General features: G+C 45.1%; 2 protein-coding genes across 11 annotated transcripts; both read right to left on the bottom strand.

Moving 5' to 3' along the window:
• Positions 1–26,577: 26,577 nt before the first annotated feature.
• Positions 26,578–37,447, bottom strand: GP5 (glycoprotein V platelet). Its single transcript, XM_089330829.1, has one exon. The coding sequence runs from the start codon at positions 33,638–33,640 to the stop codon at positions 32,198–32,200; it is 1,443 nt and encodes a 480-aa protein (XP_089186955.1). The 5' UTR covers positions 33,641–37,447; the 3' UTR covers positions 26,578–32,197.
• Positions 37,448–38,275: 828 nt separating this feature from the next.
• Positions 38,276–141,790, bottom strand: ATP13A3 (ATPase 13A3). 10 transcript variants are annotated; one of them, XM_089330825.1, is made up of 34 exons: positions 141,689–141,790; positions 139,153–139,196; positions 108,317–108,412; positions 105,906–106,079; positions 105,106–105,288; positions 104,833–104,903; positions 102,941–103,021; positions 101,718–101,787; positions 99,122–99,256; positions 98,651–98,723; positions 95,957–96,088; positions 93,714–93,893; positions 93,417–93,574; positions 91,520–91,708; positions 89,274–89,335; positions 81,685–81,835; positions 77,282–77,401; positions 76,326–76,343; positions 76,087–76,240; positions 75,870–75,990; positions 72,783–72,907; positions 70,372–70,547; positions 69,100–69,222; positions 68,941–69,020; positions 67,956–67,998; positions 67,752–67,861; positions 67,350–67,446; positions 66,425–66,497; positions 64,741–64,918; positions 63,170–63,357; positions 56,432–56,520; positions 50,761–50,841; positions 49,280–49,369; positions 38,276–41,660 (listed from the first exon to the last, which is right to left on the bottom strand). In XM_089330825.1, the coding sequence occupies exons 3-34, from the start codon at positions 108,365–108,367 to the stop codon at positions 41,463–41,465; spliced, it is 3,774 nt and encodes a 1,257-aa protein (XP_089186951.1). In that variant the 5' UTR covers positions 108,368–108,412; positions 139,153–139,196; positions 141,689–141,790; the 3' UTR covers positions 38,276–41,462. The 10 variants fall into 10 exon arrangements, with proteins under 10 accessions (XP_089186951.1, XP_089186952.1, XP_008264905.1 ...); XM_089330826.1 differs by lacking the exon at positions 141,689–141,790 and adding an exon at positions 141,046–141,063; XM_008266683.4 differs by lacking the exon at positions 141,689–141,790 and adding an exon at positions 139,861–140,340.
• Positions 141,791–144,179: the final 2,389 nt, after the last annotated feature.

Raw genomic sequence — 144,179 nt, 5'->3', positions numbered from 1 at the left:
CACAGCTGTGCACCAGGCTCCAAGCTAGACGTTGTGCACACACAGGGATGAAGCAGCCACATTGGTGCTGTGGTGTACTAGGTTAAGCCTCCGCCTGTGGCACCAGCATCCTTTATGGGTGCCGGTTCGAGTCCTGGCGGCTCCACTTCTGATCCAGCTCCCTGCCGATGGCCTGGGAAGGCAGCAGAAGATGGCCCAAGTGCTTGGGACCCTGCATCTGTATGGGAGACCCAGAAGAAGCTCCTGGCTCCTGGCTTCGGATGGGCGCAGCTCCATCATTGTAGCCATTTAGGGCGTGAACCACCGGATGTGGTTCTCTCTGTCTTTCCCTCTCTTTGTAACTCTGCCTCTCAAATATATAAATAAACAAATCTTTATAAGAAAGAGAATCAGGTACATTGACAGATGGCATCCAGGAGACACCTGCTGGGCAGCAGGGCCCCTGCAACTGCCCTGCAGCATGCATGCCTTCTTTCATCTATACCCGCTCTCTCGGCCTCACCAGTCTCTGCGGGATGTCCCATGCATGGTAGGACACTGAGCAGCATCCCTGGCCTCCACCGCTAGGTCCAAGAGCAGCGCCCGCCCCAAGTTGCATTGCCCAGTGTCCCTTGAAGGAGGGAGGAGGTCAATGCACACTCACACACGCACATGCACACACGCACACACAAGCACACACACATGCGCACGTGCGTGCACACAGTGGAAGACTACTGAGCCCCTACATAATACAGCGAGCGGGAGCAATCACCCCATTTGACAGATAAGGGAGAGGAAGCTGGGACCAGCTACCACATCACAGCTGAGTGGCAGGGGCAGGATTCAAACCCTGTCCAGGGGTTGTTTCTGTTGTGTGCATGGACGTACATCACTATTCCAGATGACAGTGTGGCCGTGTGCCGGGGCTTGAGCAGGGTGGGGACTGAGAGAGACTGGGTCACTGGCAGAGCCTTCTTCAGGGTAAGGGTAAAATGTGGCTGCATTTGAAGGGTGGAGCTTGTGTCCTGGTTCACAGATGGCCTTATAAGATGAGCAGGGTCTGGACACAGGGGAGGGGAACTGAGCAAGACCTCAAGTCAGAGCAAGGAGAGAGGGGAGGCCACCCAGAGTTGCCCGGGCCCAGGTGTGCAGGAGGATGGATGCCTCCCTGTCCCTCTGCAGGCAGTAGGGAGCCACCGGAGGTGTTGGAGGAGGGGCGGGCACAGTGAGAGCCACGCTCACTGGGAGAACTGCAGAGAGCAGGGTTCCCAGGTGCCTGGGGGACTCTCGAAGCGCTCGGGTCGTCCTCTGTGGGCTTATGACAGGAGATGGAGTCAGGGCAGTAACCAGGCCAGGCAGGAGGGACCAGATTCCCTACAGGGATGCCATAGATCCCAGCCAGGACCTCTGAAGGCTTCCACGGAGACCCCTCACCAACATACGCTCCGCACTACTGAGAAAGCGAAAGGGCCCCCAGGTTGCCCCCGGAACTGAGACGTTACAGGTGAAAGTGGAAGCCAGATTCCCCTCCTGCAAGCCCCCTGGGAGAACCAGAAGAGCCAGGGCTGCCCCAGGACTCCCGGGAACTCTGATGCCTCCCATCCAGGCAAGTGCCTCTTTCCTGGAACCCAGGGCACTGGCAGTCACGGGATCCAGCTCCCCCTTGTGGAGGAAATCTCTCTACAGCACAACAGAGGGAGTTAGAGCCCACGCTTGGTCCACTGATGGGTGGGGATGCTACGACCTCACCACAAAGGCCCCTGGAGAGCGGCAAAGCAGAAAGATGTGGTGGGGGGTGTTTGCGTAGCAAGTAAGCTGAAGCTTGAGATGCCCATATGTCGTATTGGACTACCTAGGTCCAAGTCCTGGCTCAGCTTCTGATTCAGCTTCTTGCTAATGTGCGCCCTGGGAGGCAGCAGGTGATGGCCCAAGTACTTGAGTCCCTGCCAGCAGCACGGAAGAACCAGACTGAGTGCCAGGTCCCTGAGCATCCGGTGAGTGAACTAGCAGCTGGCACATCCCTTTGTGCCTCTCTGTCCCTCTCTCGCTTTCAAATAAATAAAAACAAATTATTTTTAAAAGAAAAAAAATGACCGGGAACCCAAAGGGCAGGCCAGGAGGCAGTTGCTCCCCCACCCTGCTGGAGGGGATGTTCTTGGTAAAGCCGTAGCTATCCAGATCCCAGTTGTGCGAATCCATTCCTTGCGGTCAGCTCTCTAGACAGACAAGAGCCATACGCTGAAGAATGCTCAGTGCAGCACTGTGGCAGGTCACTGGGACAGTGGCGATGTCCCCTCATTAGACAGTGATTCCGTACACTGTGAAATTCTACTTCAAGGGGAAGGCATTTGGTGCAGTGGGAAAGATGTGCTTGGGATGTCCACAGGCCCCTCAGAGTGCCTGGGTTCAAGTCCCGGCTCTGCTTCCAGTGCCGGTTTCCTGCCAATGTGCACCCTGGGCGGCAGTGGTGTCGGCTCAAATACTTGGTCCCTTCAACCCACAAGGGAGACTTGGATTGCATTTCTGGCTGCTGGCTTCAATCTGACCCAATCATGGCTATTTCAGGCATTTGAGGAGTAAAACAGCAGATGGGAGAATGCTCTCTCTCTCGCTGTCTCCTCTCTCTGACTTTCAAATAAATAATCTAAATTAAAAAAAACTTCAATGGTCACAGAAAAATGGAATTAAAAGCTACATTTATTTTGGTGCAAAAAGTTGAAATCTATGTGTCATTATTTCATAATAAGCATTTTTTATTTTTATTTATTTATTTTTTTTTTGACAGGCAGAGTGGACAGTGAGAGAGAGAGACAGAGAGAAAGGTCTTCCTTTGCCGTTGGTTCACCCTCCAATGGCAGCCGCGGCCGGCGCGCTGCGGCCGGCGCACCGTGCTGATCCGATGGCAGGAGCCTGGTACTTCTCCTGGTCTCCCATGGGGTGCAGGGCCCAAGCACTTGGGCCATCCTCCACTGCACTACCTGGCCACAGCAGAGAGCTGGCCTGGAAGAGGGGCAACCGGGACAGAATCCGGCGCCCCGACCGGGACTAGAACCCGGTGTGCCGGTGCCGCAAGGCGGAGGATTACCCTAGTGAGCCGCGGTGCCGGCCATAATAAGCATTTTACATGAACTCTTTGCAGACTCCTCATGTACAAGTCTGATCACTTCTCTCTCTCTCCTCTCTCTCTCTCTCTCTCAAAGCCTAGAAGAACTTCCAGGAGCGCACACACAAAATTGCTGCAGCAGCACAGTCGGGGGAAGAACCAGTGAAGAACAAGAAGTTTTGATGACTAAGCATTGTTTTACGTTTCCCGCAAATACACATGCATTTCTGAATTGCATCTAATAGGTAATTAGAATTCCTAGTTACAAGTATAAAAGTAAAGTTCTATTTTTTTTTTCAAATTTATTTATTCATTTGAAAGTCAGAGTTACACAGAGAGAGGAGAGACAGAGAGAAAGAGTCTTCCATCTGCTGGTTCACTCCCCAGCTGGCCGCAATGGCTGGAGCTGCGCAGATCCGAAGCCAGGACCAGGAGCTTCTTCCAGGTCTCCCACGCGGGTGCAGGAGCCCAAGGACTTGGGCCATCTTCTACTGCTTTCCCAGGCCATAGCAGAGAGCTGGATTGGAAGTGGAGCAGCCGGATCTCGAACGGGCACCCATATGGGATGCCAGTGCCGCAGGCAGAAGCTTAGCCTACCACACCAGCCCCTAAAGTTCTGTTTCTTAAAAAAATCTTTCTTTTTGACGCACTGAAGCCCGCCTCCCTGGAGCCCCCACTGCTGGGCTCTCTTCCACGCTTTGGGCCCCCATAGCACCTGCTCTCAGCAAGAGCCAAGACCAGGCTCTGCCTCCCCACAGCCTCTCCTCTCCTGCACCTGTGCAAATGGCACATGCGGGCCTTCCCCTGATTGGTCACCATGGGGCCCCAGCATGCACTGAACACACTGGACATTCAGAAACCGGTGGGAGCTGGCCGAGGGGCCTGTACAGGGGACAGGGACAGGTAAACAGCCATGTTCAAGTGTAAGGACATCTGAGAGGGCGCCACGGCAGGGAGCCATGGAGTCTGCCTGGGCTGTGGAAGAGACTTCCCCGAGGAGGAGAGCCCTGGGCTGTGGCTGCGGAGGCACGTGGGCACTCCGGGAAGAACAAGTAACCTCTGCAGAAGCACTCGGGCCTGGAGAAGCGTGGCGCGGTCGGCATGTGAGAAGCTGTACCAGATACACCGAGCAGGCTGCGTGTGCAGAGGAAGCAGAAACGCCATCGGTGGGGGAAGAGCCAGCGTGCACAGGTCTCCATGGCTGGGCCCCACTCGGAAGGCCTGGCAGGGTCGCAGAGAGCCACAGAAGGCTAACACAGGGGAGGGATGCCGTGCAGAGTTGGGTGGGTGATGCTGTCCCCACCCCAGGGGACATTTGGCAATGTTTGGTTGTGACAGCTTGGAGGATACCACTGGCACTGACCAGCTGGAGGAGGTGGCCAGCAGCCTACCGTGCACAGGACAGCTACCTGCGGGAACAACAACCTGGCCCGAGGTGTTGGTGACGCCATCGTTGAGAATGGCCCGTGAAGGGGGTGCAGGGCTTTGGTCACAGGACAGAGGATGGACGGCTGGGGAGAGAGGTACAGCGAGACACGACTACAGTCACAGCAATAGCTCCAGGGGAGGCTATGCAGGCCTGAGCTGGGCAGGACGGTGAGAACGGACAGAGGAGCCAGCATCGGCAGGTAATCCAGGGAGTAGACTGTAACACTGGGTGCTGGACTGGTTATTGTGGTTAGGTGGAGCCTTGCCGTGGGGCTGTTGGGACGTGGGTTAGCCCACCGGGATCAAATGTGCAGAGATGGCAAGAGGCTCAACAAGGTAGATGTTTATTTCCTGTCTGCAGCTGGAATGGTGCTTGACTGTGCTGGGGACCAAGACCCTTCTGTCCAGTTGCTCTGTCGTCCTTAACCCATGGTTGGCATCTCAGAGTCCAAAGGGGCTGCCCCAGATCCTGACTTCACATTCATATCCCAGCCAAAGGAAAGGCAAGAAAGAGGGGAGCAAAGGATTTAGTCTTTCCCTCAAAGGGAAGGTATAGAAGCTCCATGAACATTCTGCTCATATTCCATTGGCCAGAATTAGTCATGTGGTTTCCCCTACCTGCAAGAAAAGTGTAGGCTTGAGTGAACAACATGTAGAAAATTAACACTTTTTATTAAAAATATTTATTTATTTGAAAGTCAGGGTTACAGAGAGAGGGGGAGACAGAGACAGAAAGAGAGAGAGAGAGAGAGAGAATCTTCCATCCACTGATTCATCCCCCAGATGGCCACACAGCCAGAGCTGGGTCAGACCAAAGCCAGGAGCCAGGAGCTTCTTCCAGGTCTCTCATGTGGGTGGCAGGAGCCCAAGAACCTGGGCCATCTTCCTGTGCTTTTCCCAGACCATTAGCAGGAAGCTGAGTCGGAAGTGGAGCAACTGGGACACAAACTGTTGTCTATATGGGATGCTGGCATTGCAGGCGGTGGCTTTACCCGCTACACCACATGCTGGCCCCTAAAATGAACACTCAACTGCAGAAGTAGGAGTGAGCCTTCGAGGAGGATCAGCCATGCCACAGGCCGTGAAAGAAAATCCTGCAGGTCAAGAGCCAGGTTTCCCCACAGGTGACCAAGTGGCTGGTGGGTGGCATTAAGTGGGATAGAGGATGGGGGAGGGGCAGGTGTGGGGCAGGAGGGCAGGCTCATGGGGGACGGGCCAGCTCCGTGTGAAACCCAGGTCTCAGCTCAGGCGAAGGGTCTGGGCTGGAGACCGAGACTAGGTAAGAGGGAGACTGCTCAGCAATGGCGCTACCCCAGGGGCCCGCCAACATCACAACACACAGAGCAGCCTCCACACCAGATGGTCCAGGGCAGGCCAGCCCTGGCATCCCCCAGCCAGGCTCGGCCAGGCTCATGAGAGGGTGCTACAGTGCCCCCTTCTGGGGAGGCAGCCCTCTGCGCGGGCTAGCAGGCTCTCAAGGGACCTGGGTGCAGAGTAAGAAACAGGAAGAGGCCGCCTTGGGGCCAGGGGTGCGTTAGGCAGACAGAGGAAGAGGAGCCCACTGAAGAAGCCGGCAGCAGTGAGGGGGGCCGCCCAAGCACCGGGCTCAGTGTTCTGGGGTGGGGGCGGGGGGCAGGGCTGAAGCCGAATGTGGTGCTCCACTGGGCAAGCAATTCCGAGCTCCCGGAGCCCCCTGGAGGGGCCGTAGGGTGTCAGCGCACCCTTGGAAGGGCAGTAGGGACATGTCTCTTCTGGAATAGACTTGATTTCTTGGAGCAGTTTTGGGTTCACAGCAAATTGAGTGGAAGGTGCTGGGATTCCCCATCTGCCCCCCATCGACCACGATTCCCTGCCCCCACAGCCCCACCCTCACACACCCTGCATACCCGGCGTCCCCAGGGCTGGACATCGTGTATGACATGTGTCTGCCTTGCTAGTCTCCCTGGAGAGTTCTCACAGCACATGGGTTTTTAAACCATCTGCATATCTTTATTATTTTTGTTTATTTAAAAGGCAGAGAGACTGAGAGAGAAGCATGAAGAGAGATTTTCCATCTGCTGGGTCACTCCCCAGAGGCCCGCAAGAGCCAGGCCTGGGCCAGGAGCCAGGAACTCAATCCAGTTCTCCTAGGTAAGTGGCAGGGACCCAGTACTTGCTTGAGCCATCACCTGCTGCCTCCCAGAATGCACATTAGCAGGAAGCTGGATTTGGAAGCAGATCCAGGACTCGAACCCAGGCCCTCCAGGATGAGAGGTGGGTGTCCCAAGCTACGTATTAACCGCTGCACCAGATACAGGCACTTGGGTGCTTTGTTTAATTGCAGAGAATTAAACGTGTCTGCAGATTGGCAGAAGAAGGGATTGGGAAGAGGCAGAGTGAGCGGCATCTCCTTCCTGAAGCAGCTCCCAGATCAGCGGGGTGCGCTCCCCGCAGCCCAGAGCAGGGGTGCTCTCTCTCTGTCACGGCAGGATCCCCGGCTGCCCGGTGTTTCCAGATCACAGCCCTGCCAGGCCCTGAGCAGCCATGCTCAGCCTTCCTGTCCTCCCCAGGGAACCTGCCCCAGCCCACAGCAGGTGCGCCCTAAGAGGGGGCCTCCCACCTCCTCACCCTGCCTTTCCAGGGATTGAAGCTCATTAGCAAGCAGGGGAAAGCTAGTGTTTGAGAAGATGGCTTTATCCTCCCACTTGTCCCCAAGGGGCAGAGTCTGGTGACCATTAAGTACAGTCCTGCGTGCTCCACCTTGTGAGCAAAGCGTCGTGCGGCCACAGAGGCCACTGACACAGCCCAGGATGGCGAAGCTGTCCCTGGCGATGAGTCCTACGGGACCGCCATCGTGTACACTGTCCCTCGGTGACCAAGATGTTGTTCTGCAGCACGTGCCTGGACAAGGCAGCGCCGTCATGCAGGAAGAATGAAGCCAGAAGCACTGAGAATATATAGAATCATAACAATGGGACACACACAGAGATAGTCACCTTCCTAACTCCCCAGCGACAACTCCCAGACTCATCTCCGTTCACACCTGCTCATTAGGGCTGCTTCTCCAGAGGCGATTTCATGAGCATGCCCTTGGCCCCTGGCTTCCGTCCTGCTCCTCGCGTACCGTCATGAGCTTTCCAGCGAGTTCTCTGCTTGGTCAGAGTGTGTCAGGTCTGCAAGCAGTAGGCGGGGCGGTGGGGGGGATGTTCCCAGGTGAGAAAACAATCCTCAAACAACTCACTTAAAACACGGGCAAAGGACCTGAATAGGCATTGCTCCTTAGAAATTGTATAAATCAGGCCGGCGTCGTGGCTCACTAGGCTAATCCTCCGCCTTGCAGCGCTGGCACACCGGGTTCTAGTCCTAGTCAGGGCGCCGGATTCTGTCCCGGTTGTCCCTCTTCCAGGCCAGCTCTCTGCTATGGCCCGAGATTGCAGTGGAGGATGGCCCAAGTGCTTGGGCCCTGCACCCCATGGGAGACCAGGAGAAGCACCTGGCTCCTGGCTTCGGATCAGCGCAGTGCGCCAGCTGCAGCGCGCCGGCCGCGGTGGCCATTGGAGGGTGAACCAACAGCAAAGGAAGACCTTTCTCTCTGTCTCTCTCTCTCTCTCACTGTCCACTCTGCCTGTCAAAAATAAAAAATAAAATAAAATAAAATAAAATAAAGAAATTGTACAAATCGTCAATGAGCACGTGAAAACATGCTCAACATCACTGTCGTTAGGGAAATGCAAACCCAAATCGCAATGAAATACTACCTCGTATCCACCAGGGTGGCTGCTATAGAAAAAAAGAAAAAACGCCACCACCAAAAAATACCACATGCAACCAAGGAAGTGGAAGATGGGGACCCTAGTGTCACATGGTACAGCCCCCTGGGAGGCAGATGGTTCATTGCAAAATGCAACAGAGTTCCAACACGGTGCAGCAATCCCACGTCTTAGTACGGGCTCAAAAGGGCTGAAAGCAGGAGTGCGAATGGACATCCATCCCCTCCTGTCCTCAGCAGGAGCCCCAAAGTCCACTGAGCAGGCCCAGTCCACTGAGGATTAATGGATCAAGTCAGTGTGGTGGGAACATGGAATGGGATACCACTCGGCCTTGAAAAGAGGAGATTCTGGAAGTCCTCCTATAAATGCAATAAGCCGGTGCCCAAAGGAAAATCACCCATGCTTTCACTCACACGAAGGGCACGGAGCATTCAAATTCGTAGAGACCGAGAGTAGCGTGGTGGCTGCTGGGGGCAGGGGAAGGGCACGTGGGAGCTTAATGTTTAATGGGCACAGAGTTTGTGCTCTGCAAAACGAAAAGTGTGGGGACAGCATGGAGGCACGGTGGGTGAAGCTGACGTGTGTGACGCCATCATCCCATATAGAAGCTCTGGTTGAGTCCTGGCTGCTCTGCTTCCGGTCAGTCCCCTGCTAATGCCCCTGAGGAAGCAGAGGAAGATGGCCCAAGTTGTTGGGCCACTTCACTCGTGTGGGAGATCCTGATGGAGTTCCTCGCTGGGGAGTGAGCCAGAGGATGGAAGATCTCTCTCTTTCTCTGTTTCTCTTTCTCACACACTGCCTTTCAAATACATAAATTTTATGTTAAGTATATTCTACACACACACACACACAAAGCAATCCTAATGAAATTCTGCTGCAGAGGGACCGGCACTGTGGCATAGCAGGTAAAGTCATCACCTGCAGTGCCAGCGTCCCGATAGGTGCCAGTTGGAGTCCACTGCTGCTCCACTTCCGATCCAGCTCTCTGCTATGGCCTGGGAAAGCAGTAGAAGATGGCCCAAGTCCTTGGGCCCCTGTACCTCCATGGAAGACCTGGAAGAAGCTCCTGGCTCCTGGCTTCGGATCAGCTCAGCTCCAGCTGTTGCAGCCATCTGGGGAGTGAACCAGCGGATGGAAGTCCTCTCTCTCTCTCTCTCTCTGCCTCTCCTCTCTCTGTGTAACTCTGACTTTCAAATAAATGAATAAATCTTTAAAAAAAATTCTGCTGGAGAAATTTGAAGTGAGATGTTAACCCATAAAATTAAAAGCTAACCTTTAGAAAACATTAAAGAAGCAAAGACCACAGAATCCCAGTCTAAGTGAGCTGTTGCCTGGCCTGGGGTGGGCATGGGCAGCCGTAGCCCCCAGTCCATCTGCGGTGAACTGGCTGGGCTCCGAGTCTCTGAGGGGCTGGCCTGGTCCAAGGGGACAGGAGCGGGAGCTGTCTGTACCGCCCCTTTCGTCTTCCCCTAGGTGAGTTGATGGCGCTCTCATTCATAAGGGACAGCACAGCCCTTAAGTTCTGCCCCAACACCCCCTCCTCCACCGACCCCGGCATGCAGTGTTGCTCAAGACAGGCGTCCACCGCCTGGAGCCGGCCCGGGCTGCGTGCTGGCCGCCCAGCTGAGTCACGCTGGAGTCTTCTCAGGGATGGGCCAGCCTCGCGGGCTTCGAGAACAAGAGGCCCGGCAAAGCTGGAGGGCTCTGCAGGGCTTCGGGCACCGGGCAGGGACCAGGCAGAAGGAGCATCAGCCCCCAGCCCGGAAAGGATGGACAGAAAGAGCTCTGCTCAGACACCAGGGCTGGCCTCAGGGTGCTTGAGATGGGGGCTGAGCGCACAGAGAAGGGAGAGGCTCGTCCAGCCCAGGGAGGCCCAGGGAGGTCCAGGGAGGCCTGCGGGGCGGGGAATCCGGGAGGGTTGGGGGAGGGGTACAGGAGAGCAGGGCCGGGGCAGAAGCGGTGTTGAGCCGGTGCACCTGCGCAGGCAGCTCCCCACCGTGAGGCCTTGTGTGCTGGGCGGGGCAACTGCAACTTTGATCACAGGTGACCAGAATCAGCCAAAGTGGAGGTAGGGGGTTGGGGGTGGGGAGAGAGACCAGGTCCCCTGCAGCCCCAGACCTGGGAGGCTGGCTTGTGACCCAGCTGCCCCCTGGTTAAGCTTTCCCAGAGGAAAAAACTCCCCTTGAAGGAGTTGGGAGAGTTTGAAACAGTTACCAGAAAGGGTGGGAAGGGACCGGGCTGGTTTCCGGGAGAGGAGAAAGGTTCTCTCGCCTTAAGCAATTTATTCAAGTAACACTTCTTCACACATTTTAATAGGAGGCCTCCACTTTTATGCCCCCATAAAACAGCGCAGCCTTTGAAATGACTGAACCGGGGCGGTCATGGTCCCCCCCCCAGCCCCGCCCCCCTCAGGGGAGCGCCTCACAGCGCGTCCCTGCACCTAATTACAGGTGAGAAGGCAGCTGTGAGGCTGCGGGCCTCGGCAATTAGCACATGAATGGACAGGTCTGTTTGGAATGCCCTGCATGGGAGGTGGCGCAGACACCAGGGCACGTGGGCTCCGCAGGGATCCCCACTCCTCCCGGTTCCCCGGGAGAGAAACGGGCCTCCCACCCACCCCACATTCCTCTGTGAGCAACCCAGAGGGACCAAGAAAAGGCTATGAGCCAGGCAAACAGGTCCACGAAAGCCACGGCAGGCCATGCCCAAAACATGGGCCTCGGCCCTATTTGGGCATCTCTCTATAGAGTGGAGAATCACACAGCCCAGCCGCTTATGGCCTTTTTCCCATAGTTTATGAAAATTCAAACCTTTGGACCCCACTCTCCTAGTCCACCGTCTGCTGCTGTAACAGAACACCTGAGACAGGAGCACTGATGAAGACGCAGGTTTGCGTCAGCTCGCAGTTCTGGAGAACATGATGCCGGCATCTGCTTCGCTTCCTTTTGGTTGTTTGTTTTCTTTAAGATGTATTTATTTATTTGAAAGGTGGAGTACCAGAGAGAGAGAGAGAGAGGCCACCACAGCCAGGGCTGGGCCAGGCAGAAGCCAGGAACTTCATCTGGGTCTCCCACGTGGGTGCAGGGGCCCGAGCACTTGGGCCATCCTCTGCTACTTTCCCAGGCACATTAGCAGGGAGCTGGATGGGAAGTGGAGCAGCCAGGACTGGAACCAAGACTCATATGGGACGCCGGCGTCAGTGTGGCAAGCTGCAGGTTGCCACTGAGCCACGACGCCGGCCACTCTGCTGGGCTTTTTGTGAGGGCCTCGTGCTGCTGCAACTCACGGCAGAAAGCAGAGGGTCCAGGGAGTGCAGGCAAAAGGGTGGGCTCGCTTTATTCCAACCTGCTCTCCCGGTACCTGGAGCAGGAGGACTTCTAGAGCTAATTTGCCCCGCTGGAGCAAATTAACCCAGGCCCTTCAGAGCGGCGTCAGTGACCCAAATGCCCCGGAAAGGCCCTGCTCCTCTCAACACGGCTCCATTGGGAATGCAGCTTCATCCTGGGTTTTGGGGGCACAGCCATAGTCCGTCCACGACACACATCTTCAGCAGGGAGGAGAAAAGAGGCGGGGGCAGAGGGAGAGGGAGTTAGGGAGGAGCAGGCAAAAGTCCTCCCAGCTCATATTTGCATCCCCTTGCCCGAATTCTGCCCCTCTTGACTCTGCACTGTTACCACACGTGTGTCAGTACAGCCCCGGGTTTTTCCAGCCCAGCTCGCTGTTTGACAAATGCTAAGTGACAGTGATGAACTTGTCCATGGTCAGAGCCAACACCGGGATCCTAGGAGTCCCAGCCATGAGGGGTGCCTTCTCGCAGACTGAGGGAAAGGCCTGGCCCTGCTCCACACAGCAGAGGGCTCTGGGACATCACCGCTGTGCTCATGACAGCTGGCAAGGTCTCGTGGCTAGCAGGCGGGATGGAAGCCAGATGGCGCGGATGCAGGAGGGGAGAGCTGGCGACGGGACCAGCCGAGGGTGACACCTGGGCTCTGCCCTGCTCCGCAACCCCACCTCCCTCACCTGGAGGCATTTGCTCTCTTCTGGGACAGAGCTGTGGGTCCCCAGGACGGGTGGCTCAGCTGGTCATCTCAGAGAACTGTGGTCTCCCTTATCCACCCTTCCATCTGTCTGAGTATTTTCTTTTGATAATTTTTATTTATTTGACACACACACACACAGATCCTATCTACTGGTTCATTCCCTAAATGCTTGCAATAGCCCACAGCTGGGGCGGAAACCAGGAACCAGGAACTCAACCCAGGTCTCTCCTGGATGACAAGGCCCCAATTACTCGGGCCATCATGCTGCCTCCAGGGTCTGCCTTAGCAGGAAGCTGGAGCCGGGCGTGGAACCCAGGTCGTCCAACGTGGGATGCACTGTGCCAGACACTTGTCTTCTTCTTTTTTTTTTTAAAGGCAGAGTGGACAGTGAGAGAGAGAGACAAAGAGAAAGGTCTTCCTTTGCCATTGGTTCACCCTCCAATGGCCGCCGCGGCCGGCGCGCTACGGCCAGTGCACCGCGCTGATCCGAAGCCAGGAGCCAGGTGCTTCTCCTGGTCTCCCATGGGGTGCAGGGCCCGAGCACCTCGGCCATCCTCCACTGCACTCCCTGGCCACAGCAGAGAGCTGGCCTGGAAGAGGGGCAACCGGGACAGAATCCGGCGCCCCGACCAGGACTAGAACCCGGTGTACCGGTGCCGCTAGGAGGAGGATTAGCCTAGGGAGCCGCGGCGCCGGCCTAGACACCTGTCTTCTGTGTCTATTCTCATCCATCCTGGCTCCAGAAAGGACTCTAGGTAGCTCAGATACAATGTGACAAGGACCTTTCCAACAGGAAAGCACATGGGAACGTGCTTCCCACAAGGACCTCCTCCATGCCTCTCCAGGAGGGGAGAAGAAACGCCTGGGGATGAAGTGCCCAGGATGCTGTAAGCCTTGTGTGCTGGCCGCTCCGTTGTCCCCTGCCAGCCAATGGCAGGAGGAGCAAGGCTTCAGAGAAGGCTCTTCCTCCAGAGGGAAGCAGCTGCAAAGCCCCCGCGTCAAGGTGATGAGGCAGCAGAAGTTCAACATGGGAAGAAAAGAAGACGAAGCAAAGGGCGGGGCGGGGCTGGGAGTGAGGCTCAAAGCGAGCACCTGCAGGTGCGTCCCGTGCTCGGTCAGCCGGCAGCGCACGCACTGTTGCACTTTTCTGTGTGGATGTTAGGCAATAAAAAATGTCCACGTGCTTTTAAGCAAGGGGCAGACCTGGCTGGCACATGGCTTTGCCCTCCTCGTCCCTCTTCTCCGCCCCTGGAACGCAGACTTGAGACTGGAAGGGCCGTGGCCATGGGGACAAATGTCACAGGCCACAGATGGTGGGGGGCAACAACACCCTAGATGCCGCTCTCTGTCACTGGCAGGTGCAGGAGCAGAGCCGCCCCTGGGGATGGCGAGGCACCACTGACACAGAGGCAACCGAAACCCAGGACTTTGTGAAAGTTACTCGGAGGAAACAGGCTGAGAAGAGCGGGGTCAGCAGCAGATGCTGGGGGGCTTGGGAGAGGAGGCGGAGCCTGCAGGGGCAGCCGCAGAGACAGGCAGGCTTCTGGTCTGGCCATACGTTTACCTCCAAGCTTTCCAGCAGGCTACAAGGGACAGAAAATCAAGGCTGTTTATCCAGCCAGCTGTGACGGTGAGTGGCTGAGGAAGCGGCCATGGCTCCTGAGGGGCTTCACCCCGTGGACGCTTTGTCCCTTAGTCCCTTATCCCCACCAACAAGCCCCTGGGCCGCAGACAGAGCCCTGAGTGCCACCTGAGCCGAGGGACGGCACATGTGGCCTACATTTGGCTCTCTGTACCCCTGCTTGTTCAAGCACTCCTTGTTGAGCACATGGAGGAGTAGACGAAGCACAGGCCTCTTTCCAGCAACTCTCCGTCAGGGTTAATCCTCGCCTCTGAGCTTCGGGACAGCAGCGCGTGGCCAGGTGCTGACGCGCAGGGCTCCCCCCTCCAGGAAACGCAGACCCACAGCCTGCACGTGACCGCCGAGGAAGTCCAGTTACCCAGAAAGAGAGGGTCATGAATGCCCCACAAAGGACCATGTGACTAATCTGAGCAAGGCAGGAATTCTTCTGTTAGAAATAAAGATACAAGAACTCTGGGGCCGGCTCTGTGGCGTAGTAGGTAAAGCCACCGCCTACAGTGCCTGTATCCCATATGGGAGCTGGTTCAAGTCCCAGCTGCTCTACTTCCAGCCTAGCTCCCTGCTAATGTGCCTGGGAAAGCAGCAGAAGGTGGCCCAAGTGCTTGGACCCCTGAGCCTGCATGGGAGACTCGGAAGAAGCTCCTGGCTCCTGGCTTCCCATCAGCCCAGCTCTAGCCGTTGTGGCCATCTGGGGAGTGAACCAGTGGATGGAAGATTCTCTCTCTCTCTCTCTCTCTCTCTCTCTCTCTCTCTCTGTAGCTTTGCCTTTCAAATAAGTACATCTTAAAAAAAAAAAAAAGGGTACAGGAACTGATCTGAAGGTGGGCATTTGGGTGTCATCCCGTAACTGAGTCTGTAACCAAGGCCATGGGGCTGGGCTCTGTGTAAGAGATGGCCCTGCAGACTGTCGGGAGCAGGCTGTGCTTGGGAAGGGTCCCTGTGAATCTGCCCGGGCCCCTCCTCTGCAAGGGAGGTCAGAGAAGCAGCCTGGTCCCCTCTCCAATCACTGACCTTCTACTCCTCTCCAGGTATCCAGCTGCTTCGGCCCCAGGGGCAACCCAAGGGCTGAGTAGCCCAGGGGTCCTGGGCGCTGAGTCCAGACAGACAGAAAAGCAGCCCAGGGTCAGGCGGCCAGGCATGGCCGGTGTCCACCAACAATTGCTCCAACCCCTCCCTCTGGGAAGCACCTGCTCCCAGGTACAGCAGCACTTGCTGACCTGATGTGCCACCCCCAAATGCTCCCAGCAAGAGCCTGCCTCACTCTCCCAGGGATGTTCAGTGGGCCTTCTGAACGTGGCCATTCCTCCCAGGAGCGGTGCCAGCCACAGCCCTGTCTCACCGTGACTGTTCAGGAATACCTATTCCCAGCCATCGGCAGTGTAGCAGGAGAGCCCCAGGAACCCAGGGGACCTCCTGCTGATGTGCCGGGGAGAGTGAGGTTCCGTGCAAGGGGCCAATGCTTGTGGGCAGGCACAGAGCACGAGGGAGGATCCCGGCCACAGCACACACTGAAGCAGGGACTCCCGCAGGACCTCACCAGGCCGCCTCCACCCAGGAGCCACAGGGACACCCAGCCCAGATGCGTTCCTGCCAAGTGTGATGAGGGTTGCAGGGCTGTCCGTGGGGACAGGGACAACAGGGCAGGCACTTGTAGCTTGAGTGTAGGGAAGGGTGTGAGCAGGGCAAGCCATCTGGGTCCAGCCCAGAGGTGGGGGAGGGACAGGGGACTGGCATGTGTGTTTGAAAGGACAGGAGTTGGGAGTGGTGTTGTGGCATAGTGTGTAAAACTGCTGCCTGCGACACCAGCATTTAGGCACCAGTTCTTGTCCCAGCTGCTCCACATCTGATCTGGCTCCCTGCTAATGACCTGAGAGAGCAGCAGAAAATTGTCCAAGTGCTTGGGCCCCTGCACCCACATGGGAGACCTGGAAGAAGCTCCTGGCTCCTGGCTTCAGCCTGGCCCAGCCCTGGCCACTGTGGCCATTTGGGGAATGAAACAGCAGATGGAAGATTTCTCTCTTTCTCTCCCTTTCTGCAATTCTGACTTTCAGAATAAAATAAATAAATCTAAAAAAGGAAGGGATGAACTAAGGGAAGAAGGGATGGAGGGAGAGGGGGAGGAGAGAGACAGAGTGGGTGAGCAAGAACAGCACAGAGAGGGTGAGAAAGAGCGTCTGGATTCAGAGCCAGACTCCGGTTTCTGGAGCATCGGGGTTGGAAGGCTCCTCTGCTCCCGACCCCCCATTTTACAGATGGGGACACTGAGGCCCAGAGAAGGGGAAGGTTTCAAATTCACGCAGAGCAGTGTTTTGAACTCTGCCTGCAAATGCAACAGGACTTGCATAGAGAGACGCTGCCTACATTTGCGACCCACCCCATCCCATAAGAGAAGTCTGACCATGGCTGTGAGATCTGGGGGTCTCCATTTTCCACACTGAGGGAGGACCAGCAGCGCTGTCACGGCCTTGGGAGGGTGTCCACCGTCACCTCTTGGGAGGGTCTCCCTGCGGACTTGCAGCGGGCCACCCGAAGGGAAAGGATTGGGACCGGCAGAGCTGAGCTGGGCTGATGGAGGCAAGGCGGAAGCGTGAGGCCTGGCCAGACGCCCTGGGAGGGCTCTGGGCGCCTAGAGGAAGCCATGCGGGGGAGCAGGGAGCAGGCCAGGCCCCGCAGTGACTGTGTATGAAGCTGAAGTTGAGCTTCTCCAAACCCGAGCCCACGTCTGCAGCCCCCGCAAACAGCAGGGTGCCGACGGCCTGTTCCTGGGCTGGCTGGTTTTACATGTTTGTCTGAGGATGTGGACAGGCCCCAGGGCAGGCAGCGCCCGAGCCAACAACGCAATGCCAGCAAATCGTCCTTCCACTCAGCACAGGTCAGTTCCAAAAGGCCTGGCCAGTGCGTGTAGTAACCAGGCCCAGGCGCAGGTTACACCCATTCCCACCCAGTTCGGCCAGGGCCGGTGGTTACTCATGGGCTTCGAGAGGTGGAAGGGCTGTGAAAGAGCAGTTCCCCACCCCCTGCCCCACACCCCCTCCCCGACACCGGGATTCCACCTGCCCTGTGGGTGCCTGGTCTTACACTGCATACCTGGACGGCTTGGACCGAGCTCCTCCTCGGTCTCAGCCCGAACCTCCCCTCCGTCCTGGTTCAGCCCCTTAAAGCCACGTGGAGCCAGTCCCCACCTCTCCCTCCTGTCAGCCCCGTAACTGCTTCCTGAGCCCTCTCGCAGCTGGGCACCTTGGCTCTTTCCACCAGAGTCCGTCCGTCCGTATGTTGGGGACCAGTCTCACTCCAGTTCCTCCTCCCCACCCTCCATCCTGGCCATTGTTCCATTTATTTATTTATTTATTTATTTATTTATTTATTTATTTATTTAAAGAGGGAGCCTGGGAGCTGCTTGTGTTCCAGCATACCCTGCTCATTTTTTTTTTTAAGATTTATTTATTTATTTATTTGAGAGACAGAGTTATAGACAGAGGAAGATACAGAGAGAAAGGTCTTCCGTCTACTGGTTCACTCCCCAAATAGCCACAGCAGCTGGTGCTGGGCTGATCCAAAGCCAGGAGCCAGGAGCTTCTTCTGGGTCTCTCATGTGGTGTGCAGGCACCCAAGGACTTGGGCCATCCTCTGCTGCTTTCCCAGGTGCATTAGCAGAGAGCTGGATCGGAAGAGGAGCAGCTGGGACATGAACAGGCACCCATATAGATGCCGGTGCTGCAGGTGGAGGCTTAGCCTACTACACCATAGCACCGGCCCCTCATTGTTTCTTTTTAATTGAAAGACTTTTAACAGACATTAAAAAATTGAGCATATTTGTGGGGTACAATATGACATTTCAATCCATGTGTGCAGCCCAGCCATTCCCTACTAAACTCTCCACTTGAGTATAGCTATCAGGATCGAACAGAACATTCAAGGTGAAAGCCAATATTTCTTTTTTTTTTAAATAAAATTTATTTATTTCTTTGAAAGGCAGAGTTACAGAGAAACAGAGGCAGAGAGAGAGAGAATCTTTCATCCACTGATTCACTCCCCATATTCGTCACCCATATGGAATACTGGTGTTACAGGCGGCAGCTTTACCCACAACACTAGCCCCTATTTATTTATTTATTTATTTAAAAGGTAGTTACAGAGAGAGGGAGAAACAGAGAGAAAGAAAGATCAAAAGATCTTCTATCTGCCAGTTCACTCCCCACAGGGCTGCAACGGCTGGGACTGGGCCAGACAGAAGCCAGGAGCCTGGAACTGCGTCTGGGTGGGTGCAAGGGCCCAAGCACTTGAGCCATCCTCTGCTGCTTTCCTAGGCACATTAGCAGGGAATGGAACCAGAAGTGGAGCAGCCGGGACTTGAACAGGCACTTGAACAGGATGCTGATGCCACAGGTGTTAGCTTAACCTGCTGTGCCACAGTGCCAGCTCCAGGACTAGCTACCTCTCTTAAGGACAATGGGGTCAAAGGGTAAATCCCCCAACAGCACAGCACATGTAGAGGCTGGCCTCTGTCAGCTCTGATCCCAGAAGCGACTCACGTGGGACCTACGCTCCCATTCAGCACTTACTACCAAGCCCTGCGCTAGCCCCGTGGGAGAAAAGCTAACAGAGCGTTTTCCCAGAGGAGCTCAGTTACGGGAAGCCCATACCGGCTTTGCTAAAATGCGCAGGCTGTTGCAGCTGACTGAGTGGAAAACTCTGCCTGCCATCGCCGCTGGAACAAATCACCCGGATGACGGATGACGGATGATGGATGACGCGAAGCAGGTCCCGCGGGGCTCAGAGCCAGGCGGCGGGCGGGGCTCAGAGCCAGGCGGCGGGCTGCGCTCCTCCCTCCCGGGGGCTGGGGGCCTCTCCCAGCCTCCAGGGGCCGTCTGCCTTCCTTGGCTCCCTCTCTCCAGTTCCAAAGCCAGCAGCATCCCATCTTCGAATCTCTCAGTTGGGGGCCCCTGGCGATGGCACTGGGCTCGGCTGGAGGCCCCCGAAAGACCTCCCATCTCAAGGCCCCTGCACGCGAAGCGCTTCGGGAGGTCTCTCTTCCCCTCCACAGTGACAGGACCCTCCAGCCGCTGCAGGCTCTGGGGTCATCCCCGTGGGAAAGGGTGCACTTGAAAGAATCCTTTGTGGTTTTGCAGTTCTGTGCAGAAGCCCCCAGGCACAAATGGGAAAAGAGACCTACGGAGAAGAATGCAGTGACAAAGCCTGGAGACAGGAACGTGAGGCCTCCTATGGAGACCTCTCTTCTCTCTCTCTCTCTCTCTCTCTCCCTCCTTGCAGTGCCTCTGTCTTCACTGTGGTGATCACAAGTCAACTCCTTACTACATGAAGGGAGAGGAACGAGGGTGAGGCTGACCCCGGAGGCTTCGCACTGCAAGGTCCAGAACTGGGCCGGTCTGGGCTGTCACCTCCATGCCTGGTGTCCTGCCCCTAGGCTCTATGCTGAGCTGTTCTGCAGGAACTCAAACCCTGTCCAGACAACATGACAATGTGACACCTGCCCACCTGCAGCCCAGACCTGCAGGAGCCCACTTTGCCATCAGAGCAACTTCGAAAGAACACGTGGCCTTCTGTCGCCGTCGGGTCCAGGGACGGCCACGCGCTGCTCATCTGCCCCTTGATAAGAGTCACTGCCCTTCCCCCATCCTGGACCCACCCCTCGATCTGCCAAACTCTTCTCTTCCTCCACCTAGTGCCAGTCACCGCTGAGCAGACCCTGCTTTGGGGTTCTTCACTTCCTCCAATCAGTTTTGGGGAGCTCTAGAACAAAAGCATGACTCCTTTTTTAATTCCCCTGATCACTTGTTTTTCCTTATTTTCTTTGACCAAAAAAAAGCCAGCCTCCTCCTGACAGCCTTTAGTGGTTGGCGGCTCTGTGTCTGGAAGCCAGCGTCTGTCCCAGTCTCCCACACGGGTGCAGGGGCCGAAGCACTTGGGCCATCCTCTACTGCTTTCCCAGGCCACAGCAGAGAGCGGGATCAGAAGTGAAGCAGCCAGGACTCGAACCAGCGCCCATATGCCTGTGTCACAGGCAGCAGCTTTCCCCATTACGCCACAACACCGCTCCCAACCTCTGTCCTTTCAAAGACACATGCCGGTCACCTGTCCCCCCAACACCTCTGGGCTGCACCCGCATGGCTTGCCCTGCGCATGTCCCTCCCTACACTCACGTAGCTGCAGAAAGGTGGAAAATTGCTACAAGTGCCCGCCCTGCTGTCCCTGTCCCCACGACAGCGCCGGGCAGAGAAGCATCAGCCTTAAATTGCGCTCTGATGCTTTTATCATCTCATAGGGGTCAGGGCTTCCTTCCACTGGGCCACACAGGGGAGCTGAGCAAAGGGTGCTGTGCACACAGGAGGTCTGGGGCATCGAGGGCGTCCTCCGAGGCTCACTCTCACTCAGACAGCTTTCGAGGCTGGAAACTCAGCAGAGCGACGCCATTCCCAAAGCTGGGCAGCCTGCAGGATTCCAGGGGCCCCAGCACCGCCACGCCCAACCTTCGATCCCGCTGATGAGAACTGGAGCCGAGGATGAATTTGAACTTGAGATCCCAGACAAAAACCCGGAAATACTGATGTTCTCCACTTCTTTTTTGGCATCACTGGGAATAAACTTCCAGGGGTTTGGAGCCAAGGAGGGGCCCCTGCCCTAAGGTTGGGAAGCTGGGTCAGGTGGGCCCCATAGGGCAGGGCAGAAGGGAAGGGCACAAGCTCTGGGCTGGGGGCCCGAGGAGGGGGCGGGGCGTGGGGCAGGCTGGCCCCAGCACCCGCTGCGGGTTTCCTCTCTGCCTCTCTGAGCACGCCCTTGTTGCTGGCTGTCCTCTGTGCCGGCGGCAGTGGAGCAGACACCTGCCTGCCCTCCTGAGTGCCAGGGGCAAGCAGTCCCTCTCCACTGAACAGAGGTTCCGTTCACGATGCACTGTCACACCCAGCGCCTCCTTGGGCTCTCCTAACAAACACTTGGCTTTAGATGGGAGACTGAGTGAGCAGCAGAGTGAGGCTGACCCCTGCCACTGCCACCACACGAGAATGCCTCCCGTGGGCCCTGGATGGCTTCTGCTGGGGCAGTGGCGGGGCTGATGGCAGGCGGCAGCCACAGCCTGTACCGGGACTCCTGCCTCCTCGCTCTCACTCCCCGGCCTCCCCCACCCGCTCTTCCTCTGTAGTCCCGGCTCCTGACACCAGCGTCTTTGCTCCTTCTCGGACCAGCCGTCGGCTCAGCCCAGCTCTCAGGAGCCACCACTGAGCTTGGAGGACTGCAAGTCCCGGATCCGGATGTCCACCACCACAAAGTGGCATTGTCCTGCTGACACTGGCGTCCCCCGATCAGCAGGCCCAGGGCCAGGCAGCTGACCCAGATCCCAGCAGGAAAAGCTTGGGGGTGGGGTGGGCGTGCTGAGAATAGCTTTAGGCCAGAAGCCAAGACACTCAAGCTCATGTGACAGCTCCCTCAGTCACAACTCGAGGTACGTTACTACCCCACTCGGCACCTCACGCTGTCATCTGCAAAGCGGGATCGTAATAGCTACCTCCCAGGGTGGCTGCGAGGGCTCGGAAAATTGGCCTCATGGTGCCAGGTATATATTAGGTGTTTAATAAAGGCTCACTGATGTGACAGCAGTGAAACACAGGACCCTCCCAAGGGTTGGATTTGGCAACATCTGAGTCTGTGGGGGGATCGTAAAAGCCAGGCTGCACCTGGAAGCTATGACGGGGGGGTGGGGGTGGGGGGAAGAGGGGGTGGGATGGGGGCGGTGCTGGGCAAAGGCTGGTGGCTGGTTTTAGGACCTGGGCAGCTCGGCCTCCGGTATCCTGGACCAGACACTGACCAATTAATGTTTGTCTCTTTACGATGTTGATGGAATCATCTTGTAACATTGCAGGTGCCTAATGAGGGTGTGGGCAGCTACGGGGCAGTGAGTCCTGGAACTTCCCTGCCTTGCACACGCCCTCACGCTCATGGCTTTGCAGAGCTGACTTCTCCCGAAACAGACCAGGCCAGTTCCACTGTCAGCAGGGGGTCAGAGCCCCATGTGCAGTGGCTGCAGAGAGAGATGCTGGTTACAGCACACAGGGCTAGAAGGTGGGTGTGGGGAGGGGCCAGAGTGCAGGAGACCCAGGCCAAGGAAGATCCAGTTCTGCCCAACACGAGTCAAAGAAACTTGCAGAGCTGGAACCGTGGAGAACAGACACTGGTGGACTTTGAGTGAAACAAGCAAACAGATCAAAGCCAGTCATCTGCTCCCCCCTCCAAAGACCCCGCCTCGATGTCGGGAAGGAGTTGCAATGGCACAAAGCCACGATGTGCCAGGGAACCGGAGATGGACGGTGGGAGGCCTCTGCAGCCTGTGGAAAGGAACCGTTGGAGGAGAGGGAGGCGAGGAGGAAGCCACCTCCAGTCGGAGCACAGACACCCAGGCTTCTGCTAAGAACCCCAGGGAGGCGTGAAGAGAGGTGCCGCGGGCGTGATGCCGGGCAGCTGTGAGATGAGGAACAGAAGCCAGCGAGTCATTCGAAAGCTCGTATAAGGCGGTTGCCTCTGCTTCCACCCCTAGTAAAACAAACAGATCATTTAATAAGATTATAAGGTCCTGGAGAAACCACCCTCCACAAACACGCTGGCTTGTGGGGGTTCCCAGAACAGCACCTGGCTTGCCAGCCCAGGAGCCTAGACGGAGCTCCTGAGCAATGGCTCTTGCCTATGTGCACAAAGTTCCCAGAGTTGATTCTTAAATTGCCTCACTTTAAAAAAAAAAGTTTATTTATTTATTTTAAAGGAAGAGAAAGAGAGAGAGAATCTTCCATCCACTGGTTCAGTTCCCATATGCCTGGGGCTTGGCTAGGCTGAAGCCAGGAGCCTGGAACTCTATCTGGGTCTCCCACATGGGTGGCAGCGATCCGGGTATTTGAGCCCTCACTGCCACCCCCCAAGGTGCACATCAGCAGAAAGCTGGATCTGAAGTAGAGGCAGAACTGAATCCCAGGCACTCCACTATGGAATGTCAGTGTCAGGGTCAACACAGACTTCAAAATTCTACCAGAGGGCAGGCAAGGAGGGGGTGGGCAGCAAAGAAAGAAAATGGGAAACAGAGAGGCGGCGCCGTGGCTCAATGGGCTAATCCTCCGCCTTGCGGCGCCGGCACACCGGGTTCTAGTCCCAGTCGGGGCGCCGGATTCTGTCCCAGTTGCCCCTCTTCCAGGCCAGCTCTCTGCTGTGGCCCAGGAGTGCAGTGGAGGATGGCCCAAGTGCTTGGGCCCTGCACCCCATGGGAGACCAGGAGAAGCACCTGGCTCCTGGCTTCAGATCAGCGCGGTGCGCCAGCCGCAGCGCACTGGCCGTGGCAGCCATTGGAGGGTAAACCAATGGCGAAAGGAAGACCTTTCTCTCTGTCTCTCTCTCTCTCTCACTGTCCACTCTGCCTGTCAAAAAACAAAACAACAACAACAAAAAACAAAAAAACAAACAAAAAAAAAAAACAAGAAAATGGGAAACAGAAAACACAAAATAGCTTTATGGTAAGGACCAGTCAGTAACCACCTAAAATAAACCCGAATAGATCAATTTCATCTCCTAATAGAAACACGTTATCTGAGAAGCCAGAATTGTGGCACTGTGGGTTAAGCCAGCACCTGCAACTCAGGGATCCCATACCCGAGTGCCAGTTGTGTTCCAGCTGCTTCGCTTCCAGTCCAGCTCCCTGCTTCTGTTCCTGAGAAGGCAGTGGAAGACAGCCAAGTACTTGGGCCCTTGCCAACCACATAGGAGATCCCGATGGAGTTCCTGGCTCCTGGCTTCAGTTCGGCCCAGCCCTGGCTATTTGCAGCCACTGGGGGAGTGAACCAGAGGATGGAAGATCTCTTTCTATCTCTCCATGTCCCTAGATCCTCTGACTTTCAAATAAATAAAACAAATGCTTTTTAAAAATACCTTATCTGAATTGAAAATTAATTCTGATGTGAAGGGGAAGGGGAGAGGGAGTGGGAGAGGGGAGCGTTGTGGATGGGAGGGAAGACACGGTGGGGGGGGGGAGGAGGCTATTGTGGTCCAGAAGCTGTACTTTGGAAATTTATGCTCATTAAATAAATTAAAAATAAATAAATAAATAAATACCTTATCTGAACAAAATTTAGAAAAATCCAGGTGCATGCTGGTTACAAAAGATACACCTAAAGTAAAACTAAAGATAAAAGGTAAAAATAAAGAATTGGAAAATAAATCCTACAGAGATATTAACCAGAAGAAAACGAATACAGTTACAAAAAAATAAATTGCATAAAGCAGATTTTAAGAAAAGCATAAAAGCTGATACAATTGTAAAAGGTAAAAAAAAAATCACCTGGAAAATATAATGATTTAAACTTCTCAGGAGCTGGTGCCATGGCTCACTTGGTTAATCCTCCGCCTGCTGCTCCGGCATCCCATATGGGCTCCGGGTTCTAGTCCTGGCTGCTCCTCTTCCAGTCCGGCTCTCTGCTGTGGCCTGGGAAAGCAGCAGAAGAGGGCCCAAGTGCTTGGGCCCCTGCACCCACATGGGAGACTTGGAGGAAGTTCCTGGCTCCTGGCTTAGGATTGGTGCAGCTCCAACCTTTGCGGCCATCTGGGGAGTGAACCAGTGGTTGGAAGACCTTTCTCTCTGTCTCTGTCTCTCTCTCTCTCTGCCTCTGCCGCTCTGTGACTCTGCCTTTCAAATAAATAAATAAACCTTTAAAAAAAAGTCAATGAAACATATGTATTATGAAAAACTATGTGTGGATTTGAAAATATTTCTGCACCCAAACACATTTATCTTTTGTTTTCTTTATTTTTAAAAACTTGAATTTTTGGCCGGCACCGCGGCTCACTAGGCTAATCCTCTGCCTTGCGGCGCCGGCACACCGGGTTCTAGTCCCGGTCGGGGCACCAGATTCTGTCCCGGTTGCCCCTCTTCCAGGCCAGCTCTCTGCTGTGGCCCGGGAGTGCAGTGGAGGATGGCCCAAGTCCTTGGGCCCTGCACCCCATGGGAGACCAGGATAAGCACCTGGCTCCTGCCATCGGATCAGCGCGGTACGCCGGCCGCAGCGCGCTGGCCGCGGCGGCCATTGGAGGGTGAACCAACAGCAAAGGAAGACCTTTCTCTCTGTCTCTCTCTCTCTCACTGTCCACTCTGCCTGTCAAAAAAAAAATTAAAAAAAACTTGAATTTTTTAAAAAAGATTCATCTATTTATTTGAAAGGGACAATTACAGAGAAAGGGAGAGACAGAGAGAGCAATATCTTCCATCTGCAGGTTCACCCTCCAAATGGATGCAAAGGCCAGGGCTGGGCCAGGTCAGAGCCAGGAGCCTGGAACTCCACCCAGGTCTCCCATGTGGGTGGTCTGGGCCCAAGTACTTGGGCCCTCCTCTGTTGCTGGATCAGAGAGGGAGCGGGACTCAAACTGGAGCTCATATGAGATGCCAGTGTTGCAAGTGGTAGTTTAATCTGCTGTGCCAGAACACTAGCCCCTGGGCCATCTTCTACTGCTTTCCCAGGATACAGCAGGGAGCTGGATTGGAAGCGGAGCAGCCGGGACTCGAACCGGTGTCCATATGGGATGCCAGCCCCAAAACTTGCTTTTAAATTTCATTTCCCATGAACTTTGGGAAGTACCTTCTTATATTATTTTATGTTTGTGCATATATGTATATATGTATTTATGCTACATAAATATACAATTATAATGGGAAATTGACAAATTCACAATTTTTTTTCTCAGTAATTAACTGAAAAACAGACCAAAAATTAAAATTTACAGAAGACTTAGCAGCTTCAGGATTTACCCAAAGGACAGATAATATCCTGAGTGCAATTAGGAAGAGCATAAACACACACACACACACACACACACACACACTGTTTTCTCAAGAGGATATTTACAAAAATTGACCATGTACTAGGCTATAAAACAAGTCTTAAAAATGTTCAAAGAACTGGGATCAGATATCACAACTGATTTGGAAATCAGTGACAGAAAGGTAAAACAGATGAACACAGCTGGAATAAAAAACACACTCCATAACTTGTATTTCAAATGCAGACCAGCTCCTGCCTGGGGGGCCAGCGGCTGAGGGGTGAGGAGGGGGCTGGGCTGGATGGGCTCCTCCTAGAGGTGCAGGCGCTGGGACCCCGGGGTGGGAGGGGCAGGTGCCCAGGATTAGACCTGGGCCCCACCCCTATAGGGGACTGACGCATCCACCGGCCACCACTCACTCTTGATCTTTTCTGCAGGAGGTTGTTTCCTTTCCCGCTTCTCCTGCAGCCGGGGTCCCTGGCCAGGATGCCAGCACCATGCTCTGCCCTCCAGCACTGTGAGCTAAATAACCTCTCTTCTTTACCAAGTTCCCAGCCTTGGGGATCTCGTTACTGCCACAGCAAGTGGACGAAGGGGCGCAGCCAGCAGGGGTCTGCGTTCTTGGTCCGGCCAGTGCCAGGAGCGGGGTGTTTGGGAGCAGATCCTCCAACCTCAGCCAACAGTCTCATGAAACCTCCTGGGAGGCCTGGGCAGACCCCCCAGCTGAGCTCCCAGACCACTGACTCGGAAACTCTGATTCAGGGCAACTGCTAGGCACCGATGGAGCCTAATACACCAAGACTCGCACATAGGCAATCCAACAGGCCACGATGGGTTTTCTGAGTTCTACAACACAGTCGAGGGAAGATCATCTTAACTTTAATAAACCACTCCAGAGAGCACATCCCCACCCACACAGTGAAGCTGTATAATTTGGATAACAAAACCAGTTGAGGATAGTAATTTTTAAAAATTTACAAACACATCTCACTAGTGGACAGATGTTAAATGTCATAAATAAGATATTAGCAAATTAAATCAGCAATATACGTTTTAAATGCATGGCTAGACTTGTTTACTGAAAGAAGACAAAAATAAACTTAACTTCTCAAAATCTGTGTATGTATTCATCATTTTAACATATTGAAGGAAAAAACATGTAAACATCTCAATAAGTAAGATACAAGTTGATAAAATTTAACATCTACTCATGATTTGAAGACATACTTTAAAAATTAGGACTAGAAAAGTCACATTTGTTGACAAAACGTTAGAGGGATTCCATTTGCAATCAGATGGATCATTTCATTTATTTTCATTTTCTTAAGTTGAAATGCAGACACAGAAAGAGAGAAAGACAGAGATCGGCCATCCGCTGATTCACTCCCCGATGGCTGCAACAGCTGGAGCTGGGCCAGGCTGAAGTTCCTGGCTCCACCTGCTGCCATGCAGGATGTGTATTGCCAGGAAGCTGGCTCAGAAACGGGGCATCTGGGATCCGGGTATCCCAGGTTGCGATTCAAGCTGTCCCACCAAAAGCTGCCCCTTTTCTTTTTTATTTATTGATTTTCAAATTTTAATTTATTTATTTATTTATTTTGACAGGCAGAGTGGACAGTGAGAGAGACAGAGAGAAAGGTCTTCCTTTGCCGTTGGTTCACCCTCCAATGGCCGCTGCGGCCGGCACGCTGCGGCCGGCACACCACGCTGATCCAATGGCAGGAGCCAGGTGCTTCTCCTGGTCTCCCATGGGGTGCAGGGCCCAAGCACTTGGGCCATCCTCCACTGCACTCCCTGGCCACAGCAGAGAGCCGGCCTGGAAGAGGGGCAACCGGGACAGAATCCGGCACCCTGACCGGGACTAGAACCCGGTGTTCTGGTGCCCCAGCACCGGCTCAAATTTTATTTGAAAGGCAGAGACCAAGAGACAGGGTGGTTTTAAGCTTGCTTACCATCACCCTTTCTATTCAATGTCATATTGGAGGCTTTAACATAGTAAGAAAATAAAAATAATGCTTATAAGATTTTAATAGGAAAAAGTAAACTATTACAAATATTGCCAAATATATTTATAAAAAGCAAATCATATTCCTATATATGGGTAATAATAATTAGAAATTGTGATTCTTCAAATAAATATCATCTATCATAGCAACAAATAAGGGTGAAGACACCCAGGAACCAATCTAGCAAACCCTGTGCAAGATTTATATGACAACAATTCTGCAACATGAAGAGATTTGAAAAGACCTAAATAACAGTAAAGGTGGATCATGTTCAATGGCAAGAACATTAAATATCATAAAAAATGCAAATTCTTCCCCAAATCAGCTAATAAACTCATGGCAAATCCTGTCAAAATCCCAGCAGGGTTTCCCAGTGGAGTTTGTCCTGCTGACCATAAAATGTGAATAGAATTGCAAAGGCTAAAAATAGAAAAAAGAACAAGCTGGTCCTACACCAAAAATTCTAAAAGCTGCAGCAAGGAAGATTATGAGTGTAGAGACCAGTGGTTAGGCCAAGAGACTAGTGATCTAGGCTGCAGCACTCAGAGACCAAACCGCACACATACAGGAACTTGATAAATGACAGCAGGGAAAGACAATGTCTGATCCAGGATCTGGGACAACAGGATACACAGCTGGAAAAAAATACAGCTGGCTCTCTACCTTACACAAAAACACGGTCCATGCAGGTTTTCATTTTTACTTTTTATTTGAAAGTCAGAGTTACACAGAGAGAGGAGAGACAGAGAGAGAGAGGTCTTCCATCCACTGGTTCACTGCAGATGGCTGCAACCATTGGAGCTGCCCTGATCTGAAGCCAGGAGCCAGGAGCTCCCTCCAGATCTCCCACACGGGTGCAGGGGCCCAAGGACTCAGGCCATCTTCTATTGCTTTCCCAGGCCATAGCAGAGAGCTGGATCGGAAGTGGAGCAGCTGGGACTAAAACCCACGCGGGCACTGCAGGCAGTGGCTTTACCCACTAGGCCACAGTGCTGGGCCCCCATGCAGTTTTAGACCTAACTGTGAAAAGCAAAACTTACAGAAGAAAACACAAAAGTCTACAGTACAAACTGTAAAGTTATGTTGCTGAACTTGACTAGATTAAAAAGAAAACTCCTGTTTTCAACAAAAGGCTGCATAGACCGAGTAAAATCAGACTGGACAGGATAGTTGCCAGCTGTATCGCTCGCTTACAGAAGATCAGTGTCCAGAATGTGCAAAGAATACCTCAAATATGTAAACACTTTCTCAAAGCCAACAAGAAGACAAAATTGTTCCCTTATAAATTGGTCAATGTATACACATAATTTTCAAGAAAAAAAGCCTAAATTTCATTAAACATTTAAAAACAGGATCGACTTCAACACTTACCAAGGACATATAAAGCAGCAATGAGGTACCATGGCATCCCTAACAGATTGACATTATCAAGAGTTAAGGGGTGGGGGTTGGTGCAGCAGTCCCACTGCTTAGGACACCTGTATTTGGTGTTAGTGTACCTGGGTTCAAGTCCTGGCTCCACTTCCAGTCTGGCTTCCTGTTAATGCACCCTGGGAGACAGCAGACAATGGCTCAAGTGCTTGAGCCCCTGCCACTAATATGGGAGACCCAGATGGAGTTCCAGACTCCTGGCTCTGGCTGCAGCTTGCATTTGGGGCATGAATGGAAGATCTTTCTATCTCTCTGCCTTTCAAACAAAATGAGAGTCAAGTTTAAAAAAAGATTTAAAAGGTAGGGAGGATGCAGAAAATGGGGACTAAAAAGAAAAAAATTACTGGGGATAAGTGTCCATAAACAAAAGAACAAATAAATGATGGCATAGGCAGTCAATAGAATATTATACAGAATATTCTGTCTAGAATATTGTATATAAAATAAGTGAACTAGAGCCAAATGCATCAGGTGGATAAATCTCAAAAGGTTCTTAGCTCAGAAAAACAGAGAAGGCCATGTGCAGAACAGTACGGCTTATATCAAATCTGGAAGCCTGCAAAGCACTACTTGAGCTTGTTCGGGGCTGTGGACACATGCAGTAGGGGTATAAAATCGTGCATAGGGATGCAAAACACCAAATCGATCGTCATTAACCTCTAAGGAGAGGAGGGGCATAGACTCAGGGAAAAGCTATTCAAGCTTAAAGCCTTCAACTTTATCCGCTGTATATTATACTGTTAAAACAAAAAACCTGACGCACACCAGCAGAGGAGGAGTTTATAAAGCTGGCTGAGGCGTATGGATTTGTCCTCCACAAGGTTCTGAAAGTTTGAAGAGGGCCCGAGCTCGGCAGAGATGTCACCGTTGGAAGGGACGCGGAAAGGCGGGTGCCACAGGAGTGTGTATGTCGTAGTCACTGCTTGTCGGGCTGCTGACCACTTGGTCGCTGCAGGAGGCCCACGTGCACAGGCGCCCAGCAATGTGCCAGCACAGTGTGTCCCGGAAGATCTGTCCCAATAGCTCTGGAGCCCCACGGGGGCCAGCCACTACCTAACTACTTGACATGGATTATCTAATTCCATCCTGGCGACCAGGGTAAGAACCACTGTCACCCCCACTCTACAGGTGAGGGGGCAGGTGGCTGGCCTGAGAGCGCTGGTTACAGCTGGAGTCTGCAGCCCATCCAAAGAGCCTGGATTTTCGACTGGGTGTTTAGGCTATCAGTGAAGATGGCCAATTAGGATGCCCGGGTTCTGGGGCCGAGTGTCTGGCTGCAAGTCTTGGTTCTGGCTCCAATTCTAACTTCCTGCTAGTGCAGACCCCTGGGAGCAGTCATGCTGGCTCAAGTAACTGGTTTCCCAGATCCCAATTTCAGATCTGCCCAGTCCCAGCCATGCCGGGCATTTGAGGGTGAACCAGCAGATGGAGAACTCTGGTTCTCTGCCTCTTTCAAAAAAGAGAAAAAAGCCAGATTTGTGCTATAGGAAGTTTGAAAACTGGGAGCATTGGGAATAAAGACAAGAGCGGACAGTGGAGGCAGCACATACACAGACACCTTAAAGTAACACTCCAGAACGGAGGGTGACCAGGACCAAATGGAGGCGCTCATGGCAGGGAAAGCTTTAGTCTGCTGGGCAATCAGGGAGGGCTTCCCCAGGAGGCAACGTTCGAACCTGGCTGTGAAGGGGAAGTGCAGCCACAAATGCCAGGCTCCGGCTCTCTCTGCTCCACATGCAGGTGGTGTTGCTGGGAGGGTCTACTGTGCTGGCCAGCGAGGACAGAGCCTGCCCACACAGAGCTAGGACCGCCCACAGGTGAAGACAGACTGATGGGGCTGCCATCTCAACGTTGAGTTTGCTCTGACCTTTATACGCTGAGAAGAAAAATCAACTCTAAGCTCTTTTTAGTAAACAAGATGCCAGTAACAATTGCTCACCCTGTAGTAATAGGAGCTAACATTTATTGAGCATTTACTGTATGCAGGTCACCAGGCTAAGACATTATTGGCTGTACTGCCTTGACTTCTTACAACCACTCTGTGAGGCTTACTGCTTCTCAGGGGTGAGGAAGCCAAGGCTTAGAGAGCGAGAGAACGGGTGACAGGGTCTCGCCCAAAGTCCTATGCGATCACTTAGGTGCTGGGGCTGGCACCCGTGGTTGCCATTGCCCTGCGCTCACCAGCACACACACCCAACTGAAGCGACAAGGTTTACTGCTCTCAATGGCAAGAGTAAATGAGAACGGGCTACGAGCCTAATCAACCAGAGACCAGGCTTCCCGCCACATCCAGGAGCACCTGCCACACGTCAGGTGCTTCATACGTGCGTGTGAATGAGGTGCACGGAACTCCAGGCAACCAGAACCAGGGTCCAAGTGGGGTCTCGGGGGGGTGGGGGGGCACACTGCGCAGCTGCAGGGGCCGGCCAGCCCCACCCTGCCTGTCCTCTCCTCCCTCCACCCCTCTCCTCACCCTCACCCTGGGCTGGCAGGGCCTCCCCGCTGGGGCTGAGCTCAGGGGGGCGCTCTCCTCACCTGCCCCCTCCTCACCCCCAGGCCTGTGACAGAGGAAGTCTCTGGTGGAAATACTCCCTAAAAAGATGGAGCCCCTAGCAAAGACAGCCGCCATGTGAGGAAGCTGTGGCAAGGGCAAGAGCTGGAAGAGTTCTCCTCCCACACAGGCAGGTAAGGAGCCCCAAGCATGCCCCTCCCCCCAGGAACAGCCACAGCAGTAGGATCCCAGGGATTCCTTGTATCCGGTCCCCGCTGACACAGGGGTTTCCCGGACACCTGCTGTGGCCGTGTCCACAAACGGGAGAGGCCCCTCTCCCACAGACATCAGACCCGACACGCAACACGCAATCCACGCCCAGGAGTGTGCAGGACAGGGGAGGCAGGTGAATATGAGCGATCGAGGAGGAAGAAGAGGAGGAGGAGATGGAAAAAAAAAGGAGGGGAAGGGGGAAGGGAGAAGAAGAAACGCAGGGGAGGAGGAAGGCGAGGAGGAGAGCAGTGTCTCACTAAGGTGCGCCCACGGACTCAAGCGCGCTCTCTCTGATTAACTTTCGAAAGAGCCTGCCGATTTTAATCATAGCAAACACAATGATGCCGGTTATTACTGCCTGAGTGGTCAGAAGCAGAACATAAAGACCCCAGAACAGCTTGTGGTCTGGACGTCCGTCGACGACTACCGGCTGGGCCCACGGCCCGGCCTCCGAGCTGTTGGGCTGCAGAGCAGGGGTCGCGGGGGCTTCGGAGAAGTTGTCAGTGAGAGCCAGCTCGCCGGTGCACGGCGGGTCGCCCTCAGGCAGTTCCCAGAGCACCAGGTCCGCGTACTGCCCGGAGCCGTGGCACCGCGGCGGCTCGGCCTGGCCCGCCAGGTCCGCCAGGCCCCGGTGCTGCCGCAGCCACCGCAGGAAGGGTCGCAGGCCGCAGTCGCAGCGCCAGGGGTTGCGCCCTAGTAGGACCTCCGTCAGCCGCGGCAGGCCCTCAAACACGTCGCCAGGCAGGGTCTGCAGCTCGTTGTGGTGGAGCTGCACCTCCTGCAGGCTGCTGAGGTTGCGGAAGAGCGCGCGCGGCAGGGCCCGCAGCCGGTTGCGGCGGAGCGACAGGTGGCGCAGGTGGCCGAGGCCGCGCAGCAAGCCGTCGGGCAGCGAGCTCAGCAGCTGGCTGTGCGTCACGCCCAGCACCTGCAGGCCGCTCAGGTTGCGGAAGGCGGCTTGCGGCAGGGTGCGCAGCCGCGTGCGGTTCAGCCAGAGCTCCCGCAGGCCAGCCATCTCTCCGAAGAGCGTCCCGGGCAGCTCGGCCAGCGGGTTCTCGAAGAGGGTGAGCAGCGTCAAGCGGTGCACGCGGAGAAACAGCGAGGAGGGCAGAAACTCCAGGCGGTTTCTCGCCAGCGTGAGGGAGCTCAGGTTCTGCAGGCTGTCGAAGGCCCCGGGGGGGACGGAGAGGATGCGGTTGTTGTGGAGGTGCAGCTCCCGCAGGGCGCCCAGGCCGTCCAGGAGCCCCGGGTCCAGACACACGAGCCGGTTCGAGTGCAGCATGAGTTTCTGGAGCTTCGCCTGCGCCACGAGCAGGCCGGCGGGCACCTGGGTCAAGTTGTTGGCCGACAGGTCCAACACCTCCAGGTTGCTCAGGTTTCTGAAGAGGCCCTCGGGGAGGGAGGCGAGCTGGTTGTGGTTCAGGAAGAGCTCCTGCAGGCTGCCCAGGGTCCGGAACGTGTTCTGGTCAATGCTCTGCAGCTCGTTGTGGTCCAGGAACAGCTGTTCCAGGAGCAGCAGTGAGTCCAGGAGCGCGGCGGGCAGCTGAGGGATCGCGTTGCTCGACAGCCGCAGGGTTTTCAGTCGGCCCAGGTCGCTGAAGGTGCCGGGGGCCACGGCGGAAATGTGGCTGTCGGAGAGCATCAGGCGCTGCAGGACCGTCATGCCTCGGAAGCTGTCGTTCTGCAAGGCGCCGGCGCCCATGTGGTAGAACAGGAGGTGCGTGAGGTTGGAGGGCAGTCCCAAGGCGGCGATGCGTGACACCTCGCCCCCGACGCAGCGCGCCGCGTCGCGGAAGTAGCACTGGCAGGTCCGGGGGCAGGGCAGGGACTGCGCGTGCAGGAGCCCCAGCGCTGCCCACAGCAGCGTGGGCCGGAGCAGCACTGGAAAGGCAACAGTGGGGGCTGCGGTCAGCACGCGAGGGCACTGGTGCTCTCCGCTCACACCCTACCACTCGGCAGCCTCCAGGCGGGACTCCCGACCTGGGCGCCCACCCCCTGCTCCTCCGCGGTGCACCTCTCCCTGCCTGGTGCCAGGACAGCCATTCTACACGCCGCTCCCACTCTTTCCTTTTCCTAATGGGCTAACTCCCTCTGTAAAGCAGCCACAAAAACTCGTGTGCAAGCCACAGACAGCCAGTCCTGGGAAACCTCTCCGGCGACAGCGTCGTCCTCGGAGCTGGGCCTCCTGTGGAAGCTTTCTAACTCGCCAGGGCTGGCCGCAGCCAGCAGCACGAAGGGACCGGCCGTCTGCAGCCCGGTTCTCACAGCCTCGCCATTCTGCAGGGTCGAGTTACCCTACTGACATAATGTACACCTCCGAGCGAGGAAAAGCCGCCAAGCCGATGCTCTCTGCCCTGCGTGGTCTCATTGCTTTATGTGTGCATCATTTAGCGCTGACAGCAACCTCGGCAGGCATTGCCACCATCCTCCTCAGCCCTGGGATGAAGACGCTCAGGCCCAGAACGTCCTTTAATTAGGGTCCTGTGGTTAGGATTTGAGGGTGGTCATTCTGCCTTCGCCATAAATAAGGAGCTGCCATTTCCAAAATGTGTAAGAAACATCAACACACGAGGCATCGAATTGTCTATGAAATACGCACAATAAAACTTATCTGCCGAAGCACTGTTTCCCAAGTGAAGTCTGACACTTGTTTCTAGTACCCAATGTTCCTTCTTAGGCACACAGACGCAGCCTTCTCATTTCCCATACCAATTAAAAAAAATATTTGACGGGGCCAGCGCTGTGCATTGTAGGCTAAGCCTCCTCCGGTGGCGCCAGCATCCCATATAGGCGCTGGTTCGTGTCCAGGCTGCCCCTTTTCCGACCCAGCATCTCTGCTACAGCCTGGGAAAGCAGCAGAGGATGGCCCCAGCGCTTGGGCTGCTGCACCGGCTAGGGAGACCTAAAAGCTCCTGGCTTCGGATGCACCCAGCTCCGGCCGTTGGGACCATTTGGGGAGTGAACCAGTGGACAGAAGACCTCTCCGTCTCTCCCTCTCAAATAAATAAATAAAATCTTTAAAAAATATTTGGCCTTACCTGACATGGTTCTGCACCCCAATGCAACTGAGAAGCTGTAAGGCTTCCCTGTGACCCAGCGCTTCCCACAGGAAGAGGGAGGCACCCCTGCATCCTGAAGATAGAGCCGCGACCAGGACGCATGCCAGGGGCGGCCCCTATCTCGAAAGGCATAGTCGGGGTTTTGATGACAGTTATCTCCAAACTGAAAGACAGGCTGTATTTACCCTGCATCGTGCTGTGGAAGCTGACAGGCAGAGGGGGAGTTGTCCAGAAACCGCACAACCTGACCACCCCCGCCATGCTGGAAAAGTCGAGCGACACCATTGCTGCAGCCCCCTCGGCCACTTCTCATGACACACTGCACCCAAATGTCCACTCCATCCCCACCACCGTCTCCTTTCTCCTTCTAGGAACAAGGCCCAGGAGAGTGAGTTGCTCCACTGATTTTTCTTTTTCGGAATAAGGCCAGGACGCTCTCAAACATGTTGACACTGCCGAGTTGAAGGGGTTTCTATGCGTGTTCTCATCTGGCTGTCACACTGTTTTCCAACACGGCTGTGCCCACCCACAATGCCACCTGCCCTGCCCACACTTGGACCGACTGAGCACTTTAGTCATTCACACAAAACAACTACCCGAGCCTGGTTTTAGTCTTTCATTCCCGTGTTTAAGGACTACTCCATCTTTTCACAGCACTGAAGACCACCTGTGCATCATCTGAGAAACCTGGGTTTCCTTTTGCCATTTTCCATATGCAAAACACGCACAAGCTTTCCAAAGGTTTGTCGGAAATGGGATGAAGAGATCTATTTTGGTGCAAAAAAACTGAAATCCATTTTTTTTTACAATTTTTATGATTTATTTATCTGAAAGGTAGACAGAGGGCTGCCATCCACTGGTTCACTGCTGGCAATGGCCAGGGCTGGGCTGGGGGCAAAGCTAGGGGGTGGGAACTTGAGCCAGGTCTCTGGTGTGGGTGGCAGCAACCAACTATGTGGACCTAGGGTCTCCTAGGGTCTGCATTAGTGGGAAGCCAGAACTGCTAGGCTAAATGCCTACTCCTAATAAACATTTTCAATGAACTTTTTGAAGAGCCCACATACGCAGATTACATTTTCTGTACCAAAATAAGCATGTTTCACTTCATTTTCTACAATCGTTGTAAAATGTCCATGTACACCTTTAAAACAAACTACTAAAGACATTATACATTCTGGATACTGACTCCTTGGTAATAGAGGGGTTATGAATACATCTGTTGGCCGGTGCCGCGGCTCACTAGGCTAATCCTCCACCTAGCAGCGCTGGCACACCGGGTTCTAGTCCCGGTCAGGGCACCAGATTCTGTCCCGGTTGCACCTCTTCCAGGCCAGCTCTCTGCTGTGGCCAGGGAAGGCAGTGGAGGATGGCCCAAGTGCTTGGGCCCTGCACCCCATGGGAGACCAGAAGCACCTGGCTCCTGGCTTCGGATCAGCGCGGTGCGCCAGCCGCAGCGCGCCAGCCGTGGTGGCCACTGGAGGGTGAACCAACGGCAAAGGAAGACCTTTCTCTCTGTCTCTCTCTCACTGTCCACTCTGTAAAAAAGAAAAAAAAAAATCTGTTGTTTGTCTTCACTTTTTTGGGTGTCTTTTGGTCAAGAAGTCTTAATACAGGCAATGTTACCCATCTGTCTTTCATGAATTGCACTTTTTGCCTGTTAGAATAGATCTTCCTCTTCTCCCCAGAAGAATATTCCCAAGGCTCATGCTGCGGCAGAGTGGGTTAAACATGGCCTATAGAGTCAGCATGCCACGTGGGGGCCAGTTCGAGTCCCAGCTGCTCCACTTCTGATTCAGCTCCCTGCTAATGGCCTGGGAAAAGCAAGAAGATGGCTCAAGTGCTTGGGCCCCTGTACCATGGGAGACCTAGAAACAGCTCCAGGCATCAGCCTGGCCCAGTGCCGGCAGATGCGACCATTCGGGGAGTGAACCAAGGGATGGAAGCTCTCTCTCTCAGGGCTAGTGCTGTGGCACGGCGAGTTAAGGGTCAAAATGTTAGTAAATTATATATATTGGGTGCAGGGGCCAGTTGGTAAAGCTACTGCCTGCAGTGCCGGCATCCCATATGGGTGCCAGTTCAAGTCCTGGATGCTCCATTTCCAATCCAGCTCTCTGCTATGGCCTGGGAAAGCAGAAGATGGCCCAAGTCTTTGGGCCCCTGCTCCCGCATGGGAGACCCGGAAGAAGCTCCTGGCTTCAGATCGGTGCAACTCCAGCTGTTGCGGACAGTTGGGGAGTGAACCAGCAGATGAAAACCACTGTCTCTCTCTGCCTCTCCTCTCTCTGTGTAACTCTTTCAAATAAATAAAATAAATCTTTACATAGGGTGCCAGTGTTGTGGCACAGCAGGTAAAGCTGCCTTCTGCAATACTGGCATCCTGTATAAGCACCATTTTGAGTCCCAGCTGCTCCATTTTTTAAAAGATTTATTTATTTGAAAGGCAGAGTTACAGAAAGGCAGAGGCTGCAACAGCCAGAGCTGTGCCAATCAGAAGCCAGGAACTTCTTCCGAGTCTCCCATGTGGGTGCAGCGGCCCAAGCACTTGGGCCATCTTCTACTGCTTTCCCAGGTCATAGCAGAGAGCTGGATCAGAAGTGGAGCAGCTGGGACTCGAACTGGAGCCCGTATGGGATGCCGGCTCTGCACGGGGTGGCCTTACTCACTACGCCACAGTGCCAGGCCCTGCTCCACTTTCGATTTACCTCCCTGCTAACGCACTTGAGAAAGAAGCGGAGGATACTGCAAGTGCTTGGGTCCCTGCACCCACAAGGGAGACCTAGAATAAATTTCTGGCTTCTGGCTTCGGCCAGGCACAGTGCTGGTTGTTGTGGCCCTTTGGGGAGTGAACCAGTGGATGGAAGACTGCTCTTTACTCTGTCTCTCCCTGTGTGTAACGCTGCCTTTCAAATCAATGAATCTGCCTCGCTCAGCAAAAGCCCTGCCTTCTCCAGGATTTCTGCAATGATCAGCTCACTCCAGTTTTCCTCCCTCCAGAGTGCTCTGCGGCACGGATGCTATTCAAACCTTCCCTGTCTGTTGTGTGTGCCAATAGCTCTGGTCTGATCCTCTCGACTACTCTTCCATTCCACCATTTAGACTTCCCGACACTTAACATGTGGCTCTACAGTCAAAGATATGATGTGATACATGAAATGTTGTCCCTGCTTCCTTCAAACATCTAGTTAAATGAGGAAGTATTAGGCAGGAAAGTAAATTTAGAGAAGGCAGTGTTCATGCAACCAAAAGCAAATAAACATATAGACAGCAGACAGGCATGCTACTTCATTCATTTAAATTTTTATTTTGAATAGCTTCAATCAAAAAAGATTTCATAAGGATATTTACAATGCTAAATGTACAATTATGAATGTATGCCTTTTGGACAATAGGGTACCATTCTTGAGCAGCAATACAATTTAAAAAATATAAAGATGCAGTATCATTTCTAATATAAATTTACTTAAAAATCCAAGGTTTTAAGGGAATTCACAAATCATAACAGGAAGTAATGATTTTATTAATTTCATGTGCACATAATTACCAAATTTTAATACATTAAAAATATGTGTAAATGCCCACACACTGTACAAAAATCAACACCCCACTTTTGTTAAAAGTTCCCAACCACTTCCCATCATAAATATACAAAAAACTATTTTCACCTATGTCAAAGCTGCATGCATGAAGTATTAGCATGTTGCCTAAAGTTTGGGTCTGCTCTTCCTTAGATATTGTTCTGGAACAAACTACAGACACTAAACATTATTTATTTACCGTGCATTTGAAACTGCGCAGCACTTTCACAAACACGGGACACAACATAAATAGAGTAAAAGCTGCAACAGTTTTGTTTAAATGCAAGTGCAATTTGGGAAGCTTTTCAAATTGAAAGATTATAAAACTACTACAAAAAGTACTTTGTTGTTGGCTTAGCCACTTTTATTCAAGCATTATTTGCAGCATTGCTGTACAGCAGTTGGTGCTAGAAGATAAAAAACATATTTTTCCCACGATCTGTATTTCAGGGAGGAAAAAAAAAAACTTTCAACAACCCTGAGGGAGACACACATTAAAAATCTTGTTATTTATTTAAAAAGTTAAAAAGTTACATATCATTATTTAACAATTACTTTCCCAGACATTTCTGTCCTTTAAGTATGTGCATAAATAAAATTTAAATCAGCAATATTAATTAATCTTAATACATCAAAATAATATATGTACAGATTTAAAAATTTAGGTCTGTATACACTCAAATAATTTAACATAAAATTCAGAATCAAAATTACTATGTACTGGTGACCTACAGAGAGAAGACTCAGTCTAACTATGGCACTGAGTAGGGCCCACATCCGGAGTCACAGATACCCTTCAAATAACATTGGCAACTTCAACAATCCACCCTATCTACAGTCAAATCTAACTTCTTACGAATGCTCTCCCACCTACCTAAAAGCCTCATTCCCTTGAACATAATATGGACAGATGAGACACAAAACCTTTAGTAGCTCTAAATATTAAAAGGGGATGGGGAGATTTGTCAAAAATAGCTCTTTATGATCATGCTCTTAAAGATGTCAGATGCAATCTGATAATTAGATTTTAAGCTGGTACTTAGCAATTACTTTAGTTGTATGATTCAGTATTTAAACCAAAGAATAAAATTTACAGTTCTGGAAATCACTAAAGGCTTAACACTTGAGCATACTGAAAATGAACATGGAAATTATAAAACAATCAAGAGAATAAGTAACTAGAGAAAGAAGTGCTAATTCACAGCCCAAGAGGTCTAAGATGCATAGCTTCATAGAATCATTCATGGAATTGTTATCATCTGGCATGTATTAATATCATAGACATTTTAATGGAAAACTGCGATTATCTTTTTTGTAAGAAATCATCAGTGGCAACAGCAGTGATCCTGAGTGTAACTGACACTTTTGTATAGTTACCAAATATCATTCAGGTCTTTGCAGCATAAAAAGGGAGAACCTTCTGGTTCTGCAGTTCTGGGTAACATATGATAAACTTCTAAATATTATCAGGAAAATAATGATGAGTTAGACAAGCAAGAACAGAGGATAATGCCGCCCTGTTTTAAGAGTGTAGGGTCCATTACAGCAATTCATTTCCTGTGTGTACTTTAACTGTGGGCACTGGCAAGCTGCTGAATTCTACCTAGAAAGGCATTTTCTTTAAGTTACTTTTAAGATTTTTATAACTGAAACATTACTCAGGCAAAACAGAAAGTTAAAAAACATTTTCCACAATTCTTTTGGCTAAGTGAATATATCTTCTTAATTTCCTCTATCTTCTTCCTTCCAGAACCGTCTACATCAAATAGGCTCCTAGTTTTAACTACTCCAATCCAAAGTAAGTATGCGCTGACCTCTGGCGCCATCTCATGGTCTAAATCAAACTCTCAGCAAGTTTCTGTGGCTTTGAATGAAAACACAGTATCAAATCTGATACTCATTATTTGTTATGCCTCATTACTGATAGGAGACCTACACAGAACTTTAGCCAATCTTTTTCTGATTCAAAAAACAAAACTATTAGCCTATCCTTTAGGTAATTAAAAGCTGACAAGAAAATTGTAAAATATTTAAAATAATACAAAGCCTGAGGGGGGAATACAGGTATGAAGAAGTATCAGATCTACAATGCTGCCCTGAAAGAAACATTCTTTTCTCCTAGTGAAAAGAGCTCTACACTTAACTGAAGCAGATTAGACCACTGACAACAGACACAGCACAAGACCCATCTGATAGCTTTGAGGGACGTTTCAAGAAGGCAGTGAAGCACCTTGCCGATTAGAAAAATAAAACCCAGGCAGTTTGTACAGAAAATATAAAACCAGAAATGGAAATTACCTGAGTTGTTCAATAAGCAAGACCATGCAAACTCACTCCTAACTGCAGGTGACCCAAGGGAACTGGGGTAATGCTTACCCAGAGTGCTTTGAAAGAAACAGTGAAACCAAATGAAAGAGGCCTTTAACTCATTTTCCCTGGAAACTACTTAACACCCATTTCATTTTATTTTCATCAATCATAAAATTAGGGCCCATAGGAAACTGTCTAATAAGAGGGTGTGAAAGTAAATTTAAAGGGATAAACTGGTCTCAAATGCTAATGTCTAGAAACCTACTAAACATCAACTTTCTCCTGTACCCGATATAAGGACTATCATTGAGGGTAACAATCAAAAATCTGAAAATGTATATTGTATTTAGATTACTGAAAATTCACACAGAACTTTACAGGCTGTTAATGTCAACTGTCAGGCCAATACCTTCTTTCTGCTATTTATTTATTTATTTTTTAAGCAAAGCTCTCAAATCAGCCACTGTATCAGAAGGGACATAAATTTCAATAGTGCCATCCTGGCTCACAGAATCAGAAAATCCCAACATCACATTCTCCTGAATACTGCTATTAACACACCAAGGAGACCGACTCACTGCTAAGCTATAGTGATGATCTGACACGATCCATTCTCTTTAACCAGAGCTTTAGCCTCAGTTGTCGTCTGGGGTTTTGGTGGCCACTCGGGATCAACCAAGAGCTCCTGCGCCAGACACATGTACTTGGCCTTGGGCATCTTCTTCCTACAGCCCATGGCCCAGGACAAGCAGCACTTTCCCCATCGATCCACTGACTCCTAAGAAAAGGGAGAAAAGACTATGTGATTGAGGGCTTGCTGTTCTTACCAGGCCTGATGATCACATATTGGCAAAGAGATTGGAGATGACTTTTAAGCACAACAAACGAATGAACAAATTTCATGTGGGGGGGAAAAAAGGGTCATCTTTCAATTATTTGGGAACAAAATTTTAGACCAGATATTTGGATAGCAATGTAATCTTCACTCATATTTAAGTTTCATGTACCTATCTTCTTCCTACTGTTACGTTTCTAAAATAACTTGGTTTGAGTTCCATAACAGAAAATATCCAATCTATTAAGAATAACTTTTAAGGAAGAGAAAACCTTTTTTATGTTTAATCTGGAAATTCTCATATTTTAACCCAAAGTATCTTTTGGTACTACTGTTCCTAACAACTCAGCCACTTGATCATTTCTAGAAGAAAACAGTGAAAAATATCACTGTTATAGTTAATATAACCTTTCAAAACAGGAAGCATGAAGTATCATGAAGCATGAAGTAAATACGTGTAGTTCCAGGGACTCAGGTCATGGTTAATACCACAACCACATCTTTCAAATCACACCTGCAAATATTAAAAATCCTTTCACTTGATAATGAGGGCTTGCTGGGGAGCTCCACAATGAAACGGGCACACACAGGAACGCACAACGCAAGCTCAGCAGTAGTGTTATTCATTATAAAAAGCCCTGCTGACACTCAAATCCTTCTGATCAATCATGTTATTTTTAATGAACTGGACCTCACACAGATGATCCTTGGAGAAGCAAGCAGAATCTGATTAATGTACAGAAGAGTAAATTCAACAGACAGCCTAAATGTACCCTCAGAATTTATCTCAAGTGAAATTTGAAATTAATGAAATAAAACTAAGTTACTACACTGAGGCCTGTAGTACTTATATTCACTTCTCAAGAAAAGTCAATTCTTGATTATTTTGGCTGTTGCTTTTCAAAAGTAAAATTTAAATCCAAGGTTACTTTGTTTTGGCAATCAACATATAACCCAGCCTACAACGAGCTCTACTCCCAACCTCAATGATTCCACAGAACAGAATATACACAATACAACTGAGACATGTTCTCTAATGTTAACACTCAAAATACCCTACAATCAAGAAAGGCAAGGGGCTGGTGGGGTGGCATAGCAGGTAAAACTGCTGCTTGCAGTGCCGGCATCCCATGTGGACGCTGGTTTGATTCCCAGCTGCTCCACTTCTGATCCAGCTCTCTGCTATGGCCTGGGAAAGCCGTGGAAGTTGGCCCAAATCCTTGGGCCCCTGTATCCGCATGGGAGACCCATTAGACACTCCTGGCTCCTTGTTCAGATCAGCCCAGTTCTGGCCACTAAGCCCATCTGGGGAGTGAACCAGTGGATGGAAGATCTCTCTCTGCCTCTTCCTCTCTGTAACTTTGCCTTTCAAATAAATAAATGAATCTTTAGAAGAAAAAAGAAAGGCAAGTTTACTATAACATATTTTGAATGTGTTTCTGAACTGGCTAATGGAGAACAGAGAAATACTTTAAAATACTTTTTCATACATTCACTTTCTAGGTCTCCCTCCTATGAAATCATCAGCAGGAACCTATTTCTCTTGCCCTCTGCTCAGTGGCACCACTGAGACCAGTATAAATCCAGCCCAGTGCTTTCAAGCTGAAAGTTATTCTAGTTCAGATTCTCAACACACACAGTAAGCTACACAGCTACCAAGGGCTTAAAAAGGTAAAAACTGTGGTCACAAGTAAGCTATTTGACAATCCAGAAGGCAAAAAGATCTGAAGACCTCTATATTGTAACTAAAGAGAGAGCTACTCCATGACCATCACCTGAAAAGAAGTCTACAGAGAATATGCAGCACTCGGATACAGAGGTCAGTACGTACAGGATTCTTCAAGTGATCCAAGTAATTTCTTTCCAATACAGGCACAGACACAAAAAACTTAACAGTCAGTATGAAATAATCTGGTATTTCACTAGTTGGATCTTACTTTTTCCCCATGATGTTTAAATTTGTCAGTCTATTGTGGAACAGATCATTGTTCGTAAATCAATCTGAAAGTTGGTCACTTTTTATTTTAGGGCAAGGGCAAGTAGCACTGAGAAAGGCTAATGTTGATTGCCAATTTTAAGAAACAGCAGAAACATGGGGCTGGTGTTGTGGCACAGGGAGGGTTAAACTGCCACCTACAACGCTAGCATCCCTATGAACACCAGTTCAAGTCCTAGTTGCTCCACTTCTGATCCAGCTCTCTGCTAATGCACCTGGGAAGGCAGCACAGATGGCCCAGATGCTTGGGTCCCTGGGATCCACACAGGAAAGCCGATGGAATTCCAGGCTCCTGTCTTTGGCTTTGCCCAGCCTTGGCCATCACAGCCATTTGGAGAGTGAATCAATGGATGGGAGATCTTTCTCTGTGTTTGTCTCTCGCTGTTTCTAACTCTGGCCTTCAAATAATAAATAAATCTTTAAAAAAAAAAAAAAACCCACAACCAGTAGAAACATAATAGGCCTTGTCTGTCCACATAAGTCAGTTGGGTTGAGGGGAAACACACAGCAGGCAGAGTTACCGAAAGTCAAGGCCAAGTGTATTCAAATTTAAGACACATAAATGAGCATATGTAACTAAGTCCACTGTGTCCTACCTGTAGAAAGTGAGGCAAACAATGAAATTGAAACTTAATTTATCTGCAAACAGAATCACAATGAAGAATACTCTTCTTATAGGATGCACTTAAAAAAAAAAAAAAAAACACCCACACCCTGAATTACACACAACATATGTTTGCTGTGGCTTTGATAATCTTAGGTCAGAAGAAGCGCGAGAGCCCTTCCCCTATGGTAATTAGGGACCATCTGTTCCTGTACCCTCAAACACAAACACAAACACACCACACCCGGCCCCATACATGGTGTAATTCACTGGAAGGGAAAGAAAAAGGCGCTGCAGGCATGCACGGAGCACTGAGGGTGCGGAGGGTGCCGAGCAGACAAAGGCAAGCGGCAGGCAACACGAAGGCACAGGGGCTTAGAATGAGCACTCGGGGCCCCCAGAAACAAGGAGGGCCTAAGTCCTTGAAGCAGGAGAACACGTGAGCTACAGGAGCTGGGTTTGTGGCTTGCTTCTGAAAGGAATGATTAAGTCCTGACATCTGTTCGAAGAATGAGAGGGTGCCACCCTCGGGCAAGCGGCCATAAAGAACTTCCACAGAGGTGTACAGTTGAGATTCTCCTGCTTCTCAGACCACTCCAAGTTGTTCATTCTAGAACCCAAATGCCATATGACTCTTATGGTGCCTTTCAGGAAATGGGGTAGAGCATGTAAAATGCAGAGCCATGCTTGAAGAAAACATGTTATAATGGTACTGTGGTTCTCATAACTGTCTTCTTCCATACCAATCCTGAACAGAAACCAAATATAATCAGAATTACTATTCTATCTAAACAAACTCAAATAATAATAATATCTTAGGTGGTATAAAGACTACTAACCCTTGGCTTTTTCACCAAAAGACAGCAGAATCTAGCAACATGACAGTGATAGTAGCCTTGTCTATCAGACTCAGGGAAGGAACAAACGCTTGCCACACAGCATGCGGCACACCTCCTGAGACAGGAGACAGCTTCACAGAAAGCCACAGTGGGTGGCAGCCGCCACTAGACACAGCCCTCAGCAGGTCGAGTTCACAGCATTTTTCATGAATACTCACACTTGAAAATCACTGATACCAAAAGAATCTTGTGTTTTAACACCTGGGGCTGCTAAAGAACATGACAGGAAAAACTATGCAGCTATGCAGGAGTTTCAGCTTTGATTATTGACGAATGGTTTCCTTTACCTGCTTTTCAATTTTATTCAACAGACATTTACTGGAGCAACTGGGCATCAGTAAGAACCACTAAGGAAATAAATACTACTCTGTAAAAATCCCACTTCCTGTAATTAAATAGGTTAGTTGAATAAATGTTCAGAGAACATAAGATCTGAAGTCCTTAATAAAACATTATCTTTAAATTTCTTTGGTCTTAAATGAATAGCAAAAGCCTGTATTACAGAAATACTGTGGCCCTGGGTCCAGATCAACCTGAACTCAGCTTCTAATTCTATACTGTTCCTCATCTGTGAAAGAGGAGGTAGAGAGCCTCAAGATATTCCTATCTGTTAAGGTTGTGGTGACAAGAGAGAAGGCATACAAATGCCTCCACAGCATTCATCCTAAAGCAGGCGCCACGACCAGTAGCTCGTTTGCCTTCATTTTGTCATTTGATCTTTACCCTCGTGGGAGATCAGGAGGAAGCTCCAGCCATTGCGGCCATCTGGGGAGTGAACCATCGGATGGAAGACCTCTCTCTTGTGTAACTCTGACTTTCAAATAAATAAATAAATCTTTAAAAAAAAAATCAGAAACCTTGGTTCCTTAGATAAGCATTGGCACTTACCATTGGCAAGTTGACTGAATGCCTTTTTAGAAAAAATTATTTGACAGGCAGGCAAAGAGAGCACTCCCATATGCTAGTTCACTCTATGAATGTCTCAAGAACTGGGGCTGCACCAGGACTGGGAGAAAGTCAGGAGCTGAGACTTCAATCCAGGTCTCCCAAGTTGGTAGCAGGGACCCAGCACTTGGGCCATCACACCACCTCCCAGGATCTCATGAGGAGGATGCTGGAGTCTGGCATTTAAATTAGTATTCTTAAATGGGCCGTGGAGGAGGCAGTATAGGGAAACAGGACCGAGGTCTTCCATCCACCGGTTTACTCCCCAAATGGCCATAACAGCTGGGGCTGGGCTGGTCAGAGCCAGGAGCTTCTTCTGGGTCTCCCACATGGGTGACAGGGGCCCAAGCACTTGGGCCATCTTCTGCTGCTCTCCCAGGCACATTAGCAGGGAGCTAGATTGGAAGCAGAGCAGCTGGGACTCAAACCAGCACCCACATGGAATGCCAGTATTGCAGGCGAGTGGCTTTACCCACCATGCCACAGGAACAGCCCCAAATGCCCACTCTTCAGTGTTGTTTCCTCGTGTATAAAATGGAGTTAATTAGCAGGATATCAGAAGTGTTATGTAGTACCTTGTAAGTCAAAGATTTGGGCCATGATTACTAAAGATTTCCAGGTGAGGTTGCTGACTTCCCAATTCAACTGTTGAAAGCCCAGAGCCTAATTCCAGGTTTTTAGCTTTCAAACTTTCAACCCAACTCACTGGTCCCTACCTACAGGAAAGGAAAGGGGTGAAGTTCCTCGACATTAATATGGCTGGTTGAAAGCTGCAATCTGAGGAGACCTCGAAGGCTTCCTGGAAGAAAAGAAGAGCATAGGACAGGCAGGTATGGAACACGGGTGCAGGGTAGGCGGAAGTGCAGCAGCCAGCCAGGGAAGCCCTAAGAGCACAAATCCCTCTCCACCTTCACCAGTGCCACTGCCGAGGGCCTGGGAGAGACTACCCTTTGTTGTGAGGGACTGGCTGTGGACTAAAGGGTACTTACTTAGCAGCATCCCTGGCCTCCATGTCCTAGAATAGCCAACAGCAACCTGTTCTCTTAACCAACCCTGTGTCTAGACAACGCCAAACATCTCTAGGGGGATGAGACTGCCCTGCCTAGGCAACACAGCCTTATGCTAATGATTGGCTCTGGATGGGTCACAAACATCAAACAGTGAAACCACACTGCACACAGAAGTGTCAGAAGAATGGGGGTGGTGTTGTGGCACAGTGGGTTAAGCTGCTACTTGCAACGTCAGCATCCCACATTGGCGTGCCAGCTGCTCTACTTCAGAGCCAGCTCCTTGCTAATGATTGAAGTACTCAGGCCCCTGCTACCACAAAGGAGACCCAGATGGAGTTCCAGGCTTCTGGCTTTGGCCTTGTCTAGCCCTGGCTGCTACGGCCATTTGGGAAGTGAACCAGCAGATAGAAGATCTCTGTCTCTTTGTTTCTCTCCCTCTCTCTGCCACTCTGCCCTTCAAATAATTTGTTTAAAAAGTATCATAAGATGAAAGTATACTGTTCTGTGCTAACACGTTCTAATTAGGATCTCTCTTTTCTAAAGCCTACTTACTCTGGATCACTCTACTCTTGCTTTCTTTCCTGCACACTTTAGACCATGGACTGCACATGAGAGACACGTGCTCTTAAAAATAAGGAGGGCAAATACTTAAACTTTCAGAAAACAAAGAACTAGCAAAATGACAGGATTTTCTATTTATTTTTGGTTGAAAAGTGAGGAGGGATTTCCAATTCAAATATTTTAGAAAACCTTTTAATACTCATTTTTGACTGAATCTGAATATAGTTCCTTTCCAGAACATGTTATTTTCTTTTTTGGATTAACAGAGATCTTGCTTGAGAGCCTAAAAACTCAGCTTAAATGTTTTCCTAGGTCTGGGCCTTGCCAACACAAACATTTCACACAGGCCTGATGATATGAGCTAAAGTTAACTGTTTTAGGTAACAGAGTGAGATAACCCAAAGGGGAAAAACACAGACTCGGGGGATTTAGCTAAGGGATTTGAGCCCCCAGTACAGTTTTGGTCATACTCAATAAGAAGGCCAACTGGGTATTACATGGCCTTGTGAGTAAGCAACTGAAGTTGATTCCAGACTCATCCCATCATTATACAATCACTGCATCACACAGCATCAGAAAGAACAGCCTCCTGCAGGCCTCTTATCAAGCAACCCTGTGGTACTACATCCAACTTGCTGAGTTACCAAAATGAAGCTCAGGAAGTTGCCACGGAGGTAAAAGGAGGCTAACAATAAGAGAGTGACCCAACTCAGAGATGCCAGGTGCCATCCTGACCACTGTCAGCTTCTCTGGGGCTCCAGCCTGAGTAGAAGGTTTTGAACCCACACTGTGAAGCACACTACCACCGCAAGCACCAATGGGGAAGACAGTGAGGGGCAAGATCTTACACACATTCTCTAGACTCCCAGAGCTCTGACTCAATGGTACCAGTTTCAAAATTAAGTCAAATCTGCGTTTCCTATCAAGAGCCACATGTTAACATCTTAACACTAAGAAATATGGTTACTTGTCTGTTTTTCTTCTTTTTGTTACCACAAAGCTGGCCATACCTTTCAAACAGACTATTTAAAAGTCTTAATGTGGCACATACCAATTTCTGAATGACAGACCTACTGTGGAAAAAGCCAAAAAGCCACTCAGAATTAAAGCACAGTAACTGACAACAAATCAGAAATAATTCCTCATAATTTTGGCCTTTAGACTATGATCCAAGAAGAACAATTTCCATTTAAACTTTTACATGAATCTCATTTAGCTTCTAATGGGGCTCAGGGAAATCAAAAAACAAAAAACTTAAAAGCAGACAGAAGTGGAAGGGTTAACACTCATCTTTGAGAATAAGTTCTTGACACAACACACAGATCAGGATTGGAATGGAAAAGAAAATTATGAAATTTCTGGAGCCCCGAAAAGCCTGTAACAAATGCTTGCCATGAGTTTTCTAGGGCTCCTCACAGGAAACAAAATGCCAGGCGTTAAGGAAAGAGGTTGAAGCAACACACAACAGAAGACTCTGGAGAAAGCAGAGCACACAACTCAAAGAGCCACAACACGTGAAGAATTGGCAGCGAGCGCAGATTTCCGACCTGTGGAGGCTGTGTGGTGGTGAGGCGGGGTTCTCCTTGTCTGTCTCGACTGAACACAACTTTCCAAAGGACCATGTCAAGGAAGAAGCTCTGAGAGACATTCCAGTGAGTTAAGAATTAAAAATGACTAAGCCATCCTTTATTAATCTGCACATTTCAAAACACTCACACATGTTGTATCATTAGTGAAAAACACGATTTGGTTTTCATACAGAGAATTTCAGTTAACACTACAAAAGGATAAAGAGTAAAGGATTTTTGTAACAAATATAAGTCATCATAAAATTTTTGATAAAATGGGATTCCTAAATTTTCCAAAAAATATGACTTTTAGATGAATTTGCAGGACTTTCCCTTAATAAGCAATCCTTATCATCTGAAGCCTTTTTCTTAACAATGAGTTATTTTTACTCAGTATCTATTAATTATATAGCTATATAATTATGTATAAATATGTATGATTTCCCCAGCATCTAATACAAATAATTCCTTAGACAGTAAAACCAGATTATATTTGAGTGAAAAGATGAACTTACACTTTAGAGACAGAAGATTTTTATAATACCTTAGATGATTTTCTAGCATTAATACAGAAAAAACAAAAAGATTGCACTGGGCAACTTAAAAAGTTCAATTCCACAACACCCATGTTGTCTACCACATCTCAAATTTAAATACCAAATCATTTTTTATGGGGACAAATGAAATTAAGTATCATTTCTCACTCTAGAGTGATTACAAATGACTCAATCTTAACTCAAAAGCCTACATTATGAAACTGTTAATTTAAAAATTCCAACGGTTATCTCCCTCTTCCATTTCTTACATTGTTACAGCGGGAGTGAACTGTAACAGTACTTCTAAGAGCAGACAAAAAGTTGATTAATACGCAGCTAGTGAGAACTGCTAGCTCCGTTTACAGATGCTGACCTAAAGGCAATCCTAACAGGAGGGTAACTGCACGATATACAATGAAACACAGCATATGGAAGACCTCTAGAGGTCACCCAAAAGTAAATACCAAAGAGAAAGACCCAGTAGTCAGTAGCGAAATTAGGTAAGTCCATCATGGTTATAACTTCATATTTTCAGTAAGCTCACTATTAATATTTACTTTAGTTCCTGAAGAAAGCCCCGTCCAATGCAGATGGGACATGCCTACTCTGATTTCCCAGCCACTGGTAATCAGTTCCTGCATAGGCTACCTGGGCAGCAAACTTCTCCCCATCTACTCATCACTAATCTTTGCAGTCCTACCTATTCACTTTCTCCTACCAGCATGCATGCAGCTAAGTCACATCCCTTAATATGACTACTGTCCGTTCATGAAAAAGGTCATAAGAGCAGGCTAAATGAACTTGCCTAGAATGAAATCTAACTCTGTAGGCATCCATAATGTTATCTGTCCTCTCCCTCATCTACCATGAAATCAAGAATCCCCCAAACAATGAGGTAGCCAGGAACCTATCTGAAGCGCTTACCTCCACCATGATAGAGACGAGGGCATTGACAACAACAATGATGAGCATGGTTATACGCCACTGATATGGGACACACACTATCTGCAAGATAAGCAATTCCAAAGTTAAAATTGTTGTACTTAAAGACACCACAGCATTATAATTTCCAAATTTACTGGATTCCTATTATGTACCACATACCTTCACACATTATCCACTTAACCCTCACAGTGCTATAGGATACACACCTTCTCTAAAAGACAAACGCAAAGTTTAAGTAACCCAAGCTTTAAGGGTGACTCAAGTTAGGGTCAAATTCTATTCACTCATACCCAAAAGTCCATGCTCTCTACCAGATCATAAACTTCCAATCGGCCCCCATTTTTAAAATAAAAACTACTTGTTTTTAAACAATGAAGCAGACATCAATCTAATAATGAAGTACTGGTTAAACTCACATAATTATAAACACAAATTCATAAAAGAACTATACAGATGGGGCAGGAGTTTAGCCTATAGCTTCATATATGCTAAGATACACATGTCCCATATGGGAGCACCTGAGTTTAATAGTTGGTTCTGGTTCCTTAATCCAGCTTCCTGCTAATGCAGACCCTGGGCAGCAGTGCTGATGGAATAAGTGACTAGATTCCTGTCACCCACAGGGGACACCTGGATTGAACTTCTCTCCCTCAGCTTCAGCCTGGCCCAGTCCCAGCCACTGTTAGCATTTGGGGAGTAAACAGCAGATAAGGATTCACCCCTCTCCCCATCTTCAAAAGTTTTTTTACTTATACAGATCAATTCAATAAATTCACTTTAAAATCTGATTAATTTCTAAAATCTAAAAAATAAAATAGGCTTTCAGCAAAGACAGAGTTTCAGAAAACAGAATCCAACAATTGACTGGCTGTGGAGAGAAGGAAAAAAGGACAAACAGACCACACAAAACTCTCTCAGATAAACTGTGGAACCAAGAAAAGGGTGGAGGAGTACATGGTGAGCTTAGTTCTTAAAATGTTAAACTAGAGGGAAGTGCCAGATATAATATGCAGTATGTTGGAGGACATGCAGGGCTAAGGCTCATGAAAGAAGGCTGAGCCAAGGGTACAAAGGTAGGGTGACTTTAATATACTGTTGGCAGCTGTGGGTAAATCCATGCTAGGTGAGATCACCTGAAAGCATGCAGTGAAAAGGAACAACAGAGACACAAGGGACACCAACATCTAAAGAACCAGCAGAGCAGGTGAGACCCACAATGGAGAATGAGGCTGATACAGCACAAAGCCAGAAGGCAGCATCAAAAAATGTCAGAGTGGGGTTAGGCATGTCCCAGAAATGACAACATGGCTACTAGTTGTATACTGCTAGAGACCACAAGGTCCAGAAGGCTGTCAGTGCCAGGGATAAGGGCACTTTCAGGAGATTGGCAGGGGTAAAAACCAGAGTAGGTGATGAGTGTGTGGGAGGTGAGTTGATGTAACACTATTTTAAGATAAAATGTTGGCTGTGAGAAGTAGTGGGCAGGTGAGAAATACAAATGGGTTTTTTTCTTCCTTTGCTTAAACTGTTTAGGCATGTGCATTTTGGTTAAGAATTCAGTTAAGACATTCACATCCTATATCAGAGAACCACAGTTCAACACTCAGTTCCAGTCTCCAGCTTCCTGCTAATACAGATGCTGGAAGGCAGCAGTGACGGCTCAAGTGACTGGACTCTTGTCACTCAAGTGGGAGACCCGGGTTGAGTTCTCACTCCCAGTCCCACTCCAACTGCGCGGCTGTTTTAGTCATTTATGGAGTTAACTAGTAGATGGAAGCGCAAACTTCCAAGCATGTGTGTGCTCTCTCTCCCCATTATGCCTCTCAAATTAAGCAGAAAAAGAAAAGAAAAGAAACCCACTGAACTAAATAAACATGTTAGAGCCCTCTTCCTAAAAAAATCAAGGGCTTCTCTAAATACATCAATGATGCACATGAGAAAACAGATATACATCACTAGTGAGATGATGGCCACCCCTTCAAAGTTCAATAATGCAGTATTTATAAAAATGACTCTGCCACGGTTTCGAAATGATCTGTCCACACCAAAACTCACGCTGAAATCTGCGGGACATTTAGGAAGTAATTAAGTTCCGGGAGCTCCACTCTCATGCAGGGATTAACATAGTCACTGGAGAGTGGTCAGTTATTCTGACATCAGGTTATCACAGGTTTCTGGGCTGCCTTGCTTCCTCGCTCACCATGTGATTTCTTTGGCACATGGCTGTTTGCCCTTCCACTTTCCTGTCATAGCACAAGAAACCCAGCAAATGCCAGCAGCATGCTCTGGGGTCTTCAGAGCTATGAGCCAAAATAATCCTCCTTATGAAGTACCCAGCTTCAGGGATTTTGTTACAGCAACAGAAAATGGACTAGGACCATCTCTGACCAAACAATTCCACTTCTACATACTCAGCCTATAAAAATACATTGTCTGTGATAAAGTGCAAGCACTTATAATACAACATTGTTTATAACAGCAAAACACTAGAAACAACCTAAATATTCATCAAAATAGGACTAAATTATAGAAAAAAAGTCTACGCAATGGAATACTCATTCCATAAAATGCATTTAACACCCAACTCAATAGCATACAAGAAAAATTGTCTGACCATTTATGTGAAAACCCAAATGAAATAAAGTCTGCTCAATCCAACAGGTTTTGAAAAGTGTGCAGCATGATCAAATTAGATTTATGTTAAGAATGCAGCTAATTCAACATCTAAATATTCACGATAATTCCCCATATTCTTGGGGGGGGGGGGTTTTGTGATCATTTCAGTAACCATAGAAAAAGTAAGATAAACTTAATAGTGAGATGTTAGTAGCACTCCCTGGAGTCAGGAACAAGGTAAAATTATTATCATCACTACAACCAATACAGACATGGAAAATACTGAAAGTATAAGCACCATGAAATGTCAGAAACAGTTTGAAGTTATTTATATACGGTGACTGTCTAAACAGAAAATCCTAGATAACCTAAAAAAATGGCAGAATAAAGTGACAAAACTTCTGGATACAAGATGAATATCCAAGACAACTGTGTTGATTACACCAGCATGAAAAGAATTAGAACAGCAGTTACCAGAGAGAACAAAAACTTTGTCTAGGAGTAAGTACAACAAAAAATGTGCAAAAATCTTTAAGGAAAAAATTATCAGACTTATTTAAAGGTATTCAAGAAGATCCAAGCAAATAGAGTTACTTTTCATGGAAAGGGACTTTAATCGATTGTTCATCCAAATTTATCGATAAATGGTATAACTCTGAATTCAAGAGGGTTTTTTCTGTTATCTGACAAGGTAGGCTCGAAGCTGAAGTGGAAAAGCTTAAGAACAGCTAAGAAGACGGGGATGAGCAACAGTGTGAGGTGGGGCAGGGGCCTGCCCAATTACACATCAAAAGCTCACAGCAAGTCAAAGTAACTGGACAATGAAGTACTAGCACAGAGAAAGATGAAGAGTGCTACAGGACAAAATATGGAGCCCTGCAGGCTGACCGCCATATACAGTGTATGGAAAAGTAATACAAGAAAGAGGTATGCTGTATAAAGAAAAAGATGGACTACTGAACAAATAATGCTGAAGCAAACAGGTATTCACAAGTGGGGGAAGAAGGGGAAAAATTACTTATTATCTCAAATGTTTTATCTAAAATCAGTTCTACTAAACATGAAGCCTGGAAACAGACAGATCTGCTGAACCAATATACAAGGAAAACTGACATAAGGAAAAAAATTATTAAATTTGACTACTGAAAAATTATCAATTTGCTTCTTAAATGATTATTATAAAACAAAGTAGAAAGCCACAAACCAGGAGAACATCTCAAATATATATATAGCCAAATACATTACACTCCCCAAAATAAGGAAAAGCCAACACCCTAGTACAAAAAACAATGGGCAAAAGGCATGAACAGATGGTTCACAGAGGCAAAGAAATGGCCAATGAACAGGAAAAACTGCAGAACCCTGTAGCAGTTTAAAATTTACATAAGTAGCAAATTAAAAATCATGATAGCATTTTACATCTAGCAGATGAGTCCAGGTATTGCAAAAACATGGAATCCAATAGGATCCCACATACCAATACAAGTATAAATCAATACAATCACTTTGGAAAACCACCTATCACATTTAAGAAAGCTGAAGAACAAATGCTCACAATCATAATAAAGGGACGAGCATTTGGCACAGTTAATACACCTTTGAGGCACCCACATCAGAGCACCTGGGTTCAAGTAATGACTCTGCTCTGGATTCCAGCTTTCTGCAGATGCACCCCCGGGAGGCAGCAGGTACAATGGCTCAAGTATTTGGGTTGCTGCTTTAGCTCAGTCCAGCCCCAGCTGTGCAGGGCACTGGGAATGAACCTGCAAATGGGACATCCATCCATCCATTCACCTCCCTACCTCCATCTCTCTGTGCCTACCTTTCAAATAAAATAAAAATTATACTACAGAAAATCAGAGGAGCCCTTTCTCCTAATGGATAGAGTTGGTCACAATGAAAAGTTTATTATCACTAACATGCCTTACAATTTGCTAGCACATGGCATTATCTAAAAGCTGATAGACTCTGCTGGTTTTATCACTGCTTTTAAATTCTCTACAGCACAGTTCACCTACAGTGAACTGCCTCTACCCCAGCTCCATGGTACCTCATTATCTTGACAAACTAAGTGACATGTAAAAGAATGTTCATAGCAGCATGGTTAATCATGGGAAGATACAATGACAGTTATTTACCAACACAGAATAATTAAAAAAAATTATAGTGGGGTGGTGTGTGTATCCTATAAGAGAATACTTTCAGCAGTGAACATTAAATACAAGCAAGTCACAGAAACATACAGAACAAGGTACCGTTTTCATAAACTTCAAAAGCAAAACAGTCTTTATGACTTCAAACATACACGGTACCCATGGAGGGGGTCTTCAAAACAGTACATGGAAAATGTATATTATCTACTAATTTTATTTTCCATAAACGTTTTGAAGTACCTCGTATGGGGAAAAAAAATTCAGACAGGGGATCTTCAGAGTGTTTGGAGAAAGAGTCATCACAAGGCCCGATTGGTGATGTTACTTTCTAGGGGCTTCAGGATCCAAGAAGTTATTACTATTTTTTGATTACTATCCTTAACAACATATTTGTGTGGATGTCCTTTTGTATAAAAACCAAGTATTGCAGCATTCATAAAATTTTTCATGAGGAGAATGCAGAACTCACAGCCAGCGAGTGTGACCCATTCAGGAAGTATGCTAGTAGAAGAGTAGGCAGATACCAGGATCAAAGCTTTTTATGTTTCCCAAAGACCCAGGGACATTTCTTTGTAGACAAAGGCAAATGGAACCAGAAGGAGAAAAACAGGGATACCAATAAAAGAGGCTATTTTAATTACATTCTTTATTCTTCTTATTAGAGTGCCTGAATTTTAGAAAACTGGAAAGAAGGGATGCTGGAAGAAAGAAATCTAGTTTGGTCTCTTTCTCCAGTAACACAGCAGCACAAGAAGGGGATAGATCTTTAGCACTTGCATCAAACAGTCAGGATTCTCATTTGGCTGCTGTTTAAACCTCATGTAACACTAAAATTACTGTCAGCCACCAGACAATTGGTAACGAGCAACGTGAGACCTTACCTGAAGAACCTGGTCAATAGAGGCCACGGGGTGCAACATGATGAATAATATGAAAACATACAACATGATCACAGATACAACAAAAAAATCTGGAAAAGAAAATAAAAATTAAATTAGGAAGTTCCTTTAAATAAGCAAGTATCCAATTACAACTGAAATAGAAAGCATGTGCTATTATTTTCTGGAATAAAAGCATAGTTCAGGACTCTCAAAAGATTCATGTATACATGTTATGTGATTAAATATTTAAAGCCCACTAAGCTTTGTGTATTAGAAAACAAACACTTTAAAAAGGAGATACAGACTTTTACTGACACTGATGTGCTTGCTGTCCAGATAACTACTTTATAATCAAGCCAATATATAATTTACAGGTAAGATTAAACTTTATATGGCAAAATCAGATTATAATCCAAAGCATGTGTTAATGAAGATTACCGTTGGATTGTAAAGATATTGAATGACATTTGTTTTCTGTATTAGGTATGTCACAATTCTAAATAAAGGCATTCAAAGTTGATTTTAAAAGTGTACTCTGGTTGGGCCAGTGCCGTGGCTCAATAAGCTAATCCTCCGCCTTGCAGCGCCGGCACACCGGGTTCTAGTCACGGTCGGGGCGCCGGATTTTGTCCCGGTTGCTCCTCTTCCAGTCCAGCTCTCTGCTGTGGCCCAGGAGTGCAGTGGAGGATGGCCCAAGTCCTTGGGCCCTGCACCTGCATGGGAGACCAGGAAAAAGCACCTGGCTCCTGGCTTCGGATCAGTGCAATGCGCCAGCCGCGGCGGCCACTGGAGGGTGAACCAACGGCAAAAGGAAGACCTTTCTTTCTGTCTCTCTCTCTCACTGTCCACTCTGCCTGTCAAAAAAAAAAAGTGTACTCTGGCAGGGGCCGGAGCTGTGGCATACCAGGTAAAGCCGCCGCCTGCAGCACCGGCATCCCATGTGTGTGCCAGTTCAAGTCCTGGAACTCTATTTCAAATCCAGCTCTCTGCTACAGTCAGGAAAGCAGTAGAAGATGGCCCAAGTCCTTGGGCCCCTGCACCTGCGTGGGAAGACCTGGAGGAAGCTCCTGGCTTCTGGCTTTGGATTGGTGCAGCTCTAGCCATTGCGGCCAACTGGGGAGTGAATCAGCGGATGGAAGACACACACTCCCCCCCACCCCCGCCTCTCCTCTCTCTAACGCTTTCAAATAAATAAATCCCATTTTTTCAGCAATTTTACTCTGAGAATCTTCCATAGAAAATGTTAACCAAAAGGCAAGAGACTGAGTGGATTGACCATGTTAAATGTTAGCTTGGGGCCAGCACAGTGGCGTAACAGGTAAAGCTGCCACCCGCAGTACCAACATCTCATATGGGCACAGGTTCGAGTAACGGCTGCTCTACTTCCGATCCAGCTTCTTGCTAGTGTGCCTGGGAAAGCAGAGAAGGATGGCTCAAATACTTGGGCTCCAGGACCCATGTGGGGGATCTGGAAGAAGTTCCTGGCTGATGGCTTCAAATCCACCCAGTTCCAGCCACTGTAGCCATTTGGATTGGCACAGCTCCAGGCATCACAGACATCTGGGAAGTGAACCAGCAGAAGGGAGGGAGATAGATCTGTCTCTCTCTGCCTTCAAATAAATAAATCTTAAAAAAAAAAAAGTACACTAACCTAAAACATACTATGGTAGCTGGGAATGGCAAATCCATCCAGCAGTATTTTGACATTCCTTGCAAAAAACAAAGACTCCCTGCTCATAGTGTTTTCAAGTTTTGTTAAGCATGTACACAAACATACATAAAAACTTTTTTTCCCCATTTGATCTTGTTATTTACTTAGAAGTTCCTATTTGAAGTCAGCTTAAGACCACTATATAACCAAAACCTGGTCACGGACACCTTCACACAGGGTAAAGAATTTAATGTCCTTTTTACTGACTGTAAATGAAGGATCTCAATGCTGTCTTTAAATCTGAGAGCCAGATGTAAATATATTTATAGTGCTATAGCAACCATGCTATACATACCTATATACACACATGCACACAAATGCCCATGTGTGAGAAAGTATGTGTGTGTGTAATCTTAGGTTAGTTATACTAATATTAATGCCAAAAGTGTGGAAACAATTTTATTTTGTGCCACTGACAAATAGGAAAAAACTGGGGAGCATATGTAGGAGAAGAAGCATTTGTTTCTAGACTTTTTTAAAAATCCTACTATAGAGCAAGCAGAAAATGAAACAATCTACTCCATAAATGCAGCAACTAAAATAATAAATAAGCTAATCATTTAAGTTATGGCTAAATCATGCTAGTTACAAGAACACAAACAGGGGGCTGGTACTGTGGCACAGCAGGTAAAGCCGCTGCCTGCAGTGCCAGCATCCCATATGGGCACTGGTTTGAGACCCGGCCACTCCTCTTCTGATACAGCTCTCTGCTATGGCCTGGGAAAGCAGTAGATGATGGCCCAAGTCCTTGGGCCCCTGGCCCTGCATGGGAGACCCGGAATAAACTCCTGGCTCCTGGTTTCAGATCGGTGCAGCTCCTGGCCACTGCAGCCAACTGGGGAGTGAACCAGTGAATGGAAGACTTCTCCACCTCTCTCTCTGTAACTCTTTCAAAAAAATGAATAAATTTTTTTTTTAAAAAAAGAACACAAGAAGTCAGAAAAAGTGAAAAAGAAATTATCCGAATACAAATGCCAGAGAGAGAAAGAGGCATGGAAAAACAGCTTATTTCTGGGGCCAGTGCCGTGGCACAGTGGGTTAATCCTCTGCCTGTGGCACCGGAGTCCTAATGGGTACTGGTTATAGTCCGGGCTGCTTCTCTTCCAATCCAGCTCTCTGCTATGGCCTGGGATAGCGGTGGAGGATGGCCCAAGTTCTTGGGCCCCTGCACCTGCGTGGGAGACCTGGAAGAAGCTCCTGGCTCCTGGCTTTGGATTGGCACAGCTCCGGCCGTTGCGGCCATTTGGGGAGTGAATCAACAGATGGAAGACCTCTCTCTGTAACTCTTTCAAATAAATAAAATAAACCTTTAAAAAAACACAGCATATTTCAATAAATAACTCTCTCAGAATATTTTCAAATATCATTGTATTTTTATAACTATAACAAAATGAGATTTGTGATCTGGTTCCTGGCTCACATATATTGTGAGGAAAAGAAAAAATTTATCAGATTCAGAAACAAACTTCGTCCATCTACCTAAACATGTTTCTCAAATCTCATGTTTCTTTCCCAAGGCTAGCCCTTGATCTTTTTTCTAAAAATCTAAAATGGAAATAAAAAGATTTCTATGTGAAGAGGGAAATAATTAAAAATACATCTGTTTAACCTGGAGAGTAAAAGAGGTATTATTCAAAAAAGGCATTATGTGACAAACAGGTTGCAGTATAGGCGGGCAGACTCAGAAAACAGAATCTAACAATTGAGAGGTAGATGGCTGGTAGATTTATATAACTGCACACAACTTGAAGATCAGTAGCAATCTAGCCAAGAATGGAAGTCAGGTATTCACATTAGAGAGGTATGAAAGTCCACCAGATGGCTCTCAGCTCCAGAGACTGCGAGCGATCATTGGGTAATCCTATACAGTGCAAATATTAAGCCAGAAGGCTGTTATCAACATAGATTCTGTGTTGGTGATTTTGGGCCAGGGGAGAATGTTCCTTAAGCTAAAAATTTAGGTTCTGTTTTCAGGTAACACACAAAACTATAATAACATGAGTAAAGTCTTCAGAGTCAAATTATTTTATCCATTAACAGCAATAGCAGATCCCAAAGGAAAGAGATTTTCAAGTCCTCAAAAGGTAAAGCAATAGGTAAACTTGAGTTATCAAATACATCGCAGCTTATGGTAACATAGACTTGTTAACGACACCAGATCTTCTGGACAGCATATGGCACCAAAACAATGCACCCTTTGGAACTAGCTACCTTCGATTCCACCCCACCCCACCCCCGACCAGGGAGGTGACTCACAAATAAAACCCACCTTACATACAATATTCGTCTCTAATATATCTCTCTTGTTCCTTCCCCTCAAGATAACTGGGATTGTCTGACCTCTAACTACAAACTTCAAAGTAGCTGTGGAGCAAGCATTTTGTTTAGTGGTTAAGATGCAGGTAAACAGATGCCTGAGTCCCATTATCAGAATACCTGGAGCTCAATTGCCAGCTATGCCTCCTGACTCCAATCTCCTGCTAATGCAGACCCTGCGAGGCACCAGTGATATCTCAAATCATTAGGTTCCTATCACCAAGTGGGAGACTTGGACCTGAGTTCCCAAATCCTGGCTTGCACAGTCTCTACTGTCACAGGCATTGGGTAGTGAACCTGTGGGTGGAAACTGTCCATCTCTCTCTACCTCCACCTCTCAAATAAATCAATAATTTTTTAAAAAATTGAACTAAAAATAAAACATGCCTAAAGATTTTAAGATTTTAAATTTCCTTTATACTTGTTGAAGTTATTAATTAATTTATTTGTCAGAGAAAGAGAGACAGAGAGATCCAGATAGAGATCTTGCAACTACTGGTTCACTCTTCAAATGGCTACAATGGCTGGGGCTGAACCAGGCAGAAGGTAGCAGCCAAGAACTCCATCCAGGTCTCCCTTGTTTGTGATAGGGGCCCAGGCAGTTAGGCCATCCCCCACTGCCCTCCTAGGCACCATAGCAGGGAACTGGACCTGAAGCGTAGCAGCTGCACTTGAACCAGCACTCTAGTATGGGATTCCAGCATCATAGGCTGTGGCTTAACCTGCTGTGCCACAACACCAGCCCCTAAAATTTTTAGAATTTATTTACTGTCTTTATTTTTTTTGAAAGGTGGGTATACAAAGAGAAATCTTCCATTGGCAGGTTCACACTCTAAATGCTTGCAACATCCTGGGCTAGGCCAGGCTGAAGCTAGGAAGACAGGCTGAAACAATCTAGTCGCCCACTTAGGTGGTAGGCACTCAACTGCTTAAGCCATCATTGCTGCTTCCCAGGATTTGTAATGGCAGGAATCCTGGAACAGGGAGCAGAGCCAGGTAGGGCTTGAACCGGCTCTCAGACATAGAACGCGGCATCTAAATCACTACTCACAACACTCACCATCTTGAATTGTTAAGTTCATCTTACAGTAAGTTAACTTCAGTTATGAAATCCTCTTAGAAGTACAGTGATGGGGCAGGTGTTACAGTGCGGTGGGTTAAACTGCCACTTGAGACACCTGCACCCCATAACAGAGTGCCCGAGATCCAATCCTGGTTACTCTGATTCTGATACAGCTTCCCGCTAATGCACCTGGGAGGGAGCAGATGATGGCTCAGGTACCTGAGGCCCTGCCACACGCATCGGAGACACACATGGAGTTTCAGGTTCCTGGCTTTGGCCTGGCCCAGCCCTGGCTGCTGTGCACATTAGTGGAGTGAACCAGCAGATGGAAGATCTCTTTGTCTCTTTACCTTTCAATAAATACATAGAACTTAAAAAAAAAAAAAATAGTAGTAGTACATTGATGGCCTACTATAGAAGGCTTTTTGTCCCGCAGTACAGTTTTAATATGGTTCTTAGTAATATAGTTATTAGTATAGTTATTTGGGAATATATAACTAAATAACACAAATATAGCTATATAGTTATTTTTTAAATAAGAAACATCAGTTATAAAAGAAAAAAATTACCAGTAAAAACAGATTTTAGGGGCTGGCGCTGTGGCGCAGCGGATTAAAACCCAGGCCTGAAGCACCGGCATCCCATATGGGCACTGGTTCTAGTCCCAGCTGCTCCAATTCCGATCTAGCTCCCTACTATGGCCTGGGAAAGCAGTGGAAGATGGCCCAAGTCCTTGGCCCCTGCAACCATGTGGGAGACCCGGAAAAAGCTCCTGGCCCCTGGCTTTGGATCGGCACAGCTCCAGCCGTTGTGGCCATCTGGGGAGTGAACCAGCAGATGGAAGACCTCTCTGTCTCTACCTCTCTGTGTAACTCTATCTTTCAAATAAATAAAATAAATCTTTAAAAAAACAAACAAAAAGCAGATTTTAAGTTTGTCCAAAATATAAAACTTATGCTATAATTCACACATGGTAGAGATAAAAAGAAGTAATATCACATATACGAAAATGTTTTATGAGCGCCAATACAAGACAGAGATATTGGTAGCTGTTATAACATGACCTGGCAATCTGCCACCCAGAATACTGACATCTATTCATAACTGCAGCCAAAAAATGACTGCTATTCACTCCAAGAGACTACAAGTTTCCCCTGTAATTAATCCTACATTCTCAGTATTTAAATGGTAACTCCTTTTGTTACCTTCAATCAATCAAAATGCTGTACTTTATTGCCACAAGCAAAAATAGGTCCACATGGACACAGGCCTCTGCTCCACAGGCCTCATCTGCAGCAGCATGCAAAGGCAGGAGATATGGAGGACTACAGAGGTGAACACAGTTACAGCAGCTGTCAGACACAGCACAGACCAGTGGGAAGGAAAGCATAACAGCCACTGTTTGCATCCTTTGCAATGTGTTGCAGAAACAACGTTGGAGCCAGAAGTAGCAACAGGATATGGAAAGCAGGAAAGTTTAGTGCTAGTGGCTTGAATTTCTAATTTAGGGTAGACTTAAATCACTAGGTGGGTTAATTCTATCTGTGAAGATCTATTTTTCTTTGGAAGGACAGTTACAATTCTTCTCTTCTTTAGTATTATTAAAGGTAGGTAGGACACTAGAAATTATAATAAATACCAAACTTACAATTCTTGTAGCAAGGCTGCCTAAAGGGTTTTCCTTTTGAAAAGGCAATTGCCACGATGAGGTACTGAAAACTGGAGATAAAAAACACTGTGGTATTTTCATAATTTTGTATATTACGTGTATCAAGTTCAGTTTCATTGTCTAAGTGTGAAGAATTCCAATATAGGCTTCTTGTTGTATTACAAGCACTAGAACACACAAAGAAAGTTTCTGCATTAGTAAACACAACATGTACCATGTACTTCTCAGATGAGATCACTTTCACCCTAAATGCCCCAAATCACATAACAAAGAGAACTAATGTGCCATTCTCAGCAGAAGGTCTAACAATATCAGTACAAGAAACAGAGAACAGGCAGAAGAGTCTAAAGGTTTCTCCCTCTAGTCAGACCTTCCATCTTTACTAAGGTATCTAACAATCTGCATTTCGGGAGTAACTTCAGCACAGTGAAAATGAACGAGCCACAGCTCTCCCCTCAGCTCCACCGCCTTCCTCCTGACTGAGGAGGGATTGATAATTTACACGCTCTGAGTCTCTCTCCTCACCTGCTATTGTGCGTACACCTGCTCTATCTCAGGGCTACTGGGGGGCTTGAGGAGGCTGAGCACTTGAGACTGAGATGGCCCTCCATCTTCTCTAGTGTTAACTCTCCCTCATTTCAATTCCAAGTAGGCAGCACTGCTGGGCATATATGAAACTGAGTATGACAAGTTTCCACTACCCATTACTAAAACATAAACCACTATCAACACATGGTAACAAGGAGAACAAATACTAGTCTGCTACAAATGAATTCTGGACTCTCAAGACAATTCTGCCTATTCCCTTTCACCTGCCCTGTCTGCATGTACACATAAGACAACAGTCCTGTTAAATGTCTTTGAATTTTCTAAAAATGTAATGACAATAAAGACACTTGATCTCTCAAACTAAAGTTAACATCTTAAAATTTCCTTCAGCAAAATTATTTACATTTATCAATTAAAATGTTATCATAATTTGTAAACTGTAAAGCACTACATATAGATAAACCATTATAAGAACTTTGAAAAGAATATTAAGTCTTAAATGCCATTTCCTAAACATGCGGTAGAAAAGGAAGTAGTACAAACATTCTGGATTTTGAAGAAACTCTAGTGATTAATTGCACCTTTCTCCTTTTATAGGCAAGAAAATCAAGGTTCAGCAGGAAATGAAACTGGCCTGAGCTCAGTTTGCTACAGAAGTCGATTTGGAGAAGCCTCTTGTGGGATCCCTGTCCCTGATCACTGGACAGCCTGTGCCACCTTGGGACTCAGCCAGCAAGAAGCCCACTATCAGGTGTGCCCCTAAACTGTGGACTACTCCTGTGGGTCCAAAAAAATCTCTTATTTGTAAATTACACAATATGTGGTATTGTGTTATTAGCAACAGCAAATAGACTACAAATAGGAGTTACTGTGATATAAAGGCAAACATAGGTCAAATTATTTAGTGTTTAAATCAAGTTGCATGCTAACTTTAAATACAAATTTCTGGACACACACACATATACACATACAAAGATTTTAACATGGATTGACCAACTTACTCTGAATGTGGATGCCACACTTCATACCAAGGTTGCTGTTTGACCCAAAAAAATCCCAAGGACTGAAATCCAATGCAAATGATAATCTGAGACAAAACGGAGAAGAGAAGGGCCCCAGATATAAGACCTGACGGTGGTCGCTGTGCCACAAGTTCCTTCCAAGCAGGATTTAAACTCACTATACCGAAAAGAAAGGAAAGGTTTGTATCTAAGTTAATTTGTTATACAAGGTACTATCAGACTCCCTTAAAAACTTTAAAATTTTGCCTTTGTCTAACAATTCTTTCAAATGTTTCCAAAGGCTACGCCATGTCACATATACATAAATAATCTGTAAAAGTAAACAAGCAAGACATTTTCAAAAATGCCTCAGCAGTATTTACATTTCTATGGAAATTCAGAGAAAATACTAGTACAAATGAAAATACTAAATATAAGCACAATAATTGTAAAATTAATCAGCATTCATATATTTAACTAAGAGGCCATAATTTTTCTGAATCCTGAATTATAAAGCTACAGTAAGAACACTTATTTTTTTTCTCCTAAAAAGACATCAGCAAAGATTTGGAGCAATATAAACCTAATAGCAACCGAAGAAACAAGCTGTGTTGACTTACTAAGGTGGTGTCCACAGAGTCTTCCAATGGAAAGTTTATATTTTTCCCAATTAATAGCTTGTGAAAAGATACTATGAGACTGTGTTAAAATTCTGCTCCTCATCAACCATCCAAGCACTAGTTTATTATCTACTAAGGACTGTCTAACTTGGAGGCTGTCCATCAGAGATCACTTTGTATCCCCAGAGAATACCTTGCAATATTCTCTGTTGTCACAACTTGCAAAGTATTACTGGCATCTACTCAGGGACCACACAGACATGCTGCCAAGCATCCTACAATGCACAGAGCAGCTCCCCACAGACTTATTTGCCTAAAGGGTCAGTAAGACCAGAGTCTCTCTGTAGTCTAAGCCCCAAATTCCTTCTATTGGTTAGCATTTTACTGTAAAGAGCTTTCCTTTCTCTCCAAATTATTTATTTCTATTATGCTTTTATTTGTCAATATCATTCTTTGTTTGATGTTAGTACCACTAATACTGGAACAAATCAACATCATGTCCCTCTTTATATGATGTGTCTTAAGACACAGCATCAGTTCTGCAATGAGACGAAATCAGGCAAACCCAAATTCACTGGCCTATACTGTTTTGTAAATGTCACCAAGACACCCACAAAAAGGCTGAAGGATGAAGAGACATGGGTGTGAACCAAACCCTTGTTCTAATATACGGGTCTGGAGGAGACAAATGGGCATGAAGGACATTATTATGACAAATATCAAAACTTGAATATGGGCTTTAAACTACATAATACTATATCAATGTTAAATTTCCTGATTTCTATAACTATAGTTAGTTAAGAGAATGGTTTTGCTTTAGAAAATATACACTAAAATATTCAGAGGCAAAGGGGCATGAGCACGCAAAACTTATTTTCAAATTATTTCAGAAAAAGAGAATAAAAAAATGGACAAAATATAAACAAGGATTACTAAAGGAACATATTTACAAAGAATGTGGAATGGGTTACGTGACATTTCAATTACTGAAGTAAATTTACCAAAGTTTAATAAATAATATCAGAATTTCATGTGCTTTGAAATCAACAAAGCAAAATACTTACTTGTAAATACTACTACCAAAATGATTGCCAGATCAATGAAAAGAAACTGGAAATCTCCTAGGTTACTTAGGATCTACAAAAATAATTTTAAAAATACAGTGAATTTTCACGAACTTTTTCTGTAGCACCATCCCCATGTTTTAGCTTCTTTTTCCCCACTAATGATAACTTCAAAATGTCACTTGGATCTGCTTCAAAACTGAAATACATTTGCACTTGAAATGAGTTAAATATAACAAACATTTTATTTAATTTATGAAGAAGGCATCTCCTTAAAATTTATTCAATAAAACCTTGAAAGAGTTTTTGGGCAAAAAGCAAACACAAACTTTTACTCACAATATTCAATACTGTCCAAAATTAGTATCTTGAAGCTTCCTTAATACTTAACACCATCCCTTCTGATATTTTCTACAAATGGTAAAAAGGGATAGATTTCACAAAAACTCTTAGGGATATCACTAATGTTCACTTAAGAGAAAAATCTACAGAAATTACTTTCACTATAAAATCCAACGCAGTACCTAGGAACACCTCTGTGTATGCTTTTTCTCCAAATGCATAAAGTCCTATAAACTATGGCAGAAACAACTTTTCTCATTCTAGCCTTGTCCTATTAGGCTGAATGCAATTTTGAAAGAATTCTAAAGGAAGATGCCAATCTGTACTAACGGCAGAAAAGAATACAATCCTCTTTTATTCATGAGTCTTGAACCACGGTTACTAACTTTAAATAAAATGCTATTTCTGATTAACGAGATGTATCAATGTGCTACTCAAACTACAGTAAATGAAGGTAAATTTACAGATACTGCTGCCATAAATTCCATTACTAATGGAATGGATGCATTCAAAATCAAACATATCTGCTCAATGTGTCAAGCGTTTTCACAGCACCGTCTAAGTGCATTTTATTGATACTCACGGAGTACAACAGAGTAACACTGAAGTACTGGATAATGCTGTACAATGCCATAAATTTAAACACACAGAAGGAAGTCATTAAAGCAGCACGGCCTTCCCTGTAAAAAAAAAAAAAAGGTGGGCATGTGAATGAAAGCATTTCAAACTCCTCCTCCAAATCACAACTGCATCCTGACGGATGTACAGCAACACTCAACAGCTACAACAAAGCACTTGCCTACAAGGAATGAAGCCAAACAGAACCAGAAGAAATGAGCAGCAGCAATTTGTTCCTAATGAGATACAGCAGGGAGGCACTAATATGCCATTAAAACACATCCACATTTCTTTCTAGGATAACCTTTTCTACTGTATTATTAGAGCAAGAAACAAAGGAATAAAGAACATATTTCATTTGTACTACCTGATAAGGTTTGGCACACAGGAAATACTAGGCGTTTTGGAGGTAAAAGGAGATGCCACCGAAGCCTCGAGCTCTGATAATGAAATGCCTCCATGTGCTCTCTTCAAAGCCTGTGGGTTTCAAGAAAACTGGCTTTAAGTACAATGAATGTGAAACAGACTAAGTAAGAACTACCAAAGTCGAAGTCACAGAAACTATACTTACACCACAATCATTTGCACCATCACCGCACATCCCAACAAAGTAACTAAAAAACAAATGATTTTAAGATTTTATTTCTTAAAAACACCCAATGATTAAGATTTCTCTAACACAACGCTATGAAGAGCTAACATCAGGAGTCCCCCATTGGACAGAATCAATCTTTCCAACACAGGGACCACCACTTACTGCTATGCAAAGAACAGCCTGCTAGTGAATGACTGGGGGTTATCCTATTACTGACCCAGCAGGCAAATCATTTTTGTATCTCAATTTCCTCATCTTCAGAGCAAAGGGCTGTGCCTACATAGTCTTTTTTGGGTTATTAGTAAAGATTCTCCTTTAAAATATTGAAACATAACTATTTAATAAAACTAGAAAGTTACTTTTCTTGAGATGCAACACCTGAATGAACTCTACTTTAGAGGCATTACCCGGAGAAGGAATTGTGGCTACCATACTTTAATAAAAGAGCATAATAGCCTCTTTTTATTTTTTGTAAAAGATTTATTTATTTATTTGAAAGAGCCACAGAGAGGGAGAGGCAGAAAGGGAAGAGAGAGGTCTTCCATCTTCTAGTTCACTCCCCAGATGGCCTCAACGGCCAGAGCTGGGCCAGTCTGAAGCCAAGAGCCAGAACCTTCATCCGGCTCTCCCACATGCAGGGGCCCATGCACTTGAATCATCTTCCATGCCTTCCCAGGCACATGAGTAGGTAGCTGGATCAGAAGTGTAACAGCCAGGACTTGAACCAGCGCCAATATGGGATGTCAGTGCTGTAAATAGCAGCTTTACCCGCTATGCTACAGCGCTGTCCCCAACAGCTTCTTTTTAAAAGGCACCTCTTATAGGTGATGCCTCTCTCTCTTGCTACATGCACACATGTGTATATACATGCATGTACTGCACATGAACTATGAATTACTATCCTGAGTTTGAAAACAAAACTGTAAATCATCAAAACAAAACAAAACCCACCAATACTTACTCGACATTTTGCAGTGCTTCTACCAACTGTGTTTTCTGATCAGGTGCCATACGAGCAAACACAGTGCCATGCAACATCAACTGAAAAAAAGTAGGGATTTCTTAAAAATACAGTTCACTGTGTACTGATGTGAAAACAAATATATGCCAAATCACTCACCTTAGGAACAAGGTCTTGAAAATGCTCCAGTATCACTGAAAATGATTTTCCATTCATTGCAAAATGGTAACGCGTCAACTGAAGGTCCTCCAAGCTATCATGAACCAACTTAATTGGAATCGCCTGTGGATGACAGATGCGGAACAACACTTAGGCAGCCCAACCAGGCAACAATCCTGTTTTACAACTGAGTAATTTCAATTTTGATGCTTTACACCAGACACTAAACACTTAAGATGTATTCAAAGTAAAAGGAAATTCAATTGTTAAGTTATCTATAAAGTTCACTGGGTTGGGGGAGAATTTAAGACAGATTAAGTGGGGCTGGTGCCATGGCACAGTCCTCCGCCTGAAGCGCCAGCATCCCATATGGGCGCTGGTTCAAGTTCCGGCTGCTCCTCTTCCAATCCAGCTCTCTGCTGTGGCCTGGGAAAGCAGTAGAAGATGGCTCAAGTGCTTGGGCCCCTGCACCTGCATGGGAGACCTGGAAGAAGCTCCTGGATCCTGCCTTCGGATAAGTGCAGCTCCAGCTGTTCCAGCCATCTGTGGAGTCAATCAGCAGATGGAAGACCTCTCTCTGTCTCTACCTCTCACTGTCTGTAACTCTACCTCTCAAATAAATAAATAATCTTAAAAAAAAAAAAGATTAAATATCAACTTCAATTTGAAAGGATCCATGAACTGAGTATTAATAAACTATCTGCTTTATCTAGTACTAATTACTCCTAAAATAGGATAAATATTTGGGATTCTTATACTTTAAAACTATGGGTCTCGGGGCCAGCTTTGTGGCGCCGCATGTAAAGCTGCCTCCTGCCATGCCAGCATCCCATATGGGTGCCAGTTCGAGTCCTGGCTGCTCCACTTCCAATCCAGCTCTCTGCTATGGCCTGGGAAAGCAGCAGAGGATGGCCCAAATCCTTGGGCCCCTGCACCCACGTAGAAATCTGGAAGAGGCTCCTGGCAATTGGTTTCAGACCGGTGCAGCTCCAGCTGTTGCAGCCATGTGGGAAGTGAACCAGTGGATGGAAGAACTCTGTGTGTGTGTGTGTGTGTAACTCTGACTTTCAAATAAATAAATAAATCTTAAAAAAAATAATAAAACATGGGTCTCAATTTTTTAAACACTGAGATTTCTGGCACTATCCCCAGAGGCTTCTGCTTGCATTTAAGTTGCTTCTGTTTTACCATATTTTAATACCTTATTTTTAATTTCTGCAGACTCACTTCAAACAAGTAAGCTTCCAAAGGGAAAATTACTCTTGGTTTTACCTCTGAGTCAGCTGCTGGTGAGTTACTGCACTGTGTTAGGGAGTCTGCACAATGCCAATTTATCTTGGCAACTTTCCCATCCTTTGGAGGTAATGCTTCGGCAATAATAACTTTATCCTGAGGTAGAATCATTCCACAGTCTCTAGCCACAGAAACGGCAGTCAACATGTTGTCACCTAGTTTCAAAATATTTTAAATGCGTTAGAATCACAATGGCAATATGAACATATCAAACAAGCACTTACTTACTGAGTATCTATTATAGTCCCAGTGAATGGACTGCAAAGAATTAGGATCACACACAGTACTTATCCTTGAAGTTTATAAGTAGCAAAATCAGGGAATATTTATCAACAGAAGTCTCAAACAATACACACACAGATAGACAACAACTCCCATCTCAATCTGTTTCTGTTATGCATACAACACCTGGAAAAGAGCTACACTCAGAGCAGATGTTGAGATAACCGTGGGGTGAGCAAGTGGTATTCTGTGCAACAGCACCACTGCAATATGGCACAACAGGATGAACTACAACACCCAGAGTTAACAGAACAAAAAGTTAAAAACAGTCATTAACAATTGTTATGAGAAGCAAGAGAGACTACTTCTCAGTCATGAGAAGGAAAGAACTCATGAGAAGCAAGGAAAAGATCATAAAGGAAAACACATGAATCGGGGATCCCACTGCTACAACTGAAGGGTGAGGTATCTTTTCCTCTGATTCCCACACACCACTCAAAGCATCTTCCTGTGGTCTTTCACAAAGCCATATTCTGTCATGGCACGCAAAGAAGAGGAGATGCAGATGGAAGGGGGATGCCATGACAAAGGGCACTTCTATTCAGAACTAAGAGTTGCTGGGATGCCAACAAAGTTAGTAATGTTTAGTTATACTGTAAGAAGTGTGCTATTAGATGGATTTGAGTCTAAAACATAAAAATGTACACAACTCTTTTGTCATGAAGTCAGTATCTTAAATCTGATTACTTGCTAAAGGAAAAAAAAAAACAAAACTGAGCTTTCACAATTTCATATAGCTACAAACTAGGAATGTTCTTACATTATAGATAGTAATGTAATAGCAGGAGAGAGGCCAGTGTTGTCACACAGCCCGTTAAGCCACAGCTTGCAATACCAGTATTCCAAATAGAGGCACCTGTTCAAGTTCCAGCTATTCTATTTATGATCCAGCTTCCTGCTAATGTGCCTAGGAAAGCAGGGCCTTGGTCTTCTGTCACCCATATGGGAGATGAGGATGGAATCTCTCGTTAGAAGATTTATTTGACAGAGAGAAAGAGATCTTCCATGCACTGATTCAACACTCAGATGGCTGGAATGGCCAAGGGTGAGCCATACCAAAGCTAGGAGCTTCAATGGGTCTCCCATGTGAGTGGCAGGGCCCACGTGTGTCATCTTCTGTTGTTTTTCCCAGGTCACTAACAGGGAGTTGGATCAGAAGTGGAACAGCTGAGGACGGCGCCACGGCTCAATAGCTAATCCTCCGCCTGCGGCACCGGCATCCCGGGTTCTAGTCCCGGTTGCTCCTCTTCCAGTCCAGCTCTCTGCTATGGCCTGGGAGTGCAGTGGAGAATGGCCCAAGTCCTTGGGCCCTGCACCCGTGTGGGAGACCAGGAGAAGCACCTGGCTCCTGGCTTCGGATCAGCGCAGTGCGCCGGCTGCAGCAGCGGCCATTGGGGAATGAACCAACGGAAAAGGAAGACCTTTCTCTCCCTCTGTCCACTCTGCCTGTCAAAAAAAAAAAAAAAAAAAAAAAGTGGAACAGCTGAGACAAACTGGTGCCCAAATAGGAAACTGGCATTGCAACCAACAGCTTTACCTGTTATGCCACAATTCCAGCCCCTAAATAAATCTTAAAAAATAAATAAAGAAAAATACCAGGAGAAATAAAAAATGGACTAGTTTCATTATTATTAATTCAAGTCCAGTCTCTCTCTCTCTCGTGTGTGTGTGTGTGTGTGTGTGTGTGTTATAAATATCTGTTCATCACTTTCTGTGGACCTGGCAGTTCTAGAAATAAAGCACCCAAAATGAATGAATAAATACAGCATATTCCTAATCCTTAAGAATCCCATATTCCAGCAAAGAGCACAAATCTACACACATCTACAATATGATTACAAAGAGATAAAAAGGAGCAGAGCTTAAATTTTATAGTGTACCCTCACTATTCTTATTATACTTTCTATAAACAGAATTTGCTAGATCTCAAAAAGAATAATGCAATCTCACATCATGGGAAAATATTCAGAGCTAAAACAGGACAACACAGGATGGAACCACTAATTGATACACTTTTATAATAACTAACTGATCATTCCTCCGCATTAAATAACTTCATCTCTAAGAGTCACACTGATTTTGTTTTGTGTTCTTTTATAAAGTCTAACCTGTGACCATGACAGTGCGAATGTTGGCTTTATGCAAATCTTCAAGTACTGCAGGGGTTTCTTGCTTTAATTTGTTCTGCATTATAATTAATCCCATAAAATCCATGTTGTTTTCAATGGCATCTCTGCAGAAAAAGAAGTTTTAACACATAATGGTTTAGTCATGAGAACAGGTATTGTTCTCTTTATGCTGAGAAAGCAATTGAAAATATCTATAAATTTTAAATTAAAATGCTTCATATGCTGAGTAAACCATGTGTGTGTTCTATGAGTTCAATATCTCAAAAATTTAAATCTGGAAAAACAATTCTCAAGAGATGTATTTTTGAAATTAAATTTTAGTCTTTGAAACATTAAATTTAAGGGTCATTTGGCAATGTGTAGCTTTGAAAACACTACACTGTGCTGGTACTGAGGAATATTCATTCATCTTGCATCCTCTCCAGATACTGAAAAAGCACAGATCTATGTTTTACTGTCTTCAAACAAAATATTCTAATCCAAAATGTCAAGAGAAAAGGAAAAAAATACAATGTACTGTAAGCACATTAACACAGTTAGCAGTGACTCATTATCAAGTGTTCGAACAATTCTATAAAATAACTCTTGACCTTGGAAATGTGGTCAGTCCAAACAGATCTTATTCAGGACCCCAGCGACAGGTCCTTTAGAATATTAAACAATCAACACAGTTACGAAGATGCTATTGTTTAAATAGTAGAGCACCCACTATGCACCAAGTACTGTGGTAACCACCAGGAGGTCAATGAGGAAAAGGTATGATCTCTATTCTCAAGGCACTTTCACCGGGTAACACACATGCAACCAAAGAGATGCTTACAAGAATAGCACGAAACTCAGGACAACAATGGAGATAAAGTTCGTTTTACGGCAGTCACATTCTCCAGAAAACTCAAGCTACCGAAATTATGTTACAGGAGTGTTTTTTCAATAAGGAATGAGGGCTTGAGGTTAGGGACTAGACTTTCAGACAAAAAAAAAATGATTTTTCTATAAGAAAATTCAGTAATAAGGGCACCTGAAGTATACATCTTTAAAAATATTTAACAATGGATAAAAGATATTAAAGAGGGGCTGGCGCTGTGACATAGCAAGTAAAGCTGCCGCTTGCAGCGCCGGCATCCCATATGGATGCGGGTTCAAGCCCTAGCTGCCCTACTTTGATCCAGCCCTCTGCTATGGCCTGGGAAAGCAGTAGACAATGGCCCAAGTCCTTGGGCCCTTGCCCCAATGTGAGAGACCCAGAATAAGCTCCTGGTTCCTGGCTTCAGATCAGCGCAACTCTGGCCATTGCGGCCATCTGGGAGGTAAACCAGCGGATGGAATACCTCTCTCTCTGCCTCTCCTTCTCTCTCTGTGTAACTCTTTCAAATAAATAAATAAATCTTTAAAAAAAGAGAAAAAAATGATACCTCTATGGTTTAAAAAAAGATATTAAAGAATACTTATGTAACAATATAAATGATATGGCTGGTAAAGGTAAATTTTCCAAGAAAGAAAATTCCTTGAAACCTGAAATTGTATTACACCCTCATGAAACTACTAGGTCAAAAGTACTGAGCCATCTTCCTAGAAGGCACCAGTCTCTGGCTTCAGCTAGTTTTCTACCTCTCCCATGAATGATTTAGGTCATGGAAGCCTTACTTGAAATTAATGAACAGTAACATATTTGAGATATAAAAAGTTTTAAGCTGTAAGAAAAACGCTAACACCTATTCCTACAAGGCAGAATGAAGACAGAAAAGGTCTCGGTGGAAGTATTAGAAAGGGGAAGGGCTAGGAGTTGGTTGGGGAGGAAAGTTGACAGAAAGGAATAAGGTATTCTGGGGAAGGCTCAGCCTACCCAAAAGCATGCAAGGATGTCTGTCTGAACATGACAGGCTCAAGAACTACTGGCAACCCAATAGTTGGTCTTTAATAAGGAAACTGGCAAAAAGTGAAACTATGAAGAGAAGAAACTAACGTATCTTTTGTAGGAATTAGAATACATCTGTGGTTCACAACCATGCCCATGCATGAGAGCACATAGCTAGATGTATTTTTGTAAAAAAAAAAAAAAAAAGAAGAAGAAGAATGCTTCCCCAACATGGACAAAATTAGGTCAATCAGTAGACAGTCCCTTTGCTTACAAAATGCTAGGCACACCACCAAATCCCCAAAACAAAAAATCTATTCCCAAAGGACAGGTCACAGGGCCAGCACCACGGTGAAGTGGGTAAAGCCAAAGCCTATGGCATCAGCATCCCTTGTGGGCATCGGTTCAAGTCCCAGCTGTTCTAGTTCCAATACAGTTCCCTGCTAATGCACCTGGGAAAGCAGCAGAAGATGGCCCAAGTCCTTGCGCCCATGTATCCCAATGGGGGATCTGGAGGAAATTCCTGGCTCCTAACTTCAGATTGGCCCAGCTCTGGCCATTGGGGCCATCTGGGGAGTGAACCAGCAGATGGGAGATCGCTTGCTCTCTCTAATTCTGCCTTTCAAATAAATAAATCTTTAAAAAAAAAAAAAAAAAGGACAGGTCAGGTCAGTCTATACCAGTTTACCAGTTGCAGTAAAAGTGACAAGCCCTAAATGTTTTCAAAATCTATTATCTATACAGGGAAGGAAATGTGCAATCAGTAAAACCAACTGACTTGGGGCAGAGGTGCACAGAGGTGGTGCACGAGAAGGCTATTGTTTCTGTGACTCATGGTCAGATCATGTGGGGAAAATAAACTGTGGAATCACGTTTACTGTTCCTAGAGCAGGCCTGACACATCATAGACACTCAATATCTACTTAACAAAATGAAGTGGAAACAGTTCTGAAGAGTTGTAAGGAAAAACACACATTGATATGGTAATATTAGCAAACATAGGCAAACAGTCAATATAGAATGAAGCAAAATTAGATAATGAAAAAACGTACTTTTATCCCAGTCACCTAATATTGAATTATAATACATATTTGCAAACATTCCAAAAATACTTAGTAAGTGATCAACTATGTACAAATTGCTGTGCATTACTTACATAAACAAAAAGGACACATTATTGGAAAGACTACAGGAAAGCCATTCAATCTTACCTGTTAATATTCTGTACTTTATGCCACGTCAGTTTCGACTCCAATTTTCTGTGTGCAAGAGCAATAACACGGAAGCCCTGTTTAGTGTACTCTTCTAAAACTTTTTCGAAATCAACAGGAACTTTTTAAAAGAAAAAGTAAATTTCACTGTTAGAACTGTTAATAAGAAAGCTCTACAAACACCAAGATTTGATCTAAAGCCCAGCTATTTCCTTACCTGTTTCAGCTTTACAAAGACTGGCAATGACCTCAGGTGCTCCTTTCATGTAGGCATCCATTTTCTTATCCCCTAGCACCCGTGCAACCACACTCATACGTTGCAGAGCGGAAGAGAATGGGAACTGGCGAACAATTCCTATCTCATAAATAGCCTACAGAATTTCAAAAGTTGTACAAAGCACTGATTATTTTTAATAAAAAAAACATTTGGGTAACAAGTAAATTTTCTTTACTTACTGGAAGTTCAAACAGCTCCTAAAAACAAAACAAAGCAAAAACAAGAATAAAGAAATAGTACAATAAAGCCCAATAACATACACAAGTTACAAAAATCTTAATAAGTATTCATAAAATCCTATTTGGAAAATAGCAAGGAACTATGATTATTTTCAATTAGTTTTCAAGTTTCTTTCTCTACTACCTTCCACTTTTAAAAAGTATGTTCTTGAGTATAAGTATAAAGTAAACTGAAAGTAGATCACTGTAAAAATTCAGAGAGGGCAGAAGAGAGAAAGGAGGAGGAAGGGTCAGAGCTTGGCAAGAGGGAGGGTTGAGTGAGAAGTATCACTGTGTTCCTAAATCTGTATATATGAAATACATGAAATTTGTTTACTTTGAAAATAAAATCAAATCCATAGACCAACAGAAGAGATGCTGAAAGGACAGAATTTGGGAAGACAACTTTGTTTTCTGATAATTCATTTTAAACTTCACGGGAAGAGAAAGCAATTCAACTAAAAAAGTAGTCTTCAGATCCTTCCCCTCCACCAAAAAAGTATGTTCTTGACTATTTCCAAATGTTATGATACCTCAAAACATGAAATACTAAATTAAGTGAAGGGTAACATATTTTAAAATTTACCAAAAATAAACCCTTTCATATTAAAGGCTTCTTTCATATATTCTATTAAATTCTAGGAGTACAGATGCAATTTTAAAAGATTAACAACTATCATAAATGGTAAAGCACTAAGATGTTTAATGAAGGAAAGTAATGATAGTGAGAATTTTATTCAACATTTTAGGAAGAATGGCAGCAACACAGAGAAGTGTGTACTTTTTGGTAACTGCAGTTAAAATACTCCTATCTGAGAGTTAACAGGGCATGTGACGTCCTCTTCTAGTCATATTTCAAAGTGAGGAAGAATCTAAGTAACAGCCGTCAGCACTCGCCAGCATTCATGGTTCCATACCATCTCTTGGTTTCCTGCGGCAGGTGTATACTCAGGAAGCAGTTGTTTGGGAGGACGGACTACAGTGGGCATAATTCGATTATGCAGTGCTGTTTCTTCTTCAGTTGCTTCCTCCAGAATCTGAAAGGAAAATATACAACACCTTGCTTCATGAAGTTCAATTTGCGGTTTCCATTTTTAAATGTGGTACTATGGATACTTTATGTGAATTTACAAAAAATTACTGCCCCCAAACTAACTGAGCCTGAGCCCTACTAGAAAACTAATATAAGTAAGACAAAATACAAATAGGTGTTTAACTAGCAACCCACAGGGGAGGGGAGACAGAGGTTAAAAACAGAATAAAGATATCTTTACAGACGAACTTCTCACTTTGTTCCCATAACCGGCAAGGAGAAACAAATCTCACTCTGCTACCCGGTATTCAATTTACATACTAGCTCTGTAAGACAAAACATTACACACAGTCATTGTAGTTCCAAAAATTTTCAGCCTATCATGGGGAAACTCCTTTCGGCTAACAGTGAAGGCTTCAAAACTATATGGAGCTCAGACACTGGGAGCAGAACTGCTTGGCAGATAATGAAAGATAAAAAGACCAGAGTTTAGGTGCAGTCTGAACACTTTCAATTAAACTACTACCATTCAAAGTCTTTGAAATTTGCCTTTCAAGTGTTTTGATAAAAAAAATTCAAACAAAAACCTATATTAAACACACATATAAAAGAAAATAATTTGACTTTGTAAGTAATCAATTGATGAGAATGTTGAGGGGAACTGTGACCAATTAGACAACTGTATATCACGTTCACATTTTTTTTTTCTTATTTTAACATCTCTGAATCGGACACATCTCACATTATATCAGAAACATCAAGTGGGCTTTGGACCTGCTTGTGGAAAACCATGCCATTGACATTTCAGATCTAGAAAGAACAAGCATCAAAGCATCTCAGAGCCAACAAAATATGACTATACAGTTATTTATTTAACCAATTTTTAAAAGATCTACAAACACCGAACTCTAAATCTTCTGAAAATATATTCAGCTGGAAAAAAGTTTTAGAAGACCTGAAAGATCAACCACCCCACTTCTGCTTTTCTCTCTATCCAAGAAGTAGGATCTCCTTTGGGGAATTAAATGTCAACAGCATTTACTGTGGACTTTCAGAAGATGGCAGATGGAGCACTCCACCCAGTCATCTACCCCCCTCCCTCTCAAAATGTTAATGAGATACAAAAAAAGAAAAAAGGTAAACAGCACAAAACAAGGTGGGGGTGGATTTCAAATATGGGGACAACGGGCAAAGGGCAACAAGCTGATTGCTGTAACTGTGCAGGAAACAGCAGTAGGAATAGGAATACACACAAGAGAGTCAGAAGGTAGGTGCATTTCTTACTGGCCAGAATAGCTGAAATAAAAACAAAAACAGAGTACCCTTTTCTAAAGACGTAAACTATACATCTGAGAGGAGCAAGGACTGCTCTTAGGAGAGCTGACATTCCAGAGTAAAGAGCACTGCTGGAAAGGGTGCAACTGCTGGGCTGACACTCAAGAATGTTCATGAGACCCCACCCTCCACACACAGCAAGCTCCTTCTGCCTTCTAAATGTGGGAGCCGCTCCTCAGGAAATAGACCAACACTACACCGGCAAGGAAAAACAAATCTCACTCTGCTACCCGGAATTACCCAATCAGACCTCTGTTTTGAACAGAAAAGTAGCATCCGGATGCATGATGAATACCAAAAGCAAGGGCCAACGTTGTGGTGTGGTGGGTTTAGCCACCGCCTGCAGTGCCAGCACCCCATATGGGCAGCCAGTTCTAGTCCCCGCTACCCCACTTCAGATCCAGCTCTTTCTAATGCACCTGGGAAAGCAGAAGATGGTCCAAGTACTTGGGCCCTTGCACCTACATGGGAAACCCAGAAGAAACTCCTGGCTTCAGACTGGCCAAGCTCTGGTCACTGCGACCAGGAGTGAACCAGCAGGTGGAAGTTCTCTCCGTCTCTACCTCTCTCTTTCTCTGTAACTCTGCCTTTCAAATAAATAAGCCTTAAAAACAAAACAAAACAAAACAAAACAGTAAGGAGAGCAAACTTAGGAAGAAACGTATATAGGGAAAAATGGATGCCAGAGAAAATAGATAATTCAGAAGCCAAAAGAAAACTTTAAAGACTTTTCATTTTTCAATTTATCTGAAAGGCAAAGAGAGACAGAAAGGACAGACCTCCCATCTGCTGTTACAATCCCAATGCCCACAACCACACGAGGATGGACCAGGCTGAAGCGAGGAGCTAGAAATCTAATCCAGATTTCCCATGTGCGTGACAGGGACTCAACGACTTGAACCATGACCTGCAGCACATTAGCAGGAAGCTAAAATCAGAGGTGGAGCCAGGTTTCAAACCCAAGCACTTCAATACAGGGTGTGGGCATCCCAGGGGCATTTTCACCACTAGGCCAAATGTCTGTTTCCTGAAGGAAACTGAAAACCAATGTCATCATTCCATTAAAGGTGAGAGCTAAAAAAGTTGATCTCACAGAAGCAAAGGACAGAACAGTGGCTACAAGAAGCTGGGAGTGGGGTGCAGGAAGGGTGGTTAAAGGGTAGGGAGTTCAGGTGGACAAGAGAGTAACTTCAGTGTTCAACAGCACAAAGGTAACTAGGCTTGACAATAATTAACTGAATATGTCAAAATAGCCAGTATAAGAGGATTTTGAATGCTCTCAACACAAAAGAAATGATAAATGTCTGGGGTAACAGATATGCCAACTACTCTAATCTGATTGCTACATACACTATGTACATGGATTGAAACATCATACTATACCCCGCAATTATCTACAACTACATCAACTAAATTTTTTAAAAATTATGCCTCTGTGGCATAGTGGGCTGTCTCTGCCAGTGGCACTGGCATCCCATATGGGCACTGGTTTGTGTCCCAGCTGCTCCTCTTCCAAACCAGCTCTCTGCTACAGCATGGGAAAGCAAGGGAAGATGGTCCAAGTGCTTAGGCCCCTGCATCCACATGGGAGACTAGAAAGAAGATCCCAGTTCCTAGCTTCAGATCGGCCCAGCTCTGGCCATTACAACCATTTGGGAAGTGAACCAGCAGATGGAAGACCTCTTCGTCTGCACCTCTCAAATAAATAAATAAAATCTTTAAAAAAAAAAAAAAAAGGAATGCTATAAAAAATGGTAACAACCACAGAATATATGCAAACACTTAGAAACTAAAATTATCAATGGCAAAAATGGAAGGAAATTGTACATAAACAACCAGAAGTTTGTATGTTTGCATATAGAGCAAGTGTAAGATGGGTACAAAAGAATATTGAGGACATATGACTACTTTACACTTATGGCCTGTGGCCAACAAATTGTGTTACTTAAGATACATCTCAGGGGGCCGGCGCTGTGGCATAGCAGGTTAAGCCATTGACTGCAGTCCTGGAATCACATATGGGCGCTCGTTTGAGACTCGGCTGCTCCACTTCCTATCTGGCTCTCTGCTATGGCGTGGGAAAGAGTGGAGGATAGCCCAATTCCTTGGGTCCTTGCACCCACATGGGAGACCTGAAGTAGGCTCCTGGCTCCTGATCAGCTCATCCCTGGCCATTGTGGTCACTGGGGAGTGAACCAATGGATGCAAGACTGACTCTTTCTTTCTCTCTTCATCCTCCCATCCTCCCTCTCTCCCTCCCTCCCTCTCTCTACCTCTCCTTCTCACTGTGTGTAACTCTGATTTTCAAATAAATAAATCTTTAAAAGAAAAAAAGATCCATCTCACTGGTTTCTAGCCTATTGCTAAGGAACTAATAGCTGGTTTAATCTTATAATCATAAAACAGGGAATGGAGCTGGTCAACTGCTCTTAAGGGTGTTTAAATTAGTCAAACTAACACAGGTATTTTTTACACAATTATAAATATTTCTCCAGTGATAAATTTTTAGAAACTATATAGTTGTATAGTTTTACTTATGGCACAGATAAGATTGTCATCACAAACAACTAGCAGAAATAAACTTTCAACAAGGCAATTTTCCATTATGCTCTCCTAAAGTCACTTTACTTTAAAATCTTGAACTCAGGGGCCAGCGCCGTGGCTCACTTGGTTGATCCTCCTCCTGTGGCACAGGCATCCCGGCTGCTCCACTTCCAGTCCAGCTCTCTGCTGTGGCCCAGGAAGGCAGTGGAGGATGGCCGAAGTGCTTGGGCCCCTGCACCCGCATGGGAGACCAGGAAGAAGAACCTGGCTCCTGACTTCGGATCAGCGCAGTGCCAGCCATAGTGGCCATTTGGGGAGTGAACCAATGGAAGGAAGACCTTTCTCGTCTCTCTCTCTCTGTCTGTAATTCTACCTGTCAAATAATAATAATAAAAAACTTGAACTCACCCATCCAATGGCTTCAAACATTTTCAAATCAAGTGGATCTCCAGAAAGCACTCCTTCAATTTTTGTAAGTGAATGACACGTAGCCATACAAGCCACAAACTGAGATTTTACCAACATCTCGTTGCAAACATTTTCTTCTGGTAAAAGAAATCTAAAAAGAAAATCCTGTGAATTAGATGCATAAATTCCAAGACACATGACAGTATTCTAAAGGGGCCTTTTCAGGTTTTGTACTTAAAAATAATTTTTTAAAATTCAAAACTAAGCTTGTAATGGAGAGAAATTTTCAAGTGCCAGGAATACAGGAAAAACAAAGAAGAGAGGGGTCTGAACTTGAGCTGCTGTGTGGCTGCCGGGGGAGAGGAAGGCAGTGGTCATCTCAGCCCCCTAGGGACTTGAGTTTCGATACTCACACAGTAACATGGGATAAAGTCCTGGCCCCACATGTGGAGAGAATCAGCATTGACAGAATCACCCTCCCCCAAGAAGGCAACTGCTTGTGAAGAGCTACACACCCTTGGAATGAGTAAACTAGGAAAACTTTACCCATAAACCCAAAGGCATAAGAAGCAAGCTTGGAGCAGGGATTTTTTATTTTTAAGATTTAGTTGAGTTACAGTACGAAAGGGAGAGTCAGAGAAGGCAAGTGAGAGAGAGATCAATCTTCCATCTGCTGGTTCACTTCTCAAATGGCCACAAAGGCCAGGGCTGGGTAAGGCCAAAGTGAGGAATGTAGAATTCCATCCAGGTCTCCCACATGAATAGCAGGGGCCCAAGCACTTGGGCCATCTCCCACTGCTTTCCCAGGTGCATTAGCAGGGACCTAGCTCAGAATGGAGCAGCTGGGACTTGAACCCACACTGACACGGGATACAGTTGTCATGAACAGCAGCATAATCAATCAGCTTTGCCACAATAGTGGCCTCTGAACTGCTGTTTGGGATGCCCATGCACCAAATCAGTGTGCAAGTTTGAGTCTTGCCTACTCCTCACTTCCAATCCAGTTGCCCACTAATGTCTGGAAGGGAGCAGATGACATCCCAAGTACTTGAGTTCCACACAGGAGACCCAGATATAGCTCACAGATTCTGGCTTCAGCCTGGCTCAGCTCTGGCTATTGTGGGCATTTGGGAAGCAAATTAACAGATGGTAGCTAGATCGATCGATCTCTCTCTCTCTCGAATAAATAAACGCCAAGTTCAGAAAACTAGCTAGCATCTATATCATATTTATTATGCTCCTGGCTCCATGTATATTGGAGATTATATTTCTCCTACCATCATGGGAAGGTGTTTTATTACCCCCATTATAGTTAACCAAACTGAAGCAAATGGTTAAGTAACTCATCCAAGATTACAACACAGAAATACAGATAAAGGCCTGAAACACAGGAAGTATGGTTTTAAGGCCAAACCTTTGAACTATGATCCTATTAAGGAAAGGTTCTGGGTCTGAATGTATACTATTGGTCCAGAAATCCCAAAACTACATGAGAAATTTTAAACTTTGTCTGGCACCATAGCACCACAGGGACTAGTAGTGAGTAAATTCAAAAGTTCTCCACAGAGAACCTCCCACAGCATAACCAAAATACAATCTCACAGAAAAATTCTGTTATGGGTAACTTAAAGACATACTAGGAAACAATGTACCATGAGAATCAACAAACATAATGAAGACAGAAATAGAATCCAATAAATCTGATAACAGAAGAGCAATCTGAAAGAAAGCAAAGGGGCATTTTAGAAAGCAGACATAGAAAAAGAACAAAATAGGAGAAAGGGGTCAGAACTGGAAACAACCAAATGAATTTTCATGCCCAACATATAGTTTGGATTCCTAGATGAAGAGAAAACAACATGAGGGAAAGACCGTAATGGAATAGAGAGGTTGAAATTTTCACAGAATTTATGAAAACATAAATCCTAGGAATCAAGAAAAATGAATCTCACACACACATAAATAAAAAGACCAAGTTGAAATGCATAAATCAAGGATAAAGAAGCATTTTTAGAGCAACCAGCAAGAAAACAGATCAGCAAAGCAAGGAAGAGAACATGGTAGTAATAACGAAACAATCAAAATGCTGGGAGATCACAATCATCAGCCTACAAATCAGTTCAATGTTATTCAAGAGTGACAGTGAAACAAAACTAATGAATACAGTTACAGAAGAAGGCAACTGGCCGGCGCTGCGGCTCACTAGGCTAATCCTCCGCCTTGCGGCGCCGATCCTCCGCCTTGCGGCGCCGGCACACCGGGTTCTAGTCCTGGTCAGGGCGCCGGATTCTGTCCCAGTTGCCCCTCTTCCAGGCCAGCTCTCTGCTGTGGCCAGGGAAGGCAGTGGAGGATGGCTCAAGTGCTTGGGCCCTGCACCCCATGGGAGACCAGGAGAAGCACCTGGCTCCTGCCATCGGATCAGCGCAGTGCGTTGGCCGCAGCGCGCCGGCCACAGCAGCCATTGGAGGGTGAACCAACGGCAAAGGAAGACCTTTCTCTGTGTGACTCTCTCTCTCACTGTCCACTCTGCCTGTCAAAAAAATAATAAAAATAAAAAAATTAAAAATTAAAAAAAAAAATAGAAGGCAGCAATTTAATTCAGAGCAATGGGCTACTACAAGAAATGGTGGAGCTGGCACTGAGGCGTAGCAGGTAAAGCCACCGCCTGCAGTGCCAGCAGCCCATATGGGTGTCAGTTTGAGTCCTGGCTGCTCCACTTCTGATCCAGCTCTCTTCTGTGGCCTGGCAAAGCAGTAGAAGATGGCCCAAGTCCTGAGTCCCTTCACACTGTGGGAGACCCGGAGGAAGCTCCTGGCTTCAGATCAGTGCGGCTCTGGGCATTGCGGCCATCTGGACAGTGAACCAGCGGTTGGAAGACTTCTCTCTCTGCCTCTCCTTTTTCTGTAAAACTCTGACTTCCAAATAAATAAATCTTAAAAACAAACAAACAAACAACAACTCTCTGTCTCTCTCTCTCTCACTGTATAACTCTCTAACTCTGCCTGTCCGGGGGGGCGGGGGGGGGGGACACACTATGTATAAACACAGGCAAATCTATGCAAGAATACACATTAAGGCAGTTGAGGGGCCAGCACTGTGGCCTAGCAGGTTAAGCCACCACCTGCATGCCAGCATCCCATGTGAGCACTGGTTCAAGTCCTGGCTGTTCCACTTCTGATCCAACTCCCTGCTAATGCAGGAGATGGACCAAGTCCTTGAGATCCTGCTACCCATGTGGGATACCAGGATCCTGGCTTCAGTCTGGCACAGTCTGGGCCACTGTGGACATTTGGGGAGTGATTCAGTGGGTGGAAAATCTCTCTCCCTAACTCTTTCAAATAAATAAAATAAAAAGAGAAAGAAAAGTGTGTATATAAATTAGAGTGAGGGATGACAAGTAATTTCATATATCTGAATAAAAGGGAACACAATGGCACAAAAACTTAAAAAGTAATTAAGTAGGTGCCAGCACTGTGCATAGCAGGTAGAGATATTATTGCCTGTGCTAATAGCATCCCATATGTACACTGGCTGTTAAACTTTCGATCCAGCTCCCTGCTAATGGACTGGGAAAAGCAGCAGAGATGGCCTGGTTGAATGGGCCCCTGCCATCCGTGTGGGAGACCCAGATGAATCTCCTGGCTTCAGCTTGGCCCAGTACCGGCCTTTGTAGCTAACCGGGGAAGTGAACCAGCAGATGGAAGATCTCTCTGTCTCTCTGTCTCTCTCCCTCCAACACTGCCTTTCAATTAAAAAAAAAAAAAAAAAAAAAAAAAAGTAAATAGGTAAAAAAGATACACAAGGCAAACACTAGGGAAAAGAAGGCCAGTATGCAGCTAAGAATGTAAGACAGCATGCAGTACTGAGATTAACGTGACGTACTATTTAGCAAAAAGACACAACAATTCTTGAAACCATGTTAACCAAAGAACAATCTCTCAAACCCAATATCTAAAAGTCTTCCAAAGAAGAGGAAAGAATAACATAAGGCCGGCGCCGCGGCTCACTAGGCTAATCCTCCGCCTTGCGGAGCCGGCATACCGGGTTCTAGTCCCGGTCGGGGTGCCGGATTCTGTCCCGGTTGCCCCTCTTCCAGGCCAGGTCTCTGCTGTGGCCAGGGAAGGCAGTGGAGGATGGCCCAAGTGCTTGGGCCCTGCACCCCATGGGAGACCAGGAGAAGCACCTGGCTCCTGCCATCGGATCAGCGCGGTGCACCGGCTGCAGCACGCCAGCTGCAGCGGCCACTGGAGGGTGAACCAACGGCAAAGGAAGACCTTTCTCTGTGTGACTCTCTCTCTCACTGTCCACTCTGCCTGTCAAAAAATAAAAAATAAAAAAAAAATAAATAAATAACATAAACAGAACTATAGCAGTGAAGCTTCTAAATTCCAAAAGATAACAAAAAGTAAAAACAAGCCTGAGACTAGAATATATCTGCAATACATAGTACTGAAAAAAAAACTACTACCAGAAAACACAAAGTAGTAGTAAAAAAGGATAAGCTAAAAATTAATAACACAATAGAAAAATCCAGATACAACAAAATACCCAAAAGGATGCTGAATGACCCCCCCCACACACACAAAAACACAGAAAGAAGTGATACAGGGCTGGCTCTGTGGCACAGTAAGTTAAGCATTAACCTGCGACACCGGCATCCCATATGGTTGCCGGTTTGAGTTCCAGCTGCTCCACTTCCAATTCAACTCCCTGCTGATGGCCTGGGAAAGCAGTGGAGGATGGCCCAGGTGCTTTGGCCCCTGCACCTGCCACAAACTGGAGACTGAACCAGTGGTCGGAAGACCTCTCTCTCTGTTTCTCCTTCCCTCTGTCTGTAACTCTTCCTCTCAAATGAATAAATAAATCTTAAAAAAATAAATAAGGGGCTGGCACTTTGGTGCAGTGGGTAAGGCTGCCGCCTGCAGTGCTAGCATCCCATATGGGCACCGGTTCAAGACCTGGCTGCTCCACTTCCAATCCAGCTCTCTGCTGTGGCCTGGGAAAGCAGTAGAAGATGGCCCAAGTCCTTGGGCCCCTGCACCCATGTGGGAGACCAGGAAGAAGCTCCTGGCTCCAGATTGGTGCAGCTCTGGCCATTGCAGCCAACTGGGGATGAACCCACAGATGGAAGACCTCTCTCTCTCTCTGCTTCTCCTCCTCTCTGTGTAACTCTTTCAAATAAATAAATCTTTAAAAATAATATAATAAAATAAAATAAGTGAGGAGGATGTCAATAAAGCCACAATGAAATATCATTTGAGACCTATTCACTTGGCATAAACTGCAGGACTGACAATACTAAGTCTGACAAGGATGTGAAGTGAATTAATCTTCAGTCAACTTCTCCACAATGAAATGCTACCATCCTGAGAAAGAAAGCAAACACCATCACTTAGAGAGCAATGAAACAAAACCTTGCTAAGCTGAAGTTTTGTATGTACTTGTACCACTCACAAGGATCTACCTTACCAAGATTCAACCACATGCTCATAAAGAGGTGTGTCTAAGAATTTTAACTGCAGCATTATTTGTGAAAGTTCAGGGGCAAAAGTAGAAAAAAACAAAACTGTCCCTTAGAGGACACCTATTATGTTTTAATCATATAATGAAATACTACAAGACAGTCACAATTAATAAATCAATCTGTACATTATCAACACAGATAAATCCTGAAAGCAGTGTTACAGAGAAGACAGCACAGATGTGTGGGTTATTATTCATACATGAAGGAGTCTTCGAACAGTTTATAGAAAACGTGTATCATGTGACAAACATGTGGGGCCAGCACTGTGCACAGCAGTTCAAGTTTCCACTTGCTATGTTGGTATCTCATATCTGAGGACTGGTCCTAGTCCTGGCAACTCGGCTTTTGATACAGCTTCCTCCTAACACACTTGGGAAGACAGCAGATAATGGCCCAAGTTCTTGGACTCCTATTACCCATATGTGAGACCAACTGTTGTAGAAATCTGGGGAGTGAAAGAGCAAATGGAAGATACTGTATACTCTCCCTCTCCCTCCCTACCTCTCTGTCAGTATGCTTTTCAAATAAATAAAATGAGTCTCTAATAATAAACTATGCATGGAGTTCAAATTTTGCACCAGAATTTATCTTATCTTTTAATTTCATTTTCCACAAGCTTTTTGAGGTACCCTCATATTTCTTTTTTATAAATTATATATGCAGGGTGCCGGCCCTGTGGCATAGCAGGTAAAGCCTGAAACTCAGGCATCCTGTATGGGTGCCAATTCATGTTCTGTGTGCTCTTCTGATCCACTCTCTGCTTAGTATACTATTTTATGAAGTGAGGAAGACTGGCCAAGAAATAGATCCAAGGATGGGGCCAGCCTGCACCACAGCTTGTTAAAGCCTTAGCCTGTTGTATCGGCATCCCATATGGGCGCCGGTTCAAATTCCGGCTGCCCTACTTCCAAACCAGCTCTCTGCTATGGCCTGGGAAAGCAGTGGAAGATGGCCAAGTCCTTGGGCCCCTGCACCCACGTGGGAGACTTAAAAGAAGCTTCTGGCTCCAGATGGGTCCTGCTCCGGCCATTGCGGCCATTTGGGGAGTGAACCAGTGGATGGAAGACCTCTTTCTCTGTCTCTCCTTCTGTCTGTAACTCCGCCTCTCAAATAAATAAATAAATCTTAAAAAATTATATATAAATAATGAAAAAATACTAAAAAACAAAACAACTTAGACTGGTTGTAGGGAGAGGGAAGTAGCAATTTCTATAATATTTTAATTTTTTAAAAGACATCTGAAACAAATATGAACACGGCAAAATGTCAACTGTTTAATCTTGGTAATAGTTGCACAATTGTTATATTAATTTCTATGTGCTTGAATTTTGCATATGTAAAATATTTATTAAAAATCAAGTAACCTGGCCGGCGCCACAGCTCACTAGGCTAATCCTCCATCTGCGGTGCCGGCACCCCAGGTTCTAGTCCCGGTTGCCCCTCTTCCAGGCCAGCTCTCTGCTGTGGCCCAGGAGTGCAGTGGAGGATGGCCCAAGTGCTTGGGCCCTGCACCCGCATGGGAGACCAGGGGAAGCACCTGGCTCCTGGCTTTGGATCGGCGCAGCGCGCCAGCTGTAGCAGCCATTTAGGGGGTGAACCAATGGCAAAGGAAGACCTTTCTCTCTGTCTCTCTCACTAACTCTGCCTGTCAAAAAAAAAAAAAAAAAAAAAAAAAAAAAAATCAAGTAACTGGGCAGGCATTGGTATAGTACCTTAAGTCAATACTAGGGCTGCCCACATGCAATATTACATATTAAGAGTGCCAGTTTGATTCCCAGCTACCCCCCTTCCAGCTTCCTGCCAATGCCCATGATGGGAGGCAACACAGAATGGCTCAGGTGCTTGGGCCCCTCCTGCCCATGAGGGAGACCTGATGGAATTCCAAGCTCCTGGCTTCTGCCTGGCCCAGTCCCAGTCCCAGTTTTTGCAGGCATTTGAACCAGCAGACAGAAGATGTCCTTCTCTCTCTGCCTTTCAGTAAAATTAAACTAAATAATCTTAAAAAACAAAAAAACAAACAAAAACAAAACAAAAAAAAAAAAACTATCACATAGTACATAATTACCGTGCATTTTCCACTCGCTGAATCCCCCAAAGATCTAAACCATCTTCAGTAAGAGTTCCCGTCTAAAAAAAAAGCATACATACAGAATAGAGATTATGCCTAAAACCAAACAAAAATCATTAAAACTACACTACATGCATACAATGGATATAAGAGTTAAGGAAAAATAGAGATATACCAATCAATCTACCAGTCTATAAAGAAGGGAGGTTGTAAAGTATAAGGAGCCAAAAAAACCCATGATAGCATTTCAGGCATGGAAAGCCTAGACACTGTGGCAAAAAAAAAAAAGCCTATATAGCCTATATGAAAGATCTCCGTGAGTGAGATCACAGCAGGAAGAACAGGCCATCAAAGAAGGAGGTACCTTTCTCTGAAGGGAGGAGAGAACTTCTACTTTGACCATGGCCTTGTCTATATATATTATCAGAGTCGGTGAACTCAGGGGGCTTCCATAGCCTTGGCAGCTCATGACAAGACCCTCAGGTGATTACTGACGCCACAAATAAGAGTGTCAGTTGTTAAATCAACAATGGGAGTCTCTGTGCACCTACTCCCCATGTAGGATCTCTGTCCTTAATGTGTTGTACTATGAGAATTAACAATAAAACTAGTCTTCAAATACTACTTTATACTTTGTGTGTCTGTGGATGCAAACTGCTGAAATCTTTACTCAGTATTTATTAAACTGATCTTCTGTATATAAATTAAAAATGAATCTTAATGAAGAATGGGATGGGAGAGGGAGTAGGAGATGGGATGGTTTGTGGGGGGGAAGGTGGTTATGGGAGGCAAAACCGCCATAATCCAAAAGTTGTACTTTTGAAATTTGTATTTATTAAATAAAAGTTTTCTTAAAAAAAAAAAAAAGTATAAGGAGCCAGCAGGAACAAGTTAAATGACATCAGAAGGAAAACAGCAAATGGGCCGGCGCCGCGGCTCACTAGGCTAATCCTCCGCCTTGCGGCGCTGGCACACCGGGTTCTAGTCCCAGTCGGGGCGCCGGATTCTGTCCCGGTTGCCCCTCTTCCAGGCCAGCTCTCTGCTGTGGCCAGGGAGTGCAGTGGAGGATGGCCCAAGTGCTTGGGCCCTGCACCCCATGGGAGACCAGGAGAAGTACCTGGCTCCTGCCATCAGATAGGCGCGGTGCACCGGCCGCAGCGCGCCGGCCGTGGCGGCCATTGGAGGGTGAACCAACGGCAAAGGAAGACCTTTCTCTCTGTCTCTCTCACTGTCCACTCTGCCTGTCAAAAAAATTAAAAAAAATAAATAAAAAAAAAAAAAACAGCAAATGACCTGGTTTCTTCAACAATATGACTGGGGAAGAGGGTGAAGGAAAACCAAGTGTTACAGATTGTCACCAATGTAATCCCTATCTGGATTCTGTGGAAAAATAAACTGTAAACGTTTGAGACATTTGAGACAAGCAGGAAAATCTAAATATAAGCTGGATATAAGCTAATTTTGGTAAGTTTCATGGTAGTATTACATATGTATAAGGGGGTCTCATAAAGTTCACAGGAAAATATAATTAAATGAATTTTTCATGAACTTTCTGAACCCCCCTCTTTAAAACACCTTACCTTCTAAAGGCTGACATAGTTAAACATAAAATAACATTTTATGCTGTACTTCTCAAAACAGGGCCATAAAAGACCAACAAAATGTTGATAACTTCAAGGAAGGTAATGACTAAATGAGTATGTAGTATACTTTAATCTTTTCTCTATTTTGTGTATGTTTTAATGGGTCAAGGTTTAATTCTGAAACTAAAACTCTCAGAAAAAACTCATTTTTGCTCAGGAAACAACCTTTTTAAGAAGATATACTTCATACAAGTACATAATTTGTCAAGTAAAACCATAAAATCAGTGACGTCGATAATTTTTAAACTATACTTAACATCAATGAGCAAACACAAACACACACAATAAAATCAAAGTGTTCATATATGGAGCCTATTCTGTTATATAAGAATTACCTAGAAACAGGCCAGATCACATAATCCTTACTACTACTGTAAGGTATAATTCTGGATATGAACTGGTCAACTGTAGATTATGTGTATTCCAAAATATTAGGAATTGAGGAAATAATATATAAAAATGACACATAAAAACAGGAGAAGTGGAAACATTGGAGGAACATTAAAATACACAAATTATTTGACAAAGAAAATGGAAAACATGCTAAGTATTTTCAAGATACAAGGTAACTTTTGAGAATGATGGTGAAAAGGAACCAACCTTGTCAAAGCAAACAAGATTCAGCTGTCCACAGATATTTATCCTTTGGGGGCTGATACAGAAAATACCAATTTTTTTCAGCCTTCTCTGAGCATACACAATACCAGCAGTCATTGCAGCAGGAAGTGCAGGCGGCACAGTGATTGTAATGATATCAAGAGACTCAATAATTATTACCCCAACTTCTACCTAAAATTAACACAAAAATAAATGTCAAACCCACAATATTATGATTATTAACTTGAATATTTTCTTCAATAAAATTTTCAAGTTCAAGTATCAGTGTATAGGCATACACATCTATTGTCCATCCATAATAGGTTTCCCCTTCAGAGATTCTGCAAATTAGTTCAATGAATTGCCAGTGAATCACAGAGTAACAGCGACTGTAAAAAGGAACTTTTCTCATTTCAAAAGCCCTACATCCTTCACACATGACACAGTTAATCGGGTTCTACAAGCACTGTCAAAAACCAGCTCATCTTTAAAGCACCACACTGTGACAGTCTACAGGGCACAGAGAAAAGTTACCAAGGTCTTTTAGAGGCACTTTTTAAATTAAGTAATCAAAAACCATTTTAGGGGCCAGTGCTGTGGTGCAGTGGGTGAACGCCCTGGCCTGAAGTGCCGGCATCCCATATGGGCGCCAGTTTGAGACCTGGCTGCTCCACTTCCAATCCAGCTCTCTACTATGGCCTGGGAAGGCAGTGGAAGATGGCCTAAGTCCTTGGGCCCTTGCACCCTTGTGGGAGAGCCAGACGAAGCTCATGGCTCCTGGCTTTGGATCGGCATATCTCCGGCCATTGCGGCCAACTGGGGAGTGATGGAAGACCTCTCTCTCTCTGCCTCTCCTCTCTCTGTAACTCTGACTTTCAAATAAATAAATAAATCTTAAAAAAAAAAAAAATTTAATGCTCTATATTCATCCCAGAGATAAAAGAGGGAATAAAGCTTTTGGTGAATTTGTGTGACTTTTTCCTTTTTTTTTTCATGGAAGTCACAAAAAAGAAAGTAAAAGACCAACTTGGGGCCAGTGCTGTGGTGTAGCAGGTAAAGCCACCGCCTGCAGTGCTGTCATCCCATATGGGTACCAGTTCAAGTCCCAGCTGCTCCACTTCTGATCCAGCTCTCTGCTATGGCCTGGGAAAGCAGTAGAAGATGGCCCAAGTGCTTGGGCCCCTGCACCCATGTGGGAGACAGGAAAAAGCTCCTGGCTTCGGATCAGCTCAGTTCTGGCCATTACAGCCATCTCAGGAGTGAACCAGAGGATAGAAGTTACCTCTCTCTCTCTCTCTCCCTTTCTGTAACTCTGCCTTACAAATAAATTAATAAATCTTAAAAAAAAAAAAAAGACCAACTAAACGAAATCATCCCAGAACTGTCCATTGTAATGCAAGGTTCTTCTTTCAAAAAAAAAATAAATTTATTTTCAAATCGGAATTATAGAGAGATGGAGATTTTCCATCTGCTGGTTTACTCCACAAATGGCTGCACAGCTGGGCTAGACTTGAGCCAGGAGCGTCATCTGGGTTCCCCATGTGAGTGGTAGGGACCCAAACATTTGGACCATCTTCCACTTCGTTTCCCAGGCCATTAGCAGGGATTTACATCAGAAGTAGAGCAGCTGGGACATGAACCAACCGCCATATGCAATGCCAGCATCACAGGCAGTGGGTTTACCCACTGTGTACCACAATGCTGGCCCCTGGAATGCTCTTTACCAATGGCTTTCTAATACCATAGCTACTAGTTTCATAGGGCTTTTTAAAAGTTAAATTAATTAAATTAGCTTAGCCAATCTAGCTCCCCAGTCTCACTAGCCACATTGCAAATTCTTAAAAGCCACATGTGATAAATAATTAAGAATCAAAATGTACTGGGAATCCTGGATACATACCTCATTTAAAATGCTATTGATAATGGTATAGATGAATCCAATGCCGGCCACTGCCACAAGACACAGAAGAAACAAGTACGCATCTCTGTAGAGTTTGAAATCAGTTGGTTTGGGATACAATATGGAACGGACAAGCTGTCCTTTGGAAGTACTAAATCCTTTCAAAAAATTAGAGCACAAAAGGTGTTATATTTTTACAAGGAAATGAAAACTACCTCTCACACAACATTCTTTTATTAAATAATCAGTAGGTATCAATATGCAAAAACATGTAAGGAAAGATTACATATTTTCTACCTGTTCTAACTACTATGGCTTTGACAAGTTCTCCAGTATAGAAGCGAGTCTGAATAACCGTGGTCCCACAAAACAAAGTGTGTCGTTTGTGTGTTTCTGGGCTATAGAATTCATCTGCCATCCCTTTAATGTCCACTGACGGATTTGGCAAATTAGTCTTTGTCACTGGAACACTTTCTCCTGAAAAGGAAGGGAAAATCCATTCATAAACCAAAGTAAGAAAGCACAATCAATGTCAAACACCACTCCCCAAGTATCTTCACTGTTAAATACCCCAAACGGTACCATGCGGTTTACTATACTTATAAAGAGCTCTAGAAAGGATTTACATAACTTAATCAGTTAGCTTTGTGTCTGCCAATTTCGTCACCTAACATTGCACATGGTATCTCCCACAGTAATTCCAAAATGCAGTTTATGACTCAAAGATTTAATACTTGCTTAAACTATTTCAAAATGATTATGTTGTCAAAGAAGGACAGATAGTTGCCCTATCTCCAGTACTTGGTCTCTAATCCCCAGTAAGTAGAATGGAAAAGTTAATCAAACACAGAAGAAATGTGAAGACGTACACTTACACACATACACATACACACACACGCACATACACACACACCATGTAAACGTTTGCATCCTCTCTCATGGAAGATAAAAGGTATTCAGGCAAGGAAGAAGAGTAGTGTGGGATTTCTCTCAATCATAAGCAGCAAAATGCTTTTTAAAGTTTAATATTCGAGGTGGGCACTGTGGCACAATGGATTAAGTAAGAAAGCCACTTAGGACAGGCATCCATCCCAGATCAAACTGCCAGTTCAAATCCCAGCTACTCCACTTCCAATCCAGCTTCCTGCTAATGCACCTGTGGAAGCAGTAAATGACAGCCAACATACTTGGGGGCCTGCCACTCACAGGGAGTCCTGGTTGGTGTTCTGGGCCTTACTTCAGCCTGGTCCAGACTCAGTCATGGGGTCATTTTCTGGTGAACCAGTAGATGGAAGATTTATTGTGTGTATGTGTCTCTCTCAAAAAAATCTTTTTAAAAAGATTTAAAATTGGGGCCGGTGCTATGGCGTAGCAGGTAAAGCCGCCACTTGCAGAGTCCTGGCTGCTCCACTTCCGATCCAGTTCTCTGCCATGGCCTGGGAAAGCAGTGGAAAATGGCCCATCTCCTTGGGCCCCTATATCCTCATAGGAGACAGGAAAGAAGCTCCTGGCTCCTGGCTTCAGATCAGCTCAGTTCCGGCTGTTGCAGCCATCTGGGGAGTGAACCAGCAATGTGAGACTCCTCTCCCCTCCCCCCTGCCTCTCTGTAACTCTTTTAAGTAAATAAATAAAACCTTTAAAAAATTTAAAATTCTCTGTAGCATTTAATATTTATTGCTTGAGAGGCAAGTGTACAGGAATAGCATGTAATTTAAGATAAGACTCTTAACAGTTTCAAAATGTATTATGTAGGAATCTGTTTCTTGCCAGACTGACCGTGGTAACACTTCACACAATTTAAGAAGAGATAAAGGGGCCAACGCCACCATTGTGTAGCAGGTAAAGCCACAGCCTGCAGTGCCAGCATCCCACATGGGCGATGGCTTGTGTCCCTGCTGCTCCACTTCCGATCCAGCTCTCTGGTATGATCTGAGAAAGCAGTAGACGATGTCCTGAACACTTTGGCCCCTGCACTACATGGGAGACCTGGAAAAAGCTCCAGGCTCCTGGCTTTGGATCGGCCAAGCTCTGGCCATTGCGGCTATTTGGGGAGTGAATGAGCAGATGGGAGAACTCTCTCTCTCTCTCTGCCTCTCCAACTCTGCCTTTCGGACAAATAAATAAATCTTTAAAAAGAGAGGAGAGATAAAACTCTCCAATCAGATTGTGAATTTCCAAAGGGAATATCTTTGAAATCTAAAATCTATAAATCCTGCCTTTTACACAAATAAGTTAGCAAAAAAGTTATAGCCTCTACAGGCAAAAGATTCCCCCACACACACTTTTTTTTTTTTTTTTTTTTTTTTTTTAACTATAAACCATGTCTTTGTGTCAAAGGAGTGGCCAGAGGCAGGCCAAGAGATGCATCCAGCAATAGCATGGTGATTTAGTACCATAGCTAAATATAAAGCATAATTTGATTTACTCAAAATAAAAAAAAAAACTTTTAGTCTTCATCATATTCATGATTTTCTAATCCTACTTAATCCTAACATCACAGTAAAAAACTTGCACAACATTATTCATTCAGCTTCATTTACCTGTTAACATGCTCTCATTTACAATGCAAGTACCACTGATGAGTACTGCATCACAAGGCATGACTGTCCCATTCAACGGAATGATCATGACATCTCCTGGCACAAGGTCTGTGGAAAAGATCTCTTCTATTTCTAAAATTAAAGAAAAGAAAATAATATAAAAAGAACGTTCTCTAACTTGGAATAAAAATAGAGCAAATGATCCATCCAAAGCAAGTTAGTTATTACCAAAACCTGTTCATTACCCACAGTTAAGTATCTTTCAAACCCACCTCATCTCTCTTCATCTCCACAACTCTCCCCTAAATCAGTCTGAACATGGAAACTAGGATGATTTTTTTTTTCTAAAAAGTAAACATTATCATACATACAACTTCCCTGTTTAAAATCTTTCAAGGCATCCCACTGTCTTTTGGATTCAGCCCAACTTCCCCAGCATTCCTTAAAAAGTTACATTTAGGGTTGGGCCACACTAAAGCCAGGAACCAGGAACTCAATCCAGACCTCTTACATAGGTGGCAGAGACACACCTACTTGAACCATCACCTGTAGCATCCCAAGGTACACGTTAGCAAGATGCTGGAACTAGATAAAGAGATGGGAATGGAACACAGGCATTCTGATATGAGATCTGTGTGTCGTGTAAGTATTGTTTTAACCACCGTTCCAAATGCTTACCCTCACCTATCTTTTTTTTTATTTTTTTTTTATTTTTTTTATTTTTGACAGGCAGAGTGGACAGTGAGAGAGACAGAGAGAAAGGTCTTCCTTTGCCATTGGTTCACCCTCCAATGGCCGCCGCGGCCGGCGCGCTGCGGCCGGCGCACCGCGCTGATCCGATGGCAGGAGCCAGGAGCCAGGTGCTTTTCCTGGTCTCCCATGGGGTGCAGGGCCCAAGCACTTGGGCCATCCTCCACTGCACTCCCTGGCCACAGCAGAGGGCTGGCCTGGAAGAGGGGCAACCGGGACAGAATCCGGCGCCCCGACCGGGACTAGAACCCGGTGTGCCGGCGCCGCTAGGCGGAGGATTAGCCTAGTGAGCCGCGGCGCCGGCTTACCCTCACCTATCTTTTATCTGGCTAATTCAAACAGTCCCCACTTAAAAATATTTCAAGGGGCCGGTATTGTGGTGTAGAGGGTAGAGCCACCGCCTGCAATGCTGGCATCCCATATAGGCACCGGTTCATGTCCCAGTTGCTCCACTTCTAATCCAACTTGCTACTAATGGCCTGGGAAAAACAGCAGAGGATTTTGTGTGAGACCTGGTGGAAGCTCCTGGCTTCAGGCTGGTCTTGGCCCCAGCTGTTGTGGCCATTTGGGGAGTGAACCAGCGGATAGGAGCTCTAACTCTTTCAAATAAATAAATACTTTTTAAAAAAAAAAATTATCTGGAGGGGCTGTGGCACAGTGGGTTAATGCCCTGGCCTGAAGCGCTGGGATCCCATATGGGAGCCAGTTCTAGTCCCGGCTGCTCCTCTTCCAAGCCATCTCTCTGCTATGGCCTGGGAAAGCAGTAGAAGATGGCCCAAGTCCTTGGGCCCCGGCATCCATGTAGGAGGCCCAGAAGAAGCTCCTGGCTTCGGATTGGCGCAGCTCCAGCCGTTACAGCCAATTGGGAAGTGAACCACCAGATGGAAGACCTCTCTCTCTCTCTCTGTGTAACTCTTTCAAATAAATAAATAAATCTTAAAAAAAAAATTTATCTGGAGACAGTGCAGTACCACTGTGGGCTAAGCCACTGCCTGTGATGCCAGCATCCCATAATGAGCGATGGTTCAAGAACTGGCTGCTCCACTTCCGATCTAGCTCTCTGCTAATGTGTTCAGGAAAGTGGCAGATAGCCTAAGAACTTGGGCCACTGTCACCCAAGTGAGAGACCCAGATGGAGTTCCAGGCTCCTGGCTGTGGCCTGGCCCATCCTGGCCACTGAAGCCATCTGGGGAAGCAGATGGAAGAAGATGAACCAGCAGATGGATGACTGATTGCCCTCTCTATAACTCTGCCTTTCAAATAGATAAATAAATCTGAAAAAAAAAAAAAAAAGAAAGAAAAATAAAGTCATCAAATAAGCCACCCCTGGGGGGTTAGCACAGTGGTACAGCAGGCTAAGCTGCCACTTGGGACAAGCACACCCCTTACTAGAGTGCTACTTCAAGTCCCACCTACTCCACTACTGATCCAGCTTCCTACAAATGCACCTGGGAAGGCAACAGAAAATGGCCCAAGTACTTGGGTCCCTGCCACCCAAGTGGGAGATGTGGATGAAATTCCTGGTTCCTTGCTTCAGCCTGACCTACACTTGACTGTTGCAGCCATTTAGGGAGTGAACCAGTGAATCAAAGATCTCTCTCTCTGCATTTTAAAAAAGAGATTTTTGACAACAAAACAGAAGTCAGCCCTACAGTGAATGAGTTCTAATATGTAAGACATCTGATCTTTCCTTATCATGTCATCTGCCACCCTGTTATTGTCTCACCTGTCCTTGCAACAAGACTGAGTCACGAGAGCCTAGCATACCTGTAGAAAAACACAACTTTATATATTTGAAAGAATCTGATAAAAACTCAGGAATCCAAGCATGTATTTTTAGTTCTCAAAAATATGAGTGTATAACATCCTGGGTTACTTCACACTTGAGTGCCTAATAGGTACCTTTGTTGGTTTATTTTTCCAACAGTCACCCCAAGTACTTACCTTCATTTACTCTACAAACCGAAACTCTCACAGTACTATGAGCTGCCACCATGTCGTGCAACATCACATATTGCTGAAAGAGGAAACAGAAATTGAAAACTAGCCGGTGAAACCGCTCCTCAAGACAGTGAAAAAGCAAGTACTTTTTAGATGGTGAAAATTGGGTAAGTTAATACAAGGTTACTACTCTGCCTTTATAAAACATTTAAGAGCTAGAGATTCAGAGATCATGGAGACATGCAGTATGCAGTGTGTGGCAAGCAACTGCACACCTGTGTGGCCTCTACATAGTGAGGCGGTCTAAACCCCACCTGCCATCCCCAACCCCAACAGGAAAAGACAGTGGGAGTCTATGCTCACGCATCCAAATAATAACTCCGTGGACTACTTACATCCTACCAAGCATTATTCTAAACACCTTATGTTATTACAAAACACAAGCTATGAAACCTGTAATAAATTTGGACTTACCTTTCTAATGGAATATAGTGAGCTTACAATTGAGACTATGGACATAATCACAATGGCTAGAGCATAGTAATAGTATTCATCAGTGCTCCACAGTATAACACTGAATAGTTGGAAAATGTAAAATGGGTTAAGAACCTAAAAAACAAAATTTTTTAAATCAAATTGAATCAAACAGTTATGACCATGCATCTTTCATATGAGAAGTAACCCACAAGGTACGTTTCTTAGTAACTGAGTTTCTAAGATAAGTTTTAAGATAAGTTTCCAAGTAACTTAGAAGGTAAGTTTCCTATTACCCAAGGATAGCATGTACTACCCTGAAGAACAGAGTAGATTATTAGCTTATTCTGGTTTACCATTAAACTATTTAGCTTACATAAGCTTAAATTATTTATACCCATTTAGATTCAAACCTAACACAAGTACAGATTCAGCAGGAAAAGCTAAGGTGTCTGTAAGTACGCATATATCACTGTGCATGAATTTAGCTGTTCTGCATTCTTTAGTAATAAAGTAGATTTACCTCCAATAATTCCTGTGTTGTGGACTAATAAAAAAAAACTCTTAAATCAAATGGAACAAATATTTATTATGAACTTAAAACACAAATTTACTTGTATGTTAAAGTTTACTGGTGTCAGAGAGAAGACACAGACTAGATAATGGGTTAGACTACTTTGCTTTCTGTAAGGAAATAATTAAACATGAATGAAGAAAAGTGTAAGAGTCCTGATGGACTTTGTTTTCACAAATTTCATGGTATTTTTTCGATTTAATTAACAACCTTAATGTCATAAAACTGATGGCTTCTATACTTCTCAAAATACTTTATTTATTTATTTATTTATTTTTTGACAGGCAGAGTGGACAGTTAGAGAGAGAAAGGTCTTCCTTGGCCGTTGGTTCACCCTCCAATGGCCGCCGCACCACGCTGATCCAAAGCCAGGAGCCAGGTGCTTCTCCTATCTCCCATGCGGGTGCAAGGCCCAAGCACTTGGGCCATCCTCCACTGCACTCCCTGGCCACAGCAGAGAGCTGGCCTGGAAGAGGGGCAACCGGGACAGAATCCGGCACCCCAACCAGGACTAGAACCCAGTGTGCCGGCGCCGCAGGCGGAGGATTAGCCTGTTGAGCCGTGGTGCCGGCCCTCAAAACACTTTAAATATTTGGTCCCATTATACCTCAAAACCAAAGGACAGGGGCTGGCATTGTGGCACAGTAGGTTAAGCCTCCATCAGTGATGTTGGCATCCTATATAGATGCCAGTTCGAATCCTGGCTGCTCCACTTCCAATCCAGCTCCCTGCTAATGGCCTGGGAAAAGCAGCAGATGATTGGCCCAAGTGCTTGGGCCCCTGCACCCACGTGGGAGAATTCAAAGAAGCTCCTGGCTCCTGGCTCCAGCCTTGCCCAGCCCCAGCTGTTGCAGCCATTTGGGGAGTGAACCAGTAGATGGAGGATCTCTCTCCTTCTCTAACTCTGCCTTTCAAATAATAAAAATAAATCTTGAAAAAAAAAAAAAATGATGTACTGCTAAAGGACTTATTCCAGTTTTAATAGATAAATGGGTAGCAAAAAGAAAGGTTTTTTAAAGATCAAAGCTAGTTACTAATGGGACCACATTACAAATCAGGCTCTCCCATTTCTAATCATTTTACTATGCTATGTTTCTAAGCAACATTACGTGGCTACTCTCAGGAACAGATTGGAAACAATCTCATTTACAACTGATCTTTAGCCAAAAACTTGAATGCAGATTGGTGAGCTTACGTCTGCTACGCAAAGTCACTTATTCCCCTCCTTTACAAGCCCATAATCCTTTACACTCACAACACTGTGTACACTTTTTACAACTGAACAGTCGCTATGGTGTAACTACTAATATTTCTTCTCAGCCTACAGTGCAAACTCCTTTAGGTCAATAAATCTCATGTTTTGTATTCTAAACTTTTGGTACAATGCCTAGATTTCAAAGATGACCCACAAACTCTGTGTGTCAAATAAAACATGATAAATCATTTAAAAAGAAAAAAAAAAAGGACAGGTATACGCATTTGTAAGATAGGGAAAAATTCAGGAGCCAGTGTTATGGCACAGCAGATTCAGCCGCTCACTGCAGTGCCGACATCCCAGACTGGAGTGCTAGTTATAGTCCCAGTCCCAGCTACTCTGCTTGTGAGCCAGCTTCCCCATAATGCACCTGGGAAGGCACAAGATAGTGGTGTCTGCCATCCATACGGGAGACCAGGATGGAGCTCCTGGCTCCTGGCTCCTGCCTGGCCCAGACCTGGCTGTTGCAGCCATTTACAGAGTGAACCATGGATAGAAGAGATATCTTTCTTTCTCTGTTGAGATAGGAGAAGATTCAGATGTACAACTTTTTGAATTAAAAAAATCAACAGATAAGAGTATATTTAGACAAAAATCAGAAGATAATCTATGCCCAAAATTCTTTCTCTACCTTTACCTCTTCTTTCAAGTGAAACAAGCCAGACAAGCTAGGAAACAAAAACCAGGAGTATCTTATTACTTAAAATGACTGCTTCCCAACTGACAACTCTCAATCACAAACACTGAGTTATATACGATAGCCTCACCTCTTTTATTAGAAGCTTAAAAACAGAAGGCACTTTCACAGTAATTTCATTTACTCCATAAAGCAATTTTCTGTAACAGGAAAATAAAATAATGGTATAATATTTTTCTGTATTAGTTTAATTTAGGAAAAGCTTCACATTAGGTAAGGTTCAAACTAGAGCATGTTTTTCAGTTAGTATTTCTAAAAACTTGTCTTCTACAATTTAAATAGTCTACCTACAGCATTTAAATCAAAGGAGTCAGAAACGAGCAATTACACTGTGGTGTATTGTTCTGTCTCACATCCTCACATGTAATAACTATCTTTCCACCAGTCTGTACTGACCATGTGAGTCAAAGGCTCTCTTCTCCCCTTATCAGAAGAGGTCTTCACAATTTTGAATTACAATTAATTTTCACAACAGACTAAATCTGAGGAGCCCTGTATAATTTTTCTAGTAAGATGATACTAATCAAATGTAATCAAATGTATAATCAAAACATTGTACATAAGAATTTTAGAAAAACACTCAAGAAGTTGCTTAAATCCTTCCACTTAATTCCTTATGTCATAAAAGTACTTTTCTATAGGATACAGTAATTCTTTCATTTTATGAAGTGTTAAGTCTTGAACGAGTAAACCTGTTTTATGCTATAACCTTTTGAAAGAACATGCTATAGAAGAAAATTTCTAATTTGAAAATGGCCATTTGTTTTTAAAATAAGCAATACACTGGCCTATTTTTATGCTTTAATAAAGAATAACTTTGTGAAAAGGATTTTATCTACCAGTTGACAAATTTCCATTGTGGCGAATGAGTTCATGCTTACAATTCCCAATAATACATTTCAGAAAATCTAAATGTTATCAATTGTTAAGATGTACCATTACTTCACATATAATCAAGAAAAATACAAAATCTGTCAAGTAAAGGATGACACTACAAACTATATGATACAGCCCAATTTCATAGATGTTGAAATGTAAGAAAACATGTACCTTGGAATTAATGGCATATGGTATAACTTCAGGAATAGCAACTTTAAAATATCAGTTTTAACATTTTTATGATTCCTACACTGAGACAGTCTTATTCAAATATCAAATGTGTTCAACTACTATATCTAATATACTTAAATATCTCTTAATATGTACAACTATGTGTTAACGGGTAGACTACATATATACTACTGAATTCAGGGATTTTCAGAATAGATCTGACTGTAGTTGGATAAAAATTACCTGTAGGCATGCATCCCCTTTGTCAGTCCTGCACTATGCTTTTCATAAATTGACGTACAAGAAACACCTTCATCCAGTCCCCTAAATAAATCCAAAGTTTTTACTTTAAACAAAGTTTAAAATATCCAAATTTCTTAACGCCTCATTTTTTTTTCTAAATTCCAGGTTTTAAAAGTGTGACTTCCTTACAAATTTTCAGGATCTCTTAACAAAAATTTAGATAACAAATGAAAATTTAAAAATCTCAAATTCCAAATATAAACAATGAAAGGTCTCAAATATGACAACTTTTAAGTTATCCAATGTATTTACCACATGACAAGATGACTCTAAATACTTGAATTTCTATAATAATATCACTATAGCTTAAGACTGTGCCAAACTGTAATAGCTAACAGAAGTTAAAGTATAGCAGAACCAACTATACAATTCCAAACTAAAGATGAAAAATGTACTTTTGTCTATATCTTCAAACTAAAAAATCTTACTCGTTTTCCTCCATCTCCACAAATGCACCAGCCTAAAGCCTTCCCTAAGCTAACTCACCCCTAGACTAGTACAGTACAGTACAGTACAGGATTTATGAATCACAGACAGTATACCAAATCTGTAAACACTAACTGATCCTGAACCAACATATTTAGTTTTCCAGAAAAATGTCTCAACTGTGCTTTTTCTAACTGAAGTATCAGCCATAAACTCTAAAGCAAGGGTGGGGAACGTCTGGTCCACGAGCCTGAGAAATCATTTCGTCTGGTCCTACCAAGGTAACCGCAGGCGGGACTTGAAACTCAATACATCTATAGCAACTAAGTTTTAAGTTGATAATTTTGTATGGCCCATGAATGTTGATACAAATATCCAAATGACCCTTGGCAGTAAAAAGGTTCCTTACCCCTGCGGTCTAAAGCAAAGAGAATCTTATACATAATTCCAATATTTTCCCACTTTTTTCAGATAGGAAATCTAAGCTCCATAATGCACTACCATCACTGGGATGTTTATATGTTCCTATGGCTGGCAAAGGCCACACAGCAAATACGTTTGACATTTCTTCCCACTGAGGTTGACGACATCTCCAGAAGATAGCAGGGACCAGCACTAAGTTAAAATGTTCTTTTCTATTTTAACAAAATGGCAGCTCGCTGGTAGCTTTGTTCAAGGCAATGGTTCTCAATCAGAAATGTCCTTTAGAACAAGTCATGAGGAAATGCCCTGGACCCTTCCAGAGTACTCCAATTCTTTAGTTCATCTAAGGAAAAATCCACGCATGAGTATTTAATGTTAACATGATTCTTGTTTTTACTGCTCAAGTCAAGAATTCCTTTGGCACTCTGAAGCAAGGATATATGTTTATAATAAGCACTCGAATACAGACAATAAAAAAATAGGAACTTAATTAATTTAACTAGAACTCTCCATAAAAAATGAATTACAGAATTACTCCAATTTCTCCGACTCAAAGTCTTGACACATTTGACCATGTCCCATTCTTTGTCCACACATTAAAATTAAGTTTCTGTCTGTTACCTCATTCCTCAAGTACAACTACAAGACTCTGCAAGCACACCAAGGGCTAACTATCCTAAGTTAACATACAGGCTATGAGGTACACTCAAAATTTACTGTGAGGTGACAATGAAAAGTCAGACCCAGTAGGTGTGCTTTCATCCCAAAGCTACTAACATACCAAGCTTCTAATTATTACATAAATTTTGCCATTTTTCAAAATGGTTAATGAGTGTTCAAATAACACAAGGGAGTTGTTAATGAATAAAAGTTATGCAACAAAACGTCTTCACTTTTATGTAATACTAGAATGGATTCTTTTCTACAGATATCGTTTTTATCAGGATATTCATAATATAATCCAAGCCAAGAAAGATACTTACTTCAAGAAATCAAAATTGTGAATGGCATCATTCCAGAAATATTTTACACTATGGTGGGTGAAATAACGAATCTGCAGAATATACATAAATGTTACGTCAAAAAGCATCATCAGCTGTTGTGCTGTAATCTGTTATTATAAACAGTGATAGGTACTTTAAATGCTGACATTTATTTCAAGCACTAATAACGGCAAAAACGCAGTTACAGGCCACACATGATAACACAAACTGCGATTCCAGCTTTTAAGGAAACCTGACACTAAGTCGTGATACCTGTTGTGACGGAGTCTGTGAATGTTTATTCATCTCCTGCCTGCTCTCTTCAGCCAGATTCTCAGTTAAATGAACGGCATGGCCATTTGAAACCTTATTAGCTATCGATTTTGGGCCTGAAAATGGGAGTGTTTCCAGGGAAAGAAAGCGAATTTTTGCACAAAACCAGATTTGGAATTCATCCTTAGGAAAAAGAAAGGGAGAAAGGGAGATAGTTACATACATTGTACAACCGCCTACTTTTTTACTGAATTTCCATCCTTTACATATTATTTATCTCTGAGAAAGCATCATTTCTCACTCATTCCATGTTCAACCACCGCATGAAGATGCATAAACTAAAATATGATACAAAAACTTCACTGATACAAACATTACTATTCCATAAAATATGAGTGATTTCTTAATTTATTAATTTATATACTCACACTAGGTATTAAAACCTCTTTTAAAATGCCTTCAGTTAGGGTTTTTGTTTTATTTTTTAATGCCTGAGGTGCAGCAGCTTCACACTGCAGACAGCTGGTCTAGTGAACGAGAGCTGAAAAACAGTGCTAATGCTCCAGTTTGGTAACAAACATCAAATCTTTCAAGGCATCAATAGCTATAAAATAAAGGGGATGGATAAGCTCATCTTGGAGATTTCTTTAAACCCTAATCCCTGTAATAATACTTCAAACACAATTCAGAAATCCTGGAATCAGCATTCTTCATTATGCACTGGCGCTGTGTACTGAACACTGCATACACACAGACATCACTCCTTCAGCAATCAGTGACAAGTACACATGTGGACTCACAGTAGTCCTCAGCAGCACCACTTCACAGTCTTTAACTGCAGCTCGAATACAGGTTGCTTTCACCCGCCACTCGGGCATCCAATAGAGAAGCAGAAGGAGAAACCCACCAGTGCAAATCACTCCTAAAGAAACCACAGCAAGCTTCCAACGACTCAAATTATAACCATAAACTTCCTGCAAAGACACAGTGAGCACATGATTAACTGTCAAAAAAGGCTTTAGATAAACTCTAAAGTCTTATTTTCCAAATGGCTTTTATAGTCTTCTCATATAAACTGTATTTTCTCAATCAATAAATTACATTTAAATTTTGTTTCTGACAATTTAAATTTGTTGACATTATACTTTATGGCTTTAGATTTGATATTATGTTTAATAAATTGTTTTCCACCGACATAGTATATTCATATTTAGTATATTTTCCTAGAACTAAAAATAAGTTTTTAAATTTATTTTCATTTTGTTAGGCAGAGACAGCAAAAAAGACAGAGACAAGAGATCTCCCATTCTTTTTGGTTTACTCCCCAAATGCCTGCAACAGCCAAGGCTTGGCCAGACCAAAGCCAGGAGCCAGGAACTCAATCTGGGTCTAAGTGGATGGCAGGAATCCAACTACTTAAGACATCATCTGCTGCCGCTCAAGGTATGCATTAGCAGGATGCTAGACTCCAGAGCAGAGCCTGGATATAGGCACTGCGATATAGGATATGGGTGTCCCAAGCAGCATCTTAAGCACTTATGTCAAATGCCCGTTCCCTCCCAGAATTTTTATAATTTTCACATGCCTTTTTCATTCTTTCGGACTTTACCTTAAAAGGTACGTCATTTTAAAAATAACTTTATTTTTGAATAATTTTATATTTCTAGAAAATTTGCAAAAGTATCAGAATTCCTTTATACCTGTTTTCCGATTTCCCCCAGTGTTAATACCTTCTCGGTATATTTGTCAAAAATCAAAATATTAACACTGGTGCATTTTTATTAAATAAACTCAGTCTTGGAATTTCATCTGTTTTTCCACTAGTATGTTATTTCTATTCCAAGATATAATCCAGAATATCACACTGAATTTGGATGAGATAGATTTTTAACTTTCTTTTTTTCTTTTCTTTTTATTTTTTTGACAGGCAGAGTGGACAGTGAGAGAGAGACACACAGAGAAAGGTCTTCCTTTTGCCGTTGGTTCACCCTCCAATGGCCACCGCGGCCAGCGTACCACGCTGATCCGAAGGCAGGAGCCAGGTACTTATCCTGGCCTCCCATGGGGTGCAGGGCCCAAGCACTTGGGCCATCCTCCACTGCACTCCCGGGCCATAGCAGAGAGCTGGCCTGGAAGAGGGGCAACCGGGACAGAATCCGGCACCCCGACCGGGACTAGAACCCGGTGTGCCAGCGCCGCTAGGTGGAGGATTAGCCTATTGAGCCGCGGCGCCGGCCCCGATTTTTAACTTTATTTCTGCCAAGGGCTTGCTCACTGTTCTAATACCACTATGACTGATCAGTTTGATCTCTGACCCAAAGTATTTAAAAATGTTTTGTTTCTTTTTTTAATAATTATTTTTAAAAATTTATTTATTTATTTGAAAGGTGGACTTACAGAGAGAGGGAAGGAGGGAAGGAGGGAAGGAGGGAGGGAGGGAGTCTTCCATCTGCTGGTTCATTCCCCAAATGGCCTCAACAGACAGAGCTGAGCCGATCTGAAGCCAGGAGCTTCTTCCAGGTCTCCCATGTGCATGCAGGGTCCCAAGCACTTGGGCCATCTTCTACTGCTTTCCCAGGCCATAGCAGAGAACTGGATTGGAAGTACCGCTGCCAGAACTCAAGCCAGTGGCCATATGGGATGCCAGAACTGCAGGCAGCCGCTTTACCCACCAGGTACCAGCCCCTCAAATGTTTCAATTGTATCCCCCTCCCCCACCCAACAAAGTTTGTCAGATTTAGCAAGCAAAAATGCAGGAAGCTGCTTAAATTTAAATTTCAAATAAACAATCATTCTTTTGCTTGTCCATGTAACATTTGGAACATACACTAAAAACATTTTCCTTGTTTATCTGAAACTCATATTTAACAGGATATCTTATATTTTACCTGACATATCTATGTATGTATGCCCCCTCCAAATCTTTGAGATTATATTTAAGCATTAGTTAAGGTAATGTCTTAAATGACCAAATGCAAAAATACTTTTTTCTCAAGTCTTAACAATTTACAAGTGAGAAAAGAGTTAATTATACTAAAGTCAACAAATAGATATTACATAATCCCAATTCAAAAGCAGGATGAAGAAAAGAGTATACTTATTTAGTTGGTGGAGGTGGTGGTGTTGATTTATTGTATTTCTTTTACTGCCTAGAATAAACTGCAGAGATAAATTCTTCGTATTTCACAAGTAAATTATGAAAGCTGGTTACCATTTCATCTTCTTGACCCTGATTGATAGTCTTCCTTTCTTCTTTGTCCATATCTATAATGGTTGGAAAAGTCTTGCGCTTCAAATCAAGTGACAACTAGGGGCAAAAAAGGAACAAATATTAGTGATTTAGTTTACATCTTACTATGCCTCATAGCTTCATGATATTAACCGTTCATTATACCATCAAATTGTCCTTTTTAAATATTTTGATTCAATTTGAATTCTTCCCAAACAGGGGTAAACACTTGCTGATGGGAGATTTTTTTTTGATCCATGCAGCTAAATTCAACTGATACTTAAGCATTCATTACAGTGCTAGCTGCTGTGAATAACATTTTCAAAGTTACGCCAGTTCTTGAATTCATATAACTTAGTACCACAAACCTTGGCATATTTCAATTAATCTATATTTAGCTTCAGTCTTGACAGAGAATAATGTAAATTATGAGAGAAATGACTTCAGAAACTTCCTTTTCCATTCCCCAGAGTCAAGGAAGCAGCGAGTTCTTCAGCTGAAAGTACTTCCCACAACTAATTTACTCCTTGAAGTGTAGGAAAGAGGTAAAATACCAGTAGCGAGAACAACCCAAAAGCCTCTCAAAGATGATTAATTTTGCATCAAATATTTACTGAGCACCTCTTTCAGGAACAGCAATCCCTGGCCAAGAGTCAACCTCTATGGCAGACATACTCCCTACTGAGCACTTAACAGACAGACTCTCCCATTCTGATCCCAATTCCACTAAGAAAACTTGGGACAGTTCCTACTACCCTTGAAGTTTGTCTAGGGAGAAAATTCAGAGTCCACCACAATCTTTTTTTCTTGTACTTCTAATCAGACATTAATCTATACATTACAGAGATCTGTAAAATGAAAGATAATGCCAGGTTTCTTTTTAAGTTTTTGTGTTTTTTGGAAATGTTATTTAGAATGATTCAACAGGTCACACAAACAAAAGCTCTTCAGTGTTTACAGTAATTTTCAAGAGCCTAAGAGTCTGAGCCCAAAACGTTTGAGAGCAACTGCTTTAGATGTGGCTGAGCCCTGCAGAACAATGGGCCTGCAACCTCCTCATTTCAGATTACACACTTCTGATCATCTATCCAGCCCACAGCAGATTTGATGCTTGGTGGGAAATCGACAACATTCATGGAGTAACTAACCTGATAGCAGTACCTATTTTTCACACGATATAAACTAGTCAAATAAAAAACAAATGCAAATTTTAAATTAATCTCATGCATAAGACTGCTGAAACCTCTCAACATTATGTCAACAAAACTACCTATAAAAATACCTGACTCAGTGCCATTGTGAAAAGGAGAAGGCTCAAAACTATCTAGTCCAAACTGTCCACAACAAACTGGATCACCACATAACTCTCCAGGCAACAGAACAAAATTTCTTTTTGATCTAGGGCAGTATTATGCCCTAGCTCATACTATCTCAGGTCATTTTACCATTATGAAGATGCATCAAGTCAATGTGACTTTTAGGAACAGGGAATCTCAATGACTAAACTTGTAGCTGTAAAGAGAACAAGCCCAAGCTTTTTCTCAACAGAAAAGGTCTCCTGTCACTGTCCGAGTTTCTAAGGTACAGTCCAATCCTACATAAGCACACCTTCAAGAGGTAAGGCAAAAGCCCCCTACCCTGACACTTCCTCACTGAAAGTACCAGTTTGATTATCTTTAGTCTGTGATTCTTCCTTAGGCTCTGGAATGAATCTCAGGTTCATCGGCAAAGACTCATTCATTCATGTCATATCATTGTTGATAACTAACTCTGACCTTCGTTTTGCATTACCACCACCTAAAACATGTTTCCTTGGGGGAGGAACTATTTCAAATTCCTATATGAAGCAACACTTGCTTTCCATACAGATGGGGTAAGAGGAACCAGATTTGTCCTCCTGCCTAAAGCAATGAATAAACTGACAAAACAGCTAACAGTTTCAAGGAACTGTACATCATGCAATGATGGGACACAAACGAGGGGAGCTCTCTAACTGTCCCAGGTTACTTACCCAACACAGTTTACAGGCCAGAAAAAGGAGAGGACAGGGAACCCAGGGCCAGTCCAGCCATTTCCCTGCGTTGGAGAGACAAAGCTGGGAATCTGGGAATGCACTGAGCAGCAAGGCTTGCAGGCCAGATCACCAGAGCTCTGTACTGAGAAACAGCAGAGATCTGTAAGATGGTCCCCTCCCCACTTCAAGCCTTCAGCTGGGTACCCATTAGCACTGGAGTTCAAGGAAACTGCCAGAGGCCAGGAAAGAACCACCCAAAAGGAATAAGACCTAGAAACCTCCAGAACTTACACAGGAATAGCGTCTGTTCTCGACAACCACGGGGAAAAGCCTTATTCAACATAAGGAATGAGGGGGATATTCAGTAGCCTTTTGGGGGTAAAATTACCCCAAACAAAAACTTCTCTAGCTGTATCCAACAAGGAAAAATAACACCCAAAAGAATAAAAATTTTCCCAAGTAACTTAACCGCTTAGCAAAACAATTCAGAATATCTGCTATAATACAAAATATCCAGTACCCAGTAAGTCACAATATCTGACATCCGATTAAAACTGAACAGACATGCAAATAAGAAAATATAACCCACAAGTTCAATCAAAAGAAAAGGACTCGAGGGAAGGCCTTTGACCCAGTGGTAAAGAGGTTACTTGGAAACCCACAGCTCATTTTAGAGTGCTTGGGTTCAGGTCCTGGCTCCACTCCAGATTCAAGCTTCCTGGTAGCACACACTCTTTGAGGCAGTAAGTAATGGCTCAAGTAGCTGAATCCCTCCCCCCAACATGGGAGATCTGGACTGACTGACACCCTGGGTCCTGGCTTTGTCCTGAACCAGCCCCAGCTGTGGGGGCTTTTGGGGAAGGAATCAATGAATTCAGATCTCCATATGCATGCCTTCCTGCCTTTAAAATAAATTAATTCACAGACTCAAAAAAAAAAAAAAAAAAAAAGACCCAGAACTAACACACAGATCATTTGGTGCAGCAGTTTGATGCTACATGAGATGTCTGCATTTCCTATCAGAATGCCTGGGTTCAAGTTCTGCTCCACTCCCAATGCCAGCTTCCTGCTAGCACATACCCTGAGAGGCAGCAGTGTTAGTTCTAGTTGAATCCTGAGTTCCAAAGCATCTGAAATGTGTACCAGCATTTGGGAGGTGTCTGTCCTGTCTACTTCTCAAATTAATTTTTACAATAAATAAAACAGCTATTGTATTTCCTGTGCTCCAAAAGCAAGAAGATAAAACACAAGTGGAGACAAGAAAGACAGCAAAGAACCAAATTGACTTAAAAGAAAAAAACCAAACCAAATAGAATTAACAGCAGATAAGATACTGTCAAAGAAATATCAATGAACTTAGGAGACCAATGTTGTGACATGGCAGATAAAGATGCCACCTGCAATGCCAGCATCCCACATGGGTGCCACCAGTTCATGTTCTGGCTGCTCTACCACCAATCCAGCTCCCCATTAATGACCTGGGAAAACAGCAGAAGATGGACATGTGTTTGGGTCCCTGCCACCCACTTACATGGAGACCTTGATGAAGCTCCTGGTTCCAGACTTCAGCCAGGCCCAGACTTGGCTGTTTCAGCCACTTGGGGAGTGAACTAGCAGATGGACAGTACCCCCCCCCCCGGTTGCTGTAACTCTTTCAAATAAATTAATAAACCTTTAAAAAAAGAAAAGAAAGATGGAAGGGAACACGCCCACCACCACCAACAGCTGTGGAACATTAAAAATTCTAATATACAGGGTGTGGGGGAGGGTGGGGTGTTATGGAATAACTGTCTGAACTCTCCACTTTAGATGGGAACTGTAAGTCCACAGATTTAAGAAGTTCAACTAGCATTGTTAAGGAAGCTGGACAGATATTAGCCTGTGTGTGTAAGACAGGGGAAAAGAAAATGAGAATTTTTAAAGAAAACAAGGCAACAAGGCCAGAAAGCATACCAGCAATTAAAGTGATTGCTCTTGTTCTAGAACCCTGCTAGATGGAGTTCAGCCCTCTCCCTGGGGGCAGATCAAGGGCACTCCCCCTGCCCTGCACCAACTAGACTACTAGGTCTGGTAACATTGTGCTTATTAATAAGATCCTGAGGGGGCCATCCTTGTGGCGGAGCAAGTGGCACTGCTGCCTGCAGTGCCGGCATCCCAAATGGCCGCTGGTTTGAATCCCAGCTGCTCCACTTCTGATCCAGCTCTCTGCTACGGTCTGGGAAAGCAGTAAAAGATGGCCCAGGTTTTTGGGCCCCTGCACTCATGTGGGAAGATCTGGAGGAGGCTCCAGGCTTCTGATCGGCGCAGTTGTGGCCAGTTGGGGAGTGAACCAGCGGATGAAGACCTCTCTCTTCCTGCTTCTCCTTCTCTTCCTGTGTAACTCGGACTTTCAAATAAATAAATAAATCTTAAAAAAAAAAAAAAAAAGATCCTGAGAGGATTTTTGGGAAGTCTACATTCAGAAATCCCCTACCGACAACTTCCCAGAAGAGGGAGAACAAGCAGGGGACCCACACTCATGTCCATAAAAACTTCAGTCTAAACGCAGACAGCACCCAGCCCTTCTGCCTGGCCTTTCTCCCTTCATTAAACTTTGCTATCTCACTCACCACTACTGACTCAAGTCTGAACTCTTTATTGCATGAAGACAAGAATCCCCTAGCAGCTCATCTCTGGTAATAGTACCAAACAAACAAAAATTTAACAAACTCTCCCAGAGCATGCTCAAGGAAGGTGATTTAAAAGGAAAAAAAAAAAGCAAAACTTTAAGGTAGTGACAAAGGAACATAGATAAAAAGAGTGCTTGCCAGACAATGCACATGAAAAGACAGTGGACAGTATCTTTGAACTAAGCAGGGAAAAAAAAAAAACTATTGAAGGAATTCTATACCCACAACAATATTTTTCAGAATTGAAGGTGAAAGGAGACTTTTTCAGGCAGTAAAGCTGAAAAACTCATCATCAGCAGGCTTACACATCAAGAAAGTGTTAAAGAAGTTCTTCAGGAGGGAAAAAAATGACAGCCAATGGAAATATGGATCTCTACAAAGCAATACAAAACACTAGAAATCAATTAACTGTTGATTAATATACATCACAACAACAGCACAGAGAACAGAGGAAAATGCAAGCATAAAGAGATCTTCAAGAATGCACAAAAAACTATGTGCAGATTTCAAACTTCTGTAAACAAAAATTTTTAATTCCATTTTTTACAAACTGTCTTTTTAAAAACTACCCCCTTTTCTGTTACAAGGTTTTAATGCTACAACAAGGCAGCTGAATAGTAATTCAAGACAGAAAGTTAAAAACTATTAACTCTAAAATCAAAGACTCATTGCTAAAAAGAAAAAAAAGTGATCAAATGGGACCATAAAAAAAAACACACAACTGACCTAACAGGTAAAATAAGAAAAAGGCAAATAAAGAAGAGATGAGGCAGATGAGACGAACAGAAAACAAACAGTAAAACAGCTGATTTAAACCTGACAATGTCAATCATCACATTAACTATAAATGACCTAAACAAAGCAAAAAAAGCCAGCAACTGCCAAATTGTGATTGACATTTTAAGAAGCATAAACTAGGGACTGGCAATGAGGCACAGGAGGTTAAAGTCACTGCTTGGGATGGCCACATCCTGGATCAGAGTATTAGTTCCAGTCCTAGCTCTTCTGCTTCCAATCCAGCTTCCTGTTAACGCATCCTGGGAAAGCAGTGGAAGACTGCCCAAGTACTTGGGCCTCTGCACCCATATGGGAGACCCAGAAGCAGCTCCTGGTTCTTAGCTTTGGATTGGACCAGCTCCGGCCGCTGGCAGCCACTTAGGGAGTTAATCAGAGAATGAAGGATCTCTCTCTCCCCTTCTAGCTCTGCCTTTCAAATAAATAAATAAATCTTTAGAAATAAATAAATAAAGCTGGAGCAACTATAAGCCATTTCACAACGACAGAAGGGTCAATTCATAAAGTAACAATCCTAAACCTGTATGCAGGGGGCCGACGCTGTAGCCCAGCAGGTTAAAGCCCGGTCTGCTGTGCCAGTTCGAGTCCTGGCTGCTCCACTTCCAATCCAACTCTGCTATGGCCTGGGAAAGCAATGGAAGATGGCCCAAGTCCATGGGCCCCTGCACCCTCGTAGGAGACCCAGAAGAAGCTCTAGGTTCCTGGCTTCAGATCAGCACAGCTCCATCCATTGCAGCCATTTGGGGAGTGAACCAGCAGATGGAAGACCTCTCTCTCTCTCTCTGCCTTTAACTGCCTTTCAAATAAATAAACCTTTATATTAAAAATAAAACTATGCAATTAAACCTTCCAAGTATATGAGGCAACAACGTAAAAGGAAATAGAAATTCAGAATTACTTAAGAATTCATGTCAATACTCCTTTCTCAACAACTGACAGACAAGCAGATTACAAAGAACGGACACCGGAAATCTGCGCAACACTACCAATCAAGTGAACCTAACTAATATTTATCAAATACTGACCAAAAAAAGACTCCAGTCTGGGACACACACACACACACACACACACACAGAAAAGAAAGAAAGAAAAAAAAAAGAACTAAAGGATTCAAGTCACACAACATATGTTCTTAACATAATGGAATTAGAGATCAGTACAGATAAGAAGAAAATTTCCAAATATTAGAAAAAATTAATACATACCTCTTCAAAAAAAACCCATGGGTTATGCAGTCAAAATTAGAGATGCAAAATATTCTGAACTTAATAAAAATGAAAATCTAAAGAACATCAAAACTGGTGGGATGCCAGTCTAACAGTATTTAGAAGACAATTTAAAGCAACAACTTCAAACACCTGAAGAAAATAAAGGCCATGACCCCAGCTTCCACCTTAAAGTAGAAAAAGCACAGAAAATTACTCCAGGAGTGAACAACTAAAGGGAAACACAGTAACCACTAAAAGGAATATCAGAGAAGAAATCAAATGAAGAAAGACAGAAAGACAGACAGACAGACAGACAGACAGAAAGACAGAAAGACAAAGAAAGACAGAAAGACAGACAGACAGACAACAGGGAAAAAACAATGAAACCAAGAGCTAGTTCTTTGAGATCAATAAAATTTCAACTTCAATAGGTTTGAAGTTACTTTCAAATAAAAAATTTTAGATTAAAAAATTCATCTTTGGAGTGGGTGTTTGACCAAGAAGTTAACACAGTGCTTGGAAAGCCTGCATCCCATATGAAGAGCCTCAACTCCGCTTCTGATTTCCACCTTCATGCAAATATACATCCCAGGAGACAGGTGATGGCTCAGTGGCTGGGTCCTTGCTACCCATGTGAGAGACCCGGCTTCTGGATTAAGCCTGGACCAGTCCTTACAGTTACATTCAGGAGTGAACCAGCACGTGAGAGATATGTCTGTCTGCCTCTCTCTGCTTCAAAATAAATAATTTATTTAAAAATCCATCTTCATTGTTCAGGGGATGGCTATGAGTAACAACTGTTAACTAGCTGAACTAAAAGTTGAGTGAATAAATACACAAAAGCCCATCACACTAGTATTTCTATTCTTAACATGTAAAAATTGTCCATAATAGAAAGGGTTTTTAAAAAAAAAAAAACCACCTATCTGAAAATTTTAGAAAGAAGAAAAAATTTTGAGAAGACATTCATCCTGGCACAAAGGGTCCCAAATCTTGAGAATTCTGCTCTAAGAGTCCCAAATCCATGGACTCCATCTACTTACTCTGCACCAAGCATTATCCATAAACTTGTAATTCACCTAACTTTTGTTGTTTCTGAATTTTATTCTACACTCATCTTCTACTCACTGCCTAATAGGGATATGTTTCCCACTTCTGTAAATTCTAGTGTTACAAAGTAGACTATTAGTAGATAAATACCAGGTGTATCATAATTTTAAAAAAGATATTCCCCTTAAAGGTCAATGTTCCATAATTAAGCTCATGTACTTGAAATTGTTCATCTTTTCCCCAAAAATTTTTTAAACAAGTTCACCTTATTGCAGTGTTAACTATATTCTCATCTTCCACAATTAAAAACTGACCATAGCAAGTACTCCAATTAGTTATTCTAAAATGAGGTATTATAGCTTAATTCACTATTTATTTTTACAATCTATTTTCATACTGTTCTAAATATAATTATTGATCATGTCATGATTTCTGCAAGTGTTCTCAAGAATTTAGTTACTTTAAAGCAAAGAATGTCTTACCAAAGTTTACTAAAGTTAAAACACTAAAAATAATTTAAGTTACAAGTTGCTCTACTATTCTCTTAAAACAGATATACCTCACAGGAAATTACTAAGAATCTACACTTCACATAAGCTTTTAGAAAACTACAATGAAACAACCCAACAGATCTTAGATTAAAATATATACATATTATAAATGCATTTAAATTTTAAAACATGTACATAAATAGAAAGCCTTTCATTATTTTGATGACTCATAAGGATAAAAAACTATATATTTTTAAATATACTGCTTATAAAGATACATATTAAATGCTACTCAATCAAATATTTACATTTGAAGCATAAATAACAAACTTAAAATATACTGAACTTACAGAAGTTTAACTTTGGTGGTCTGCAGCAGTACATGTGATTTTTTATCAAATTCTACATCACAGAAAATAAATTTTAAAAAATGGTCTTACCAGTAGCAATATATCATCATTCTTCCCAACTGCTGATATTACCAGGGCTTTCAAAAGCTGGCTCTTAATAATAACAAATAAAACTAAGCATAAAAATCCAGGCAAATGAGAATTTTATGCCAAAGATTTTTGTCTTGGTCTGTCTGAACTTTCAAAATGATTAAGACATCAAAATTTAGGATTTTTAAATGCATCAATTTTAAACGGATTTTCAGAAGGAAGATCCTTCTACCATCTGAATATCACTGCAGAACTCCTATTATTTGAATAAATCAAATCCAGCTAGCTCCCTGAAGTTCTATTTCCAGAGGACATGATGTTATCTAACTAGCAAGGAGCTTATAGGCTATTGTGCTAACCAAACCCTTCCTTTAATTTATAATGAACTTGACTTGCTGTTTAAGTGAGAAAAAGCAAATACAGAACAATGTGAAGCCATCAGGAATAAATTTCACTAAATTAAGGCTAATTTTTGAAATATCCTTTTTCCCACATTATATAATTACTAATTATAATGTTTAGCATAGGCTATTTCCCAAAATAAAATAAACTGGCTCTAACAAGCATAGAAAAACCCCCCAAGTTTCTTAACCATCTTTGCTTCAAACCCAGTTTCTCATGAGCTATAACAAACTAAGTGTGCATGGCTTAAAGTACATGCTTGGAATTCCAAAGGTAGGTAGTTTCACTGGGTGAGTTACAGAGTGATCTATAACTCAAGTAAAACTTCGAGCAAAGCAATTTTGAGTAATATATATTTTTTGAAGATTTATTTATTTATTTGAAAGGCAGAGTCACAGAGGGGCAGAGAGAGAGGGAGAGAGAAAGAGAGAGAGGTCTTCCATCCTCTGCTTCACTCTCTAGATGGCCAAAATGGTTGGAGCTGTGCCTATCCAAAGCCAGGAAGCTCCTCCAGGAGCTTCCTCCAGGTCTCCCATGCAGGTGCAGGAGCCCAAGGACTTGAGCCATCTTTCACTGCTTTCCCAGGCCACTGCAGAGAGCTGGATCAGAAGTGCAGCAGCCAGGATACAAACTGGCATCCATATGGGATGCCGCCACTGCAGGCAGCAGCTTTACCCACCATGCCACAGTGTCGGCCCTGAGAATTATATTTTAATTTTTTACTTCAGTCAATATTTGCCATCTTCAGCAGGACAAGTAAACCAAAATTTAAAATGTATTATTCAAAAATTAACAGAACTAAATAAAAAGAAATTTAAGTAATTGAATTTTCTAATGGTTTTTAAAAATAAATGCATAGACAGGCACCACAGCTCACTAGGCTAATCTCCCTCCTGCAGCACCAGCACCCAGGGTTCTAGTCTAGGATGGAGCACCAGATTCTGTCCTGGTTGCTCCTCTTCCAGTCCAGCTCTCTGCTGTGGCCCGGGAAGGCAGTGGAGGATGGCCCAAGTGCCTGGGCCCTGCTCCTGCATGGGAGACTAGCAGGAAGCACCTGGCTCCTGGCTTCGGATTAGCACAGCACGCCGGCCGTAGCAGCCATCTGGGGGGTTAACTAACGGAAGGCTTTTCTCTCTCTCTCACTGTCTAACTCTGCCTGTCCCAAAAAAAAAAAAAAAAAAAGTATAACACACATATATTTTGAAGTTTTTTTTTTCTTAAGATATATTTATTTGCAAGGCAGAGTTACAGAGGAGAGAGAGAGATCTTTCCATCTCCTGGTTCATTCCCCAAATGGCAGCAATGGCCAGGCTAAAGGCAGGAGCCTGGAGCTTCATCCAGGTCTCCCACACAGATGCAGAAAGGAGTCCAGGGATTTGGGCCATTCTCCACTGCTTTCCCAGGCACATTAGCAGAGAGCTGGATAGGAAGTGGAGCAGCCAGGACTCAAACCAGCGCTGATATGCAGACAGTGGCTTAACCCACTGCGCCACAGTGCCAGCTTCTACCTTAGAGTTTTAAAAATTAAAACAATGCACAAAGACTCTGGGGACACCTTCCATTGCTGAGTGAAAAGGAACCACCCCACCCCACTTTCTTTTGTAGTTCTAGACTTTTTTTCTGAAAATTAATCATATCCATCAATACTAAGGGTTTGATAAACCCATCTAGAAGGACCATACAAGCAAAGGGTGCTTTAAAGATCCTAAAATATAATCAGTGTAGCTGGCATTCTCAGTATTTTATTTTATTTTCAAATCAGCATCTGAGCAACCAAGATAACCAGCCATCAAACAGGTCTACATTTACAACTGAAATAAAAATATTTCCAAATACAAATTCCAAACTCTGCTTATTGAATAACCTCATTTTAACACCTATACAACTATTTATATTAAAATAATTAAAATAAATCTGCATTTTCCAAGTACAATAATCAAATTGTGACACCTCTTTACAAGGGCAAAACTTAAAACTTCAAGTCCACTCCTAACAATAAGAATGACATAATATAATTTAATGAATACATGGAAATTTTCTGAGGATACCAGCTAAATTTTAACAAAGCTCTACTCAATACCCATTTTATCACTTCCCATCTTGGACTTTCTCTTATAATACATGCTTTTGTTTCTGTGTTTAGGCTTAAGGAAGACCATTGTATCCAATATACACCAAACCAAGACTGTATTTACATTTGTAAAGTGGAGTCTTTGTACAATTATACTTTTTTGTATGTTACAAAACAATGTAGTAGCTATAACAAAATAAGTTATAATTAGAAAAGATGATACAATTACCTGTATTAGAACTAATACGAAGAACAAGGATATTATGCCATTCTTGCATAATTTTTGTCACTTTTATTTTATGTATCATTTAAAAAAGGAGATCAACCTTTTATTCTGAGACAATCTAAGCGGTAAGACTTATCATTAGACAAAAGGGGTTCTTTGTCTAACTGTACAGTACTTAGTTTAAAAAAAAAAAAAAGTGGGGGACTACATTTGGACAACAAATCCCTGCTAATAGCCTGGGAAAGCACTTTTAGATGGCCCAAGTGCTTGGGCCCCTGCCACCCATGGGGAGACCCAGAAAAAACTCCAGGCTTCTGGCTTCAGCCTGGCCCAGCCCCAGCCACTGCAGCCATTTGGGGAGGGAAACAGCAGATGGAAGATCTTGCTCTCTCTCTTCCTCTCTGTTAACTCTGAGTTTAAAATGAATAAATCTTTCAAAAACTTAAATGTATAACTATCATGTATATACTGCATGATAGAAGTTTGCATGTCTTAATTGTTATCTATTTGAGAAACAGAAAGAGAGATCCTATCTATTAGCTCACTCCCCAAACACTCAGAATGACCATGGCTGGGCCAGGGCCCAAGCTAGCTGCCAGAAACTCAATCCAGGTCTCTCACATGGGTAGCAGGAACCTAATTATATTTGCACCATTACCATGTTGCCTCTATATTGGTGGGAAGGTTGCCTCAAGAGCCAGAGCTGGGAATCAATCCCAGGAACTCTGATATGGGATGCAGGTGCCTTAACCACAACACTAAATGCTCCAAATTTTGTATCACTTATGGTCGGGGAACTTTATTTTCTACCAAGGGCCATTTGGATATTTATAACATCATTTGCAGGCCATACACAATTATCAACTTAAAAACTAGCCTGTTTTAGATTTATTGAATTTCAGGTTCCACCTGCAATTGCTTTGCCAAGGCCAGACCCAAAGATGCTGCAGGCCTTCCACAGCCTTTGGGGCCAGAAGTTCCCCACCCTTGGAACATTTACTTCTGTGAATGGAGATTTGCTGTTTCAAATATCCAAGTTATTTTGATCTTAAAGCTTTTATACTTCCCCTTAAATCTTTCTCCCGTATGTTATTTTTCAAAACTCCATATTCAAGCTTAAAAAATAGTTTCAAAAGTGTTACAAACTCCTCATTTTACAATGCATGGCCAGCCTTGGGTCTGAACTTGAAGTTACTTTGAAAATACTTCATGGTCTTTTATCAGACTATTTGACTGGATCTCTCTCTTAAATTATTTTGCCCCAGGCAAGAAAAAGTAGTCATTTTGAAAGCTCTTTAAATAAGTACACTTCTGCCCACCTACAGTTGGTTAGATTTATTTATAGCCCCTCCCCCCACTCCCCACATTTTGGCCCAGTTGAAAGGTATCAGCCCATAAAACAGCCTAAGCAGTAACAAGTTTTAAATTATTTTATCAAACTCATATCTAGACGTTTTAAGTAATCATATATGCCAGGTTCACTACCTGATTAAGTACAGTAGGATACACAACTTTCCTCTCCTCCACCCTCGAAACAAAGAAAGCACAGAACTGAAGGTTCAGCTTTATCTTTTCCTTAAATGACAATTATTTCAACATGAACTATTATGCAAGTTGCTTCAGCTATCTCAGTCTCAACTTCCTCTCCACTATGAAACAGATGGAATAATTCCTCCAACAGACTTCAACCATCGAAGTGACCTACCCAACATTGCCTTTGTAATACAGCTTGCTGCTGCACTCTCTCACCACCAGGTGACGTTCCAACACCGGTAAGGGAAAAGACTAACAATTTAAATAGGCCTTATAAATGCAGCAGCTGCAGTTACACGAAGTAATCCAAGAATGATTAAAGATGAAAAATTATATATAAGATTTTTAGTAACACTGGACATACTGATATAGAAAAAAGTTGCCCTTTTTGTTTATTTGTTCTTATTTCTTTGAAAGGCACAGTGATAGATTCTCCATCTGCTGGAATACCTAGTTAGGTATTTGGGAAGTATTGGGCTAGGTCAAAGCCAGAAGCCAGAAACTTGATCCAGGTTTCCCATGAGGGTGGGTGGTAGAAACCCAAGAACCTGACCAATCACCTGCTGTCTCTCAAGGAAATGTATAAACAGGAATCTGGATCTGAAGCAGAGAATGGACTTGATCTCAGGCACTTTGATACGGGACAAGGGCTCCCAAGCAATGGCTTAACCCACTATACCACACTGTCTACCTCAAAAGCTATCTTTTTAAAACAGCCTTGTATCATGTGTCTTAGTAGAAAACTAAAATATGCAGTGAACTCAAAACAAATGCTAACATGGAAGGGGAAGGCAGGTATATTACTGTTCCCTTTATATAGATTACTCCAAATTCCCAATTGTCTGAAACTCCCATTCAAGGATCTTACAATGTTAGGGAACAAGGGAGGCAAGGACAATGCAGTTAAAGAGCACATGAACCTAGCAGTTAACAAAACGGTATATTTCAAGAATAAAATTAAGAAAAAAACATTTCCTTGCCCATTAAACTGGTACACACCAACAAGGAGCACCTTAATATATTGCTGCTAAGAGTGATTCTAAAATATCTTTTGAAAAAAAATCAACTGATAGTATCTAAATTTTAAAAACCTACATATAGTTTGATCCAACAATCCCAACTTCAAGAATCCACAAGAGGTGAGTATTTGGCCTCGCAGTTAGGACACCTGCATGCCGCATCAGAATACCTGAGTTCTATACCTGCCTTGAGCTCCTAACTCCAACTTCCTGCTAATGCATACCCAGGGAGGCAGGAGTGATGGCTCCAGTAAGTACTTGGGTTCCTGTCTCCCCCTTGGAAAACCTGCATTGAGTTCCTAGCTCCTGGCTTTAGCCTTGACCCAGCCCTGACTATCTTGGGCATTTAGGGAATGAACCAATAGATGAGAACCCTTTCTTTTTCTTTTTTTTTTTTTTAATTTGACAGGTAGAGTTATAGACAGAGAGAGAGAGAGAGAGAGAAAGGTCTTCCTTCTATTGGGAGAACCCTTTCTACCAAATAACTTCTAAGTTTAAAAAAAAAAAAGATTACAAAAAAAATCCACAGTTTATCTATTTGTAAGTATGTATGTACAAAACATGTATACAGCTACAGTATTGATAGCAGGAAAAAAATTCGGTATTGCATCTGAATATCAATAGAAAACCACATAAATAACTTATGGAATTAAAGAGAATGAGATAAATCTATGTTGACAGCAAGAATAGTTCCATATAATATATAAAGACAAGAAAGAAAGATACTACCTATTTTAACAACCAAAAAAGACAGTATTTTTAAAAAGAACAAAAAAGGTATAAGATATAGAGCAAACTTAATATCATCTTAAGATGGTCAAAGGTCACCACTAACAGCTCTGTCAAATTTCTCCACGTTGTTGGACTTAAGAAATGAACATCTTCCATTTTTTTTTCCTTTGGAGGTGAGCATGGGTACTTAGACAAAACACATTTAGATGGAATAAAAACATTTTAAAATAGCAAAAAGGAAACTGGGCATGAGTATTTAATACAGTAGGGATTGACAAAACAGTAACATCCTTTTTTTCACAATACATTTATTTATTTGAAAGGCAGAGTTACAGACAAAGAGGGAGAGGCAGAGAGGTCTTCCATCCACAGGTTCACTCCCCAAATGGCCACAACGGCCAGAGCCGGTCCTATCCAAAGCCAGGAGCCAGGAGCTTGCTCCAGGTCTCCCACATGGTTACAAGGACCCTAGGCATTTGGGCCATCTTCTACTGCTTTGCCAGGCACATTACCAGGGAGTCAGATTGAAAGAGGAGCAGCTGGGACTCGAACTGGCACCCATATCAGGTGCACACACTACAGATGGCATGTCTACCGGCTATGCCATAGCACCAGCCCCTCCAGTTAACATCTGATGTAAAAAAAACAAATTTGTAAGAAAGCCTCATTCCCCCAAACTAAAACCTGTATTTTTGGGGGCCGGTGCTGTGGTGCAGCAGGTTAACGCCCTGGCCTGCAGCGCGGGCATCCCATACGGGCACCAGCTCAAGACCCGGCTGCTCCACTTCCGATCCTGCCCTCTGCTATTGCCTGGGATGGCCCGAGTCCTTGGGCCCCTGCACCCATGTGGGAAGACCTGGAAGAAGCTCCTGGCTCCAGATCAGCGCAGCTCTGGCCATTGCGGCCAATTGGAGAGTGAACCATTGGATGGAAGACCTCCCTCCCTCCCTCCCTCCCTCCCTCTCTCTCAAATAAATAAATAAATAAATAAATCTTTAAAACAAAACAAAAACCTATATTTTTAAGTTCAGAGTTAAGGATTTTTTTCTGAATAGCATGTAAATGTCTTTTGTACCATTTTAATGCAATTAGTGACTGTATCTTTTAAACTAATAATATTAATCAAAATCCTTATAACCTGCTTGACATTTCTTTTTATTTATTTATTTTTAATCTTTTTTATTATTATTATTATTTTATTTTTTGGACAGGCAGAGTTAGACAGTGAGAGAGAGAGACAGAGAAAAAGGTCTTCCTTTGCCATTGGTTCACCCTCCAATGGCCGCCGCGGCCGGCGCGCTGCGGCCAGCGCACCGCGCTGATCCGAAGCCGGGAACCAGGTGCTTCTCCTGGTCTCCCATGTGGTGCAGGGCCCAAGCACTTGGGCCATCCTCCACTGCACTCCCGGGCCACAGCAGAGAGCTGGCCTGGAAGAGGGGCAACCGGAACAGAATCCGGCGCCCCGACCAGGACTAGAACCCGGTGTGCTGGCGCCGCTAGGCGGAGGATTAGCCTAGTGAGCCGCGGCGCTGGCCCACCTGCTTGAGGTTTCAATGAACAATTTTTAAAGATGGTCTTTGAAACCTAAACATTAGCTATCAAGCTGGTAATTTTCACATTTACCAAAGCTGAAATCACAATATAATAGTTGAAACCTTAGCACTGCCACCAGCAGTGCCTGCCACTGCCCAGGAGGCTCAAAGCTGGTACCCTGTTGATGCTACAGTCATCTCAGGTGAGTCACGTGCATTGATTATTCATAAAGATTACACTGTGGTTGCACATTACAACCAAAAGTTAGTGTACACAGAAGGTACCAAACAGCAGCAGCGCGAAGGTCCAGGATGAGAAGAGAGGAGTGGGAGGTTAGAAGAAAAGGAAAAAAGAAAACTTGCCAGAGGACATAAACCCTGAAATGGTTACTTGTCTTATTAAAAACCAACTTAAAAATATTTTTTTCCATTACCACAGCAAGATTCACTTCAGGATTACTGTACTATGTTTGCAAGAAAGCAAAATCAGCTTTACTCAAGATCTATACAACAGTATGCTTCATATTTGACTCAGACATTATGATTTGAAGATCCAAATACAAAGCAGCACCAAATCACTAGGAAATTATTCTGTGCAGAAAGTACAACCCTGCAAATTTGCAGCCAAAACTGGCACTTGCATCAAGTTTTTTGTTAAGTCTCATAGATTTGTCTTTTGTTGTTTTACTCCTCTTCCAACCTGAAACCTACCCATGCTAACTCAGTACAGAAAGGCAACGCAAAGTAGTTAACACTGACATTTGAGAGGCCAGCATTTGGTGCATCAGGTTAAGCTAATTGCCTGCAATGCTGGCATCCCATGAGTGCTGGTTCGTGTCCAGTTGCTCCTTTTCTGATCCAGCTCTCTGCTAATGAGCCTGGGAAGGTAGTGGAAGATGACCCAAGTGCTTGGGTCCCTGCCACCCATGTGGAAGACCTACATGGAGTTCCAGGCTCATGGCTTCAGCCTAGCTCAGACACAGCCATGGTGGCCAAGTGGAAAGTGAACCAGCAAATAGAAGCACATGCTCTTGCTCTAAGACTGCCTTTCAAAAAAAATTTTTAATTGACATTTGGAAACATTTCAAAACTAGAGCAATATAAATTACCACTGATGATGCCTCATAGAAATGTTACACTAACTTCTTGTGGTCATCCATTATCCAGGAATTAGAAAAGAAATGGTGGAACCATACTAACTGCAATAATAGTGACCAACACCTGTACTGGTACAGTTAATTTAAAGAACACTTTTACAAGAGGGAGGTGGGAAGGAGGTGGTGAAATTGTATCTAAGAATCACATTGAATCTCTTCTCTTCATATTGATATCACATAAACATGAAAAAAAATCAGATGGTTAAAAAAAACTTTTATAGAAATTATCCACTTACCAATTTTCATATGTTGTCCTTTAAAAATAGGAAACAATAATCCTAACTTAACCAAGATTAGCATTTTTCAGTTCCCATAGAAATTCAAGCATGGGGGTGATTTTACATCAAAAAAGCCATGCAGGGTGGGTGCTGTGGCACAGAGGTTAAGCCACTGCTTGATAGGCTCGCATCCGAATCATACTGGAGTGCCAGTTCAAGTCCCAGCTCCTCCATTTCCATCCATTTTCCTGCTAATATGCCTGGGAGGTAGCAGATAATAGTTTAAGTGTTTGGGCCTCTCACTCACATAAAAGACCTGGATGCAGCTGGATCCTCCTAGCCTTGGCCTGGCCCAGCCCTGTCTGTTGTGAGCATTTGGGAAGTGAACCAGTGGATGCAAGATCTCTCTCTCACTCTCCCTTTCAAGTAAATGAAAAATAATTTTTAAAAAGCCAAATGAACATATTAATGAATGATATGCAGACCATATCATCATCCAGGAGGCTATTTCCTAAAAAGTCACTTGAAAAGCAGCTGTTGCTCCAACTATCTTGAAATGATTATTTTCACAAAGGAAAGAGTGAGGCTCTCAAATGGCCCTTTCTGTCTCACACATTTCTGCTGAACTGCAGGTCACATTACTCCAGCCTTGGTTACCAGGCAGGAAGCTAGGTTATAAAGCCCCCACTTCCTTCAGCCGCTTAATTATGAAAATGCCCCAGGCTTTTCTCTGGAAAGATCTCACCAGCACAGAGTGGCACTAGAGGACCATCCACAGTGGCAACAACTAATCACTATTTTCAGCACCAGTGTCTCCCAGGCACTCCAGACCCACAAATGCAACTACCAACTATACGGGTTTGCAGATAGCTAAAAGTCAGTCCGTTCATTTTATTTTTCCCCCTACTCCCAAAAAATCCAGCCTCCCTCCTACTTCCCTGTTTTTAAGAGTGTGATTTGCCTAAAAAGCCTTGGAAATTTGAAGGTTATCCTATCTCCCTTCCTATTGCACATCTCCTATATCCAACTGGACACCAAATCTTATCATTTCTACCCTTCTCAAATCCACTTAACATGCCCTACCTCCACTGGCATCGCCAGAACTCAGGTCCTAACCCTTAATGCCCCTTATTCATGCCTTTATGCAAGTCAGGTAGGAACATTTCTCTATCTCTGCTTAAAATTCCAACAGCTTTCCACTATCTGCAACAGCTTTTCCCAAACTGGCAAAAAGTACTAGGTAAAATTTTTAAAGTTTTTAACACAACATTCCCTGCTCATATAACCTGAAGAAATATTAGGTTAAACAAAACTAGACAAGCCTCTCACTAGCTAGATTTTGAAGTCTCAAAATACACAATATTATGTATTTCCCTGCCATGCAGAACCGGGCAGAAGGGAGACCCAACTAGGCTCCAAGGACAGTCAAAAGCAATTACAAGACATGTTAAGATCCTGCCGGATCTGCCATTCATCAATGGTTATCATTCACCCCTCAAAAACCTGACATCAGTCACATAAAACACCTTGTGGTTCCTCAAGAAGCCCTACTCTTTCCTTACTCCATTCCTTTATACACATTATTCCTTCTGCCAGGATGCCCCTCCCTAATTCAGTCTACCCAAAGAGCTCCCACTCTGCCTTCCAGAGCCAGCACAAGCTGCTAAGCTTTCTTCAACCATCCTTTCCACATCGCCTAGGACAGGACTCTTTCCATCTCTGTTGCACCTCCGCATGTGTCCTAGCACTTGTCCAAGGATACTGAACATTCCTTGTTTTCAAGATTTATTTCTTTGAAAGAGTTGGGGGTGGGGGACGGAGAAACAGAAAGATCTTCCATCAGCTGGGTCAATCCCCAAATGGCTGCAACAGCTAGGGCTGGACCAGACCAAAGCCAGAAGCTTCCGGTCTCCCAAGTGGGTTGCAAGGGCTCAAGTACTTGGACCATCTTCTGCTGCTTTCCCAGGCGCATTAGCAGGGAGTTGGATTAGAAGTGGAGCAGCTATGACCCAGAACTGGCACCACATGGGATGCTGGTGTCACAGGCTACAGCTTTACTGGCTACACAGCACTGGCTCCTGACATTCCCTTTAAGGTTGGGGACTAGGCCAGCATCCACTAGTGCAGCTGGATGAATGAGACAGGGCAACACCCCGATAAGGAAGTGATAGAATCCTCCCTCTTTTCTTGGCAAAGTCTTCCAGTAAAGCAAGTTTTGTCTTTGGCATGCTCCTACACCTCATCCTTAGGCCTCTTTCCTATCTTCCCCAATACCTTCTTCCCAGGCACCTTAATAGTCCCTTATCCTATACAACCCCTACCATAGCACTAAGTTCTGATTAACTATATACTCTTCCTCTTAATCAAGACTCATTTTGTTCAAAAGTTAATATGTAAATGCTGACAAACCCAAGATGAACCGCTAAGTAACAAATTTTAAAAAGAAGTATGGCAAGGACATGGGCAGTGGGCACTAAAGCTCTACCACTCAGAAAGGATGGCCATGTCTGGTCTGGGAGCCTATGCCTGACTGAACTTCCCTCAACTACTCCCACTTCACTTCATCTGCTCCTGCACAGTAGCTGCCCTGGGCCCCACTGCCAGAAAGAGTGAGTTGGTTCTCTGAGAAGCCTACAGATCATCCGTTCTTCTTGGGTTGAATAGAGCTATTTATCTGCTTTATTTGTAGACCAATTATGGTTTTTATTCTAGCCGGGTAGCCCCTTGAAATCTAACCAAAAACCGTTACTTGAATAGCAAAAAGGCAAATTAACTGAAAAAGCAATGTTGGCCAACTATCCTAATGTTTCAAAATAAATCTACACAAATATTTAATTAGCATTCTACCAAGAGTCACTACAGTGGGACATTGTAGGCTAAGCCTCTGCCTGCAGCACCAGCATCCTATAAAGGTGCCAGTTTGAGACCTGGCTGTTCCTCTTCTGACCCAGCTCTCTGCTATGGCCTGGGAAAGCCGCAGAAAATGGCCCAAGTCCTTGGGCCCCTGAACCTGCGTGGGAGACCTGGAAGAGGATCCTGCCTCCTGGCTTTGGATCAGCCCAGTTCTGGCTGAGGTGGCCATTTGGGGAGTGAACCAGAGGATGGAAGACCTTTCTCTCTCTCTCCCTTTCTCTGTCTGTAACTCTAGCTCTCAAATTAAAAAAAAAGTCACTATGGTTTACTATCACATCAGATTTCATTTTTAAAAAGTCGTTAGAACGTTATCTGTGTCACCTATTGGGTTAACTACTGATGATTACAAATATTAAATTTCTACCCTCAGGGCCAGCGCTGTGGCACAACGAGCTAACACCCTGGCCTGAAGGGCTGGCATCCCATATGTGCGCCGGTTCTAGTTCCGGCTGCTCCACTTCCAATCCAGCTCTCTGCTATGGCCTGGGAAAGCAGTGAAGCACGGCCCAAGTCCTTGGGCCCCTGCACCCGCATGGGAGACCCAGAAGAAGCTCCTGGCTCCTGGCTCGGATCGGCACAGTTCTGGCCGTTGTGGCCAATTGGGGAGTGAACCATCGGATGGAAGATCTCTCTCTCTCTCTCTATGTGTAACTCTGACTCTCAAGTAAAAAATAAATAAATCTTTATTTTTTTTTAGATTTTTTTTTTGACAGGCAGAGTGGACAGTGAGAGAGAGAGACAGAGAGAAAGGTCTTCCTTTTTTCCATTGGTTCATCCCCCAATGGCCACTGCAGCCGGCGCACCGCGCTGATCCGAAGCCAGGAGCCAGGTGCTTCTCCTGGTCTCCCATGTGGGTGCAGGGCCCAAAGACTTGGGCCATCCTCCACTGCACTCCCGGGTCACAGCAGAGAGCTGGACTGGAAGAGGAGCAACCGGGACAGAATTCAGCGCCCCGACTGAGACTAGAACCCGGAGGATTAGCCTTACTTATTCTTCTCCCTGCTCCCAAGTGCTCACCATTTTGGTTGGTGTATGTTTACTTACCTGTCAAACCAATAGCCTTGGCTCCTTGAGGGCAGAAATTTTTTTTAAAAAAAGAGGAGAGGGTCTAAAATCAGAAAAAACTTCAGAGAAAACCCATCCCTTGATCTAAGATCTGATGTAAAGCCAATAAGCAGTAAGAAGGGAAATGTTAGGGAAAAAAATTTAAGAATGTAATTCAAGGTTTAGCTTATGCAGAAGTACTGGGGGGGAAATCCTAGAAAATGCCAGGAACCCCAAGTGAACTTAAACTGGCTGAAGCGCAGAGCAGCCTCTGAAGAATGGCTAGAAACGCAGCTAAGAAACAATGAAACAGGATCAATTCTAACGAAAGGCCTCATTAGACAGGAAAAAGAACATGGATTATCTTGTAGGTGTCAGAGATTCTGAACTTTTTTCAGCTGAATAAGACCCAAAGCCAAAGGGCCCCATTCTCAAAGAACATCACCCAAATGGTGCCTTCTGGAACATAGCACTGTGTTCACTTTTCAGGTTGTTCGTCAACATGCACCCATCATCTGACCCTGTGTTTGGCACATACAGGAACTAAAACAGTACTGCCAGATAGGCCAGCATAACCAAGAGGCCCTAAATGCCTCTTTCCTGACTGCCCAGAAAAATCACAACTCTTGAAATACAGTAATTGGTACCTGCTACAACTTTCAAGGAAACACGAGGAAGGGTCATTCACCATGGTCTACACGAGAGATGACAAGGGCTGCAGGGGAAAAAATGATTAAGACGCTCTTGAATCTGACTAAACTAAGCAGCTTATTCTACCCTCACCAAAAATTTAATAGCAAACAACCATGAATTATCTCAACACTATTCAACTAAAACTCTAAGACAGTGTTGGTAACAAAAGAAGTACATTTTTATATAAAAAAAAAGCCATAAAATATTTTAACCAAGACTTTGCTAGGTTATGCTAGGCTTTCAAATAAGTGTTTCAAACCCAAACTACAGAGCTAGGAAGTGATATAGCTGTAATTCAAAATCACTTGTCTTTGGTTGGGAAGCATACATTTTACTCTAATACACTCTGCCCAACCCCAGGGAATAAGACTGCTCAATCTTCAGCCACCATAATTTCTTTTTTTTGTTTGTTTTTTATTTCGAAAACATTAATTCTTAAAAAAACAAAGGGGCCAGTGTCATCACATAGTGGGTTAGGCCTCAATCTGCAATGCAGGAATCCCATATGAGTACAAATTCAAGTCCTGGCTGTTCCACTTCCAACCCAGCTCCCTGATAATGGGCCTGGGAAAGCAGCAGAATATGGCCCAAGTACTTGGACTCCTGCACCCATATGGGAGACGTGGAAGAAGTTCTTGGCTCCCAGCTTCACCCTGGCACAGCCCTCATCATTGCCACCAGCAGCCATCCCGGAGTGAACCTGAGGATGGAAGATCTCGATCTACCATTCGCTCTCTTGCTCTTTATCTCTCCCCCTCTCTCTGTAACTCTTTCAAATAAATAAATCTTTTTTAAAAAATCAAAAAGAGAGAGAAAAAGAAAGAGAAACAGAGAGAGGGGAAGGAAGGAAGGAAGGGAGGGAGGGGCCACCCTCAACGTGTATGTGGGAACAATTCTGTGAAAATTTGTTTTATGAAACCTATCAAGCAATCAAAGGCACCCTTACAAGTTGGTTCTCAGAAGGAAAAAACTTTGAGGCTTCAGATGTGCCATCACCACAGAACACAAAATAAAGGCTAGGATGAAACACTACTCAACTAAGAAAAAGCTAACAGGTCCCAACCCAGATGCTTTACTAACGCTGTCACTTACCCTCCAAACATCGGTTTCCTCTCCAACAAGAAAGGGGGTGGCAGAGGTGGTGGGGAGAATCCGGAAAAGGGGTTAACAAGCTGTTTGAGACACCTGCATCACATCCTGGAGTGCCTGGGCTCAAGTCTTGGCTCTGCTCATGAATTGGACTTCCTGCTAATAATGTGCACCTAGGAAACAGTAGGTGCCAGCTTAGGTCTCTGTCACCCACACAGGAGACCCGGACTGAGTCCTCAACTCTAGTTGCAGGCATTTGGGGAGTGAGCCTGCAGATGGGACCACTCTGTCCTTCACAAATAAAGAAAATAAAAGAATAAAAAAAACAGACTAGTCTAATATGACCTCTTGGCATTATTATTTTCCAATTTCAGAAAAGAAAACTAAATAGTGAAGAAAATAAGAAAAACTAAATTGTCAATTTACTTGCTTTCATTGATAAAGAACTGCCTTACCATACCCATTCAACAACAGTTACTGTGTAAGAAAGTATTTTCTACAGACATCAGCAAATCCTACACTGAATAATCAGGAAATTCTTTGAACAGTTAATTCACTTTTCTGGAGACTGAATTTCTTACCTAACAAGCCTCTGAGCATCAGCTGATCACTAAAAAGCAAAATTCAAAGGAATTAAAGTATGGACAAAAGAGACAAAATTCTACTTCGGTTAACAGATTAATTTGGCAATCTTATAGTTTGCTATTTGAGTTAAGGCACTGCCAACTCTAGATTCCAGGAAAGGCCTCCCTATGAGCCTATAGGTCTGAGATGTTAACAGATCTGGTGCCGGGGAAGCTCTCTGGGAACTGTTCTATGGAAATTCTTCAGCAATCCCCACCAACTTTCCTCAGCCTTCGTTCCCTTCTCACTGATTACCATAAAATCATCTGAAACTATTCTAACAGTGATCATTTTTTTCCAACTGCAATTATTCATTCCATTTCACCTTAGTTCTTTTCTTAACCTTACAAATACAAATGTTTTTATTTTAATTCATTACTTTTATAACTGTTTATTAGAAACTTAGAACTTATTTTTAACGTAAATCTTTTATTTATTTGAAAGGCTGAGTTACAAAGGGAAAAAGAGAGAGAATTTTTTCTTCTGGTGGTTCACTTCTCCAGATGACCACAATGACCAGGACTGGGCCAGGCAAAAGCCAGGAGCTTCATCTGGGTCTCCCATGTGGGTACAGGGGTCCAAACACTTGAGCCATTCTCTGCTGCTTTCCCAGGCACATTGGCAGGGAGCTGGATCAGAAGTGGAGCAGCTGGGACTTGAAGCAGTGCACCCATATGGGATGCCAGCATTGCAGGAGGATGTTTAACCCAATGCGCCACAAAGCAAGCCCCTAACCTAAATCTTAAGAGTATGTGCCCAATTCTGAATCTCTAGTCTCAAAAAATGAAGAGCAACAAAACTCATGTGAGAATTTAACAATTATTTCTTGCTCCTTCCATGCTAACTGAATTAGGGTAGGTAAACCTATCAGAATAGTTTTTTTTTTTTTTTTTTTATTTGACAGAGTTAGAGAGAGACAGACAGAGAGAAAGGTCTTCCTTCCATTGGTTCACCTCCCAAATGGCTGCTACGGCCAGAACTACGCTGATCCGAAGCCAGGAGCTTCATTCTGGTCTCCCATGTGGGTGCAGGGGCCCAAGAACTTGGGCCATCCTCCACTGCCCTCCCGGGCCACAGCAGAGAGCTGGACTGGGAGAGGAGCAACCGGGACTAGAACTGGCGCCCACATGGGATGCCAGCATGGCAGGCAGAGGATTAACAAACTGAGCCATGGCGCCGGCCCTGATCAGAATAGTTTTTATGACTACAGATTTACTCTCTCCATAAACTGGTTAGCTTCATTTCACACAAAGCTCTAAAACCCAAGGTTAAATCTCATCATCCAAATTTAATCAGATGACATAAGGCATACAGGAGTCCCCCTCATCCAAAGCCGGTTATGTTCCAGGACCTTCAAGGATGATTGAAAGTCAAAAACCATACCATGGGGCTGGTGCTGTAGTGCAGCGGATAAAGCCGGCGCCTGCAGTGCCAGCATCCCATTTGGGTGCCAATTCCAGTACCAGCTGCTCTACTTCAGATCCAGCTCTTTGTTATGTCCTGGGGAAACAGTAGAAGAAGGCCCAAATCCTTGGGCCCCTGCACCCACATGGGAGACCCAGAAGCAGCTCCTGGCTCCTGATTGGCACAGGTCTGGCGGTTGTGGCCATCTGGGGATTGAGTGAGCAGATGGAAGACACCTTTCTCTCTCTCTCTGTAACTGCTGTTCAAACAAAAAAATAACTCTTTAAAAAAAAAAAACAAACAATAGATAAATTTTTTTTCCTATAGCTGCATATATAATGAAAAACTTTAACATATTAGTTATACACAATAACTTTCTATAAAAATAGGATAAGTATAACAACATACATTAATAAAAGTTATCTGGATGTGGTCTCTCTCACTATCTCAAAGTATATTACTGTATTTTCACTTAAAACAGGTGCATGGAATGTCCAGGAAATCATCTGGTCTGCCTTCAAAGGCAATTGCAGCAGCAGGTTTTTAAGTTGGTAAGTGTATATGGCCTTCGAATGACAGGATAAGCATCTTATTTATTGGCCCTTGGCAGACTTAAAAGAAACACCTCACATTTTCACTTTGGCATAGCTCAATGGCCAGCATCATCACTCTTGCACTTTGAGGCCATTATTTAGTAAAATAAGAGTTACCTGAACACAAGCACTGAGTTATATCATTGCTAACCTGCTAACCAAAAGGGCTACCAAATGACTAACGGGAGGGTAGCATATACAGTCTGGGTATACTAAACAAAGGGATGATTCATGATTCACATGCTCTGAGAGGGACAGAGCAACGAGTGAGGATTTCTACTCAACTTGTAATTTAAAGCTTTCTTCTGGAATTTTCCATTTAATATTTTTGGACCACAGCTTATAGTGAGCAATGGGTATTATGGAAAGTAAAACCTCAAATAAAGAGGTACTCCTATATACAGAATACATTCCTTTGCATCGATATGTCACCTTAACGAGATTATCTTCTTTTAGCATACCTCTATGAATTGTTTTAAGAGTGTTATGATGAGAGAAGCTTCTATTCAATTTATAGTCCATTCACATATAAGGTCTCTCATTTAGCACTTGTATAGTTAGTTTAGGTCAGCAGGTATACCAGCAAACATAACTCACTTTTATAAAAACACGTTATCAGGCTGGTGTCATGGTGCAACGGGCTAAAGCTGCTAGCATCGCAATGCCAGAATCCCATACGGGCTACAGATGGAGTCTAAGCTGCTCCACTTTCGATCCACCTCCCTGCAAACATGTCTGGGAAAGCAGTGTAAACTGGCTCAAGTTGATTGGGCCCCTGCACCCATGCGGGAGACCTGGATAAAGCTCCTGGATCCTGGCTCCAGCCTGGCCCAGCCCCAGCTGTTGCAGCCATCTGGGGAGTGAACCAATAGATAAAAGTGTGCGCTCGCTCACACTTGCTCGCATGCTCTCTCTCCTTCTGTGACTCTACCTTTCAAATAAATAAATAAACTAAAAAAAAAAAAAAAAGTTATCAGATCATTTTGAAATTCTACTTCTGTCTTCTAAGATACTAGAAATTACAGTCACTGTGTTGTCATTCACAAAGTCATTCACCATCACCCAGCCTACATAGAAAAAATACAGAATAAAAACAAAGTTCCAGGGCCGGCACTGTGGCGCAACGGGTTAAAGGCCGGGCCTGAAGCGCCAGCATTCCATATGGGCACTGCTTCTAGTCCCAGTGCTTCTCTTCAGATCCAGCCCTCTGCTATAGCCAGGGAAGGCAGCAGAAGACGGCCCAAGTCCTTGGTCCCCTGCAACTGAGTGGGAGACCGGGAAGAAGCTCCTGACTTCGGATCGGCTCAGCTCCAGCTGTTGTGGCCATCTGGGGGTGAACCAGTGGATGGAAGACCTCTCACTCTCTATAACTCTTTCGAATAAATAAATCTTAAAAAAAAAAAAAAAAAGTTTCAGGGTTGGCACTGTAGCAAGGCAAGTTAAGCTGCCTGTGAATCCCATGAGTGCCGGTTCAAGTCCCCGCTGCTCCACTGCTGATCCAGCTCCCAGTTAATGCATCTAGGAAAGCAGCAGTAGATGCCCCACGTGCTTGGGCGCATGCCACCCCTGACCGTGACGAAGTTCCTGGTTTTGGTCTGGCCCAACCCCACATGTTGCAGCCATTTGTGGAGTGAACCAATGAATGGTTTCTCCCTCTCTCTGCAACTCTCCCTTTCAAATAAATAAACCTTTAAAAAAGAAAATGAACTTCCAGATTACCAGCTATCGCTTCTGAATCTGACCACTGAGTAGGTGGTACATGATGGAACAAGGACATAAGCCTCAGCCATTCTCCCTCATTGCCCAAAGGAGATAAACTTTGGAATGTGTTCCTTGCCCTTGAATCTCAATTAGGTCTAGCACCCTATTGTCCTCATACCCCACACCCCCCAGTCACCTGAAAGACCAGTTCCAGGAATTCCCCTCTGCCTGCTACCCTCTACCCCAGCCCCAGCTCTCCTAAAATATAAAAAGGCCCGGACCCCGGGCCCTCTGCCATGTGTTCCATCAGTGTGCACATGGGCAGTTGGTCACCCACCTCTATGGATTTATTTTCTCTGAATTGGGTCTGGCTGTAAATTGTACACTGCCTCCTCTCTATTCTGCGCCTCTTTTCCTAACATCTTGGTGCCCCGTGTGAGGAGGCACCAATCTGCAACTCTTTTTCTAACAGTATACCTACAGTAATATGTTCTAGGTCACATCTCCTCTAAGATCACTATCTTTTTTTTTTTTTTTTGGTAAAGATTTATTTATTTATTTATTTATTTAAAGTCAGAGTTACAGAGAGAAGGAAAGGCAGAAGAAGAGGTCTTCCATCCGCTGGTTCACTCCCCCAATTGGCTGCAACAGCCAGAGCTGTGGTGATCCGGGGCCAGAAGCTTCTTCCCGGTCTCCCATGCAGGAGCAGGGGCCCAAGGACCTGGGCCATCTTCCACTGCTTTCCCAGGCCACGGCAGAGCTGGATCGGAAGGGAAGCAGCCAGGACTTGAATGGGCACCCATACAGGATGCTGGCACTGCAGGCTGCAGCTTTACCTGCTCCACCACAGCAATGGCCCCAACTATTTATCTTAATAAAGCATATTAAAACATCATATTCACAGTGGTCAGAAAAACCACCAAACTATACAAGTACATCTTGATTTAGCATATGAATTGGAAAGGAGAAAGGAACTATTTATTATGTCAAAAGAGTGCACCGTTGCTTAACTACGTTCTCAGGAAATTCTCAAAGCCGATCAATGGATTGCAGACTCTGAAGACAGCACGAATCCTACCTAGCTCCAAGTTCCTGTCTGAGGTTTCTAGGTTCCTGTCTTGGAGTTTCTAGTTTTAGGTTCATGAGGCTACCTGTACATGACCAGGCAACTTAACATCTCTGAACCTGTTTCCTCATCTGGAAAATGGGGGTCAAGTGGGATAATTCATGTCAAGTGTTTAATTATATACAGTATAGAACCATATATACTGTATGTACAGTAAGCTCACTCAAAACTGTATTAATTGTTGGGACCAGCACTGTGGCGCAGTGGGTTAATGCCCTGGCCTGAAGCGCCAGCATCCCATACAGGCACCTGGGTGCCAGTTCGAGACCCAGCTGCTCCACTTTCTGTCCAGCTCTCTGCTATGGCCTGGGAAAGCAGTAGAAGATGGCCCAAGTCCTTGGACCCCCGCACCCACATGGGAGATGGGGAAGAAGTTCCTGGCTCCTGGCTTCGGATAGGCCCAGCTCTGGCTGTTTGAGGCCATTTGGGGAGTGAACCATTGGATGGAAGACCTCTCTCTCTCTGCTTCTCCTCCCTCTGTGTAACTCTTTCAAATAAATAAATCTTAAAAAAAAAATGTATTAATTGTCAGCATGGGTCAAATCAAAACAGCTAAGAAAATTAGAAGTCAAACTCAAGTGTGATGCCCAAGTCCCATGCTCTTGCCACAACTACATGCTGTCACTGTCAATACATACTCTTCCGCACAAGAATCCATACCTGAAATATGACATAAACGGCAGCCTTATGGCACAGCAGTTAAGACACTGCTTGGGACACCCACAACCCATACTCAAGTCCCAGCTGTATACCAATTTCAGTTTTTGGCTGGAATGAGTACCCCAGAAGGCAGCAGGTTGCCCAGGTTTTTGCCATCCATATGGATGATCCTGATGGGATTCTCAACTCCCAGCTTTACCCTGACCCAAACCTGACTGTTGCGGGCATTTGGGGAGTGAATCAGTGGATGCGACATCTCTCTCTGGCATCTCTGCCTTTCAAATACATGAATAAAAATAAAACAAACAATAGACCCAGTTAATTATTTTCAAAGAAATAAGACACACAGAGGAAACTGATGTTGCCCAAATAACAACCAAGAGATGATTAAATCAACAAATATTTACCTGTGATAACTGAAAGTAGAAAACTTACCATAAGATACTATTCAGACATTCAGAGTTTTCTTCTGATTACTAAGAAACCAGTTTGCTACCTATGTAGGAATTTATCATATTTATCTCCAACTAGTTGTAAATTAAAGTTGTAATTACCAGAAGCTCCCCAATATAAAGCTCTGGGTGACTTTAACAAAGAAACCAGCCCTCCTGTAACACAATCTGAACACTACATCAACTTGAAGCTTGTCTGCTTGGCATTCAAAAGAAACCACTACTTAATATTTTTTATTTCATTATTACCTGTACTACTTACAGATTAAACAACCAAAGGGTCACTTTTCCTACCCAATTAATCCGACCAAACACAGTCACTGCTGTACTAACAATATTCAAAAATCTCACGGGACTATTATACTCTCAGCCTGATCGCAGGGTGGACTGCGCAAGAACACAGCCAGCAGCAAGTTACCTTGGGCAATAGTCATTAGCAGTTTCACTAGTTTCAACGACTTCCAGGAACTGCCCTGCCTTACAAAGGGGCTGCTAGACCACGATGAGACGCCCACCCATATCCTGACAACTAGTAACCTATTCAGCCAAATAACCCTCTAGAGAAAACTGCCACAAATATTCCAGTAAAACAAAACTGATGCATATGCCTTGGGAAAGAGGCGTTTGAACTAAAGGTGGAATACTTTTAACCAGGCACTCCTCCTTCAAAAAGAAATCAGAACGCCTTCATTGTGGTAACCAAGTCTAGAGGCTGTGTTCACTTTGCAATGATCCACTGAGTCCCTGCATCTCTGAGATTTTGTAAAATGCTAACTTCCTGCCTCACAGATCTAAAATAGCCATTACATACCCACTCAGTTCAGAATCATGTGCAGAAGAACCCTGGTTTCTGTTACTGGGTTTACGACTCCATACCCATTCATTTTGCACTAATATAACCACTAAATATAGCTTTAAGACACTGACGATTAAAAGCAGTTAATTATGTGAGTGATTCATACCTCGTGTGTCCAGACACCAAGATTCTAGGATGTTTCTGTCAGATCTACGGGAAGAGGAAGCAATAGGCACCTGTCACAAAAGCTTTCCAAATCGGGAAGCCCCGAGCTGAGTTACTGCCTTCCCCCCACCCCACGGGTCACACTTCCACCCCAATCTGACTTTGCAAAGGGAATGGAGAGACAGGCCATCGAGAGCAGCACGAGAGGACCAGAGGAGAGGCCCCGGGTTCTCCTCGTGCTGCCAGAGACCGCGCCAGAGGCCCCCCCAGGGCAAGTCCCGAAGTGACTTCTCTCTCCCGGCCTCACTTAGTTCATCTGTAAAATGCGGAGTCTGGCACGTGGCTGTCAACTCCGCGGCTGAACACCAGCTGGGATTCCTTCCTCCAGCACCCGCGCAAACCCACCTGGCGCTGGCCAGCCCACCTGCGACCCCCGGGCCCCCGGGACTCGCTCCAGGGGCGCCGACCACCCTCCCGCCCCCGCCCGCAGCGCCTCCGCGCCAGGCCTTCACGCCCTTGGCGTGGGGCTCCTACTCGCCCCGGCACCTGCCCCAGACCCTCTGCGGTCCCAGCGCGCCCCCACGCCGGGAAGTGATGCCCCCTTCCGGCCCAAGGCCGCTGACCGAAAACTCACCTGGTCTTCGCCTCCTTCAACCTCCTCATCACCGCCACCCACCCGCCCCACGGCCCGCTCGCCGGAGCCACTCACCCGCCGCGCCGCCGCGCCGTCTCCTCGGCGGCCTCCCGGCGGAGCAACCAAGGGGCCGCGGGGGGCCGGGCCGCCGCTGTCGCCGCCGCCGCAGCCGCCGCCTCGCCTCAGCCCAGCCCCATCGCCCTCGGCAGGCGCTGGCGGCCTCGGGTCGCTCGAGCTCGAGGCGCCGCCGCCGCCGCGCGCTGCGGCTCGGGGTGAGCGGAGGGAGGCGCCGCGGCGGGGCCCGGGCCGGGCGCAGGGGCGTCCGCGCTCTCCTCGGCGCCCGCGGCGGCGGCGTGCAGCCGGGCAGAGCAGAACAAGGGAGGACGGCGAGCGGAGGCGCTGGGGAGGGGGGCGGTCTGTACTCGAAACGGCCTCCCGCCGCCAGCGACGGAGCGAACCCCCCTCCCCTAGGCGGCAGCGTCCGGAGCACGCTGCGGGGAGAGCCGGCGGGCAGGCAGGGGAGCGCGCGCGAGGAGAGCTCGGGACTCCCGCGCCGGATGTGAGGTCACGTGATTGCCTCATCCCAGCGCCGAGGCCGGAGGGGCGCGGAGGGGACGTCAGGGGAGGGGCGGGGCGATGGGTAGGCCCCGCCCACCTTCCCGCCTTCAGACCCCCGTTGGCCGGGACGGAAAGGACCCGCGGGGGACAGCGCTCTGAGGCAGATGAATGTCGGACAGGGATTTGCTAATGGGAGGAGATGCAATTTGCCTCTCTGTGTGAAGACAAGATCATAATCCAAATTCCCGTTTTACGAAAAGGGAAACTGAGGCTCAATGACTAACCTAGGTGCGCCTAGGGTCAGGGTCACGAAGGAAGCATGTGCTAGAATGGTGGGGGAAACCAAATCCCAGATACCAATATGGAGCTCTTTCATTCCTTTACCCTCCCCCCCCAAAAAATATAAAAACAAAAACCGAGCCTGTAATTCGCATCTGACAGCTGTTGTGCGCGGCCCGGGCAGGGCACCGGGCAGAGACGGCCCCGCGCGACCACCCGCCGCCTCCCAGCAGCCGTGCAAGCACTTCGGATGCCGCCCAACGCGGAAGGCTTATCTCGGTCAGGCCCCGCCGGATATCCAAATCGCGGGTTTGGTTTCGGCGGCGTGCCCCGGGCGACGCGCGGGGAACGGCGAGCGAGCTGGGCCACCTGCTGTCGGCTGTCCCGCCCCCGGAGCACAGCCATCTCTTATTGTTTTCCCACCTTGCTGCCCACGGGCGCGTTAGGAGGGCGTAGCCCGTATCAGCCCCGGTCTGCCGCACTTGGGGACACTCCTGGGGGCTGCTAACCCAAGCCCGGGCACAGTGGGTTCTGATGAGGCCCCAGCGGGAGACGCAGGGGCTGGACAGCTTCGTGCCGGTTCCTCAGGCCACGTGGCTTGGACGGAGCAGCAGACCCACACCTGCTTCTCCCCAACCTGCCCCCGAAGTGTGGAAATGAGTAAATGCGATACGGGGCGTGGAAGTGTTGGGCAAACGCCACAGGGATCAACGTGTGGTTGGCCTCTGCGAACCTCCTCCCCACCCCCACCCTCTGTGGTTCATTTGACTCCTGGCTGTTTCCCCACCCCACCCCGCAGCCTTTAAACAGGCTCAAGTTTCTCTCCTACTGGTAAATACGTAGCTACCGAGGCACCTCTCCCCTCGACGTGCCCTCCCCAACCAGGCCCAACTGCTCTGCTCCCTCTAAGGCAGACCTGTGCCACAGAGGTAGCCCTGGCTCCCTCCGCTGCCTCACTTCCCAGCACCTGGCAGACTGACTCCCCCAGCAGCCACCACCCCCACTTCCATTCAGCCTTCTTCACCCAGCTCCAGCAAGGATCACCCGTGACCTTCATTCCCCCAACCTGGCATTCCTGGGCCTTATCTCCCCGGATCTCTGCTACGCTTGGTGTCTTGGATAGCTCTCTGCTACCTTGGTTTCCAGAAGAGTGCACTCTCCTAATTACCACATCTCCGTGCCTATGCAGCTCTGCCTCCTCAGGTGGCACCCATTGTGAATCCACACTCTAAATGCAGGATCCCAAGCTAAGACCACAGCTTTTCTCACTCCCCCACCTTTATGGTTTCATTTCTCAAATCAGCAATGTCCAGCCCAGAGCTGTTCCACAAAATTTAGAACCGAACATCCAACTGCCTGCCTGGCAGCTGTCTGTATACCGCAGGGACACCCCGGACTCACCATGCCTAAAACAGAACTCTGCTGCCCTCCCAGCTGCCCCTCCCACAGCTGTTGGCACCACCATGTCTACAGTCATCAGAGTTACACAGTTAGGAATCAGTGAGTCATTCTTGATTCAGCCCTCTGCCTTACCCAATCACCAAATTCTGTCTATTCTGCCTCCTTAATACGCCCCCAAATCCCTACCTTTGTTCCCACCAGCATCCTGCCTTTCTAGCCTGAACTGCTACAGCAGCCTTCAATGATCTTAACTCATCTCCACTAGGCCTCCAGGGGGAACTAGCAAAGCACACCTGCTTAAACTCCTAGCAGTCCCCCTGGGCTTCTGGATGCAGGGTGTACCTCCAAAGGACGCTTCATGACCCTGTCAGTGCACTCCGGCTTTTAAAAAGGTCACAAAGAACCCAGACTTCAGACCAAACCCCCAGGGGCCAGCACTGTGGGGTAGCGGGTAAAGCTGCCACCTGCAGTGCCGGCATCCCATCTGGACGCCGGTTCGAGACCCAGCTGCTCCACTTCCAATCCAGCTCTCTGCTGTGGCTTGGGAAAGCAGTAGAAGATGGCCCAAGTCCTTACCTGTACCTTCGTGGGAGACCCGGAAGAAACTCCTGGCTCTAGGCTTCAGATTGGCGCAGCTCTGGCTGTTGTGGCCATTTGGGGAGTGAACCAGCAGAAGGAAGATCTCTCTCTCTCTCTCTCTCTCTCTCTCTCTCTCTCCGCCTCTCCTTCTTTCTCTGTGTAACTGACTTTCAAATAATTAAAAAAAAAAAAATCTTAAAAAAAAAATCCCCAGAGTATGGCAGCACACAGCTGGGTGAGGAAACTCAAAAGAAAGAGAACAGCTGAGTATTTCCATGAGTCCTCTGCTACAGATGTTTGGGGTATGGAGAGATGGTAATGTAGACAATGACTGGGAAGGGGATGCTGAGAGAGGAGCCAGGAAAGAAGAGAAGTGGGGGGAGGGAGAGCAAGTCTTGAGAAGTCCTGGAAGGCTTGCAGAGTCTCAGGCCATGAGGAACCCTGCTGGATCCTGTGCACACTGGTCCCTTCCCCACCTTCCCTCCTCTGCCCCTCCGCACGCTTGCAGATGCAACCCATGATCACAAACGCAGGAGTTGACAATGCTCCCAGCAAGCTCCGCTTTCGCTTTGGCCAGTCTTCTTGCATCTCCTCTACCCTCAAATCCCCGTTCGTTCCCTGCCCTCCCCCCTGTCACCTTACCTCCTGCTTCCCTGAGAAGATGCAGCATCAAGAGGGAGCACCCTCTCCTTCTCACCACCCCACAACTACACCCAGTGTCTGATCCGCCGCAAGCCCCGTGCTGGGCCTCTACAGCTCATTCCTGTCGCCGATTCCAGTGTCACTGCCGGACGTGTCTGCATAAGATACAGAACAAGTATCTCCCGTTTTTGAAATGGGTTTCTCTTAGCTTTGGTGATAGGTCCTCTCTTGGAATTTCTCTCCACCTCTTGTGGGAGCTTCCTGTGTGTGCTGGTCCCCACAGCTCAATCCAGGATCTATTTCTCTTGCTACTTGAGGTTTTGTTTTTCAAATATTTATTTATTTATTTGAGAGGCAGAGTTTCAGAGAAAGGGAGAGACAGAGAGAGAGGTCTTCCATTTGCTGGTTCACTCCCCAAATAGCCGCAACGACCAGAGCTGGGCCAGTCCGAAGTCAGGAGCCAGCAACTTCTTCTAAGCCTCTCACATGAGTGCAGGGGCCTAAGGATTTGGGCCATCTTCCACTGCTTTCCCAGGCCATAGCAGAGAGCTGGATCAGAAGAGGAGCAGCTGGGACTCGAATCAGCACCCTTAAGGGATGCCTGCTGCACCACAGTGCTGGCCCTGAAGTTTTGTTTTGATTTGGCACCTACCAACCTTACAGGAGTTGTGGCTGGGCTCCAGAGGGTCTATAGAGTCCTTAAACTTGAATGGAAATACTATTAAAGAGAGAAGTGGAGTTTTTCTCAGACTCTCAAAGGTGGCTGGGCCCCAGAAACAGGACCAGCGCTCTGACGCACAAGGGATCTCCGTCATGGCTGCAGCTATCACCCGCGTGTTCACTCCCAGCTGTCAGCTGTGCACTCGAAGTCCAGCCCTTCTCCAGAGCTCCAGGGCCGCCCTTCCCCACCACGCTCACGTGGTGCTTCCCCGACA

This window comes from Oryctolagus cuniculus, chromosome 4, assembly GCF_051225735.1.
Source record: "Oryctolagus cuniculus isolate XC-2025 breed Fujian yellow rabbit chromosome 4, ASM5122573v1, whole genome shotgun sequence".
In the NCBI taxonomy this organism is placed as follows: domain Eukaryota; kingdom Metazoa; phylum Chordata; class Mammalia; order Lagomorpha; family Leporidae; genus Oryctolagus; species Oryctolagus cuniculus.
This window is presented reverse-complemented; position numbering and strand designations above follow the sequence as displayed.

What these genes read in the sequence shown, in the direction of transcription:
- GP5 (XM_089330829.1), bottom strand. Translation starts at nt 33,640, where the DNA reads ATGGGCGCCGGCGCCTTGCAGAACGACAGCTTCCGAGGCATGACGGTC.
- ATP13A3 (XM_089330825.1), bottom strand. Translation starts at nt 108,367, where the DNA reads ATGGACAAAGAAGAAAGGAAGACTATCAATCAGGGTCAAGAAGATGAA. An exon ending in CACAATTTTGATTTCTTGAA is followed by an intron (nt 103,022 to 104,832) that starts GTAAGTATCTTT and finishes GGATTTATTTAG; the next exon opens with GGGACTGGATGAAGGTGTTT. An exon ending in CCACCACACAGCCTCCACAG is followed by an intron (nt 41,661 to 49,279) that starts GTCGGAAATCTG and finishes CCCTTTTCTTAG; the next exon opens with GAGTCAGTGGATCGATGGGG.